Genomic DNA, 125,098 nt, shown 5'->3' with positions numbered 1-125,098 from the left:
ATTGTTGTTAGCCAGTAATGTAATATAGAAGTATTGCTAAAGAGGCAGGGTTTGGGGCACTGGCCTGAAAGCCAGGAAACCTGAAGTCTGATTCTACTCTCACTTACACCTGTATAAGTCAGGAGTCGTTCCAATTAAATGAGAGGCTATAAATGATATAAAATCAGTGTGAGAGAGCTTAAAAAGAAGCACTGGATATTCCTGCCTCTGCTTGTGCTAGTCTCTGTGCCTCATTTGCCTCCCTCCTACAATCTGTAAATTGGAGATAACCATACTTATTTTCTTCTGCAAAGTGTTTTGCGCTCTATGAATGAAATGCCCTATACTACTGCTAAGTATTATTATAGCTGCAATTTCTAAAAGGTTAATAATGTTCAGTCCTAATTTGTTTATGCTGTTTCACAGAGGTAAGCAAGGATGGGGGTGGAATTTTGTTTTGGATAAAGCGCCACCTTTTTCATGTGGGGGGAAAAAAGTCAGGTTTTCTTTGATCTAAGTTTTACCTGCCCAAATGCTGGATGTATGCCAACTGTCCGGCTTTAACAGACCCACTTACATAAAGTCGATGTCCACGATTTTCCACCCCTTTTCTCAAAATCTGTAAATGCTTATCCAAATCCCAAGATGCCAATATCATCCACGCTGGAACTGGTTCTCTGGAATTTGGCTCAATTTGACTGTTCAGTTTAACCTGAACTTTTTTTTATGGCGATCACACATCCCACCACAGCTGATCAGGTGACAGTTTCTCCAGCACAAGATAGGAGCTGCCTACTACATACTCCAGAGTAACATGGGGTTAAGGGATTGATGCAAATTACTAATCTCCATCGCAAAGAACCTGCAGGAACCATAAAAGAGACTGGCCCCCAACAGTCCTGCTCAAGTTGAAAGCCCCTTCTGGGTTCTGAAGAATGAGAATTCTGACCCAGACAAAGGTCCTAAGTAAGCAGCATCAAAGAGAATAAAATATTAGCTCATAAAACCAGCCCAAAGGCACTTGCTAGAAAACCCAGGCAATGTATTTTAATATAGGTACTACACTTGCTCCAAGCAAAGCTAGCAGTAATTACTTGCCAAACTATATCTCAGGCTGACAGGTAGATGTAACAAGGCATGCTTCACTTCCTTTTGTCCTAAATGCTGAGTAGTATTAATTTAGCTATCTCCGAATAATTCTATGCCAGTGAGATCATTTACAGTTGCCTCTGGTATGTGTTGCACTGCAATTAACATTAACCTTTTATGTAATTCCAGTTACTTGACCTGCACTGGTTAATATCTTGAATAAATCCTCCTGGTGAAAGGGAAGAACTTGCACAAGTCAACATGCGGTTCATTACAGTGTTATAGCCTTCCAACTGGATTGGAGGAAAAAGTTGTCACACAATGGGGCGGGAGGAAAAAAAAGCCTTAGCCCATCAAACTCAAACTATTTCAAAAAATCCTCCAGAAGAATAAAAGGGCAATGAGCACAGTTTGCAGACATCCCACTTGTACAGTGAATATTGTTGAACCATTTCCTGTTGCCACAGCATGCAGTGGCTGCAGGTTACTATGGTAAGGCATTGTATTATCATGCAGATTATGCAGAGTTATTGCAAGGAACTGCCCAGGAACAGAGCAAATTTTTCACTCGATTGATTCCAGCATTGAAAAGGAAACAAAACCGCTGCATGAATGTGCAGCTGCATTGGCCCAAACCAAACCCACCAGCAGTCCTGAAAACTTGGGAGCCCAATCCTGCTTTCAGTGAATTTAGTGGGAATTTTTCTATTTACTTCAATGGGAGCAGGAGGAGGCCCTTGAACTCCAGGAAATACGTGCAATGTTTTTTAACTACACTGCTTGCTGTAAGGGTTGCATTAACAGTGAAGAAACTGATCAGATGCCCTCCAGTCTGAAAGTACTAATGACAGGAGGAGCCAAAACACAGGTCTGTTCTGAGTGCAGGGACATTCACAACTCTGATAATTCTCAAAAAGATCTGCGGATGGACATATTTATTCTCCAGTTTATTAGCCAGGAAGAACTAGACTCGATAATTCTTTTCCTCTCCCCAGAGAATCAGGAAGATAGGTTTTATACACATTTTGTTATTTAGGATTAATTCACATTCGGTGATTTGAAGTTGAAGACTGCAAAAAGGTAGCGAAATTCTGACTGAACACATTCTTGAAGTTCTGTATTTTTTCCAGAGAAAGCAGAATGGCATAACTTGCAGCCTTACATTTCTAAACACCATTAATCTGATCCTGCCCTGTCTGATTGTTACAGTCACAGATGTGCTGAGAGGTGGTATTTTGCTTTTCATTTCCCAGGCCCAAAGTTTACTATTTTCAGCAGTCTAGTGGCAGCAATGATTTATCACTGAAAGAATCTTTGCATTTCCTTACTTGAAATAAATTACCTGAGGAAAAGTCATCTATTTTTTCCATAGAAGGACTTGAAAATGGAGCTCTGGACAATTATAAAGTTTTGCACATTTTAAATGTGGTTCTCACAATCTGAGGAATGGTTTCCCCATTATTTGTCTTTTACAGAGGAGGCATAAAGTAGACAGTCACATACCACAAAATACTTCAGGATAATAATAAATATATACTTAGCATTCAAACAGGACTCTAAATCTGTAGAGCACCCTAGAAACATTAACTAACCAGAGGCTTCCTTTCCTTCCAGCCCCTTATGCAGGGCAGGGGTTGGTAGTATTGCTAATCTCTCCCCTCTGTACATTGTCTCCTACACCTTTTCTCTAGTGCTCTCTTAATGACTGTAGGAATGACGCATGCGTATCAAGTATATATTGATTTATTCCTAGGGGTGTAGGACTTACCATTCCAAGTCAGACTGTCAGCAGTTGCAAAGTGATGTCTCAAAAGTAGGCAGAGGTGGTACTAACATGTGAAATTATGTTCAGAGACACAGATTTTATAGCTGCATGTAAAGGTGCCTGATAAATCAGGGTAAGCGTTGCTTAACCTGCCATGCCTTCACTGCATACTGTTGCTCCAGGATGCCTATTATGTACTCAGCAGAGGTGGATACTTGATGCTTTAAAGGAAAGGAACAATCCTTTCCCCAGGGCCGCATCAGTGTCGACAACAGTGCTGCTCTTACCATTGTGTGTCAGTAGGATTTCTGGGGTACTATCCCATGGTGCTTTGCACTGCACTAGGTTGCACCGTTCTATGATTCTTTCCAAGTGAATTATGGAGAACCTGTTTCTGGCTATGTCATGGAAATTGTGGGAAAGTATTGGACTATGAGGTCCGCACATGGATTAGTCTGTCTCCTCACTGCAAAGTTGACAGGTTACCATCCCAGTTGAAAATGGGTTTTAGCCGACAGCTGCAGACAAGTCAGCTAGTTGGGATGTAAAGCACCCCTATGGTTGGTGAGAGGTTTTTGTATGAATGGGAGCCACGTTAACTCTGCAGTGAAGATAATCCCTGTGGGTGGCAGAAACGGAGAGCGCTCCCAGGCCAATACACCCCAGCTGCTATGTAATGGAGGCACTCCTCCTTTCTTGATGGTTAAGATTCTGTCTATTTTTAGTAAACATCAGGGACAGGTCACAGGCAATACAAATTCATGGAAGCCCACAACCTGCCCCAAACTTTTACTAAAAATGCCCAGAGGCGAGTGTGGGGGACTAACCATGGGACCACTACTGGAGGAGGGTAGGGCGCTGCTCCGGCCCCAGGGCTGACCGCCGGCCCGCTGCTCCCGCCCAATCACAAATCAGGTTCCCCCTTGTGCTAGACACACTGTACAAACGTAGAACAAAAACATTGACCCTGTCTGAAGTGCTTATTGTATGTGTAGGTCAAGAAACAACAGATGGATACAGACAACTGGGGAGCACAGGAAATAAGATAATACTGGTCAGCATGATAGGCAGTGGGCTCGGCCCTCCAGCAGCCTAAGGGTTGTCAGAGTTTTTGTAGGCACGTCCAGAAATCTGAAATTTGATTGTTCAGATTAAATACAAATTAGTCCTGAAATTGTCCAACCTTTTTAAAATAAATCTAGTGCAGTATTTTACTTTGATCAGCATCTTCAGGCCAGCTAAATCCGCTGGGGAGAAGAATACAGAAGCGGTGTTCTGAATTTACCTCCCATACATTCTAAATTAATGTGTCTGAACAAACCCTGCAGCAAGTTACCGCCCCTCCCCACCCCAGGTCTGTGAGTAGCTTCTGAACTTTTTAAATACTTTTTCCAAACTCCTCCTTCCCTTAAACAGTTTCCAAAAGTTGAGAAAATTAAATTTAAAACATTTGAAAATAGCAGGTTTTCCCCCCAAGCTGCACTTGGCAACACAACTGAATGGATATAGCAGGGAGAAGAGACTGAGCTCTGGTCACTCAACATGGCCTTAGAGACTATACTGCCTATCTTCAAGTCCCAGGGCAATTCCAGCTGTCACGCTAACTTGAAGGTGGTGAGCACAGGAATGGTTCTGCAATTTATAAGTCAGTGAGGCTACAGAAACTCCCCCACAGCAAAAGCCAGAAGGGGTACCTGCGTCCTCTGCAACCTGCTGTCACATCAAAAGATACCAGCTGTTCACTCCTGCACCTCCCTCAGCACAGTAGGCCTGACCTGTTAGGAGCTAATGGAAAGAGCTGCACAAAAAGAAGAAAGCTATTTGCAGCGCACCACAAGAACTTTTACTGGTCCTACAACCTACAGGCCCTATGCTATATATTCTTCAGCATCACCTACCAGGACTGTGCCTGCTAAGACCTCTCATAACACCAAAGATGAGTACTAGTGGGCAATGTTCCCTCTAATTTTTGACAGGCCATGCGCACAAAAAGCTTCTGTGCAAATTTTTGGGCCTGCAGTACTTTGCTGTGTGGGCGGGATTTAGGATCTGCGTGCATGCACACAGCTTAGAGGGAACAGTGCTCGTGGGTGTATGACTGACATTAGAAGTGTGGGTATGTCACAGGCTATCACTTCAGCAGTCCTCTATAGATTACAGTATATACATCTCCCCTCCCCAGGTCCCTGTGCTTTTCAGCAGCATTATGCAATTATGAATTATAATTTTCATAACTACAGTAATTGCATTTACATCTCAAAGTATTTTACATGCTGAAGTTGCACATAAGACATACAGTATCACTGAAATGCAATCACCTCTCGGGCAGAAGGCATCAGGCAGGCAAAGAACAAGTCCAAGGAAGTTTAGTAAGAAGGAAAATATTGGCAAAGACATTGGGACAAACTCGGTTACAAAAGTTGAACAGAATCTTTAATGAAGGAGTTGCATAGAAGAAAAAAACAGCTCCTGCTCACGGTAAGGCTATCCATCTCCTTCAGTTGTACTGTTGCCTATAGCATTCACATCCATGTATCTCCAGCATTGAATCATTAGAATCCAGGAGGTTGGCTGGGGGGAGCTAAAGACAACATTTGTAGCCTTAGGACTGAACAGGAACACTAATATTAACCCACAGGGGAAATCTGGATGCTATCCAACTCAGCATTTGAACTACAAGGCTTGGGCTCCTCTCTGTTCATAGCTGACTATCTAAAAGTTAGTGGTTATGTAGCAATACAAATATTTATATAAATGGTAGCACCCAAAGGCCACCTGGTATTGCACATACAGAAGAGTATCTGTACCTTGAAAGCATTTGACAGCAAGGGGGTGGGAAAGCTCCAGCTGTGAGCCTGAGGCCATGGTTAATTTCATATAGGGAGCCTACCAGCCTCTCTTAATTTCACAGCTCCAACTGTGAGCCTCTTGCTGCAGAGCAGAGCTGTGAAATTGACAAAAAATGACAGCCAATAGCCAATGTAAGTAATGCAACGTCTACATAGATACTGCCTCGCCCGAGACATAAGGGCTACACCTCTTGTGCTGGTAGAGTGATGTTGGTATAGTAGGGCACTTACACGAGTCGGAGCAGATACTACCATAATTAGGTAGATGTAAGCTGCCTTACAATAACCTAACTCTGTAGCGTAGACCAAGCCTAACACTGAGACAGAAAACAGTGGAAGAGGGTGGTAGCAGCAGAAAGATAAAGGATGGTCTTGTGGTTAAGGGACGTAGAACTTTATTTTACTAATTCTTCCAGTTAACATCAGATGCCAACATTTTTGGTTATGGCCACTATTTTGCCTACAGATGTCAGTTCCCCCTGTAAAATAGGGATAATAAAGCTTTCCTACCTGAGGGTAGACATACAGAGAAATTCAGTAATGTTTGTGGGGCACAAAAACTGGAGCTGTGAAGAGAGAATTTTTTTTCTTTTCCCTTCATCAGCTTTGGCCATTACCAGGAAAATTTAGAGCAGAGCTTCAGCATTAACAGTAGGGTGCATGGTGGGTATTTTGCCCCTACAGAACAGTTCTTTTAAGCAGGCATTTGCAGAACCAGCAGGGTCAAACTCTCAGAACCCCTTACAGTTACTATTTCCTGCACCTACCCTTTCAAAATGGAGTCGAAATTAAGGTTGCTGGACAGTCTCTGCTCAGTAATCCTACTGGGGAAAAAAGTGGTTGTAATGCAATCAAGATGTAAGATGACAACTGAGGCAGTGAAGGGTGTTCCACTGGATCAAGTAAATTACAAGGAAAAATCTACTGCATGAAGTTCTTGCTGCAATTTAACTTACATGGGCACTAATTACCATAAAACCTGAGCTATTCAATCTTTGATATATTTATCCTCGTAACACCCATGAGATAGGGCAGTACTATTATCTTAATATTACAGAGGTAATACTGCAATACAGGAAAGCATTGCAATACAGGAAGTGGGACACAGCAAGGACTTGTTAGCCAGTCCCAGAATAGCATCCTAAGCCGACTGGATCTCATAAGAAAAGTCATATTGGGTCAGACCAAAGGTCCATGTAGCCCACTACCATCTTCCAACAGTGGCCAGTGCTAGGTGCCCCAGAGAGAATGAACAGAACAGGTAATCACCAATTGATCCATCCCGTCGCCCATTCCCAGCTTCTGGCAAAACCTTCTAGTATATACATAAGCAACCTCAGTTGCTGTACTGTGTTAAGCACTTTTGGGTCAGCACAATTCAACAGAGGAACACAGTTGGACTGGAGAACTGCCACAGAGGAAGGAGTCCTCTCTGGTAAGAACTTGACCCTGAAATCAACCACCCCTTCTGAGAGCTCAACTTATAACAGGTAAGAATCGTTTTGTAGAAGCTTTCAAGCTCCCGTCTAGGTCCTCCAGTAAAACAGGATACTAGATTTAACATTTAAGGCAAGAAATTCTGCTTTATACATACAGAAAGCCTAAGGGGGCATAAACCCAACTTTTCCCTTTGTCAGGCGATTAACCAAATATTTAAAAATTGTAACCTTCCAAAAGTGATCTGAAAACCTGCTTTTTAAAAAAGGCAGTGAGCAGGGCAAAGGACAGATTTTAGTGGCACAAAAGCAGGATTACAACTGGTTCTCTTGATATATTAAAAGAAGATTGATCAGACACCACTATATTCAATCAACCTGTACAACTGCAACTGGATTATATATTTTCTTGTATCAGTGGCTGATTTAACAGCACAGAGCCTAGATTCAGGTAGTGCTAAGGGCATGGGAATCCCAGCTCTGCGAAATTCATATAATACAGAAACCATTAAGTTACGAGTATTAAGAAGGTCTAACAAATAGTCAAATACCAGTCAATTTCTCCTTACAAGGGCTGGATTCAACTATTATATTTCCAACCTTTTCCCAGACTGAAATGCAGCCGCTCAATTTCAATTTGCCACATTAGAAAAATGAAATCAATTGTTTACCTGTTTTCTAAGTTATGGCAGCAAGAGAAACATGTGCTACTGTAAAACCACCACAAGGTAAGGACAAATAGTTCAGAAACTGGGCGTACAGCAGCAAGATGGCTACGTCACTAGCTTCACAGATCAGGCACAGGCTTCAATGAGAACCACATAAAATATGTTTAATTGGTATGATCCAATTCACTTACACATCCCTCCAAATATGATCCAGTATACTACTCATATCTCCAATTTTTAACAAGCACCCTTATATATTGATATAATTTACACCAGCTTCCCAAAGCTTATTTATTGAAACTTCCACACAGAATTTAGAAGACAACACAGGTCTTTAATGTGACTTTATTCTTTCAGTAAAAAGAAGAGTGAACTTTTATGCGACCAGAGCAGAGGCAGTGGATGACTCGCTGGAAAAAAAAAAAAAAAAAAGAATTATTTCCCTCTCATTTTGGATATTGCCAGTACAGTGGCAACGTCTCAGATAACGGAGCTGCAAAACCAAAAAACAAACCAACCAAACTTTCCTTCAAATGAGCTCTTCTATACTTGACTGGAGCAAAAAACAGCTACAATAGCAGTAATTTTTAACAGTCTAACTAGCTGAATTTAGGCTTTTCAAAATTACAGGAGCTCACTCAGACATCCAAGGAAGGTTAAGCCAACACTAAGGAAAACCTTTCTGGTGGAAACTGCAAATGGTTGAAAAAAATCAATCATCATAGTGAGCAGTCTGACCTGAGCAATGGAAGTGATGTGGGCACTATAGAGAAAAGCAATTACACATTATTAAAAATATATAATTTGAAACAAGGTTGATGAGATTGCAGTTTACATATTATACTGTATAATAAATTAATCTAGCTGATGCTGGTCAATATATCACCCTACAAATTTACTGTATTTTCTAACCTAGCTAAGTCTGTCTATTATTTCAGTCACAGTCCTGCCCCCTGGAATGAGGGTGGGGGACTCAACTCCACAGTCAATTAGCTCTGTGGGACCTCCAGGTTGGAAATGACAAGAGAACAAACACTTACTACTTCCAGTTGGGTGGGAGTACTCTTTTGGTCTTGTAGTAACGAGCCAGCCTGTGAATTCTGCTCTCAATCAGAATCAGACGAAATTTGGCATCTTTATCCTTAAAAAGGAAGATACAATCAAATCAAGAAATTCCCATTATGACATTAAAAGAGATCTATTTACTCTTAAGACAAGCTTTGGTGAAAGGAGAAGTATTTGAGTATTACCCACAGCTATTGTAAAGGGCCACTATCCCCACTTTTGAGTTTAATCCTGCTCTTTGACCCATCAACCAGACTTAAGTAGAAGATAAGCATTTGTGCTAACGACAGGCAAGTCCAAAATTGTTTGTATGGTTTTACAAGCAATAAAAGTCTTAGCTTTATCAGCTGTGCCCTTTACATTTACTCAGATGAAGTAATGGCCAACATTTCCTGAAGCATACTGAAAATCTCTGCTCTGGCTGTGAAGTTACCAGCCATGTAAAGATTAGAATACAAGCTTAACCTTAAGTATCAAAAACTGATCTGTACTTTGTATAACTGCATACAATATTAATTCAAATATTTATAGCAATTTCAGAATAGTATCACAAGGTTCACTTTCAAAATTCAATTCATCTAATAAAAAAGTGAAGCTACAGAGTTGCTATTTATATATTTCAAAAAACAAATGAAGAAAATGCAAATAAAGCTTTATAATCCAACTGATTATCACAACATGTCTAAAATTAGTTCAAAGACTCTTCCAGGTTTAGCGTACTTTTTAAAGAACTTTATCTTGGTAGAAAACTTTTTTTACTCTTTTGCCACACAAAGACCTTGGTCAATGAAAGCTTACCTTTCTGTTTCTCTCAAGATGTTTACGAACAGCAACAGCTTTCTTTATCAAATGGTACAGATCCTCAGGAAGGTCTGGGGCAAGTCCCTTGGACTTAAGGATCCTTAAAATTTTGTTGCCAGTGACAAAACGAACTTGGGCAACACCATGAGAGTCCCTTAGGATTACACCTGAAATTAAAAGTTATATACTTTATACCAGAAAAAACATGCCAACAAGTGCTACTATTATCAAGGCTCACTCAGACATCCAAGGAAGGTTTAGCCAACATTAAGGAAAACCTTTCTGGTGGAAACTGCGAATGGTTGGAAAACAATCATCACAGTGAAACATCTACATTTTACCAGAGCAATAGAACTGCTGGACCACAAAGCACTTTACAAACAACTAATTTAACCTACCTCCCCAGACCAACCGTATTATTCAGAGGGGAGAAAAAAAAAACAATCAAAGCAGACAGACATTAAGGTTTCACATTAAGATACCCAATGTCACCAAGAAGTTTTGGCAAAACTGAGAATTAAACTCAGATAAGAGTTCAGAAAACTTACCGATCTGTGAGGGAGTCAGACCTTTCTTAGCCAGTTTGTAGATCTGTTCCTTTACATCATCAGACGTAAGTTTTAACCACTAGAAAAAAAAATTGATGTGAAGAGGCACAGTGATGAATAAGTGTAGATTACGCAGGAGAAACTACACAGCTAATAGTTTTGAAATGCAATAATAGTCTTAAATATTTATGTGCACTTTCAAGGGGATATCCTTAGCATGTTTCACTAATGGCATGCACAGAACAGTCAGTGCTAATCATCAGAAGCACACATCCACATGATTGCTCTACAATCTTCTCTAGAGGCTGGAAGTAGACTGCTTTGTAGTGCCCAAGAGCACAACGAAACTTGGACAGGCACTACACCGTAACAGAACTGAAAAAAATTATATCACCAGGGAGTTATGACCGAACCCATAGCAGCAGTGCAACTACTATGATCATGTTGTACATGGTGACATGCAAAAAACCATTTCTGGTAAAATTCCAAGTCAGAATTTAATCAGAAATGGTTCTGGTGAGTTAACTGTTAAAAGGCATTCTGTGGTTTGAAGTAAGAGATTGCCTTAGTGAACAGAACACGACCTGACAAAACGTGGAAAACTGAAGTTCCACAACTATCTGATAAGAAAACCTAAAAGGAACTAAATGGACTCAGATTTGTAACAGCAAGGATGTTCCTCTCCAATTGGATCTTCAAATATGGTCTCCAGTAGTTACTTGGTTTTACTGTCTGATTTGTCAAACAAAATCATATGAAAAAGTAATGCAAATCTATAAAGTGAATTTCGCAGTACTGAAATTTAACTGAAGACTTAGAGGATCTCCAACCTAAAAACAGCCAGTTTGCCTTCTCGCTTATCTATCAGTAGAAATTAAGATGGAGAAAAGTTACTCTGTATTTTTAGTTTACTTTGTGCATGGGACAACAATCTCTGTCTAGTAGGTTAATGTTTGTGTAGGTCTTTAACTTAAAAGAGTAAGTTGCAGAGTAACTTTTTTAATAAAAATATATTAAGTTAAATAACTAGCATTTCAAACCTTTTAAGGTTTTCTTGAGGGAAGACTGCCCTGGAAGCAGCACTGCAGCATTCACCTCAATGCTCTATTCATAGCGGAGATCATTCTTAGAGGATGTTCAGGAAAGTCAACTTGAACTAACTGAAGATATGACTAGACAACATTAAACCCCTGTGAGAATGCTCTCTTTCAGAAGTAAAGTAGCCTTAGTTCACTTTAGCTTAATTCACTTAGCCCTGGTCTACACTAGGACTTTAGATCGAATTTAGCAGCGTTAAATCGATTTAAACCTGCACCCGTCCACACAATGAAGCCCTTTATTTCGACTTAAAGGGCTCTTAAAATCGATTTCCTTACTCCACCCCTGACAAGTGGATTAGCGCTTAAATCGACGTTGCCGGCTCGAATTTGGGGTACTGTGGACACAATTCGATGGTATTGGCCTCCGGGAGCTATCCCAGAGTGCTCCATTCTGACCGCTCTGGACAGCGCTCTCAACTCAGATGCACTGGCCAGGTAGACAGGAAAAGAACCGCGAACTTTTGAATCTCATTTCCTGTTTGGCCAGCGTGGCAAGCTGCAGGTGACCTTGCAGAGCTCATCAGCAGAGGTGACCATGATGGAGTCCCAGAATCGCAAAAGAGCTCCAGCATGGACTGAACGGGAGGTACGGGATCTGATCGCTGTTTGGGGAGAGGAATCCGTGCTATCAGAACTCCGTTCCAGTTTTCGAAATGCCAAAACCTTTCTGAAAATCTCCCAGGGCATGAAGGACAGAGGCCATAACAGGGACCCGAAGCAGTGCCGCGTGAAACTGAAGGAGCTGAGGCAAGCCTACCAGAAAACCAGAGAGGCGAACGGCCGCTCTGGGTCAGAGCCCCAAACATGCCGCTTCTATGATGAGCTGCATGCCATTTTAGGGGGTTCAGCCACCACTACCCCAGCCGTGTTGTTTGACTCCTTCAATGGAGATGGAGGCAATACAGAAGTAGGTTTTGGGGACGAAGAAGATGATGAGGAGGAGGTTGTAGATAGCTCACAGCAAGCAAGCGGAGAAACCGGTTTTCCCGACAGCCAGGAACTGTTTCTCACCCTAGACCTGGAGCCAGTACCCCCCGAACCCACCCAAGGCTGCCTCCTGGACTCAGCAGGCGGAGAAGGGACCTCTGGTGAGTGTACCTTTTAAAATGCTATACATGGTTTAAAAGCAAGCATGTGAAAGGATTACTTTGCCCTGGCATTTGCGGTTCTGCCTTTGCAAAAGGTTTCTGGGGAGGGCAGCCTTATTTCGTCCTTCATGGTAGGACACTTTACCACTCCAGGCCAGCAACACGTACTGGGGAATCACTGTAGAACAAAGCATTGCAGTGTATGTTTGCTGGCATTCAACCAAAATCCGTTCACGCGGTGGGAGGAGGCAAAATGCGACCTTGTAACGAAAGCACATGTGCTATGTATGTAATGTTAACTTTCAAGGTTTACCCTGAAAGAGTGTAGCCACTGTTTTATAAAATGTGTCTTTTTAAATACCGCTGTCCCTTTTTTTTTCTCCACCAGCTGCATGTGTTTCAATGATCACAGGATCTTCTCCTTCCCAGAGGCTAGTGAAGCTTAGAAAGAAAAAAAAACGCACTCGCGATGAAATGTTCTCCGAGCTCATGCTGTCCTCCCACACTGACAGAGCACAGACGAATGCGTGGAGGCAAATAATGTCAGAGTGCAGGAAAGCACAAAATGACCGGGAGGAGAGGTGGAGGGCTGAAGAGAGTAAGTGGCGGGCTGAAGAGAGTAAGTGGCGGGCTGAAGACAGGGCTGAAGCTCAAAGGTGGCGGCAGCGTGATGAGAGGAGGCAGGATTCAATGCTGAGGCTGCTGCAGGACCAAACCAGTATGCTCCAGTGTATGGTTGAGCTGCAGCAAAGGCAGCTGGAGCACAGACTGCCACTGCAGCCCCTCTGTAACCAACCGCCCTCCTCCCCAAGTTCCATAGCCTCCACACCCAGACGCCCAAGAACACGGTGGGGAGGCCTCCGGCCAACCAGCCACTCCCCCACAGAGGATTGCCCAAAAAAAAGAAGGCTGTCATTCAATAAATTTTAAAGTTGTAAACTTTTAAAGTGCTGTGCTTAAAGTGCTGTGTGGCATTTTCCTTCCCTCCTCCACCACCCCTCCTGGGATACCTTGGTAGTCATCCCCCTATTTGTGTGATGAATGAATAACGAATGCATGACTGTGAAGCAGCAATGACTTTATTGGCTCTGCAAGCAATGATTAAAGGGAGGAGGGGAGGGTGGTTAGCTTACAGGGAAGTAGAGTGAACCAAGGGGCGGGGGGGTTCATCAAGGAGAAACAAACAGAACTTTTACACCGTAGCCTGGCCAGTCATGAAACTGTTTTTCAAAGCTTCTCTGATGCGTACCGCGCCCTCCTGTGCTCTTCTAACCACCCTGGTGTCTGGCTGCGCGTAACCAGCAGCCAGGCGATTTGCCTCAACCTCCCACCCCGCCATAAACGTCTCCCCCTTACTCTCACAGATATTGTGGAGCACACAGCAAGCAGTAATAACAGTGGGAATATTGGTTTCGCTGAGGTCTAAGCGAGTCAATAAACTGCGCCAGCGCGCCTTTAAACGTCCAAATGCACATTCTACCACCATTCTGCACTTGCTCAGCCTGTAGTTGAACAGCTCCTGACCACTGTCCAGGCTGCCTGTGTACGGCTTCATGAGCCATGGCATTAAGGGGTAGGCTGGGTCCCCAAGGATACATATAGGCATTTCAACATCCCCAACAGTTATTTTCTGGTCTGGGAATAAAGTCCCTTCCTGCAGCTTTTGAAACAGACCAGAGTTCCTGAAGATGCGAGCATCATGCACCTTTCCCGGCCATCCCACGTTGATGTTGGTGAAACGTCCCTTGTGATCCACCAGAGCTTGCAGCACTATTGAAAAGTACCCCTTGCGGTTTATGTACTCGGCGGCTTGGTGCTCCGGTGCCAAGATAGGGATATGGGTTCCATCTATAGCCCCACCACAGTTAGGGAATCCCATTGCAGCAAAGCCATCCACTATGACCTGCACATTTCCCAGGGTCACTACCCTTGATATCAGCAGATCTTTGATTGCGTGGGCTACTTGCATCACAGCAGCCCCCACGGTAGATTTGCCCACTCCAAATTGATTCCCAACTGACCGGTAGCTGTCTGGCGTTGCAAGCTTCCACAGGGCTATCGCCACTCGCTTCTCAACTGTGAGGGCTGCTCTCATCTTGGTATTCATGCGCTTCAGGACAGGGGAAAGCAAGTCACAAAGTTCCATGAAAGTGCCCTTACGCATGCGAAAGTTTCGTAGCCACTGGGAATCGTCCCAGACCTGCAACACTATGCGGTCCCACCAGTCTGTGCTTGTTTCCCGAGCCCAGAATCGGCGTTCCACAGCATGAACCTGCCCCATTAGCACCATGATGCATGCATTGTCAGGGCCCATGCTTTCAGAGAAATCTGTGTCCATGTCCTGATCACTCACGGGACCGCGCTGACGTCGCCTCCTCGCCCGGTATCGCGTTGCCATGTTCTGGTGCTGCATATACTGCTGAATAATGCGTGTGGTGGTTAATGTGCTCCTAATTGCCAAAGTGAGCTGAGCGGGCTCCATGCTTGCCGTGGTATGGCGTCCGCACAGAAAAAAGGCGCGGAACGATTGTCTGCCGTTGCTCTGACGGAGGGAGGGGCGACTGACGACACGGCTTACAGGGTTGGCTTCAGGGAGCTAAAATCAACAAAGGGGGTGCCTGTACATCAAGGAGTATTTCAGGCAGGACTGCACGGAGGGTTCCAATAAGAAATGGTGCACCTAAGTTATCGTTGTTATTGGAACAAGGAGGTTAGCCTGGCCTCTGATTGATACATGGCTAGATTTACCTCGCTGCACCTTCTCTGTGAGTGACTGCAGTGTGACCTAGAGGAATGAGTCCCCTAGACAGGGGAGGAGGCAAATGAGTACAAAACAAATCTGGTCTATTTCTTGTTTTGACCCACTCCATCTATCTTTTACATCTTTGGCTGGCAGCAGACGGTGCAGAAGGACTGCATGCCATCCACATCTCATGGCTGCTTGGCAGAAGATGGTACAGTACGCCTGCTAGCCATCCCCATCTCTTGCCTGCCTGGCAGAAGATGGTGCAATACGACTGCTAGCAATCCTCATCTCTTGCCTGCCTGGCAGAAGATGGTACAGTACGACTGCTAGCAGTCCGTATCGCCTGCCTGCTCACCATAAGACGGTTCAATAGGACTGACTGCAGGACTAAAGAGAATGACCTGGTCAAGTCACTCCAAATTTAGTCCCTGCGCCCATGTCTGCCCAGGCGCTCCCAGCCGACGCGGCCAGGAGCACCTCGGACACGATGAGGACGACTACCAATCGTATTGCACCGTCTGCTGCCAGAAGGCAAGGGGTTGCTGCTACTGTGCAGCAAAGCCGTACCGCGTCTGCCAGCACCCAGGAGACATAGGGTGACGGTTACCTGAGCGGGCTCCATGCTTGCTGTGGTATGGCGTCTGCACAGGTAACTCAGGAAAAAAGGCGCGAAATGATTGTCTGCCCTTGCTTTCACGGGGGGAGGGAGGGAACGGGAGGCTGACGATATGTACCCAGAACCACCCGCGACAATGTTTTAGCCCCATCAGGCATTGGGATCTCAACCCAGAATTCCAATGGGCAGCGGAGACTGCGGGAACTGTGGGATAGCTACCCACAGTGCAACGCTCCGGAAGTCGACGCTTGCCTCGGTACTGTGGAAGCGCTCCGCCGAGTTAATGCACTTAATGCACTTAGAGCATTTACTGTGGGGACACACACACTCGAATTTATAAAACCGATTTCTAAAAAACCGACTTCTATAAATTCGACCTTATTCCGTAGTGTAGACATACCCTTACACAATGAAGCTGAAGTGAAGTAAGGCCACTACATTTCATTAGTGTGCTTTAAATTCACACCTTCAGTTAAAGTTACCTGTGTCCATGTGCAGACATGTCTTTAGGAAGTCACATATTCTCCAAGTACAGTCAATCCCTTCTCTTTGATACTGCCTACAGAAGTTTTGTGAAAGTAATTGGAAAGATATAGAACTGTCCCATAAACTGCAGAGACCACAAACTCTTTCCAAGCAAATGGGGAGCCACTGGGTTATAGGATCTAGTTTTCTATTGACAAGCTCTACAATCTCCAGGACAAAAATTGGTAAGATTTAAACACCAAACTATCTGCACATGCAACTCATGTAAATAAATATCTATATACTACAACCTGTGCTTGACTTTCACTGGGGGCATAAAGCTGCATCCACCAAACTGGAAGCGTGGGTGAAAATCAGATCCTTTAACACTCTACACCTAAGCTCAATCAAACCAATGGTCAAGATGTGAAAGTAAGACGACAAACAAACAAGATGTTTACTTACTGTGGGCACACTTCGTCTATAGGGCAAGGCTGACTGGGACAGGCCCTTCCTGTTGAAAAGAAAGGCATGTGATACTGAGTGGAAAAATTAAAGGGAAAAAAAAATCTTTAAATTTTAAACCTCAGGGCGACACATGCATGGGGCAATCCCCCGGGACTGTAACTTACCACGGTCACTACTGCCGAGCCCAGTCTGTGCATCTGCCTGTATCTATCCACCCTCACCAGCGTGGCCACCCCATGAACTGCTGGGCGCTCCCCACAGCTCCCGGCCCGGCTGCTCTGAGCTAGGGCGAGGTCCTTAACAAGGGCTACTGTGAAACACTGGGGTGCGGGGGGGTGCGGCGTTTACAAGCGACTCTCAGAGGGGGAGGGGCGGGCAGCAGGGCAGGCGCGCGCTGGTTCCTACAGCCGGCCGGTGCCAGCCCCCAAATCCCAGCGCTGCCCTCGGCTGCGAGCGGGGTGCGGGGCCCAGCGCTGCCGCAGAGCCCCACGGGCCGGGGCCGAGCCCGAGCCCGAGCCCGACACGTGCCCCTCGCGCAGGCGGGGCCCGAAACCCGGCCTCAGCCTCGCACAGGGCCAGGCCGGACGCTCCGGCCTCCCTCTGCCCGCCCCATCTCTCCACGCGCCGGGACGCTCCGGCCAGCCCCACTTAGCTAGACACGATCCCCGGCGCCACCGCCGCTTACCCCGGAGCGTGCATGCGACCCATGATGGCGCCGAGCAACGAAAGAAAGACCAGGGGGAGGCGGGGGCTGTGGCTCACCTCTTCCGCCGGAAGGGACGTCAACGCGTAACCCCGCCCTGTCCGCGCGCCGGCCAACCAGAGAGGCGGTCTCCTCACCCATCCCGGGAGGGGGGGGAACTATGGCTCCCAGCATGCACTGCGACAGGAGGAGCCTTCCCAGCGGGCGCTGGGGGCGGGCGAGTGCGGATGAGAAATCCCGGCGTGCCCTGCGCCGCCACTCCGTCACAGGCGGGTCCCGCTGGCCTCCGGCGGCCCGGCGGGCGCCCAGGCCTGCCCCGCGCAGGGGCCAGGAGCGGGCGGGCGGGGCCCAGCCCCACGAGCTCTCACAGCGGCTGGGCCCGGGGGAAGGGGCGCCAGGAACGGCGAGGGGGCCCCGGGGAAAGACCGGGACGTTCCGCTTGGCAGAGAGACGCCGGGCGGGGGAGCGGCCTGAGGCCCGCTTCTAATGGACCCTTCGCAGAGCCGGGGTCGCCGGCGGCAGCCAGCGCCGTGAGCAGGCAGCGGGTGTAAAGCCAAGCCCGGGACCTTCCTCGCCACGCAGCGCGGGCGGGGGAGCGCGGAGCCAGGCGGGCTCGTGGAGGGGGGGGGTCCAGCTGGGCGTTCCCAAGCTGGCCAGAGATGCGACCTCGGGATCGGGGTGGGCCTGGCCCCCTGTCCGGCGCTGGGACGGGCTGGATCCACTCCAGGAGCGCTCCGCTGCTCATTCCCTCCAAAGCGCCTGATGGCAGCCACTGTTGGAAGACCGTACACGGGGCGGATAGACCATTAGTCTGACCCACCCTTGCCTCTCTCATGGTGAGAGGCTGCCCAGCAAGAGCTCCCCTCTGCTTTGCTCAGTACCCATTTTGCTCTATGCTGCTTGTCCAGGCCCCCCTCGAGGCTCAGACTCAAAGGGGGGGGCTATGCCGCCCCGACCCCCCCCCCCCCCCGGCATCAACAGAGATTCCAGTCCTCCAACCAAGGCACGCTGTCTCTAACCCCTGCTAAATGGGGAAGGTAAAAGCCTGGGCACCCACAGCACCTTAGCCTGTGTCAGAGACAGACGGGGCGTGCGCCCACACCTGCTCATGTCACTCTTCACACCATATCCACACTGGACCACAGAGCACTCACCTCTGCAACTCTGGCAAGAGGCAAGAGTTGAGTAAACAGCCAGGGAGGAAACTGACAGCAAGGCTGAGCCCCTGTGCATAAGTAGCCTCCCTAGTCAGAGTAGGCACAGGTGGTGGAAGATATTTTTTTCTTACTGTGATCTGGCAGCACTGCCCATTGTCCTAACCTGCCAAGCAATATAGGCCTTAGCATTAGTCTAGTACCTTAAAAAAATATTGCAGTTTCCTAGTCCCGTTAGTGCTTGATATACCTAAGTGGTTATTTTCTCCTAACATTTCCTCCTGGTGACATTGCCACAGGTGTTGACTAAATTCTTTGAATCTTGCCCTTTCCAACAATTTGGAAATTTCATATGCAAAAGGTTAGAGTATGTGACATGGTTAATTTTTCCTTGCAAGTCAACACACCGAGCACTGCAGTTTATAGTACATTCTACTCCTGCCAGGAAGAAACCCCTTCCTGTCAGCCACAGCACCGGATGGGCCATGCACAACTTACTCTTGTAGCATCCAGCAAGTGTTTTGCTCAGAACATCTGTGCACCATGTTCATCAAGCTGTAGTGCTCTGTTACAGATGGGTAGTGGAGACTGGCAAGCACAGCTGCATCTACACCACTATTTTTTTCCTGTTTACCCCCCAGTCCAAAAATGCATTAGAACTTTAATTCTAACACAATTTTTACTTTAACGCCTGGAGATAAATCCTTGAACATTTTTGTTACAACATTTTGTGTATCTGCTGGAAAGTTGTGATTTAGTCCTACAACTTTAACTACACTAGGATACTTTTAGAAAAAAAGTTGGTGCAGATGTGATTGTAAAGGGAGGAAAATACTAAAAAAAGACAAGACTTTTCTCTGAAGGCTGTGAATACTAGTCTCATTACTTCCCTAATTATTCGCTCAGTGTTACTGGACTTCAAACCCCATAAAGACAAATTGTAATTAACCACTTTCCATTGACTTGAGCCGATTGTTTGATATGGGTTTTAAAACTTTCTAGAGGTTAATCTTACAGTTTGACTTTTTTTTGTTAAAAGGGCATCAGGTTGAAGTGAGAAGAAATATACTAAGAATCATACCTGCACACCTAAGAAATAAGAATTCATTCCTGAATGAATTTAGTTTTTATTGATTACATGAGATACATAAATCCACCATTTCCAACTACTGTAGACTTGTTTTTCCTGCTTATTGCTAGTGTACTAACTCAGGATTTCATAGCTCTGTGTACAGAGTTGAGGTTTTCCAAAGTTCAGGAGTGGGCTAGTTTTTGTTTGGTTTCTTTTATTGATCACTTTTCTTCTACTGTCTCCCTTCCTTAAGGCTTCTAAGAATGAATTCCAGCCCTTCCCCACTCCCCATCTGTAGAAATAAGTGTTTTGCATTTTACATGCACACAAATATAATTTGTTGGGATCATCACTGTGCTGAGGTTTCCCGGTGAGGAGAGGAACCCTAACCCTGAATTTGATAGAATATGCTTAAGTGAACCATAAGATATACTATAGATACCCATGACTAAATTATAGCCTGTCATGGACAGGTCACAGGCAAGATGAAAAATCTACGGGCCCGTGACCTATCCATGACACTAAATATGGGGGTCACTGCTGGGGCCAGCTGTGACACTGGCTGCCCAGGGCAAGACTACGGACAGCTGCACTGGCCGCCCAAGCACTGCTGCTTGGGGAGTCCCCAGGGCTAGTTTCCTAGGGCTTCTCAAACAGCGGTCAGTGTGGCTGGCTGTGGGACCACTCCAGCAGCAGCCGGTGTGGCTATCCCCGAGGCCGCCTAAGCAGCTGGCCCAAAAGCCAGCTGCTTGGGCAGCCCTGGGGTCAGCCACACTGGCCCCCGCAGAAGTCATGGAATCCATGAAACATTGAGCCCTAACAATAGGCCATGGAAAATATCCGGCTAAATCCCCTGTACTGAAAGTTTTCAACTCGGATGTTTACAAAGGTCACTATTAGGGTTAATTTAATACTAACATATGGGGAAAAAATTTTATAGCACTGGGTATTTTGAATACTGAAGGCCAATTAGTATCTTGACACATGTAGACTTTTCCTTTTGGTTTTCAAATAAAGTTGCCCACATCTTAGGGTAGAGTTTGGCTTCAGAGGTTTCTGTTTGAGTGGAGAAGGGAGGGAAGAGAGACCGCACAAGTTCTTTATTCCAGAATAGTGTTTAATGTCATTGTAAGACAGTCACATTTAACCCATTCATTACAGGTAGGGTTTTGATGGCAATATTGTGCATCTTAATTAGCTATCGCTATAATTGCATTATTTGGTTCTTACAGATGTATAGATAATGTGAGGCAAACTACCATATTTGCTCCCAATGAGTTTTACCAATACCATCTATGAAATATTTACACTATTTTAATCACAGTATGTGAGTAAATAGCATACAAGGAAATTAATTTCCTGCGGATTATGAGAATGGTGCAATATTGGCCAAACATTTTCCCCCTCTATGTAACATGCATATCCTGCAAATACCAGAAATAAGATTTATTTAATTTGGAAAAAACCACCATATTAGAATCCTAGAAAGAGCAGTCACTTTAAGGCAAGATATTCAGATGTCTACACAACCTTTTTAAAAAATAGAGAAATGAGAACTTTTTATCAAAGATCGCACATGCTTCTACATATAGGTACCTGTAGATCATAAAAAGGCGGTAATAAAAACATCAGTGCAAAGTCCTAGGTTAAGTTATTTAGTAGAGAAAATGAGGCGATAACTGTTCTCAGAGCAAGCCGTTATTTTCAAATATCAAAACATATGCTCCTTAGAGACTATTCTGTTTCTGGCTGCAGGCCACATATGTTGCATAAAATGTAATTTTTACTAGATCAAACAAGGTATAAAAAGCTGTTGAGACTATATTCATTTTAAAACAAATTTCATCCCAATTTTAGTATGTTCCTTTATCATGCTTACTTTTATTTATCCTTTAATAATAAAAAAGATTAACAGTTTATCAAAAGTCTTGACCACTGATTTTTTCTAACCCATCAAGAATAGTGCAAAGAGATGCAAACTCAGTGCTGTTCCTCTAATATTTTGGTGAGGACCCAAGACTAGGTTTTACAGACAAAAGAATAAAAACATGATCCTAAAAAGCTTGAGTCAATGTGGATTTTGTAAAAGGGGAGGGAAAGGCACAGAAATCAGTTGAGCTATGAACACTGTTAACCAGAGGTCAGGACAAATGCTAACAATCATACAGTACTACATATTTAACCGAAGTCCAGACAACTGTCACAGCTGCAAAATCAATTTTTAAAAAAGCATTGAGTTTCTACTTACCAGTATATTTTGTGCTGTAAGACACTGTGCTGTAATAACACTGCAAAAAGGCAGTATGTATTGCTTTCAATTTATTTAACAATGGAACGTTTCACAAAAACAGTAGTCTACTTTCCTGTGTCTAAGTGACTTGTGGTTTTGATGATGGAATGGAATAAGTCTCAAAAGCATCAAGTGAGCAGGAAATAAAATCTAGTTCGTTATATTTACTATAGGTTACTATTTACATGCTATATACTGAATGAAAAAATTATGCACAAGATAGCTAATAAAACTGGGATTTTGGTTTTTATTTTAACTAGCTCCCATCAGTAACAACCCAGTTTAACATTCAGAAAGACATTCTTAGATTTTTGTTGTAATCATTCCTAAGAAATTGGACCATGAATGTTTTAGGCACCAAAAGAAGATTTAAGTGTACTTTGCTCTTCTGGGTTGGAAAGATGATTGGTCATTATAAGAGAGAGAGTGTGTGTGTGTTTGGGGGTGGGGGAAGAATCTAAAGAGCATTTTATTGATGGACAAATAAAATGGATTGTAAGTTGCCTGTCCTGTGTCTTCTTCATTGCATATTTTACTTTAAGTTCTATCACTGTCAGCCTTGATTGAAAAGTGTTTTTAAAATAGTGCTAAAAATTAGTGTGATTTTACAGTCTTCAGACAGCTTTGTCCAAAGAGAACAGACTGTGATCACCATAAAACTGATAGGTGAATGAGAAAACTATACATGTACTGCAGCTAGACCCAGTAGAGTAAATAATCACATGCATGAGACCGTAAATTGTATTTGCGCCCTATGGTGTTTTAAATCTTGTATCACATAAAGGAATAAAATTTATCAATAGAGTTTTTACAAGAAGTGAGGGACTGAACACTAGAATGAGCCAAGTATATCTGCCAACGCAAATCATTTCTGACCTGCAACATATCTGCTATTGGAGTCCTAGGATTTTCAAGTGGGGAGAATCAATTACGTGAAGTTGTGACGTAAAGTATTTTATGTGTAAATATCATTTGTGACCTGATAGTTGAACCCGAGTCCCTAGATGACAAGCTAATGTATTTGCTGACTGCACTACTGAGGTCCTTGACATTTTAAGAACGGTTTTAAAACGTGGGAAGATCACACATGTGGCATCACAACCAACCCGGTCTTCATTCAAAGTTTGCAAATCATCAGTGTCTCGCACAGAGGACTTCATTTAAATGGATTGACTAATCTTACTCAGATAGCTGGTATAAAACTCAAACTATGTCTAGGAAACTGAATACGTTTTCCAAATAAAAGATTCAGTAGGTGTCATGTATCTGCCCCTTTTAAAAAGAGCTGGATAAGAGCATTTGTTAAACCTGGCTAACAGGTACATTTTTAAATTTCAGAAATGAGGTACAAGAAGCATTTGAATTATAAGGTAAGGCACCATTATTTACAACTTCCATCATGGGCACTCATTCTGATCAATGTTTCAGATACATTTGAACCTTGAGGTTAAATGCGACACAAATGTTTTCCAGCTGTTCTGTCCAATTTCGTTTTTGACTGTTTGTGCAACCACTGACATTTTACTGACCGTTGCTGCACCAATGAATGGTGAATAGTGGGCACGTCATCATAAACCACCCACATCTTTCCTCTGGCATTCTACAACACCTTGCCATGTATAATGTAACAGGTAACAGAAAAGACGACTTGTACTATATCCACAGGGCAAGTGATTAAATGTGGTTGAACTGATACAGTAAAGCCAGAATAAACTATCTGAATATTCCAGGGATGGTTTAAAACTTGAGTTACCCGCAAGTACTATGATTACAAAATTAATTTAGATTAATGCTTGGATATCACCATGTAAGTGAAAAACAGATGGTTTCTAGAAATCCTGTGGTTTTTGCTTGGGGAGGGTTGGTCCAACATGTGTTGAAACGCAGTCTCATTTTAAAATGTCCAAGTTATTTTCAAGTAGGAAAAACGCACAAAGCACAAGTGAGCAGAATTGCTTCACTTCTGTTATTTTCTGCTGTAGGAGTTCACAGATATGGCACAGCAGTCAGCTGATACCAGTTAACAGTCTCCTTCCTCAAGTTGAAATCCTTTAGGGACAGCATAACTCCACCCAGAAAGAAGTTCTCACGCAACGATTCTGCACTGAGCACACTTAGCTGAAGTTCCCTCTGCTTCAAAGTCTCCTTACTGTATCCACTGTACACAAGCTATGAAAAAACACACAGCCAATGAAAGCTAAGACAGTTTATTAGATGTCCAGAATTATAAGGACAGCTGGCAGTTAAAGGGATTTATAGATGGGCTCCTGGGTTGTCCACTGACTTGCTGTGTGACCCCGGGCAAGTCTGTGTCTCAGTTATCCTTTGTAAAAAGGGGATGTTTATCTGTTAGAGGGGTACTGTGTAACTTAAAGTATCCTGAGTAGCTTGGATGGAAGGTGCTGGTAAGTGAAAAGATTGCTAAGTCCAATCAGTTCAGAGCAACCAGAGAGCCATCAAGTGATGTGGGTTATAGCCAATGCATTTTGTGAATTCAAGTTGGACTATGCCAATATCTAAGATTTTTTTCGCCTCTTCCAGAGTTACAATCTTTATTATGAGAAACTCTGCTTTACCACACTTAAGGTATTCTTTAATTAGAATAGCTTGTTTACATATTAATTTTTTTTTGATTATAGGCTAAGAAGAAGGGCTGGGAATAAATCTGGAACAGGAGTGTGCACATTTATAAGGTACAAAGCTTTCAGAGGTGCAAAGCAAATTTACTGAGAGATGTTTGACAGGAATTATTTACCAGGCTTTCAAATAAATTGTAGTCACCAGCATGTATTTATGAAAGGCAGTTATGGAATCTTTACCAGGTAATTGACTTTTCTTACCATTTCATTGAATGTTGGGTTCCTTGTTTTTCGTGTGATTTTGGTTTTGCGCTTAGATGTTTTGTTTATATCTGGAAGTAAGTATGTTTTGACATAAGGATTTGGATCTGCACCATCTTCAGTAACCTGTAAATACAGAGCATAACAACTAGCCTTCATTCTATTTTAATGTAGTCCATTTTAATTTTTCTTTAAAAGAAATGCATTAGAGTCTATGTTCACCCCAAATGACCTAACATATGAGCAACTGCTCATAATCAGACTAACTGAAGACAAATGTGTTTTAAGAAGATACTTCTATTCTGTCTCTCACACACCAACATCCCACAGCGTACTATCAGAGTCATTCATATAATACAAGTTTGTGAATTTTTGGTTCACTTTCTTCACTCACCAGGTCTTTTATGTGCATCACCATGATAAACAGAGTGCCATTTCTATACGAGATGGACAACTTTACTTCTCCTCCCACTTTGCCTGAGGTAGGACTTGATGGACTTGCATCTAAAAATATGCACACAAGTTATTTTCCTTCACACAATTGTCCATCAGTACCACTGTACTAAGGTAAAACTGACAAATGTAAGACATGCCAAGTTCACGTCCTTTTTTCAGTTTTTATCAGTGTGTCAGGAACTTTTTACCTCCAAAATTGGCAAGGTCTGGGTACCCAGAAAGAATAGATATTCTAACAGGCATCACCATGGAGGATTAGAGTGAGAGAATTGGAGTACAGCAACTCTTCACTTAAAGTTGTCCCGGTTAACATTGTTTCGTTGCTGATTAGGGAACATGCTCATTTAAAGTTGTGCAATGCTCCCTTATAACGTCGTTTGGCAGCCGCCTGCTTTGCCCACTGCTTGCAGGAAGAGCAGCCTGTTGGAGCGAGCTGGTGGGGGCTTGGAACCAGGGTGGACCAGCAAGCCCCCCCAAGTCCCCTGTGCAGCAGCCGCCCAGCAGGCTATCAATTGCTGGCAGTTCAGAGGTCCCCTCCCCCCAGTGCCATGTGCTGCTCCTGCCTTGGAGCTGCTCTCCAGAGCCTCCTGCTTGCTGTGGGGAGGAACAGAGGGGCTAATGTCAGGGTGTCCCCCCTGCTCCTGCACCCTGCTTACCCCATCTTCCATAGAGCAGGGGGGACACAGGACAGGGCTCAGGACTGAGGGAGCTTCCTGGCAGCAGTGGCCATCTCAGCTTGCTGATTAACTTAAAAAGGCAGTGAACTTAAGAGTGGGGTCAGCATACCTAAAGAGGCAATGTGCATCTCTCACACACACACACAGGGGGTCTGTCTGCCATGCTGTCTCCCCTCCCTCCATTCGTGCTGCCTTGTCGAGAGTGAGGCTACATTAACAATGAGTTAACCCTTGAGGGCATTCCCTGGGAAATATCCCACCCTCTGACTTCACCACCTCAACCAAGCTTCACAATCATCATCATCGCTGTATACAGTATTAAACTGTTTGTTTAAAAACTATATATTAGTCTTTTGTCTGGAGAAAAAAATTTCCCTGGAGCCTAACCTCCACCCTCCCCGCCTCCATTTACATTAATTCTTATGGGGAAATTGGATTCGCCTAACATCATTTCGCTTAAAGTTGCATTTTTAAGGAACATAACTACAAGGTTAAGCGAGGAGTTACTGTATTTATTTGATCTGATTAATGAAAGCATTAAAAATAAGCAAGAAATTCTCACTTATGTGCAATTTTTATTTTGCTTGATCTGAAACCATATGGTGTAGGATTTACCCTGAAAGAATTTTCAAAGTAAAGGAGGCTTGAATTTGATTTGAAGGCTGATTATTTTTTCCATGAGGGGAAAATTATTAAACTGAGGAATCAAAAGTTGGATTTTATACTGTGCGGTACTTTCAAGTTTTTCATGTTATATTGCAGTCATTCAATTTACCCCCAAAAAACACGTGTTCCTACCTGCAGGCTTAGCTATTCCATCTATTCCTTCAGCTTTCTCATCACGAAGTAAAGGGTGAAAAAAAGTATAAACAAGATCACACTGCATTTGGGAAAAAGGTTACATGTTAGCTTAAAATGTACTAAAATGTGAGAGTTTGAACTCATTTTATTTAAATGCTTTGAGCAGTCACCTCTGACACCTCTGCTGAACTGTTCATCAAACTCTGTACGTAGCTGTTCAGCTCTACTTTTCTTTTGGCTGCTACATCCTTTATATGAGTTCTTCCCAGAACCATCTTATTAGGAAAGCTACAAGAGAATGACAAGATGCATTTTGTTGCTAATTTTACTGAAGTTAGTTATGATTTAAGTACAACTTAAATCCTGAACAGCTGATATGTATTCTTGCCAATGAAGTCATGACTTGAGACAAAGCACACTAGTGTATTTGCTTTATGAACACACCATTATATTTGCTATATTCAACATTACACACAAAAATACATTCAAATATTAAGGTTGCAAAGCCACAAGCTTGGAAGTGCCAGAGTCAATGTGCAAATTTAATTCAACTCCTTTGTGTATATGCGTTGTATAGTCTTTAAGTACATGATTACATACTACCACAGACATACCTTCCACACAACTCTTGCCTTTTTCAATGCACAATTAATAAGCAGCAGTCGCTATTTTGTTTTTTCATTGTTCAATGTAGTTCAGAGTACCTTATATGTTTAAAGCATAGCTTCCACTGACTTTAGTTGCAGCTGTCCAGACCTTCTGCAAATTAGACCCCTGGGTCTAAAGTCAGGCACCCAGAAAAAACTGAACACACAATTAGTCACTATCTGTGAAAAGGAACTGACAGAGGCAGGAATAAAATACAAATCTTGAGGGCAGCCTTCAGCAGTCTTAATCATGAGACCAACCTTTGTCTTCCTGCCCTCTCTAGCTTCATTCACTACACACACCTACCACCTTATGAAGCAGGGGGTCTTACACACAACCACCTCCTTCACCACATAACCCCAACTCATCCCAGAGCAGGTCCAGCCTGTGCACTGAATGAGGCTGGGGTCCTGTGGAAAAAAAATAGCATATGGTCATGTAATCAATGACTACAACATAATGCATATACACAAGATGAATTAAGGTTGCCCGGCCATCCTTAATTCCAGCACTGCTTAACTTTGCAACCTTAACATGGTGGGGAGGGTGTGGGTGTGTGCACGCGCTCCCCCAGGTTTTTTTTAAAAAAGCCAACGAAAGACAGAAGTTCCATGTGTCATCATATCAACACACATGGGTCCTCAGCAGGGTTGGAACCTTGAGATCCATCACACAAACCTTTACCACTTGAGCTAATGGAGTAATTGACAGCAGGTTGATTGATAGCTTTTCATCCTGCATGTGGACTAGCACTTTAGCTAAACTGGACACTTGGCCAGTGGGTTTCACAGATATTTGCTGACAGCAGAGGGATAGGGAGACTTTATCCCAATCTACCACCCACAGGTCCAGCTCTTTTCTGAATCAGGTAGCTTTTTCCTCCATGCTACCTTGGAGCAGCAGGGGCATTACGGAGCACAGGAGAGAGGCTCCCTGCTCTCAAATCCAGCCCTGGTACAGCCAACAGCAGCAATTGCAGAGAACATCCTGATCAGTTATGGGATGGAACATGCTCAATGTGGACAAAGTCTTTGGGGAATTTAGCTGCTAAAATATAAGAAGTCGCCACTGAACATATGCAAACTGATTGGTCAAATTTGGGTGGATTTTTATAGGGATGGCAAAAAGGTACATCCCTTACAAAAAGGCCACACCCTGCCAAATTTTCATTCCAATTTTATCATCAGGGCATCATGAAAATTGTTGTGACCCAATGTCAGCAGCACAGAGACGCTTTCAAAAGGTAACTAAAGAGAATTCTTTTAAAATAAGAAATACTTTGTATACCTTAATGATTTGAACTTAGGAAAACCAAATACAGCAAGCTGATGTCTTACTAAGCAAAGAAAGACCTCCCCTCTTCAAAGAGAGACAGTGGCTATTTTTGTTGTCATCCATGATTAGATATATTTCTGGATGTGAGCCCAACAGCAGAGTAAAGGGTGAGAACTTCCCCTTTTAACACTTATGCCAACACTGGAAAAACTCAGTGAAAGAAAATGTAATATAAAATTCCTTTGTCTACATAAAGGACAGGAGGTATCTTAATTAGAAACATACCCTGGTAACTTCCAAAGAGGAAAGAGAATACCAAGTTTGTTGTGAAGCTCCTGGAACTCATCAAATGTCCGGAAGACAAACATTGGTTCAACTTGCCCCTCTCTCAAGACTCTCACCACATAGATCTGCGTTAAACACATTAAGATATGGAAAGGCAGTTAGGGCATTGCAATAACCATAGCTGTAGTACACCATGTGGAAAAAAAAATCTAATGGGTCTTTAAAAACAATTTAATCTGGGTCCACAAAAACTAAACTTCTTAATCATACTGTTATTGCATAGAGTTACTACAGGGTTGTTTGGGTACACTAACTGTACTTTCTCCATACCTTAACATGTCTTTTTTACATTTAATCTTAATTCCCTGATTATAATGCTTGATTTAGGAAGAATTACAGTAAACCTGTAATGTATTCTACACTAAATTAATTAATGTTCTGTTCCCATTCTTGGTAGGTAAATAGGCAGCTGAGAGAAACAACGGAATCAACCCATTTAGGAATAGCTATGTTTTGCTGCCCCCCCCCCTTTTTTTTTTTTTTACTTTTGGGGCATAGACTAATTCTCTGTTAATAAGAGTTGAATTTATTTGGAGGAAGAGAACGTGAATAAAAGTGAACAGTGGAGAGGAAGTATGGCAGTGGCAGCATGCAGAATGAGTATTTACAAATTGGAATAAAATCCACACACTTACATAATGTTTATCTGGGTTGTACCTCTTTTGGTACGTAAACACGGACACTTCCTTGATTCGACCATCCTGTCTAAGTGAATATGTTTTGGGAGAAAATGAGAGAATGGGCTCATCATTGGAAGGTAGGCCTGAAAAACGCAGCTGAGCCAGGTTGTGAATGAAGAAATTAAACTTTGTGGCAACACTTCCCAAACTGGATTCAATCAGCCTATAAAAGAGAAAATAACTGAATGCTGGAGCACAATTACATATTCAGAGCACACATTCCAATTTTGTCAGTCAGCACCTTAACTTCCAAGTTCTAAAATATAGCAAATCCTCACTGAGGTAAAAGGACACATTACGTTTTGACAAAAAAAATGGTTACTGGTCCATTGACATGATGACATTTCTGCATGTGCTGGGATAACTTTACCCAAAATTTGAGTATTGGATATTGAACAACAAAGGTTGTCCAGAGTTTGTCAAGGCTGTATGCGTACCCTATTTTTCATTAATTTAGGTTAAACAATCAACAAACAATATGCTGCAGGAGATCCAGTAGTTCACTTAGTGAAAACTGGATACAGCAAAAATATTTATAATTAGATTTCTGAACGGTTTCTAAAACATGGCAAACTGCAGTTCCAGTGAGAGTTGTTCTTTGAAAGATGCGACTTCACAAGAGGCTTCCCACTGTAAACAGCTTTAGAAGAGTGATATTAGCTATGGAATCAATTTAGGGAATATTTCCTCATGAATGTGCAAGTCTGATGGACAGCAAAATGAAGCTGTTAAGCTATTACTACCCCCAGAATTTTATGCATTAGAATTTTCACTATTTTTTTTTTAAATAAAACAGCCTCAACATTTTAGCCCTATATTTAAGCATTTGAGAAAATGAAGTTCTGTACAGATCTCAATTAGTGATAGATAACAGATTAGTATTTTATTTTATAATTAGGATAATTTCAAGACTACTGAACTTCTATAAGCTGTAAGTATTAAGTGTCTCAGTGTTTTAGTATCTTAGTGCAGGAGCTTCTAACAGGAAAAAAAAGTGGCGAGTTTATATATTTTGGTTCTGTTTCACTTGTCACTTATCTAGTACCTTGTAAAGAAAATTGTAGCTTCTGCATCTGTAGTTTGTGGCTGAAGAGCATCTTGGACATATTTTAAGTCTTGAACTCCAGTAAGTTCTGGTAACCCTGAAGCAAGCATCTATAGAAGACGAGTTACTATTTTTACATTGGAACGAGATATCAAATCTATTTTTATATTTAAATAATTAAAACACGAAGGGCCCCAAACTTGATTAATGTAGTACCCAAATGCCCCAAATACTAATGCTATTAACCAATAAATACTCCCACCACCACATTGTGTCAGTTAACATCAGAGTTGAAGAAAAATTAGTTTTGGAATTCTTAATATTTAGCAGTTACTTTAGTTTTAGCTTCTGTAGTAAGAGGTAGGAAATTTATGCTATATTTTAGTTTCCATAGTGCAAAAACTAAGTAAAAAAATCTCAGTAACAAGTACCCCCAGTATTTCCACAGGAACACTACTACATTTCTGGCTTGTAACAGCACGTTTAGAAGTGCTTCTAAAGTATAAATGCCAACAATTTAGGTTTTTTGTATAGACTGGATTTGTCAGAAGCTGTAACTTCCTAGGAGGGAACTTACTAAAATCCACAATTAAACTACAAGAAAATTATGTGCAATAAAAACTATTACCAGTGAAAGCAGGTTAAGCAAGAGGTTTGCATGTTTCCTGATCAAATTGTAAGCTTGGCAGCAGAGATCCACAAACAACTGAAAACGGATAGTAGGTTTTTCACCACCATTAATGACATAGGCCATATCTGATGTTAGCACAAAAGGAGCCCGATCCCTGTTTAAAAGAAAGCAAAAATACACAGTTTATTAAATGGACTTTCTTGGAATTTCATGCACTTTTAGTTGCAATTTGCTAAATTTAATTACTATTCTAAAACAGTATTTTTCCGAGAGCTTGAACTACATGCATTAATCAATCACTGGACTTGCAGAGAGCAGGTCAGTCTCACTCACAGGGTATGATCTATTCTTCATAATTCTAATGTTACAGCCATGATTTCAAAGGGAAACAATATTCTTTCCAAAAAAATCATATTTAATAATTAATGAATCCAAAGTTTTACTCTGTGACCAGGTAACATCAGAAAGTAGTAATTTCCAGTCAAAAAAAAACTTTAAGCTACATTAAAATTGTCAGTGTAAAATCAACTATATTTGAAAACACCAGGGAATAAAAAGTTAGGTTCGTCTTCAAGTGCTTGTTCATGTCAATTCCAATCAGGTGTGTGCGCAATGTGTACACAGTTGTTGGAAAGTTTTCCCATAGCAGCTCCCATCAGGTCAGGTATGGAGCCCCCAAGAGCAGGGGCTTCATGGCGCTAGATATAGGACCCTGCCAACCCCAGTTCCTTTTTACTAGAAGTGATGGTCATTGGAATTGCGATCGCTTGCCTAGCAAATGCTTCGCTTAGCGTTCTTTCCATAGTTAGTTTCGTTTAGTTGTAGTTAATGTTAGGAGATAGTGTATATAGTAAGGTTTGGGAGCAGAGTTTCCCCAATCCCTAACACCCGCCTTGGGCTCCGGGGTATGCCGTGAGCCCTAGACTTTAAATGCTACAGAACCTGCAGTAAGCCTATGCCAATGAGCGACCCCCACGACTCATGTCTGAATTGTCTGGGGAAGGTACACCAGACAGAAAGGTGCAAAATTTGCAGGGCTTTCCACCCCAGGACAAAAAAGGAGCGAGATTTCTGACAAACAGTTGCTCTTGGAATCTGCTCTTCATCCCCAGTCTGCTGCGGACCACCAGGACCCGGCACCGACTGCGTCCTAATGGAGTACCCCAGCATCGGTACGTGACAGTGCCAAGGAAGGACTCTAGTCTAAGAGACCCTCAGCACTGGTGCTCTCTGGCACTGCACGTTGAGGAGACAACCCAGCACCCCACACTAATACAGTATATCATCCAGCGCATAAGAATGATCCATCCATCCAAACATGAATTCTATTCCTCTTCACATTATCCACTTGCTGACAGTCAGAAACACAGATGTTTCAACTCATCCTCCATATGCATTATAGGAAAATGTTCTCATTCACCATTGGTCTGTGACCCAGACGGTGCAATTTACTTCTTCCACACTCCAAAGTATACAGCAGATAATACCCCGGGTCCTTACCATATCTCTTTCAATTCCTGATAAAGTTTAGGGTACTCCATCATGCAATATATAATTATATGCCCTCCAAAACAGCATACAGAAGCTATACCACAAATTATACAAAGCTATTCCTTGGTGATCAGAGCTATGACATGGTAGCTGGGGTCATGGGGTCAGAGTTAACTGTTCCCCAAACAATCTCAACATTTAAAAAAGCTACACTAACCTCATCTTAGAATATCCTGGTTCCAAGATGTTTGGTTTTATAAAAACTTTCTTAGGTTTTTCACTGATTTGTGCAAAGCTCTTTTGGTCCAGGAAATTCATTTAAAAAATAATATCCTTAAGGAAAAAGTGATATTTCTGAAATTATAGAAATGAAATATAGACTACAGTTGTGCCAATTAGCACATTTTGATCTTCCAATTGCTGGAATAGTAACCACTATTTTAAAGTTACACCTGTGCGTCTAGTTTTTAAATGCACAGAACATCTCCAGTATGTAGGAGCAGCCTTCACACCTTGACATTCTTCAAGCAGAGCTGTAACTACCAAAGTTGATGGCCAGGGAGAGATTGTGGAGACTTTTCAGAAGCACAGTAGTCTACAATGAGAATCCAAAATGGATTTTGGAAATTGGGTGGTTCAGCCTAAAAGAACAGTTACTTACCTTACAGTAAATGATTTTTCTAGATCGTCTATGCATGTGGATCCCACCTATGATGCATTGTGCCCGCTACACAGGAGTTAAGAAAGTTCTTTAGCAGTGTCCACTAGGAGTCCTGCATGCGCTTTAGGTGCTCTTGCTCCCCCACCCAAGAGCATAAAGGGTGGGGTGACCCCAACGGCTACTCAATTTCTTTTGCTGCCCAGAGTCCCAATGATAAGATTCTGAGCTGCAAGAATGAAGGGTGAGTCGTGGGATCCACAAACACAGAACATCTTGAAGAATCAGTTACTATAAGGTAAGTAACCATTCTTTCACCTTTGATCACCTGTGCACATGGATCCCACTTACTATAATTAGCAAGCAGTTTGATTCTTTGGAGGTGGGCGGCTAGGTGGTTATCTGAACAAAGATTGGAGAACAGCTCTTCCAGCTAATGATGCCACTAAAGAGTAATGTCTATTAAGTGTGTGAACTGATGACCACATAGCTGCTCTACATACTTCTGTCAGTGGAAACTTGCTGAAGCAGAGTGGTCTGACCTGAGCCTTCTGCCATATTCCACAATCTAAGATTCTTCAACGGTCCTGTTTTGTTTAGGTAATACAAGAGGGCTCCGACATCCACAGTATGAAGTTTTGTTTTGATTCTGCAGGAGAAGCAAGAGTCCTAGGATAGAAAACTGGTAAGTGAATATACTGGTTACTGTGAAAATCCTGTATTAACTTGGGTATGACTTTAGGATGGAGGTCTTAATGTAACTGTCCATATGAAAAAGTCTATGGTGGGTAGACATGAGAGCTTGGCTTTAGCTAACTCTATGCGGTGAAGTAATAGCCACTAGAAACTCAGCTTTCATGGATAAATGATGAATAAAACAAGATACGGACTCAAAAAGACGTTTCATTAAAGTCACAAACACTAAACTCAAATACCATTTCTTGTGGTAACAGAAGATTTAAACCTTTTAGGAGCCTGGTAACTCTGATGGGGAAAAAACTGAAGATCCTCGTCACGAGGTGAACTCACTGCTGATGGTGCATCCTCTTGGCCATCCTGGGAATTAGCTCTGCTAGGTGCTGCACCCTCCTCCAGCAGTGTCTCCCCTCTCACTCCAGGAACTACAGCCTCCCCTTCATGATATGGGGCTCTGGCTAGGTCACTATCATGGTTTTCCTTTCTGGGGAGGGAAGTCTTTTCCCAAACATGCTCAGGCAGTCTTATGCACTGCCCTGCTGGTGCCACTTCCCCAGTGGCTGGTTAGGAAACCCAGGCCCACCCTCTACTCTGGGTTCTGGCTCCAGGACCCGCTAGCCCGGAATCAAGGTCTGTTCCACCCTGTACCATGCTGCATTTCCCTGAGCCCTTTCCAAATTTTCTGGCTCTCCCTTCCTTCTCTGGGTCTGCCAGTTTTACCATTCCCTCCTTCCATGGAGTAAATGCAGCCTACACATCTCTGCAGCCTCCAAACATGTCTCTTAGTCTCTTCACGTGGACTTACTCTTCTACGCAACAGGCAAGATTTAAAATCCGGTAAGAGTGGTTGAGGCATCATGGCCGAAACCCAGTATTGCTACCAACTACCTATAAAAATACAATTACTTTTTTTTTTTTTTAAGCCAAGAGGCAATAAAAATATAAAAACTAACTTTCTCCTAAGCTACAATCTAAAAGCTGTAAAAAGGGACTCAGAAGTTCCAACTCTGCCAGGACGGTCAGAAGGAACAGGCTGGCAGTTGGGTCACCCTGCCCTTTATGCTCTTGTGTGGAGAAACGGAAGAGCATGTCCGACCCCTAGTGGACACTGCTAGAGAAAACTTCCTGCATTCCTGTGCGAAGACACAAGTGAACTATGAGTGGGATCCACATACACAGGAGCTTGAAGACAATACTAAGTTCACATTGAGGACCGTGATAACAAAAATGTAGATGTTAAATCATGAGAGGAAAAATGCAAAAGGGAAGTTCCTTGCATTCTCAAATGCTAAACTGCAGAAGATACCTTTTAAAGCTACCAAACGTCTGTGCATGGCCCAAAAACTTTCCAAAGTCAATATGGAACATGTGTCCCGTGCTTCGAAGCATTATGTTATCGTTGTGACGGTCACAGATTCCCAATATGTAGGTGGCTACGCAGCATCCTGCACAAGAATAGATGAAGTTTTCTGAAGCCTGAAATTAGCAAAAAGTAAATGAGATCAAAGCGAATCTACCAATGGGAAAAACAATGTACTTCAGTTGATCATTCATTCAGAGTTCACTTTTTACAATAGGGATGTGGCTCTGGGCAGCTGACAGTTCTTAAGTAAACTTCCCTTAGACTACTTGGGAAGCTATTCATTTAAGAAAAATGAACTATACTGCTAAGGGGAAAGGCAATTTGTTAGGTTTTTGGGGGTCAGAAAGCAGATAAGGTAGAGAAAAGGCTGTTCAGAGATAAAGCACAAGCAAAGGCCAAAGAACGTGTGTTTACCATATCTGCATACCCCGGCCTGATAACGAAGTGTTGCATCCAAAGGAGAAGCAGCATGAGAAGGGGCCATATCTTCTAAGCCAAGATTAAAATTGAGACCTGTTCTACACTAAAGTTAGGTCAACACAAGGCAGCTTATGTCATTCTATTTATGTCAGTGTCTACACTACAATGCGGCTTCCACCGAAGTAAATCTCCTGCTATGCCACCATAACAACTCCACCTCCACGCAAGGCGTAGCACTTATATTGATATAGTTAGGGTGATGCAGCGTTCGGGTAGACACTAAGGTTACTTACATCACCTATCAGCTGGAGCCCTTGGCTCTGAGCTGTGAGCCCCATGCCCAGATGACAGTTCGGATCAGCTGGGCATGGGGTGCAGGATCCAGCTGTCAGTGTCCCACAATGCCCCACATCAGTTGGCAGAAGCACTCCTGGTGAGGACATGCACCGCCCACTGAAAGAGCAAGCGTGGATGTGAACCACTGCTTCATTTACTGCGGTGGCTGTTCGTGGACTTAAGTCAACTTAATTTTGTCATGTAGATAAGCCCTGAATGTCATGCTTCCCCCTACTTTTAATTTTGGAGTGAAATGTTTCCTACAGTTAGAAAACATTTCCACAGACATTTCTGAAATGAAACATTAAACTGTTTCCAAAAGAGACTCCTTTACAATCCTACAGTCAGTTTTGATTTCTTTTCTGAAGTAGATACAGTACAGAAAATTCAGCTTCCCAAATACTTTAAAACAGATTGTTAGAAAACTTATTTAGTGGCAGAATCAGAAGAGTTGTATTCTCCTGTAACTTAAAATGTAACATTTGAAAGGAAGACTATGGAAATTACCTTTTCATATTCTTCCTCTGTAGGATTATACTTTCGCAGCCATTCTGCAAGTGGCTTGTCTTTAAAAGATCCTGTCACTCCATATTCCACTTGAATTTTCCTAAGTGTATCTGAAGCAGGAACAAGCTCCACCATTCCTTTACATAAAAATTAAGTTGTGAGAGAGAGGGAGAGAGCACACATGAGAAAAGACTACTCTCGTTTAAATCCTATTTTTACATTATATTTTCCACTACCTCTCATTTGGTATGAAGTCTCCTGTAGACATTTGATTTTAAAATGTAGAGCCCAACCCCAGTCTCAAGCAATGAAAAAAATCTATTAACTTTGTTAGTCTGCTAAACCTCTCTGCAGGCTATTTTACAAAGTATACTACAAAATGTATGTAAGCAAATTAGGCTTGTGTGTTATTACTACCTGTGTTAAGGTTTGTGGAATATCGTAGGTAACTCCTACTTTGATTCCAAAAAAAACTATCAGCTGGTTAAATATGCCATTTGTGTAAAACTAGTATTGGGTATAATCAGTGATGAGCTGCCAAAAATCTTAACCGGTTCCCTCCTCACCCCACAAGGGAGTCGTGCCCCGCCCCCCAGGACTCCTGCCCCATCCAACCCACCACGTTCCTTGATGCGCCCACCCCCCAGGACCGTTGCCCCATCCACCCCCCTCCCCTGTCACCCTCCTGCCTGGTTCTGGGGGCACTCGTGGGCCACCATAGTGAGCGCCCACCCCACCCCTAAGAGCCAGAGGGACCTGCCAGGGGGGTGAGGTGGGGAGTCCCAGCAGTGCTTACCTGGGGCAGCTTCCAGGAAGCATCCAGCAGGTCTCTCTGGCTCCTAGGGGCGGGGAAGCATAGCTATGGGGGGAAGCAGCTGCTCCCCCCACTGATCACATCAAAAGTGGCACCTTAGGCACCGACTCCGTAGGTGCTCCAGGGCTGGAGCACACCCACAGGGAGAATTTGGTGGGTGCAGAGCCCCCACTGGCAGCTCCCCCACCCCAGCTCGCCTCCGCCGCCTCCCCTGAACATGCCGCCCTGCTCCGCTTCTCCACCCCCGGTTTCCCACGAATCAGCTGTTTGCACAGGAAGCAGGGGGTGGGGTGGGGGAGAAAGGTGAGAAGCAAACAGCAGCTTCACACTCAGGCCCAGGGAGGTGAGCTGGGGCAGGAGGGCACATGAGGAGGGCCGGGGGGGAGGGGGGCCATGCGTAGCGGAACCACTCCTCACCCCAAGCTCACCTCCGCCTCCCTGGGCCTGAGCACAAAGCCGCTGCTTGCTTCTCAGCCCTCCCAGGCTTCCCGCGTGAACAGCTGATGCGGGGGCGGGGGGGAGGAGAAGAGAAGCACAGTGGGGCAGCAGGTTCAGGGGAGGAGGCAGAGGTGGAGCAGAGGTGAGATGAGCTGGGGCCAGGAGCGGGGTGGCGAGCTGCTGGTGGTTGCTCTGCACCCAACAAAATTTTCCCCATGGGTGCTCCAGCCCCGGAGCACCCACAGAGTCGGCGCCTAAGGCACCACTTTTGGCCAGTTGTTAAATTTAGAAGCCCTTTTAGAACTGGCTGTCCAGCGAACTGGTGCAAACCGGCTCCAGCTCACCACTGGGCATAATCATTACGTAATGACTGTAAAATATCTCATGTGCACTCCTAAGTAGTTTAGGTGACTAACTCTGTAGTATAAGTGACATGCTGGAGTAGAAGAGGCTCCAAGTTGACTTATTTCTAGAGCAACACAAAATACTCAATATGTGGTGCTACAAGGGGCCTTATTTAGGAGAAGTGGCTATTAAAAAGTAAGAATTCCTATAGCTAAACCACAAATCCCTATTTGGATAGTAGGTTTGTGTGTTTTCTGGAGAAGAGGGGAAGCAGCAGGCACGAATCTGTAATAGAGCTTCCATTTTTGTTCATTACACTGGAAGTACTTTAAAAATACTTTATTAGACTGATAAGAAAAACGGCATTACATGGTAAGTCAGTCTAGAGCAGTTTTAAGATGGGAAGAAATGCTTTCTGTACATTCCAAAGCAAAGCTTTTGTATTCAAAAAGCAATTTATTCTCAGACACATTTATCTGGATGCCAATATTTATAGTACTAAAGTTGCCATTTGTGCTTTTGTGGGTGCCTTTGGGTCAGACCCAACTGACTTCAAAGAGTTGCAAGTTCTCAGCGCTGCTCAAGATCAGGCCCACAATGCATTAGTCAATAATTGCCTGTGTAGGACATGTTCCACTATTTAAGCTCCAAGGCATTTAATGTTTTGTGAATCAAATCCAGTCAGAACAAGTGTTGAAGAAAAGGCTGCCTCATTTCCGTGTAAACAGTATGTGGTGCAAAGTTTATTGGATTTTTAAAATTTTCCTTTTTAAAAACTGAAATTAATAAAGGTACGCAAGTACTGATTCTAACCTGTCTCCCTGCGAGTTTGATCATCTCTTCTGATGGACTGATGTCATGGTAGTGGCTTCAAACATTTTAGCAGCTCAATTTTGATCTAACTAGATCTCTGAAAGTATTATATGGGATGCCAGAATTAGCATTGCTACTGTATTCCATCCATCCTTCTCAGTTCTGTTTTTCTCCACTGCATCTAATTTCTGTTTCTCTTTCACTTTCATGTTTCTTTTTTGTTCCACTGATCTTTAACTGTAAGGATCACCAAGGAGCTCAGTGGTCAAGAGCAGAAGAGTATCTCCAACAAACTGAAGCAAACTACTGGGTGATTCCAATCAGTTTAGTTTCACAATACTATTACACTTGTAAAGCACTCTTGCTCTTGTGTTGAGTTTCCCTCGGCGGGGTGGGGTCTATTGCTAGCATTCATTGTTACACACATCTGCCATTCACAAGGAACCGGTGGGCTTTTAACTGATTGAGGCATGATGCCAAGAATCTGTTGTAGAGCCCCTCACGGGGACAAGTGCAGGAATACATTGGGCAGTTTCTATCTGGTTACGGTACCTCGATCTTTTCCAGTTGAAAGGCACTTGAAGATAACCATCCGCAGGTCCAGTCCCTCCTGCAGCCAGATTTTGTCCATGATTTTTATCATTTGTAAAGCCAACATATCTTGTCGCAGATCTTCTCCAACCTTAAATAAAAAGCAGAAAAAGGATACTTTGAACAATGAACTCGACAGATAAGAGAAAAACCATACTTCTTAAATTGTGAATGACTTGTTTCCTCTGCTAAGTGTAGAGAAAGGATAAATGATGGGCCATAATGAAGTCTGTATATATAAAATGCTGATTTTCAGTTTATACAATACACAGACATCTCAGTTAGCCCTTGAGAAATACTGTTTGAAAGATGAATATAGTCTTTTTAAACCTTACACTTTCACTCCAAGAAGGGGAGGAGAGGTAAGCTGGTCTAATGGTTAGAGTACTAGACTTGGCCTTGAGAAACATTCAATTCCTAGCTCCACTATAGACAGGGTGTGACCTTGGGAAAGTCACTTAGTGTATATCTGCCTCAATTTCCCCATCTGTAAAATGGGCTAATACTGCTCTACCTCACACAGGGGTGTTGTGAAGATAAATACATTAAAGACTGTGAAGCATTAAGATATGACCACGATGGGAGCCATGTAAGTACAAAAGTTTTCAACCTTCTACAAATGTGAACCACTCTTGCGGGGTGAGCTATTTTCATTCATCTAGTTACTTAAGTCAGTTTCTAAATATAAAGAGAAGATTCAAGATGCAGCTAATAGCCCATAGATATGTGGCAAAGCTAGCCAGTTTTGTTGGCATTAGTTACCATAACCCCATATCTTTCCTCCAGTAGAACAGGGGAGAAAAAAAAACCCAAAAAACTTACTTTAAACATAACATTAATTTCTTCTCCCAGAGGATCTGCATTCACCAATGTGATTTTTAATGGTACTGCATTAGAATTGAAGAAGGAACATGCCTGCAAGTACATGATAGTTTAATCCTTAGCAGGATACCAAGCGATAACATTTTTGGCTTTCAAATAAAATAGAACATTAATAGTTTGCAGATGAGATTTAAAATTGCTAGCCTGCCAGACAAAGTCACTAATACTTGGAATGTTTGCACACCCTAACAACGCAAGTTCTGAGATCAATGAAGTGGCAATATATCACAAAGTAGTATCTCTACAGTGTGTTGTCTCATAGTCCCATTCCTGAGAGCATCACACAACCAGTAACTAAACGCTGCTGTTTTTGTGAGACCCGAAAGATTTTTAAGTTTTGGTGTTGATATTTAATAGATTCACATCTGACATGCATATTTAAAAATCAGGTTAAAATGTTTCATTGCCCTCAATTCACCAGCCTATATGCCTAACATCTTGGAATGGAGTTTAATCTTCCAATCACTATCACCTGAATGCCCAGATCTGACATGCCTGCTAGTTAACAGTAGTGACAACATTCCTCCTTTTGGTCATTCTGCCTCTTCCCTAACAATGTCTTCTGTATGCTGGTATACAATCAAGTGACATAACATTTTACTGGCATGTGTATTTTAATATGCCAGTATCACTAACAAATATATTTCCTAACTTGAAACAGTTATTTTTAAAAAAAAAAATCTTTACTAGGTTGTCTTCCTGGTTGGAATCATGAATTTTTCAGAAGTCTGCACACCATCTCCCATTTCTCCTAAAATATGGAAAGGCAGGGCTGCAGAGGGCTTTTTGGGGGACTAGGGCAAAAGAAGAAACTGAGGCCTCCCACCCTTCCAAACAACTTACCACTGAGCAGAGGTGGGAGTGGGGTAGGGTGTGGGAGATTGCCCGCATCACGCTAACCTGGCAGCAGTGGCTCCTGTCCCATGGGGCTGGTCCCAGCTCCCCGCTCTGTGTGTTGCAACCTGGTATGCAGGGTCACAGTGCACTCAGCTTCTGGCCCAGCCTGTCACTCACAACGGAGAGGCCACCAGGCCAAATATAAGTGAGTGGTGCTGTGACTGTGTGCCAGGTTGCAACGCCACTTATACTGCCCTTTTTGCCCCTCCCTCTTGGTGGCCTTGTATGATGGCCATGACTGTTACCCTGAATTTGGTGGGATAAACATGCCCCAAAGAAAACATGTCCATGCCTCTCCTTATGTGCGGTCACAACAGCTTAGATCATTTGGACAAAACTTTAGACAAAAATGCCTAGATCTGAACATCTCTGGGCTAGAGGCAGAGCATTCTCCATATGCCCCATGATTTTTGGATTTACTGCCTTTATTAGACAGAGGGTCAGTTTGATAACCAACAAATGGTGTAAAGTCCATGCAGGTATTCAGGCTCTTTCACCAAGGTGATTATGGGCAACACATCTGCTTATTTTGGGCAGCAATCCCTTGATTTATATTTGTGAAATTTTTGTACATATGCTGGTATCGCAAGATAGAAAATAGCCTAACACAAAATAAAAATGGGGACCAACATTCTTAACTGAAGAAGCTATTCAAAGTTGGATTTACTGCTGCCTCTGAACTGTAAGTTTGAGATCTGAAGAGAATACAAGTCTGGAGCTTTCCCATATCTCAGTTTCCTACTTTCCACTGATTACATAATATGTTCCCTTCAATTCATCTTCTCCACCAGGTCCCTCACGGCGATTAGGACCAATGTTCAGTAAATGTTAGTTTGATATCAATTTATTCAGAAGTTTTACAGCTTGTCATTTCTCTGCCCCACACCCATTAGAATCATATTACTGTAGCTTTCTCCTGGAACATTCTAGTTTCTATTGGTTTCTGATTTAAGTGTTAGCCGTGTTGAGGCTTATACAATTTCTGAGACAGAGTTCCTCTTTTCACAGCATGAAATTCAGAACTCCAATGTTTTCTTGTTCCAGCCACCCTTCTGCTTGTATTTATAACTTCAGCCTCATAAGGGAATGGGATTATAATCTTATTTTACAACTTTAGTATATGTATTGTGTAATGCATAAGCGTTGTATTATTAAGCATGTAAGACAGTGTATGCAACTTGTGCTTCAGAGGCTTTAAAGACTGTCAGATCTTGCACGTTTTGCAACTTTGCTTTCACTAACCTTCCCAGTTGCATAAAAACTCTTATTTTAAAATATAGAGTCTTCCCTAGCATGGAGGAACACATCCAATCACACAGCTGGTTAGCTCCATCCCACAATACATACTTCAAAATATTAGCAGCCAGTCTTGTACATTTCCTTCTCCCTTGACCATTACTGGAGGCTGTCTAACTTTTCCATTCACGTACTTTGAAACTTCCTCTGTTCTCACACAATGTTTTTATGACTTTCATGTATGACCAGGTCCTTGCTGCTATGCAAGAAGAGCTCCACCTGGTTTTGATGAAGTAGCAAATTAAAATCAGACCTTGGTCTAGCTGTGTAACAATTTCCACAATCTTTGTCTCTCTGCTCAACTAATTTAATTTTATTGTCTAGTTCTAAAGGCTCTTATTAAAAAGCTCCCCCACCAGTGTAACGCATTTCATATATATGAAGTATTCCTTTCTACATGTTGATCATTTTCAGGAATTACAAGCATGTAATGCTGATTTTAAAAATCTTTCCATACTGTACCTTGACATTTAATTCTTTTGCCACAAGGCTGGGACTAAGAGGCAAACGGCATTTGTTCTTCATGAAAAAGGATTGTACACGTTCCATACCACTTTGCAGGACAACCTGAGAGCAAATAAATAAATAAATAAAAATGCAGAACTGTCATTAATCCATTAAAATACCAACAGGGATATTTTTGACAAGCAAAGTAATTGCGTAGAACAGCAGAGGCAATGCCCTAATTCCTGAGGAGTGCCATGGGATTTTAAGTGACCACAGTCACAACTTCTATTTTATTTCTCATCCAAAAAACATAACCCCACCAGTACAGCCCTAATGCCATGCCAGTGAAGTTTTTCATTGTCAGTTCCTTTCCTCGCATCATAAATACTCCCCCACCAAAGCTACAGCTAACAGTTGAAGATTAGTCATTGACAAAAATCTGTTGATTTTTTTTATTACTCTGTTGAACATTTAACATCTGTTGATGAAAAACATCTTACTATACTTTTATACAGTGCTGTATTTAATGTGAAAGCTGAGTAAATTTACTTTGAAATTCCAGTCAGTTGTATCCCTCTTTAACACACAAAATTAAAAGTTACGCATACGCACCTGCCTAGCAGATCCACTTGTTTGTTTTACTTTTTCTGCAACCACTCCCAAAAGCTGTACCAGTCTGGTCTGCTTTTCCAGCTCTTCCCTCAGTCCTTTTCCACAGACCGAGAGGAAGGCACCAAGAATACACTCATACCTTACCCCAAACTTTGCATCATGTAGGGTATCCTTCAAAAGCCTGAAATAGCAGGTATGTAAGTTACTAGTTTTCCCTACAAAGCGATATTTCCCCTCTAAAGCGAACATTTTAGATAGAGTTCAATAGCAAGCCTTTTTTTAAAAGTCTGTTAACAAGTGATATTACACAACGCTGCACACACATAAGTAGTTACTGATTTACAGCAAGTAATGTAATTCTGAAAACTATATGTATATGGTTCTTATGAATTCATTTGGTTTTATTACAAGGAACACTATCTTTTGCATATTATGCTGACTTGATGTAACATCCATTGACCTGTCAAACATTATTGAAATTTTAGCATTTAGACAAATTACTTTATTCTGGAAACACCAATCTGACTATAATTAAATGATAATGAAAGACATGTTCTTACCAATATACACAGTGTGCTATTTGAATATTTCCTAATGCCCGAGTCAAAATGAATCTGACTAAAGAGTTGTCCAGGTAGGTTTCATACTTCAATGCCTAAATGTAAGAAAATCAGTCAATTTTTATATTCGATTATACACTGCCTTTGGTTGTTTTGGGGAGTTACCTCTAACATTTAAAGTTCAGTGGTGATCAGAGAATCTTTAGCGTCTCAGAGCAGAGTAAACCCACTAGCTTTGGCTATTAATCCCAGATAATCTGTGAAAGTTTTAGATGATTGAGAAACTAAATTTAAAACAGACACCTGAAGCTGTCGTGGTATTTTAAAGAGTAACAATTTTATAAATATAGACTATATATGAAAATAACCAGGGATGTCAGTAATGACATTTCCCCCACCTCTATCCTTGCTCAGGAGAACAAAAAAATAGCCAAAATAAATATCTGCCCCAGATTGATTTATGTCATTAGCCTATTGGCTTTTAAAGGTCACTCCCTCACTTTTTGCTCAATAAATCGGCTTATCATGCAATTTATACGGGATAAAAACAGCCTTGTTTGTCACACAAGACCCTTAAAACATCCTGGGCAACTGGAGGTATGGGGTTGCCAGATTTGTATCTAGCATTCCAAATGTGTCCTATTTTAAGATGGTTCCCTCTCCAGTGCCTCTGTATACATACCAGCCTGGTTTGAGACCAAAAGAACCACTACACTTAGCTATGCCATTTGGCTCCCCCTCTTCTATACTTTAAAGGCTACCCACACCCTTAAGGGAAAATCCAATGTTTGCATCTACATGGGGCATCCTGCAAGGTGTTAAGACAATTACAGCATCTGATCTTACTAATTCTCTTCATACCACTATGGGATAACCCATGCCTCAAGATCAAGGCCAACTCCACGCTTAGACAATCTGGATAGAAAAAGGAACAAAAATTGAATATACAATGTGATAAACTGGTCTCCCTTGATCACATGATAACAATCAGCTACCACTGTCTCAGTTCCTTTTTTCAGCAGCTATGCTTAAGGATTCATGCAAAGATAGGGAGACAATTGGTCTGTTTTAACTCTCTCACCTCTAGAAGAGCCTGTTAAGAAATAAGGAAACAAACTTAACTTTGGAGGAATTACTTAAAATGCCTTAATGCTTTGCAGTACCCTCTCAATCTCAATCTGAAAGAAAAATGGGGGAACCTCCCTCCCCAAAAAAAATCTTAGCCTTAGTACTGCAACAGAAACCCAGGAGGATAACTGGCTTAATGTGAAAAAAAGATACTTCAAGTTCTTTATCCTTGCAATTCCTCCAGAACAAAATACAAAAAACGGGCATTACTGGACTGCAGAACTTTTGTTTAAGTCTCGATTGGTAACATATGACAAATGTTAGAGATGCAAAGAGCCACATGCGAACCTTTCTCACATCCTCTATACCTGTCAAAAAATGCATGTGTTCCGGATCACCATATTCAGTGCGCTCTCAAGAACACTAAGTGTCACCATCGTTCCTTGTCCAAGCTTGCATAGTATAGGGGTGCTGGATGATTTATTACCACCAGATGGTATGAAGAAATGGATTGCAGTAACTATTGTAGTGGCCAAAAAGTTATTTTGAGAAGATGGAAATCTTCAATTCCTCCTTTATACACAGACTGGGTTAGTGAGAGCACTCTACTACTGCATTAATGGAAAAAAATACTGTCTAAGAGAAGTGCTTGGAAAAAATACTGGGATGTCTGGTCACACATGAAAATTGTTTACCTTTTCAGTTTAGTATTTATTAGTCCCCGATACTCACAGGTTGTTTGCTCACTTATTTACCTATTTAGTCATTTTAATAACTGATGCTTTGCAGGACCTCTATGGGGTCATCCCCCCCAGGTTTTGCAAATAATGAACGTTGAATTGTGTTATTGATATGCTATTTCCACCTTATGCATTTGTATGTGTTTTGTTTCATTGTATTTATTTTTTATTGTTTTTATATAAAAGTTTAAAAAGTGACCATTTTGTACAAAGTCTTTCACGTATCCAGAAGGTGCTAATAGAATTCTATTTTTTGTTCTTCCTAACCCAGCATGTAAATTAAGTAACTTAATATCACTCATAGCACCTCTGTACCTAACCTTCTAATGGAAACACTAATTAAAAAAAGGACCCAGATGTGTGTTTTTGCACCCAAAATATACCAAAAATGTTTTCTTCAGGAGTTCTAATGTTGGAAAATGTACCAAAAGAGAAAGCAATAAATCTCACCTGCACAAACTGGGGGAGGAAGTCTGTTAACTCATCATCACTTATTGCCTCAATCCAATTCACAGCTGTGGTTCGCAGTTCCTGATCTGCAAACCTGCAAGAGCATCACAACTCCACACTCACTGTTATTGGTTTTAACTTCAGCAGAGATACACATGAAACACGACTAAGTCTTGGGAGCTAACATTTTTATTTTGGCAGTGCTTGCCCACTCCCAACAGTATCAGGCCCTCCACGTAGAATGCACAGTATAAACACAGGCACAGGGATGCCTATCTCTAACAATTTATTGTCTTAGCAGCTTGCTTAGATAGCAAACCTATTCTCATAGTAAAAGGATAGATTTTGAAGTGAGTCACTAAAGTCTTCTCTTGTAACGTTATGGTAGGGTGTCAATTTGGCTGAGTTTATCAAAGAAATTAAAACAGCTTTTGAAATGTAGACATGGGGTTTTTTGGTATAAAAATTTAGGCCATATTTTACAAGTGAAGGAAATCCAGATAATCCTCTTATGAGAGTTTAGAAGTCATCTTTTGTTGGTAATCAAACCCTAATCAAAGTGCACTTTAACTAGAAGCCCATTCTGTAGCTACCTCCAACCATGCAAGCCAAAGAGAAACAATTTAAGTTAATGAAAGCCATAGCTTGTAAACAAAATTACAGAATGTGCAGTGAACATACTTTACAATGCATTGTGCAGCACCCTACAAAACTTGTAGTAATTCAACAGCGGATGACAAATTCTACAATGAATTACAAATGAGCATGCTAACTATTTGCACAATACAATAACATTGGAAAAAAGTTAAACATCCAATTTAAATGCACAATTACAAATTGTGCATTTGTTTCTATAATTTATGAAGTTCACTTACTTTGAATCCAGTAGTTCCAGTGCAGTCAAAGGAGGTAGGGGAGGCCACTGCTGAAGCAGTGAGTAGATTTCAGGAAGACTTGCCCAGTCCCAGTGTGGGGCACTAGCTAATATTTTTGGAAGGCTGTTTGTGTGTCCATGGCAATATTGTCGCTTCTCCCACAAAAATTCTTTATCTTCCTTTGATAGCCTGCAGACAGTCCAAAGAGCAGTTTAGTTCATAAGAATGACTATCGTTACTCTGAAGAATACCAAAGCACTTGCCAAAGTCCATATGTAAGTCACTTCATCTACCTCCAAGATCGAATACAACCTACAAAGTTTTAAGTAGGCAGTGAGGAAGGTACCCCTGAAATGGCAGACTGTTGCTCAAAGCAATCAGAACTTTATCATCGTTTAAAGTTTCATCCGAAATTGAGTAGGGCAGAGCACCGAATGCCATACTGCAGTGTTAGTTCAGCACAGATGACACAGGAAGACTGCCACCTACAATATCCTAATTTCTTTTAGTGATCTCTCAAGCGTATATAGCAGCTTCGGGAAACTTATCAACTGTTCTGTGAAAAGTTTATTACATAGATTTCCCCCAAAAAATGGGTTCCTGTGTTTCCAGTTCTACTGAATCTCTTCATAATGAGCGCTGCACAGCTAAACCCAGGCACACAAGCCTCATTTATGCGAAAGAAAGGGGGCATATGTGGCTATAGATTGTGTGTCAGCTTTTAGTAAGGATGACAAGTTTTAGGAGATAACAAGCAACACTGTGTCCCATCTCCTTCCCAGGTAGGGGGGAAAGACGGGGGGGGGGGGGAGAAGAGAGTCAGGATATAGTCACAAAGGAGGCTCCCCTCACAACAGTATTTCAGCCTTATTAATGGAGAATGTTGTGCTGTTTATGAAGTTAAGACGGTTATAAATACAGAATCCTGGCCAGTAATCCTGTTCTAATAGAGGATCTGATGTTAAACAGATACAGCATTTATAAAATTTTGTCAGGCACCACCCTTAGTAGAACTCTAGTCTCCCATTTTCTCCTTCCTTCTCTAGTTCTCTCGTAGCCTTGCAACATTTTAAATAATCACTGCCCTCATCTCCCAAAAGCCAGAAATTCATTCGCAGCACCTGCCAGGTCATTAATTTGCCACCACTGTCCTACAGTCTGAAGAGGTCCGAACAAGCACATTTTGCAGAAAGGGGTCAAAAAGAGAAAAGTCTAGTAACAAGGAAGATGCCTGGGTACAAGCTGTGGAAAAAACAAGTAGGTATTGTAATTTCAAGACCACTGTTTTCTGGGGTACATACAGAACACTGAAGTCAATCACAGGACTTCAAAAACACTAAGCTAATATTTCAGACTAATACAGAGGAAATTTAACTAAAGTTATGTACTTAATTTCCTCTTCACAGAGTTCCGTACATGTAGAAAGATAAAATATTGCTACAATAGATGAACATACCCAAGGCTGCCATCTTTGGCAAGAATAGCAAGAAGACGCTCCTTTACATTTTTTTCCAATGTTTCTATTGAATGATGTACCAAACCATTTGCAGCTTGCGGAATTTTGTATACAGTATCAAAAGCCAGGGAGGGAAAGTCAACCTGAAAAATGAGAACAGAAGCCAGTCTTAAAAAGCTTTCAGAAAGCTGAAAAGGCTCCCTTAGCACTGAACTACTGCATCAGTGGTCAATGATCACTGTTTTTACTCAGGCTGTCAAGCGATGAAAAAAATGAATCGCACTGTTAAATGACAGAATGTCATTTATTTAATTTAAATATTTTTGGATGTTTTCTACATTTTCTAATATATTGATTTCAATTACAACACAGAATACAAAGCGTACAGTGCTCATTTATTTTATTAGAAATATTTTTGCTGTAAAAAAGAAATCGTATTTTTCAATTCACCTCATACAAGAGCTGTAATGCAATCTTTTTATCATGAAAGTTGAACTTACAAATGTAGAATTAGGTACAAAGAACTGCATTCAAAAATAAAATTATGTAAAACTTTAGAGCCTGCAAGTCCACTCAGTCCTACTTCTTGTTCAGCCAGTCACTCAGACAAAACCAGTTTGTTTACATTTGCAGGAGATAATTCTGCCTGCTTCTTGTTTACATCACCTGAAAGTGAGAGCAGACATTTGCATGGCACCGTTGTAGCTGGCGTTGCAAGATATTTATGTGCCAGATGTGCTAAAGATTCATATGTCCCTTCATGCTTCAACCATCCACACTGATGACGTGTTCTGCTCGATAACTATCCAAAAAAGTGCAGATCGACACATGTTTGCTTTCATCATCGGAGTCAGATGCCACCAGCAGAAGGTTGTTTCTCTTTTTTGATGGTTGGGTTCTGTAGTTTCTGCATCACAGTGTTGCTCTTTTAAGACATCTGAAAGCATGCTCCACACCCTGTCCCTCTCACAGTTTGGAAGGCACTTCAAATTCTTAGGTCAAGTGCTGTAGCTATCTTTAGAAATCTCACATTGGTATCTTCTTTGCCTTTTGTCAAATCTACAGTGAAAGTATTCTTAAAACGAACAACATCCTGGGGCATCATCCGAAAGTACCATAATATGAAATACATGGCAGAATCCGGGTAAAACGGAGGAGGCGGCATACTATTTTCCCCAAAGGAGTTCAGTCAAAATTTAATTAACACATTTTTTTAAACCAGTGCCATCAGCATGGAAGCATGTCCTCTGGAATGGTAGCCGAAGCAAGAAGGGGCACACAAAAAAGTTTAGCATATCTGGCACGTAAATACCTTGCAATGCTGGCTACAAGAGTGCCATGTGAACGCCTGCTCTCACTTTCAGGGGACACTGTAAACAAGAAGCTGGCAACATTATCTCCTCTGAATGTAAGCAAACTTTTCTCTTAGTGATTGGCTGAACAAGAAGTAGGACTGAGTGGACTTTTAGGCGCTAAAGTTTTACACTGTTCTGTTTTTGAGTGCAGTTATGTAACAAAAATCTACATTTTTAAGTTGCACTTTTACAATAGAGAGATTGCATTATGGTACTTGTATGAGGTTAACTGAAAAATACTATTTCTTTTGTTTATCATTTTTACAGTGCAAAAATTTGCAATAAAAATATAAAGCAAGCACTAATACACTTTGTATTCTGTGTTGTAATTTAAATCAATATATTTGAAAATGTAGAAAAACAGCCAAAAATAGTAAATTGCAATTCGTATTCTATTGTTTAACAGTGTGATTCAAACGTCAATTAATCGCAATTAATGTTTTGAGTAAATTGCGTGAGTTAACTGATTAATCGTCAGCCCTAGTTTTTACATTGGTATTTTGGTTTGGTATCCCCTACCATAGCCCGAACAATGAAGAGGTTCCCCGTGCCCCCCCAAAAGTGATATCTATTTCTGCTGACAGACAAAGTTCTTGATCACTTACGGCAGTCAAACAGTATCTACTCAAGTCAAAACAAGAATCCTAAAGCTAAATCAGAAAATACACTACCTGCAATACTATTTTTTCCATGAGATTTCCTCTTTTGTGGGCAGTTCCTGATGCTGCAGTCACATGTGATGAAGTCCAAAGATGTAAGAGCTTCGTCCCACAAGTTAACAAACTAAGAACACACACACACAAAAAAAAAGCACAGTATTTCAGTAACTATAACTTGTGTCTACTCCTCAAAAAGACAATTAGTTGTGAGAAACAGTAGGAAGTCTGGGAAGCAGATCAAACACCCATTAAAAGAAGATAGCTCACAAATGATAAAAATATTAATCTGGTATCTCTTCATAATTTAAATGGACTATCAATAGGTTCACTATAATGGCAAAAATTTGTCACAGAATATAGATGTTCTCAAACTGAGAGCAGGCCAAGTATCAAATTATAACTGTCCCTGAAAGAGGAAATTTTTTTTTTTTATTCCAAAGAGGTTCTATATTAAGCTTCTGAACTCAGAGGGAACATTGGGAGCATGCCCATTTGTTTGGCTGCTCAAAATCAATCCCCAACAAAGAATATGATCTCTACAAAGAAGAATTTCATTCTCCTATATGTTCATTTAACTATATTCTATATATATATATATATATTTTTCAAGTCCTCAAAATGCTTGAACCTGAGAGAAGCTCTAAGCCGGCAGAGGCAGAAGGATAAAGTTAAATAGTGAAATGGTTGACTTGACTAAGGGAAAAATGTCTCACCTCTCAGATAAATAAAATGGAGCACAGGTTGCCCATGTGAAGCGAATAAAGCTTTCAGACAAAGTAAATATTCTACAGGCAACAATCCTGCACCAACAAGGATTGGACTTGGGATCTTTTCTCATCTATAGCTTCTATGATTTGATCAAACCACATATTGGTTTAGCTGCAGATGCAACATTTTGCTAATAACTTCACATTACTACTAACCAATTATACTAATTAGTATGAGTCACTACAGTTATATATTTACAGAGTTCTAACAGCATGCTGGGCATTGTACAGAACAGAATTCTTGCCTCAAGTAGTCTTAAAAAAAAAAATCTTCCAGTCAATGCAGTTTAATTTCCTGAAAAAGATGTAAGGGGGACGATCAAGCCTTCAGTGTGTTGGGGAGAAGGGGCTGGGAAGAGAGGGAGGAAAGAAGAGGCAGTGATACCTTAGTCTTTATTAATATGAGGTTCATAATTCAAAACAAAAAACCATGCATCTAATTACATGCCACTGAAGAACAAATGAACACAGATCTAGCCCTTAAGAATTACACAGTATTCTTTCAAGCACTTGTTAGTTCCCTTATGTGGTAGCAAGAATGGAAGAGCTGTATCCTTTCCAAACCCACACTTCATCACAAGTGCTTCCAATCTGGCTTTAGATTCTCACAGCACAGTAATGACCTTTGAATCTTCAATGTTCTAGTTAGCAGCAATTTTTAGATCCCCTTGTTATTGATGTAATTTGAAAATGCAGCTGGAGTATTTGGCTTGTATCCCTCAACTACCTTGGCCCATGTTCAACTGTAGTAGTCCACGGTCAGTCTCTGCTAGCATTTCCACATCTACTGCTGCATGTTATTCATCCAACTTTGGCCTAACCTTTTTGATCCTTGTGCTTCAGGGAGTTGAAATAATTCTCGCACGTGAAGTACAATTTATCCATCTCTCTGCTCTTCAAACTGTTGATAGGATTCTCTCCAAGTAGCCCAACATTACAATATAATTAAATTGACAACTTGACATTCAGCTGAAGATAAGCTCGATCCTATTTGGTAAAAACTTAGATGCAGGACCATAGGACCAGCTCCTCAGCTGTGTACGGGCAGTTGTGTGTCCCTGACAATAGGGGGTCCTCAGGTAGCATACAACCACTGTAATGCATCACTCCCTCATGAACGGTGCAGCGGGTGTGGTCAGAGCACTCCTGGGCTGCAGAGATACCAGCTCCTGGCATGGTCTCAGAGTTGGTTTACACTGTGATAAAAAAACCTGTGTGATACCAAGTGTCACTGCCCAGGGCAGCTGGTTTGGTCTGTGAGGCTAAAAAACAGTTATGTAGCCAGAGTCCAAATGTCTATGCTTCCATTTTATAGCCCAAACCCTGCAAGCCCGAGTCAGCTAACCCAGGCTAGCCAGAGGTGTTTTTTGCAGTGTAGACATCCACCAGTCAGCAACTGTAAAGGTAGGTTGCAGAAGCCCTCAAGCGGCTTCAAGCTGTGCCTGGGAACTAGTCTGGGGCAGATCAGCTCAAGATCAGAGAAGCACAAACGTGACTTAAGGTTACCTTTGCATCCCCAGCCAGAGTTTTGCTCCTCAGCTTTCTTGAGCAAGGTTTGGATCTGGGCCAATGGTCTTCAATGACGCAGAGCTTTCTAATATTTACCACTTTCTCTTTACATTCCTTTAATTGCACACTTATTACACCTTGTAAAAAAGTTACTTTAAATCCTATAATCCAGATTTTAGTCATTAAGTCTGGTAAACGATGTCTGATTCATCTTCCGATTCTTGTTCCAGGAGGCCTCTGAATATTCCCACTTGTGGAATCAAAGCACCTTATGAGCTTTTGGAATCTCCTAGCCTATACTGGCCACTTACCCCTCCCTCATGGAGCATTACAAGTGGAATGGCTCCAACTGCCTTTAAGTTCCTGCTCAACAGCTGAAGGTTTAAAACTCAGTGTTCAAAATGTTTCCCTTAATTTTAATGGTCTCCTGCCCCTTTGTACCTACTTTTGTTTATAGTTAAGACTGTTGCTTTTCATTTAAAAAAATAAGGAAGAAAGGGTTTCTTTATGGCAGAAGCACTGCCTGGATCAGCAAAGACCATGAGGGCTGCCTCAAAATCCCTTCTGATGGTGGAGGGTCTTCAGATCTACTTGACTAAAATTGGTATGGTGTAAGTCCAGCATCAATTTTGAAGAGCCACTCAAAGTAGTTATTCATATTATTGTAGAGACGAGAGGCCATGACTAAGATCAGGGTCGCATTGCACTAGATGAAGCACTATGTCCATCGTAAACAGTATGCAGGTGCCTGAGCTTATCACTGAGTTGAATGTCAAGTATCCAGCACCAATGACTAGGGACTGAAGAGCTTCTTGCTAATGTAGCTTTGTGTCCAGCATTACTGGTACCAATGTCCCCAGATCTATACTGTCAACTAAGTCCTTTGCAAAAAGAATCGAGCACTATTTAATAAGTGTGAATGTACCGGGGGGGGGGGGGAGGGGGAGAGAAAAAAAAAAGAGAAACACTAGTTACTGGTACATAAAAACTATCCTTAAAAAGACAAAATTAAATACCTTGATAATTTATACTCTCCTTTAAATGTAATAATCTGGGGTCAGTTTAAGTCACATAACAGTTTCACTGTCTATGACAAGAAACCACTGTTCAGTGTCTGTAAAACTTGAAAGCATTTTGTTCTAGTTTGTCTGATCTCTGGATGTAAATCTGTGAACCAGTAAACTTTTCCTAAATGTGGATAGGCTGGAAGTGATCTTTGTTACTTACAAACTGTATTTGTTTTACTCAGAGCTTTCATAATCATTCTAACTACTGCATAAGCAACTTACAGAATTAGTGTACTACATTAGTAACACTAATGTAGCTTAAATGTATAAAGTCAATTCTATCCACTTTTTATTTAATATTTTTGTAGAAGGCATTATCGTATTTGATTTTTTTTAAGCTCTTTCGAAGTCTGATATGGTTTATCTTTTTAAAAAAAGCTTACACCAGAGTAATAAGACCAGACATCACTATCATATGAAGACTTGAGACTAGAAGAGACTGACTGCTTTCTAGACCACTAAAAATAGAATTTCACAGAAGGAATGTAAAGGTGAGTCCCAGATAACATTTTTAAAAAGCCTCTTTTCCTCCAATCTCCATTTAAGAGCACTGCAAGAACTGAGTTTCTTTCAATGATATACAGTCCCAAAGACTTGTTCACATAAGCTCAATGTCCTGGCTGAAAAAGGTTTCAGATGATGCCCTATTTGTTCAAGGTGATGAGCTGGACAAAAGGGCTCTTAACACGGAGTCAACTCCTGCTGAGCAAAGCAATGGAATTTAGCTGTACTAAAGCAAGAGTAATCCTATTGGGAAGAGAACCCTGTGAAAGACCTATGAGCAAGCTGCTCTGCTCTCTAACCAAATCTGTTCTACCACCACATTGTTACCAGCTCCTGTCTCCTTAACACTTACAGAGTGAACTCGTCTGCCTTTCACACCTTCTGCCCCTGATGCTGCTCATTAAGTGCTATTCTCTCCCTCCCTATAGAAGGTTCTCAATCAGTAGAGAAAGGAGTATATTTTTTAATTCAGTAAATGTTGGACAGTAACACTTGGGGACACTTACATACATATAATCTATTGACAGGTTTCAGATGAAGTGAGCTGTAGCTCACGAAAGCTTATGCTCAAATAAATTGGTTAGTCTCTAAGGTGCCACAAGTACTCCTTTTCTTTTTATATAATCTATTGTTCACCAGCTCCTATGCTGGAAGTCAGTGGACTGCCTCAAGGATGCTCGTATTATACTACAAACTGTTGCTACTCTGAAGTACTGCTACCCACTGTGGTCTCTATTTGGGAAAACTATCATGTAAATGTGGGTGAAATATGAACATTCCTTGATTATTAATATCATCCAAACAGCCTATCAACCCAACCCTACTAGTCAGTCTGTTAGGAGACTGCAGAAGTATTTGAATAGCAACATCTTATAAGCAGAATTCTATTTACTGTTGATCCTTCATATCTAACTAACAGTAACTTCCAACACAGCACGTTCTATTAAAAGCAATGGCAAAGAAGCAGCTTCTGCACTTGTGGAGTTCATCTAAATCCCCTTATAAACCCAAGTCATTCGCTAAAACAAACCTTTTGGATGCTTACCGTCTAAAGTCAAAAAGAGGTAAAGAAACTTGACCCAACATCTCTGGGCCCTTTCTCTGTTTATTTGAATCAGGTGAACTTCCACTATTTTGATTTAATATTCCAAACAGAGTAAGACACAAGACAGATTCCAATGGCAATTGTGAAATCTGGATAGGGAAAATGATTCTGTAAAATAAAAGTATGTTAAAGAAGACTCAACTCAGAAGAAAAGAAACCATTAGAATCTTTAAAGGAAGTTACAATATATGTTAATGCTTTTTGTTCTCAAAAGGAAGTGAATTAGTGTTGAACATTAATATGCAAAATTTAATTTATTCACACATTGCATCACATCTCTAGTGTCAGTAACAATTTCTGAAGGGCGCAAGGCAACAACCCTGAATCATATCTAAGTTCAAAAGTACCTCTTAATGGACAAGATTTCTTGTGTAAAATTACATGTTCTTTCCAAGGAGCTGGACTGTCTAGTATAATTAATTTTTCCAATTTTTTTGCTCACTATCAGGGCCTATAGATTTGGTTTAACACCCTCTACTTTTCCAAGTTTAATATTAAAGTCAAGCTTTGAGACAATAGGTTTTTTTCATCCAAATTAATTGCTGTTTCATGTAAGCATTTGTGTGTTCTGAAATGGCACACAAAGTAGAACCTTCAAATCTTACTAAACACTAATAAAATTCAGTGTACAGAGTAAAGGTCACACTATTCTTTTTCCTGTCTTGACGTATTCTTTAGTTTTATTGTAATGTCAGTTTTATATGCCACAACCCTACACTTCCTACATTAAATGGCCTGAAATTAGCCTAAGAGACCACCTGTCTCCAGTGATACACTGCCCATCAGTAGAGATGTTCAGGTTAGATCCCTCTCACTATAACAGAGGGCAGCAACTTCACCATGCTCTAGTGTGTCCTGTGGAGTCTGAAATAATGTTCTGCCCTGGTATAAAATAGCCAGGATTTTGTTGACCGCAGTACCCATTTGTTTAACCTGGCCTTTGAAGAGACAGGGAACTAAGGTTTTGGCAGGTGGGTAGGTTTGTAGGGATTTGGATTACAAGATGTTGCCTAATAGAAGTGGAGAGTTGAACTGTGTATTTAAATTTATGATTTTAAACAAAGGGTAAGGTGCTCAAAGCTTATGTCTGGGCACTTTTTATTGTTTTAAGTTTGATGGGGAGGGTACTGAAAACAAACAGTGTATGGGTGAGAGGAGTCGACTTAACCCCCAGGATTAGGACACTATCAATCCAGTTCTCCTCTTGTGTTCCCCACCCCACCGCCCCCACCAATCAAAATCTAAATTAGCTCATCAAGGACAGTTAAACATTCCCACACAGAAGATAAGAAAATCAGACATTTTTGCTATTAAATCTTAAGTGATCATTTAAAGAGTCTGCCTTTCTGTCAGCGGCAGCCCTCCCATCTAAGATTTTAAAAATTAGAACACATGCACAATTGTCATACATTGCAAAGGAATGTTAAAACGCACTGCTTGCATTTAAGTGAAGATTAGCTTATCACTGAAAAATGCTTAAAGACAAACTTCCAGAGTACTTACAACACTAACAAGTTTTTCCCTCCCTAGACATTTGGGCCATAACTGAAGCCTTTTTCCGGTTTACCTCTTTATAGGTGCAAACTGTGCCCACAAAAAGGGAGGAGTTTTTTAAAATATGAGTTTTCCGACAATTTATAAATGTGAACAATCAGCATATTACTAGAGGGCATTTGTTTCTTCCTTCTACCCCCAGACTTTCAAAATTATTAGGGTAAAGTGCTACTCTAACCCAGACAGTATTAACATGTCAGACATGTGTGATCACAGAAAGTCTAAGTTCACTAAGGAGTTCAACAGAATTAGCAGCTTACGTAACTTTCTATTAACTACCCAAGTATAGTTAGAAAATACTATAATTAAAGACAGGAATATTTTAATGAAGGAGCAGAAGTTCTAAAATTACTTACAGTTCATCCCACTTAATCAGATAGAAGAAATTCTTGTATGTGCCAACCTTCTTGGACTGAACGGGTTTAAACAGATCTTTTCCATTATGGGTCAGAGAGCAAACCAAGTAGTATTTTTCGTAACTGGAAAGGAAAAGTCAGCATGCTGAAGCAGGAAGAACAAGAGATGGATAACCGATTTGTAAAACAGGACATTAGTTTAATAAGTTACTCACTTTGACACCCAACTGGTAAGAATTCCATGAGCAGCAAATATTGTGAATTGCAGGTGCTCTGTGGCAGTCCATGCTTCCTTAGTGCTTCTATTATTTTTTGTTGCAGAATGGCTGCTACTGCAGCCTGAGTTTAAGTGAAGGTGAAGAAGGGCATAGACTGCTGCAGTCAACTGGTCTATGCTCACTTGCACAGGGTTTTCAGGCTGCAATGAACCTAGATTATAATACATCTTTAATGCGTATCTTCCTAAAACCACCATTTGAAAACTATTCTGAAATAAGATTAAAAGCTTTACTTACCAAATGAACTGTTGCTAGTGTCATCAGCGGGCTTTAAGGACACCTGCACAGTAAGTTATGGCAAATTTCAGAACACTGAAGCAGCTTACATCCAAATAACCCCCAATTGCCATTCTTCTCAATGACAAACTTTGTAGTTTAAAACACATGATGATTATCTGAAACACTGGGCCAGATTTAGGCTCACACTTTGGTCCCTTTGCACTCTTGTAGCACAGAAAGTCCATAAAAGCTACCATATGTGACTGAGGATTCACAGTGAGGGATCAAGACCAGAGCAAACTGCTCTGGTTAGCCATAATTAATGTAAAAGCTGCTAGAGGACCATTAAAAAAATCAGAATAAATCAATAGTGTTGAGGGTGCTCTTACACCATGGGACTAGGGGAACACAAAGGTGGCATACAGATCAGCTACACCAGAGGAACAGGACTGTTAGTGTCAATATACCACTTCTAGAAAAAAACTGAAACCATAGTCAAGATATTTCTTTTATTGATATTTATTCTTGATATGAGAACTTATTTCTCAAAGTATGCAACAAATTTAGTGTTAAGCATGAACTTTATATACCTAGGGAGAACCAAACTTTTTCAAAAAAGTGTATTTTATCAGAGCTATCTTTACCATACAGCTAGCTTCAACATTTTATTTTTTGTTCAGTGAGTAACTGATGAGACCTACTACAAGTTAGCTCCTTAATTTTTCTATATCTGTTCCATTATTCCTTTTTAACAATTTCTTATGTAAAAAGCAACCTGTAATATGATGCAATACCTGGATGCTCTATCTTCCATTACACCACTGTCACGTCATGAAGGGGTACTGCTGTAGCATAAAGAATGGAAAACTTCTTACTGATAAGTTCCTTTCTGCTAGCAGCACCTCACAATTCTGGACGTCTGGCCTGCTTTCCTCTCTCGGCAGCTCACCGAGAAGGATCAGGGTTTTGGTGCCCGATGGTCTGGCCACATCACCTCTGTTCTTGCTGGCTGCCAGATAAGTGATTCCCAAGCTGTGAAACTTGCATAACAAGTACTCCAGAGACAATGGAATAACTGTACCTTAGACCAAGACAGTCACATGGTAACAATTCCACTTAATATCTGACCCTGGACTCACAAGCCATCCAGGCTGGCTAGGACTATGGAAGACGCTGCTAGCAGAAAGGAAATTAGTGGTAAGAAATTTTCTGTTCTGCAGCTCTGTATCTCCCACAATTCTGGGCATCTGCAAAGTAGTGAGCAGTGAAACAAGTTTAGTCGGAAAGTACGATCCTGCCTTTTTGTGAACTCGCTCAAATCTGTATTATTTCTTAGGCTACCGCCTGACGCGCTTTCCTGCCAAAGGAGATCTCTGAAGACAGACAGTCCATCCTACAGTGCTTCGAAGATGTTAGCTGTAGACCAAGTGATGACTTTGCTAATTTCCAACAGACCTGCTTGTTTCACCCATGAAGTTGCTAAGAATCTCATGAAATGCACCTTGACCCCTTTGGGACAGGAACCGCTAATGATCTGTAGGTTTCCACAATACAGTCTAATCTACCTAGCAATGGCAGACTTCGAAGCTTTGAGTCCATGGCACTTAGTGTGGAAGGATGTGAATAGGGAGCCTAATCTTGTTATGGATTCAGTATGCTTGAGAACTTTTCAACGCTCTTCTGACATCTAAAGTGTGCCACTCCTTTTCAATGGGATATTAGGGGTTTGGACAGAATGAAGGAAGTGCAAACTCTTGGGAAGTGTGGAAGGATGGATGGATTCTGGTGTCCTGAGCACCTCCTTGTCCTTCTGAACACCACTCCTGAATAGGTAAGGCTGCCAGCTCCAATACACCTGGCAGATGTGACAACTATTTAGAAATCAGTATTAAATGGAAAAATAAAGTCTGACACTGAAGTCAGAGGCTCGAAGGGATGGCTTGTCAGGTCCCTCAAAACTAGGATTAGGTCCCATTTGGGGAAGAATGGCCTGACCATGAGTCTGGCAAATCAGACTGTGTGAAGGAATGTGGTTAACCTGTGGATGGTCTGCCAGGGAGCCCAAGGACCCTGTGAATAGCATGGTACTAAGAGCGGACACTTAATATGCAATTGTACGAAGCTACAGGCCTATCTATGGCTTCTTGAAGAAAGTTCAGAATGGCTAGAATTCTTGTGTTTGCACTGTGCTCTTGGCACCAATTGTTGAATATGGACCAGATAGAGGAGTTTGCTTTTAGAGTCAATACTCTCCTTGATTAAACCAATGTCTAACTATGGAAGACAGATGTGCTTCCTGGTCAACAGCCAGGTTGTTAGTTGAAGCTGTTTTAGGTCTGGATGAAGAAAAGAATTGTGAGAGGATGTCTGGTCTCTGTGGAACCTGAAGTGGGGGTTCCAATGTCAGCTCTATCAGGTCTGAGTACCAAGGTCTCTTTGGTCAATGAGTTACCAGTATTGCCATCACCTATTCTTTTATTTTCTGGACCACCTTCTCCAGTAGTGGGGAAGGTAAACAGTCCCTGCAGCCAACTGTGCAATAAGGCACCTGTCTCTATGGATCTGAGTCTGCCTCCCTTGTGAAGTATTCTGGCCTCTTTGCATTTGTACCATCCACAAAACTAGTCAGTTGAAAGGAAAGTGAACATCTAAGTGATGATATCCAAAATCTCCTGATTTAGGCACCACTCGGAGTTGCTGACCATGCTGAGCCAGTCTGCCTTTTACTTCACACCCCCTTTGGTATTGATTTCTCAGAGGGAAAAGAGGAACTGTTTTGCCCACCTCATTATTTACACTGTTTCTGTGTGTAGTGCCACCTCCTTGTTCCCCCTTGGTTGTTTACATATGACACTGTAGTCATCGTCTTATTGAACAAGGACATGGTTCCCCCTTAGGATATGCTGGAACCGTCGCAGAGCTAGCTTGACTACTCTCAGCTCTAGGAAGTTTATGCTGTGAGCCTTTTTCCTCCAGGCTCCAGAGGCCCTGGGCTATTTGGGTTTCCAAGTAAACTCTCCAGCCCTCCAGTGTGGCATCGGATGAGAGGACTTAAACTGGAAGCCAGATGGGCTGACCACCATTGTACAGAGTTGAACACCTGTGTTGGAACCCATACTTGATCTTTCACGCATTCCAGGGAGTGGTACCACACCATCAGATTGAAGGCCTGAAGATTTCTGATGTGTGATTGTGCTGATGGAGTGAGCCCCATGCAGGACATCAGAAGTACCAGCAGTTTGAGACATAGCACTATAGTGAGCCTCCTGAAACTCTCAAACAAGAAAAATTCCTGGATGGAACCAGAGAACCTTTCTTGGCACTGATTATGAAGCCATGTGCCTTGAGGAGATTGAACATCTGAGACATGCACCCCTGTGCAATGTGGATTGTGACAGAGCTCTGATCAGGATGTCATCCAGGAAGGGGTGAGTTCCCTGTGACCCGATTCTGGTAACTGTCCCCAACATCCTTGTAAAAACCCTGAGAACCAGGACAGGCTGAATGGGAGTGTTCAGTACTGAAGTTTCCTGCCACAGGCAAACCCCAGAAGTCTGCGATGGCATGCCACGATGGGGCTATGGAGATAAGCTTCTGGTATGTCTACTGAAGTCAAGAATTCACCCCTCCCACCCTAGGCCAGGGATGACACTGTAGAGGCTAGGGTCTCTATCTGAAACTTCATTTCCTTCATCCACTCTGCCTTTTTAGCCAGAGAATAGCTCTGATATCTTCTCTCTCCCTCCTCCCCCCCCCCCATGTGCTTCTGTACAATGAAGATGATGAAGTAGAAACCAGAGAACCTTTCTTCTGAGGAAACACACTATCACTCCCATATCCAGAATATGAGATCTTTTGTTCTGAATCAGACTGTTTTATAGGGTCAGTGGAGTTGGGTGACTGGATGAGGTGTGCCCACAGCTCCAGGGAACATTCCTGGCTTGCTACTTCCCTAACCCACTTGTTGATGAAAACCATTCCTTTAGGAAATGGGAAATCCAGCCTCCTAGTTTCAGCTCCGAGCACAGGCCTGTGCGATCTTTGTCATAAAGTAGATTTTGGCAGGGCTGAGGTGATCTCCATCACTGGAGATTAAGAGCAGGTTGGACAAACACCTGTCAGGAATGTTCTAGATAATACTTACTCCCGCCACAAGTGCAGGGGACTGGACTAGATGACCTCTCAAGGTCCCTTCCAGTTCTATGATTCTATGATACTCAGACAAGCTTGCAAGTGGCTCTTTAGCATGTCATGAGGCTCTTTGCAGCACATATTAAAACACTGATGCTTTTACAATGTTATTAACCAATTGTAGTTGATAAAACAATATCACCTGGTCTGTCACTTTGCTGAAAATGAAACAATGAATTCACACTACTGTGGCACTGGGTAATGCGGATTGCTAATTTGGCTCCTGAACCACTGAGGTCTGAGTATCACTGCACTGGACTTTTCCCCCAGACCTCGATTCCATTGTTCTCCCCTGGGGAATTTGATGTCTGTTTGCTGGTACCTCTGTGAGGACCAGGAACGATGGTTGGCCAAACTATGCTGTATTTTGTCGCATTGTCAGCCATCGCCTTATACACCTTCTCTCCAGAAAGGAGCATGTAAAAGTGGCCAAGCAGAGACCTGCTTTGTGAGTATCCACCTTTCAGGGCCAGAGCCCTGGCTCAAGCTGTGAACCTCAACGAATCTATTGAGGCATCAGCTACAAATGCTGGTGCTAGGGAAACTTTCTTTAAAGTGGAGCCAAAGTCAGGGTGATGGCTGTTCACAGGGCTTTGATATCTTCCAGGCAGGAAAGAGATGCTCTTGCAAAGCAGATGGTCACCAAGGATGGTGGGAAGGGAGGGGGCAGAGGAGCCTTCAAAGCCCTTTTTTAAGAGTGACCTCCATCTTTCTATCCAGGAGTCCTAAGAATCCTATCCTGCTACAGCAGTGTCACCCATTGGTATCAACAGACCCTGTAGATTCTTGAATGTTATAGAGCCTGATGTCGCACTTGTTAACATGCTAGCCCTTATTAGGCTTGTTCCTTTTATCCCTGATCACACCCTGGAAGATTTCAGGGCCAGACAGCTCATCTTCATCAGTAAGCGAGTGGAAGGTGGACAACGACAACAGCTTATCTCCTGGATTTTTGTGCTTTTCCTTTAGATTTCCCGCCCCCCCCCCCCCCGGTTCATTTTTTTTTTTTTTAGAGTGCTTTGGAACCGTAGCTCTACTGCAACTTTGGTAAGGCCTTTTGCAGCTTGTCTTCCTTCAGCCCTCTTGAGAAGTCTGACTCAGAACTCTGTCCTGCTGGGTCCCATCCCCCTGGGCAGGGGGGGATCATCAGAGATCTCCTGGTCAGCTTGAGAATGAGGGGAACTGATTAGAAGCCTTGCTTCTTTCCCCAAGGTGCTGAGGACCCACTTTAAGGCTGGGACTTCTGGCTCCACAAACCTCCGCTCTTTGTTCAGCGGGTGTCTAGTGGGACTTACCCCTGAGTCGAGTGATCAGGGTCCTTCTCGCTTTCAGAGCCTCTCCCTGCTCTACACTGGGGTTCCTGGTCCTCCCTCTCTCTCCCCCGCCCATTAGAGTTGCAGCTGCCTCAGCGGGTAGGAGACCCAACCTGTCTGACTCCTAGCCCCAGAGTTAGGGATAGAAGGCTGGGCACAGGCTGGGGGCAACTTGCCATCTGCTGAGCCTGGAGAAGGCTGCTTCACCTACAAAGCACTGTTTGGATTTAACCCGGTGCTTTACCAGCTCCTCTGCCATGTCTGGAAGGGGCAGAGGCGACAGCACAGAAATGCTGCAGCAAAGGTTCAGGGCGGGCTAAACCAAGCCAGGTGGAAGGAAGAATGCTGAAGGAGAACATTGCTCCTCACTGCCCAAAAAACTAAGCAGAAAAGTTAAAATATGAGAATGTGTGGGAGCAAAAAAACAAAAAAAACACCAAACCCTGCCATTGCCTATTCCTATAGAGGCAGAGAATCTGTCAATGAAAAAGAGCAGTGGGGGCATAGCCAGACCACGTGGCACAAAAACACTGAATGGCCTCCGTGAGTTGCCTGCAAGAGACAGGAGAACAGCCCAAGCATCCTCCAGAACGGTGGAAGATACAGGTCTGAAGAAATTGGGAATAAAACGCACAGGAATGTCACATGCCTGGACAAAATGAATGAGGGATTGTTGGTCAAATTCCAACTCTAATAACTCTCACCATGCAAGTTCTCCCTCAGTTTTAGTTTAGTAGAGACTTTCTTCTAACGTCTTGTCCTAAATCAGTTAAAGAGACTAAATGATTAAATAGCTGACAATCGATCCCAGAGGCAGCTAAATTTAAAACATGAAGTGAATCTTCTACACCTCATACCTACCTCATAGGAGTGTTAAAAAGTTCTCTTATATACTTATTGTGCTGACATGCTCAGTCAGATAAGAGAGTTTAGATTATTAATATAGATAAAACCTAAGAACCTTGTAGTTATCAAAGATCTTAAAACTTGGTAAATCAGTTTCCACAAAAGAGCTAATTACATTTTTACTTACAGAGAGGCTGCCATGTCTCCACACTATTTATAAAACACTCAGAACCTGGGATGACAAGTGCTATATACATACCAAGCATTACTAAAAAACATGACTGGATAAAAATATATGTACAAAGATCTATTGTTACCCCTTGACTCTTGTGGCAACTGCTAATCATACGTAGTGTTTGGATGGAGACTATTAGAGAACTCCAATTAAATGCAATTTTCCTTCTCCAGAAGTGAACTTCACTTACCCTTAACAAGGGTAATCTAAGTAAATATTTATTGTTACAAACAAATAGATTTTTTTTAACATTAAAACAGATTACAGAAGTACACCGTTTGTCAGTTATGAAATCATGATTCCACCCGTGAGGATTTTTACATTCTGCAGACCATATTCTTTTTCCAATTTTTTTTTTAGGCTGTGGATCAAAGAAATTTTGGAAATTGCTCCAGTAAGGTTTGGAGGAACGCTGATTTTTTTCTGTGACATTCTATGGAGCACAGACATTTTTATGCAGATTTTCTATATTTCCATGCCAAATTTTACTTTTCAGATGCAGTCTGAAGGGGACTGTCTGACTCCCTGTTTAGGCTGTTCTAGTGCCTGAGAACTTTACATTTGGTAATTGGTTGGTGAAATCTAAGTATACATCTCACAACCAATTTACAAATACTACTGCCATCACAATGATGAACCCAGGAAGGTTGATGCCAGTGTGATATTAGCGTGGTGGTACAGCAAAAGGCATAGCTCTGCAAAACTCTGGCTTTGATGTTTTCGGCAGTTTTATTCCTTTCTGAAAAGGACATTTTCCTTTAAATGAAGATCCACTTTCGGTATAGCGAAGTCAGATCTTGTCAAAAAGCAAGCCAACTTCACGGAAACAAACTGCTCAATTAAGGTGGCTTTTGTATGAGAATTTGCATCATCTGGGAGCACCTTTGGTCCCAGATTCAATACTCAGGTAAGATGGAGTTTTGAAGTGCAATTGGTAGTTTACACACTACAGACAAAAACACTGATCATTGCTCATAAGAAAGGGAGAAGTTCCTATCACTGAAGTTCTCTGCAGAAGGGCATGAACTAATAGTTAAAGCTTCATTCGAATTTAGTGCACCCACTGCCATGCACAAGTCCACATAGCAGTCTCAGGCTGTTGTATAGTACCCACTTAATATGTGAAAATACCAATGCTCTCTAATTTCAAAAACATTTTAAGCCACGATCACTTATAGAAATAGAAAAGGATGCTAAGAGTTCAGTTCAATTAAATATTCTTTTGAACAGACTGAAAAGGGAATTTTTTAATCAAGTCTTCCACATTGTTAGAAGTGTCCCTTTAAACTTTTTATTTTTAAAAATCAACCCTACTTAGAAATGCTGCAGGAGGTTTCAGATATCACTACTTTGGAAATAACTTTTTAATAAATACTGAGAAATATTTTATCAGAATGCCATTGATACAATGTGTTCAAGTTCACATGATAAACCTGCTTACCTCAGGACTTTTACTCCTTGGAAGACTAACAGCCCTCCTCAGCTTCTTTACAGAGTCGGTTATTGCTTGAGTTTCTACTCCATCCAGTGCATAGCAGATTTTTCTTACAGCCTTGATTACATGATCTACTGCTTTCTGTTGGTTCTAGCAAGAAAAGTACGCAGACAAAGAAAGGAAAAAGTTTGACTATGTTGGCAGAAATTGAGATTGCTGCAGTCCAAAAATCAAGATAAAATTTTAGAGGGGAAGTCAGAAAAAAAGCACATTTTTGGACATTATCTATGGATATAGCCTCTCAGTTGCACTAAAAAAAGTTAAGTTTTTAAACTAAAACCATAGTTTTGAAATCACATACGAGTTGTGACATCAACTTTTAAAGTACAAGTCAAGAATTTTTCCTTGAACTAAACTGCTTATGGCTCATTTACCGAGGTATGAATCACAGGCCTGGTATGGATCCTAGTATATATCTGCCCAGAAAGAGCTCGCAAGATTGCTAGCCATATCTTCCTTTTACATCACTTAGTTTTATATTCACATCTATATTTCATGGTACAGAGACAATTAGGACCAAATCTTCAGCTACTGTAAATCCATCAGCTCCAATGGAGTGTGATTCAATGTGAAGGAGAAACAGCATGAGTAAACGGATTCTGTTGAAATGGCTTAATGATGTGACTTAATCCTTAATGACTTAATCCTCATTGTTTAATGTGTGGTGCCATGCTTCAGACTATACACTATCTAACCTCTCTTCTTAATGAGGTAATGGTCTGCAGAAACCTTACCTTAATCATTACACACCAAAATTTCTGCAGTGAGGCACAAGTGCCCCAGACTAGCTTCTTACAGCCTTACCTCATTCACTATCAAAATTGGGGAGTGATTGAGCCAGACTTTGGGGCACAGGGAAGTGAGAAGAGTGACTATGTAACTGAAGATCATGCACACACATGCTGGAGAACTTTGCTTAGTAGTAACCATCATGGCAGCACACATGCCTTTTTGAATCCTTGTAGCCCCTCCCCAGGGTACTTATGGGCAGTACTGCCCCAACCCCACTCAATTCTTTCACACTGAAAGCCAAAACTGGAGACTGATGCAAAAGGGACGGAGAGTTGGTTATTGAATACACAACTGCACCCACTTCTTGAAGAACAATTACAGTACAAGTAGATAATTTTTCTTTTTTGAGAGTTACAGACATGTATTTCACTCAGGTGAGTCAAGCAGTAACTGAAGGAGGTGAGGCTCAGGTGTCTACTTAAACAACTGAAGAACTGCCTGTCCAAAGTTTGCTTCTGGTCTAGACGTAGTTGTAATAGCATAGTGCTTGGTAAAAGTATGCCCGGAAGACCAGATAGTGGCCCTACACACATCCAATATAGAAACATCATTGAGAAACGCGACTGAAGCTGCCTGGCTTCTAATCAAATGAATCAGTCTATTGTGGAGGTGCAGCCTGAGCTAGCCCACATGCTGTCATAATAAAGGATGTAATCCATGTGGAAATCTGTGTGGAAGCTGCCTGATCCCCTCAAACACGAAGCTGAAGTTTAGTCCTCAGATGCACAAAAGTTTAGTCTGTGGAAGTATAACATTGTATAAGTATCAGGTTTCAGAGGAACAGCCGTGTTAGTCTGTATTCGCAAAAAGAAAAGGAGTACTTGTGGCACCTTAGAGACTAACCAATTTATTTGAGCATGAGCTTTTGTGAGCTACAGCTCACTTCATCAGATGTATACCGTGGAAACTGCAGCAGACTTTATATACACACAGAGATCATGAAACAATACCTCCTCCCACCCCACTGTCCTGCTGGTAATAGCTTATCTAAAGTGATCAACAGGTGGGCCATTTCCAGCACAAATCCAGGTTTTCTCACCCTCCACCCCCCCACACAAATTCACTCTCTTGCTGGTGCTAGCCCAGCCAAAGTGACAACTCTTTACATAATCAAGTCGGGCTATTTCCTGCATAGATCCAGGTTTTCTCACATCCCCCCCACCCCCATACACACACAAACTCACTCTCCTGAGTTGTATAACGGGACATGCTGGATACATTGTATATGAGAGGGCATGCCAAAACATGTTACAAAGTATCTGAGGGAGCACAGGTAGGGACACTTAGCTTTTGAATGGAGAAGCAATTAAGATAGAGCCAGCACGTCTAAGAAGCAGGCATCAGAATGGAAGGTGTGAAGGGCAATTAGTTAACTTAACTGGAAGCTGTTAAAGAGATTGTTAAGGGTGGCAGGTAATCGAGATCCTGGAGACCAGTCACCAGTAGAAGACCAGTAGAAGACCAGTATCTTCAAAGGGTGGTGACTAAAATCTTTCTTCTTTTGTCTGTAACTTCTCTGTAACTTGTTCTCCAAAAAACTGTATAAATTAAAAGACACAAGCCCCACTCAGGGGGCTCACTTCTAAATGTATTAGCAGAGCAGCTTTGCTAATAAAACAGAGTGGTCTGATAAATTGTGAGTCTGAGTCAAACATTAACAAGTCCTTTTCAGATAGGATACCAAGGACCATCATACAACAAACAAATCAACGTGCGGCTCCATCTGCATTCAAATGAGGCTTAGGAAAAAGAGATACAGGTTAAGTTTACTGATTGGTTAAGGTGAAACTGTGAAACCACTCAAGACAAATTTTGGGCATGGTCTGAAAGACACCTTTGTCTTTGAAAAAAACTGTGTATAGAGGCCAGGCCATTAGGGCCTGCAGTTCACTTACTCTCCTTGTGAGTACGATAACAAGACAGACAGACTGTCTCTTGGCAAAAGGAAGGACAGGGAACAAGTGCTCAAACGGAGGTCCCATGACGGAAGCCAGCACAGTGTTACAGTCCCACAAGGGAACAGCTTCTTTTACAGGTGGAAAAAAGGCAGACAATCCCTTTTAGAAATCTTCCATAGAGTGAGAAAAGTATGGAATCCACTAACCTTGCTATAAAAGGGTAACATTCACATTTTTTACAGAATTAGTTATCTGGCAAGGCCTAAGCAACTTGTTCACCAAGCTCAGAAAGACAAGAACCACCACTCCAAAGATGAAGAAAATATACCTTCTTTGATAGTCTTTAAACTTATCAATAAATGGTTAAGAATCGTTTAAATTTAAGAAATGTTTTTAAAAACAGACATAGAAAAAAACAGCTGTAATCTGGATTAATTTGAAATGGAATTTTGACTTTTATTAAACTCGGATAGAAACAAAGTTGAATTACAACCCTGTTGCTTATACGTTCCCAAAATGCATATGCATGAGGTGAAGATGCTAGCAAAGTCCTCACATATAACTGAGCCAATAAAGTGGTCAACGGATTATATTTGGATCCAGTCATGCCCCTGAAAAAGGTGCCTCTTCGATCCTTAGTAAGGCTATGAAAGCCAAGAATTTGGATACTAGCTCTTGGCATTCTTCTTAGCTTCATCTCATCCAAGCGAGCAAACTGAAGCAGCAAAAAGACAGCTAACCACCACATTGCATCAAGAAATAAGCTTCCAGCCATGCCATCATGCAGCACAGAGCACCGGCAGCGCAGTGAGCTGAGCTGAGGCTGTGGGCGAGAAGAAACAGGAGCTCAGGGGCTGGCAGGTAATTGAAGATACATGGGCCGGATGTGGCCTGCAGGCCATAGTTTGCCCACCTCTGGTGTAAAAGCACTATCAGCAGATTAGATTTGAGTTATCACCTTAAATTTTAAGGTGATATGTAAATACTATTTTAGTTTAAGATACCGTTTCTACTGTTAAGCAAAAGATTGTTCAGACTATGTATTCCTGGAGAGAGAGAGAAGCTAATCTTAGTAAACAAAAAGAAACAGTAGGATTTAATTTGAGTACAAGATTCTCAATTTTAATTAAGTTGCCTGTTTCAAGACTGTTCCTTAAACTCATCAACTCGCTGTAGGGAAAACATTGCTCTTATAAAGGAGTAATTCTTTAATGACTGTCTAAACAACAGAGTTATATACTTTCTTCAGTTGCACAGGATTTTCAGTTTTTCATAGTTGGCAAGTATGAGTATTTTGCTTTTCTTTAGTCATGCTGTCCTCTAAGGAATGGTAAGAGCCATAAATGACTAAAATAAATGGAGGTGTCATCTCTGAACTGGCCGTGAAACAATTAGAGAAATAAGGGCAGTAGACCAAATCTTAGAGTATACATTTTTAGCACTTTGGGGATAAAATTACTTGGCACACAACACTTGGAAAACCACACCATTTACCCTTATGGTTAGATGACCCAATTATTTTAGTTGTGTGTGATGGGGAAGAAAGACAGGAAAGGAGATCTGAAAGCCAAGAACTTGGGATCTGATTTTAAAAGGGAGAACTGAAAGACCCTGTTATTGTTTTTGTAACTCTCAATACAAGAAGCTAAGTTAAGACGCATATAAATACTAAAAGATCATTCTTATGCAAGATTTAGTACAGCACTAATTTGAAGGAGAATCTGTACTAGAAAAAAAAAGATCTTACCTCCTTTTTAAGAACCACGTCAGTTTGAATATGGTAAGCCTCTAGGAGCTCTTCAACAGAATGCCTGGAATACATGATTAATTACTGTACAAAAGTGGAAGTTCATACTATATACCACCTTCTCACTAAAAGGCAAATATGGTAAATTGTTCCAAAATTTAGCATAAGATGACTTGATCATGAAGGCTGTAAGTTACATATGGTTACCTTGAAATATTTTCTCTGAAAGGCTTTTCTGTTCTGTAGAGGTGTTTTGTTAAATTTGTAGGTGTCCTATCATCTTCTTCCTAGTAATGAGAAAATATTACTAATGTCCTAATTCAGAAAGAGGACAGTACAAAAAGACCAGCCCCTCGTCTACCCTCTTCTACGCAAACATCAAGTCCCACCTGAAAAAGTGCTACAGTGATCCATATGCATTTTTAATTTATTTCCTCTATTCCAGAGGTGGACAAAGTACGGCCCGCAGGCCACAGACGGGCCCTGGCCTGGGAGGCTAGTCCCCAGGCCCTCCCCCGCTGTTTCCCTTCCCACACAGCCACACCGCTGCATGGGCTGTGAGCCCCTGCCACTCTGAGCAGCATGGTAAGGGGGTGCGGGCAGCGCATGTGCAGTGGTGGAGGGGGTTGGACAGGATGTGCAAGTCCCGGGAGGCCTGTCAGGGTGCAGGGGGGTGGGGGGAGGGCTTTGGGGTTGGATACGTCAGGGATGACTAGGGGGCGGGGGACAGGCTGTTTGGGGGGCACAGCCTTCCCTACCGGCTCTCCATACAGTTTTGCACTCCGATGTAGCCCTTGGGCCAAAAAGTTTGCCCACCCCTGCTCTATTCAGAGAAGAAAGTCATGCACGACGCTATGTGGATTAATGAGAGTCTGTTACTCATGTAACAAAGTTACAATTCAAATCAGATCACTAACTGACCAACACTTCCATCCCCTTTAAGCATGTCAGCAAGCATATAGACCATAAAAACCGTTTTTGTATTTTCTTATGCTCTCCAAGTCCAATTCAGAGGTTTAAGAGATTATATAGATTTGTAAATCCTTTATGGATCTTTTACCTATTTGGGGGTATATTCCACCTTCCCCTTCCAGGATAGTAACATTACATTTTCAGAAATATAGAGAATCAGGATTATTATAATTGGAAATTTAATTTGTACTCACTGTTCGTGCCAGATCTCTGCGTACTACACTATGGGTCAAGAGCTGCAGTTTAATCTCTGTATCCCATTTTCGACAGTTCTGAATGTATTCGTGACTTCCTACACAGTGCTTACTGTTAAATAAATGAATGTTGTAGTTACCTGCCATTTCAAAATATGCAACAAATGTTTTTCAAACAGCACTCAAATATTCAAGATAACCCTGTCTGAGTTATCCTCATTCTTCAGAAATGCTTTGAAAATCCAAGATCTTGATTAGACATTAATATCTTGATTCAGCATTTAGTCCTGCAGAACATCTCAGAATTTTCAGCCATTAAAGAGAAAAAGACTGCCACAGGTTGTAGGCAGTCTTAAAATTTAAGAATTTACAGAATCCCAGTAGCGTGCATGGTCAACCGCCAATTCCAAATTGAGTATTTAAGAATCCATCTTAATTCTGGTTTAAAAAGCATCAATTCCTTCTGTGCCTACAGATTCATTTACCAGGTTGCTGACATCTGAATAGCAGTTGAAAGCTATGTTATTCTCTCACTATAGTCAAAGACCCTAGAAGCCTGCATACAAACAAGCACTCATTCACCACAGGATTTAGGTGAGGAATAGACTGATTTCTAGGAAACTTTTCAAGTCTTAGTTTCCCTCACTTTCCAGGATATGGGATCCCAGCATATGCTCAGATGTTAAAGCAGGAAACAGATCCCCATATAACATAAAAGTCTCTTTAGAATTCTGATCTACAAAGAGAAGCAAGAAATTTGATACAAAGCCTTCTTCAGAGATTTGAAACAAAGGAGAATTTGATTGCTTATTTTTCTTTCAATCCATGAAGAATCCGAAAACCCCAGTCACACCACAGAATGCCAAAGATTCTCTAACTCCCAGTTTAATTTCCTCCTACTTTTCTCTTGTGCAGTGAGGCATTTTCCTTGATTATGAACCCAGAAACAGCCCCAAATACTACTTGTCTATGATAGATTAGAAATTACTACACAAGTTTTCCAAGTGCGTTCCACATCATATTTGAAAGAGCATTCAGCAGTAAAAAGGTCACTCGGGGAGGGGGAATCCTTATATCACAGACTCTAGAGGCAAGGCGGCAATTTAGGAAAAGGCCTAAAGCCCGTTAAAGGCAGAATAGGAAAAACACGTTTTGGTTTAGTTTTCCCAAATGTCAAAATATATACACAACTAGAATCTACGATCAATAAAGAATGCAAAATGTGGCTTATATTTTGATGAGTAGGCCTCTTAACTCAGTCTAATACTGTACAGTATTTCATTTTTTTAAGTGAGTAGGAGTGGCTAAAAACCCCAAAACAGCTGATATAACATCACTTCTGTTTCTATACCGCAATCCAACTCATGACAAGATTCGCAAGAACGTCATCAGAGTCTAGGATCATGAAAACAGCCTTAGTGGAAACAGGATTCTCTTTACAAGGCAATCTTCCAAACCCCAAAATTAGCTTTTACAGAACTTGAAGCAGTGTGAACTTTGGAAAATCCCTTATGATCTGACAGCCTGTTGCTTAAATCAGCACTTTATCCACCAACATCAGTTTCTAATGAAGAAGGCTCAGAAAACAAAAAGTTCAGGTAGGAGAATGAATATATGAGTTGAAGTGTGAAAACTAGCCCTGGAAAGGCAAATAAGGTGATTTATATAGTTAAAAAGTGAATTCAGTGTAGGGAAGAGCTGTCATACTGAGACCTAAAAATGTTCTCATTTATTCGTTGAGCAGGCAAAGAGGTACCTAACAGTTTTGAAATGCAGTATGGTACTCAACTTAAAATTCTATTAACTTTTTAAATGCTACCCCCTCCCCCACCCCACCATGTCATCCCCACTTCAGTCACACAACAGCTGCTGTAACCAAGCTAGAAGCTCAAAGACCAGTGTAATTTTTGAAAAATTACTCTCATGAGGACAGTGGAATGAACATCGAAATAGGAACTGATCATCATATGATGTAGTAGAGCACAAAAGCCTAATATATGCATGCTAGAACAGAAGAGCCAGTTTCCAGATTAATGAATCTGCAGGGACATAGTACCTATGCGCACACACTTCTTCCCCTGTGCCCCCCACTACAAAGGAAAACTAGTAATATTCAAATTCTAATATTCACTAAATTAAATTTTGCAAATTTACTTTTATACATTTAATGATGGGTAGATTTTCTAGTAACTGACCTGAACTGAGTGACAGTTAAACATTAATAAAAATTAAGTTTGCTTACTTTTGTAGAACTTCTTCTTTACCACAGACTTTCAGGATATAGCTGCTAATGTCCACTTCATTCAAGTCATCATGTACCCAGCAGAGTGCCTGCATTATTATAAGCTCCACAGGAGAACTCCCTGTTTAAAAAAAACACACACCCACATCTGAAAGTTACATATCAATTACTGTACATCTCTACTAATTTGGTTGTAGTCACTTAGTCTATTACCTAGATATATTTTTACAGAAGCAGGCAATACTCTCCTCAATATACATGCACAAACATTTATATTGTGTCTTATCTGAACGGGTCTCAAAGCACATTAATTACAGAGCTCTCTAATACACATTACAAACAAGGAATCACTCTAGCCATCACTGAAATTCAACCACACACTTGAGGTAGAATTCAGAGGAACAGCCGTGTTAGTCTGTATTCGCAAAAAGAAAAGGAGTACTTGTGGCACCTTAGAGACTAACCAATTTATTTGAGCATGAGCTTTCGTGAGCTACAGCTCACTTCATCAGATGTTTACCGTGGAAACTGCAGCAGACTTCTGTCAAGCTTTCTTACAACTACAATACCCACCTGCAGAAGTAAAGAAACAGATTGATAGAGCCAGAAGAGTTCCCAGAAGTTACCTACTACAGGACAGGCCTAACAAAGAAAATAACAGAACGCCACTAGCGGTCACCTTCAGCCCCCAACTAAAACCCCTCCAATGCATTATTAAGGATCTACAACCTATCCTAAAGGATGACCCAACACTCTCACAAGTCTTGGGAGACAGGCCAGTCCTTGCCTACAGACAGCCCCGCAACCTGAAGCAAATACTCACCAACAACCACATACCACACAACAGAACCACTAACCCAGGAACTTATCCTTGCAACAAAGCCCGTTGCCAATTGTGCCCACATATCTATTCAGGGGACACCATCACAGGGCCTAATAACATCAGCCACACTATCAGAGGCTCGTTCACCTGCACATCCACCAATGTGATATATGCCATCATGTGCCAGCAATGCCCCTCTGCCATGTACATTGGTCAAACTGGACAGTCTCTACGTAAAAGAATAAATGGACACAAATCAGATGTCAAGAATTATAACATTCATAAACCAGTCGGAGAACACTTCAATCTCTCTGGTCACGCAATCACAGACATGAAGGTCGCTATCTTAAAACAAAAAAACTTCAAATCCAGACTCCAGCGAGAAACTGCTGAATTGGAATTCATTTGCAAATTGGATACTATTAATTTAGGCTTAAATAGAGACTGGGAGTGGCTAAGTCATTATGCAAGGTAGCCTGTTTCCTCTTGTTTTTTCCTACCCCCCCCCCCCCCGATGTTCTGGTTTAACTTGGATTTAAACCTGGAGAATGGTCAGTTTAGATGAGCTATTACCAGCAGGAGAGTGAGTTTGTGTGTGTATGGGGGTGGGGGGGATGTGAGAAAACCTTGATCTATGCAGGAAATAGCCCGACTTGATTATGTAAAGAGTTGTCACTTTGGATGGGCTAGCACCAGCAGGAGAGTGAATTTGTGTGGGGGGGTGGAGGGTGAGAAAACCTGGATTTGTGCTGGAAATGGCCCACCTGTTGATCACTTTAGATAAGCTATTACCAGCAGGACAGTGGGGTGGGAGGAGGTATTGTTTCATGATTTCTGTGTGTATATAAAGTCTGCTGCAGTTTCCACGGTAAACATCTGATGAAGTGAGCTGTAGCTCACGAAAGCTCATGCTCAAATAAATTGGTTAGTCTCTAAGGTGCCACAAGTACTCCTTTTCTTTTTGAGGTAGAATGTGGCAGCTATTGAACAAAGGTGCAACACGACATAACTGAGAAAGCCACCTCCAACTGAAGCTGGAAAGGAATTTTTTTAGACATGATGCAATTATCCAAATTGCAATCTTGCTGGGACACCAGAAACCACATCCTGAGCCAGTATCTTAGAATCTTTAATAACCGGAAGTGGTCAAAAACCAGTAAGTTTGTCTCAAACTTTGTACTGAAACACGGGTTTAGACCCAACTTTGATGGAAGAGTGTTACACACTAAATAGGAGTACTTGTGGCACCTTATAGACTAAAAATTAGAGCATAAGCTTTCGTGGGCTACAGCCCACTTCATCGGATGCACAGAATGGAACATAAGTAAGAAGAAGATTTTATATATACATACATATACACACACACACGGTGGAAGTTACCATACAAACAGTAAGAGGCTAATTAAGATGAGCTATTATCAGCAAGAGTTTTTTTCTCCTGCTGATAATAGCTCATCTTAATTAGCTTCTTACAGTTTATATGGCAACTTCCACCTTCTGTGTGTGTGTGTGTGTACACACACACACACCTATCTTCTTACTATATGTTCCATTCTATGCATCTGATGAAGTGGGCTGTAGCCCTCGAAAGCTTATGCTCTAATAAATTTGTTAGTCTCTAGGGTGCCACAAATACTCCTGTTCTTTTTTGCGGATACAGACTAACATGGCTGCTACTCTGAAACCTGACACTAAAAAAAGTGTTCCTGGAATATTCTGGATTTCTTCATAGATATATTTACAGCTCCAAAACTTTCCAAGAAGTTACACAGAGAGCAAGTTCTGTAAAACAATTTACAAAGCCATTCAAATGTAACATTGGATATAGGTTTATAATAAACCATCGTGACAATGGGGTATGTTTTTGTGCTGCACACAAACCAACATAATTGTATTTGTACTTTGGCATACTGTGTATAACATTTTTGTTTTGTTCACACGTAAAACTAGTATACCAAAATGGTGTTATGTAACTTGTCAGTTACCATAAAATAATGTAATTTCATAAATGACATTGCTTATTTTCATAGTTATATCCGTTAGAAGTAACACAAACCTATACTATTTAGTGCAGTCACTTAAAAGATTTCACCATTGGAATCCACTATAACGACTTATACTTTCTTTAGCAACAACAGGCAGTCTATTAAACTTGCCTCTTATTTTGGAAATCAAGACCTTTCTAAATTTAAGATATATTGTGGAAGCTTACCCAGCAATTTCAAAAACAGAAGTTGATATGTGGGGTCAGGTTTTTTGCATTTGGATGGCATTTTTGTATATTATATGTTTATGTTTAATAAGGACCTCGAAAAAAATGCAAGTAATCCCAGGGTTGCCTTGGAAAAACTTTTATTCTCTTAATAGAAAGAGGGAAGAGTTAAAAAAATGGAGAACTCATGTTTGTGAATTATACCAGCTACATATGTACAGTCTATGTAGATATGCCAGATTATAGAGGTTAAAAAAAATAACCTTTTCCAGTCACTTATCTAGTGCTACTAGTCTTTACATCATAAAACAGCTGTACTGGCTAAACACACCATCTTAAATTCTCATTTGCTGGACCACCACTTAGTTAGCTACCAACAATTTCATAATTCAATTCCAGGTCAAAATTTTTTGACGTGTGCCAAAAAAAATCTGTAAAATTAGTATAGAAATTTAAGTTTTAATATACACCATATATTACGGATAGCAATATAATCATCTATTTCACATGTTGAATTGCTAATACTGAGTTTCAAATAAGACAATTTGTAAGCAAAAAATATAAACTGGACCTAAGACATGGTCCTTGAAAATTGGATATTCTCATCTTGCTGAAGTCTAAGGGCAGGTCTACACTTAAAGCTGCAACAGCGCACTTGATATATCTGTGCCACTGTAGCTCTTTAGTGAAGACAGTGCTATGTCAATGGGATAGCTTCTCCAATTGACACAACGCTGTCTATACTGGGGGTTATGTTGGTATAACTGTCGCTCAGGGATGTGGATTTTTCACACCTGAGTGCAATAGCTCTACCGATGTAAGTTTGTAGCATAGGCCTGGCCTTAGGTAACAGCTCTACCATTCGTTAGATTTCAGTTAATAGTGTTGCTGTCAATCAGGAAGTTTACATGTTAGCCAATATTCTTGAGCACACAGCTCTTTATCTGCCCTTATTTTCTAAACATGTAGAGAAATATTGATAAAACTGCTGACAATGCCAACTTTGGCAATCTGGCAGAAAAAGCTCATTTGAATGTCCTCTTACCTCTCCACCCAGTCACCACATATTTTCAGTGCACAAATCTCACTAGAATATTTTGCAATATCCTCTTTAACATATTAAAGGAATGTTCTCTTTAACGGATTGTGTTTTTTAGATTTGGATTTTTTTCCTGCATTCAAAATGGAGAACGTAGCATGGCTGTAGCTGTTTTAAAGAGATGTTGACAGGTTAATTTAGGCTCCAAAAACAATAAGTGAATTTGGGTTTTTTGGTGGTTGTTTTGTGCTTTAATTGCAGTGCAAAGTTTACAGGGGACAACTTGTATCTAAACAGTTTGCTAGCGCAAGACAGTCTAAACATGAGTCAAGCAAGTATTTTTGTTCCACAAGATAAAATATTAAGCAGAGCCTTATATGAAAAAAGTAAACAATTTTAAAAATCAAATTTCTACCTGTTAAATACCTCATTTTAAAACAAAGTATGCAGAACCTAAGAAAGAATTTATTAGGTGAGATTTTCTTGTACAAATACTGCAGAACTGAGCTCATAGCATTACTTGTTTACTAACTGTGGTCACTGCTTGTTATATACCTGCTGCTGCAACCAGCAAAGAAAGAGAGCACACAATATTGTTTCTGAATGGTTTAGTACAGCTATATACTGTGAACACAGATTTATTTAGACGCTAAAGGACTTCCATCATTTTCAACAGATTTAAGACTGAAGATATCCATACCCAAAACGGAGGTACCCCTTTGCAAGAAAAAAAAAAATAATATTTCATGCATTCAGAGTTGTGAATAATAGCATAATGTCACCCTAAATTGACCAGCATGACTAAAAAAATTTACATGACATACCTGCTATTACTATAGCAATGCAAACACTGAAATTTGTATTGCTTATTTCAACGCTGGTAACAGCGTTCTCCTTCCCCCCTTAATCCTGCTGCCCATAAACTCACACCCAGGAGCTCCAAAGGGAAAAATATTGTTATAGTTGTGTTTTAATCCCTTCTAATACACCTATCTTCATAAGAACAACATTTACTTTCTTACCATGCTTGCCTATCACACTAATAATGGGAAAAAATTTTCCACCCCCAAAGACAGCTCTATCCACTTCTATCATCAGAAAGCATACACTTACATGTATTAGTTTTATGCAAGACTGATAAAGCAGCAATTTATCTACTTTATTGTAAATTAATTCAGTATTTTTAGATATTTAAATGAATCCCAGAAAGCCGGATGTTTTGAAAAGGAGTTTGAGGGTAGTCATACTGACAGGGCTACTCTTCAGGCTTAATTATTTCAAAAGAGGCATACGTTTTCTTTGAAAAAAAGGACTCTTGTCCCATGAGGTCTGAGGTCAGTCTCCAACTGATAATAGAGTCACCTTCTGGAATACTACATCTGATTACACTCTCCTGCAAAAGTTAAGAATTAGCAGCAAATGCTGCTTTGCTTGCTTTCTCTAAACTACCATATACACTCGTTCATTAGCCCATTCATTTATAAGCCAACGCCCTTACATGGATAGGTAAAAATGGCAAAAACTGTAACCCTTTTTGCCAACCCCTGAAATATAGGGTTTGGCTTATGACTTTGGCTCCCAGCCCATCAGGGTAAGCCGCTAGCAGGCCAGGATGTTTGGTTTACCTGAAGCATTTGCAGGCACAGAGCCCCTCAGCTCCCAGCAGCAGTGGTTTGCCGTTCCCAGCTAACAGGAGCTGCAGGAAGGTAGGGCCAGCACGTTCCTTCACCTGCGCCACTTCCTGCAGCTCCCATTGGCCGTGAACAGCGAACTGCCGCCACTGGGAGCTGTGAGCAGCCGTACCTGTGGACGCTCAGGTAAGCTAAGCGACTCATGGCCAGCCAGGGGCTTATCCTGAACAAGCCGTGAACCAAGTTTGGGAAACCCTGCTGTACAAGGGAAGTACCTGATCTCTCATCTCACAGAAGAGTTTATTATTCACAGTGAAAATATCCAAATGCTGGTGGAAACCAATACAGGAATTTGAGGTTCTATATGTTCTCATTTGAGTTGTCTAATGTAGCAGCTACAACAGCAGCCCAGTTTGGCATTTGTGAAGGATGTAAAAAAAAATTCTAGGCATCTACAGTTTCAGCTACTGCAGACTAGAACACAAGGGGAGTGCTGTGACACCCTTTTTCTTATGAGATAACTAGCCCTAAGAATCTCTTTTCCCTGAGCTGCCCAGAGGTCAAAGATCTTTCCTTCCACATGCCATTCAGTATTTCCTGCTTGTTCAGGTAGGACAGATAACAGCAGTTGTCACTTAACTTCCTTACCAAGGATTGCTAAAAAGTTAACAGTACCCACATTTACTGCTGAGTTAATATATTGTGCAGTCTTGTCCCCAAAAGGGACATAACCTCTGCCTTCTTCTTCAAGGCAGGTTAGAACTTAATTCCCAGAGAAGTATTTGTGATTGAATTGGGCTGATTTGCAAGTGGCTTGCTGAATCTATACTTTTGGATGACTGCCATCATGTGCTCCAAAACCTAAGCAATTCATTTAAGTCAGTCTCTAGCCCTTATGATCGCAAAAATAACTTTTGAAGTGTGAACAGAAGATGGCATGATGCAAGGATGTCTATCTGAACCTACAGAGCGCCTCAAACAGCTTTGAGAGAAGTCTGAATAGCTTTGTTTCAGTGTTTTCAAATACATTTGATTTTAAAAAAATAAAATTAAATTTAAATTCACAAACTAGGCTGAAAAAGGTCCAAAAGGAAATCTGGTCCAAAAGAAATTTTCTATGAAAAGGCTGTAAGTACCAAAAAAGTAAGGTTTAGAATGAGTGTGTCACCTCAATATTTACAATTATTAGTACTGGTACTTCCAGAAGTCATTTAGAATTCAAAGGAATAATCAACTCATTAAAAAAATTAGTAATCTGAACTACAAAAAAGAACTGAACTATAAAATGGAAATACTTACCATCACATGTAAATGTTACTGGCTGTTGGAATCCTTCAATTTCTATAGAAACCTTGATACTGGCATTCTCCCTACTTATATTTCTTTGCAGCATGACTGGACTCAGCACAAAGCCTGGATTTGTGTGTTGATTGGTATAGGGAAAGTTGGTCCTCAATCTGTAAACAAAGAGGGTTTTAGTTTATGAAATATTCTATGTATAAGTCCCTTGTCTGTCATGCACTGCAATGCAGTTGTCTGAAAGTAGTACCAAAGTTGGAAATGCTTTTTCATTCTTAACTTAAGCTGTACATTTGTACATTCTGTACATACAGAAACATTTGACTTGTCTGCTCTCTGCTCCAAGACTGCCCATAACAAATAGATGAGCAACTATTTTAAAATTAGTGTGTAGGCTGGAGCAAGAGACTATGACTTTCACATGTTAAGCTCATTGATACCCATTATCTTGATATTTGCATGATGTTCTGAAATTCCATGTTTAACTTTAAGTTACAATATAATTTGAGAAAGCAAACTATACTGTAGCATCTGCATAAGACAACTAATTTTCATTAGTCAAAAAATTAGTTTTTGGAATACAAGTCCTCAAAGCACTCTAAAATATTTAGTCTGGGCACTGCTGTTGTGTACTGTTCAAATCCAATTATTTCAAACACTGAAATTTAAATAAAGAAGCAATGAAAAGGAGATAAGTGAAGGGCAAAAAATTGAGGAAGAAGGGGGCTCATTTTGTTTAAGTTTTGTAAACCAAATCGCTAATGAGAGATGGGTATATAATTTTTCCCCCATTTGTTAGAAAATCTGTTCAGAAGTAAACTTTTTATTTTCAGTAAAAAGCAGCCACCAATCAATGCTCTTAAATTAGTCACAATATTTAAAGTCATTTTACCTTTTTGCTGACATTACAGCAATGTTCTAGGACATTAGGAACAGAGAAATTATACTGGTCTATAATGATCCAACTAGCTAAGTATCGTACCTCTTGACAGTGACCAACAACAAATGCTTCAAAGAAAAAAGGGAATTCCTTACATGGCAGCCTGTAGGTAGCTGTTAGTGGTTTAAGTCTTGAAGCGGATATATTTAATTGTAACTGATTTTAAAACATTCTTATTCCTACCCAATACTCAAATTTTGCCTCAGTATCTTGTAGCAGTGAGTTCCATAGGTTAATTATGAGTTGTGTAAATGCGTTCTCTTTCATCAGTTTTGAAGTTACCTTTTTATTTCATGGGTACTCCCCTTTCTGTATTTGAAGAAGAAAATGATAACCACCAACTGACTACCTCTTGCTCATTCATTACTTTTTGTACCTTTTAGGTCTTAATTTCCTTTAAACTAAATATTCCTAATTTTTAGTGCATTTAAATAGAGAGAAAAATCTTATTGTTGTTCTAACAGCACCCAGAATATGCTTGGCGCTTTCCAAATTCAAAAGAAAGCAGTCCCTGCTCTGAAGAGTAATATTCCATGCCTCTAGTAATTTTTGTCATCTCTCGACCTTGTCTGTGTCTGCTTTGTCACTTTAGAGATGGAGTGACCAGAGTGAACAAAGTATTCAAAGCAACACTAGTTGGCTAATTGGATGCATCTTTCACAGACACAAACACATCCCTACAAAGAATACAATATATTCAGGATCTTGTGTATAGTTTTAAAGCAAACAGACTGAGGTCATGCAGTATCCAGTCCACAAAACCAAACTAGAACAGAGACTGCTATTGAAGTACAGCTATAAAACTGTAAGGATCTTAAATATTCAGGGTTCCATTTCTTTAAATGGTTCAAGAACATGTAGGACTTGCCCTACCCTATCTGTAAATCATTTAGTTGGTCAGAGGAAAGATTGAGGGGGAAGCAGAAAAGCAAGTCAGAGGTGGGGGGGGGGGGGGGGAGAACGGGGGAGAAAGCCTCCCTTACTGCCTCCTCTCCCTCTCCTCCCAGGTCAGGGGTGGCCAGCCACATGCGGCTCCTTGTATAGGCACCGACTCTGGGGATGGAGCTACAGATGCCAACTTTCCAGTGTGCCGGGGGGTGCTCACTGCTCAACCCCTGGCTCTGCCACAGGCCCTGCCCCCACTCCACCCCTTCCCTTGAGCCTGCCGTGCCCTCACTCCTTCCCCGAGCCTCCTGCACACCACAAAACTGCCGATCAGTGGGGCTGCCGGTGGGTGGGAGACGCTGGGGGGCTGCTAACATATTACTGTGGCTCTTTGACAATGTACATTGGTAAATTCTGGCTCCTTCTCAGGCTGGCCACTCCTGCCCTAGTATTTATGTTCTTGCTTAATGCTGCTCAACGGGAGCAGCATCTCCCCTTCTCCCAGCTACCTCTTTCTCCAATACCAGTAATAAGCAGAGACTCCAACAGACAATGCATTCTCCCTGGTGAGAGACTAGACTAGAGAACAAGTTGAGGTTTGATCATTGCGGTCAGCCTGGATTTCATGTCTCTTGCCCGGGGAGGGCAAAGGCTGAGGACATTTTTCCCCAAGAAGTTTATGCCTGTCTGAAGGAGGTGGCAGCAGCCTGTGTGTCTGGAGATGGGGCCAGGGGACAAGGACAATGACTGAATGCATTTCAAGTGTAGAGAACAGTTTGATAGGGCTTGTTGGGAGGGAGAGAAGGGAGGGTAAGAATGAAGAACTTCGAGGAGAGATTGAAAAACCATGTGAAAGCAAGGAATAGAAAAGGAAGAGACAAAGAAGGGGGGGAACCATGTACTCTAGAAAAATGTGTGATGGGGAACAGGAAGAGACAGGAAGTGAATACAGCCAGTCATATCAGTAGATCAAAAAGAAAGTCATGCAGAAGACATTTACTGCTTAACAGAAAACCATTCTAAAATGTTAAGATAAATGCCAATGAAAGAAAGGATGTGGGTTGGACAGAACAGATTGATGTGAGGAGAAAGGCATACTGAAGTTTGCCTAATGCAGCGAAGTGTGCAGGGTTAGTCCTGTGAACATTACTGGAAGTTCATGATATTTGAACTTTGATATTTATTTCCAGGACAGCAAACACTACCATTTAATTATCTGAGAATTAATTTGCAATCAGTAACTTCTTACTTGGTAACTGCTTGACAAAAAGCTGCCAGCTCTTGATTCTGCCCTTCAATATCTTGGAGAAGTGCGTTTTCTGTTGTCAGGCTAGTGGTCCCATTGTCTTGCTATAGTTAAAGGATAAAACAAAACTTTAAACTGGTTGAAAACATACTCCCATAAACCTTCAGATCACTAGTAAAACCTCAAAACAACGTAGTGTTTGCCACCAATATTTCAGCTACATGAAATGTGAATTTACAGATATTAGCATACATATGTAATAAGAAAATGAATATTTCAGTTATGATTGAACTGGTTTTGTATCAGTTTAAATCATCAGAATTGATTCTTTGCAACATTACCAAACTGGAAAGTGAACACTCATGGAAGCATGGAATCTGGCTTAGATAGCGGTCATATATCTTGAATATAAACAGCTAACTCTGTGGCAGTAAGTTCCCAAGTAAATGTAGCAGATATTGGGTGCGCACACACAGATTGTCAGTCTTGTACTGTGTGTCCCATTTTATTGGGAAAGGGAATGTCAAGACAGGACATTAGGTCTATGTATAAATATGATTATGTTGAAGTTACACATTTTATTGGGATTATTTTAGCTTTAGAGCCTTCTGTCACTGTAGCATTTTTGAACCAGTTATTTTAATCATGCATTAGCTTCCAATTTAAAGCACAGTTTTGTCACATAACCATGCCATAGCAGAAAAATATTCTACTTAGTGCAAAAAACCACTATGAAGAGACACGCACAACTGGTATTTGCTCTTCATTCAATTGTGCATGTTACTTTCCACAGATAAACAGACTGGCCCTGTTTAGCCACCTTTGATCTGTTGGGTTACTGTTATCAGTGTATTTAAGCATTGCCTGTAAGCATTTATGTTTCCATGGATGCAATATGCTGTTTATTATATAGTAAGGAATTTTTGTTCACATTATTGAGTCTGTGTAAAGCCAACTTTTGATATTTCAAAACTCAAACATCCAGAAGTTTTGGTTTTCTGAAGGAAGCACTGGTAATTTGAATTTGTTGTTTCACTTACAATTACTGATCCTACTTCTTTTGTGTTGCATATCAATGCATTCAAAAGTTTTTCCCCCAGGTTAGTGCATTTTCCGAATCCAACGTGGAGGGTAACAAGACTACTACACTATTTTTTAGGATCCTTTCTGGTTTGAATTACAGTGAGAAGCAGGGGGGGCAACTAGTTATGTTAAAGGGCATTGTAGGTGCCATTAAACCAGATCTCAGAAGGAAAAAAGTTCAAATGACTCATCTGAAATCAGACCATAAAGAATGATGGTTGACTGCAATCATCAGCAATTCAGACTTCAAAACTTTCTTCCTTATTTGTTGGCAGTCTGGGGGGCGTAAGGGCAAAGGTATTGGTCTCAAATTTTCATTTATTTTTTTATATACATATATATATATATATGTATGTATATATATGTATAAAAAATTCCCATGCCATGATGTTTTCGGCCACTCCCCAACCAAGCAATAAGATCTGCACGAGTAGGAGGATTATTTGTGTCAGAGATCCCTTGAAGGGAGTCCCAATTCTCCAAATTCAAAGGACTAAACCCAAAGATTAGTTGGAAGTTTCACCTAACAAGGTACTGTAGTCTTGTGTACCTTAGACCACGGTTTCTCAACCCATTGGGCAGAACCCCAAATTGTGTCACCAGAAAGTTTCAAAGGGTTGCGTGACAGCTCCTGTGGCTCCTGTTCCACAGGGCTGGCTGGGCTTGCCTCCTTGATCCAGGCACTGCAACTAGGGACTTAAATATTGTTTAAAGAGTTAACCAGTTAAATGATTAAAAGATTGTTTAACCGGTTAACTTAGGCCGCTCCAGTGCGGCGGAGGTCTCTCTGGCCGGCATGGGGCCACCAGGGCTGGGGCTGCTCCAGACGGCGTGCACAGTGTTACCAATTAAGGTCGGTTAACAGTAAGCCTAATGCTTACTGGTTAACCTTTTACATCCCTAACTGCAACCTCTGGGGTCCCAGCACCACTCCGGTTTGGCCCAGCCACCATGACAGGTGTCTGGGTAGGCCAAATTTAAGTGAGCGGCACTCCAGCTCCAAGAGCCTGGTCACAACTTCACTCTCACAAATTTGGTCCAGTCGGGGGGCAGGGACAAACCTGAATGGCGCTGCAATCCTGGAGGTTGCAATGCCCAGAGCAGACAGCCCCACAACACAGGAGCTGCCACTGTGGGGTGAGTGCTGAGCAGGATCCAACCAAAACTACCCCAGAGCCTCCACGCCCACACTATTTACTTGGTTGTGACAGGCCATAAACATTTACAGTGAGAACTAATGCCTTAGACAATGCCTCTCTTCCTATAGTAAAGGCAGGTGAAATCACATGAAGTGCCCAAGCTAGCAGCCCCCATTTATATTTGTGGGCACAGTGCACACAATGGAAGGCCACTCAGTTCATGAACTCTCACACTCAGGATCAGACAGAGCACATTTGCTTTTTCCCAGAACATTCTGCAAGTCTATCTTTTTCAAGGCTTTTTAGGAAGAATGCATGCCTTTTGAAAGAGGCTTGTGTAATGCATTGGACTGGTGGGCAGGGAAGGGTTACTCAGAGTCACACTGGAGCAGCTGTTTGTCTTTTTAACTTGTGTTAAAGTTAAAGAACTCTGTCTTTTTAAAATGTGTTTCAAGCTTTGGAAAGGTAAATCTAGGGTAGTTTTTTTAAAGTATTTCTTTAAACTTCAGACATGGTATACTGTTGCTAAACACAGAAGTTACTTTGAAAAGTTTTACCTTTTGGGATGTTTTGATTAGACACATTTTACCTTTAATACTTTTTTGCAAGATATTTAAACTCATTTCATTTTAGCTGAAAATTGCTACACCGCAAAATATGGAGCCATTGCTTAGAGTGCATCGTTCTCTTGTACACTAGTTAAAACAAATAAAAAAAGAACTAGAAGCAGTAACTTGACCTTTTTGCTGCTAGATCTTTGGTTTGACAAACTTACCAATTGGTGGTTGTTTAAAGACAGTACATAGGAATGTGCTTGACAGTCACAATTCAATACAAAGTGGATGTGTGTCTACAGTTCTCACACACATCACGAGTGTTAACTTCAGATTACCAAAATTTAAATAAAAGGAGTACTTGTGGCACCTTAGAGACTAACCAATTTATTTGAGCATGAGCTTTCGTGAGCTACAGCTCACTTCATCAGATGCATACCGTGGAAACTGCAGCTTCCACGGTATGCATCTGATGAAGTGAGCTGTAGCTCACGAGAGCTCATGCTCAAATAAATTGGTTAGTCTCTAAGGTGCCACAAGTACTCCTTTTCTTTTTGCGAATACAGACTAACACGGCTGTTCCTCTGAAACCTGTCAAAATTTAAATGGCCCTCAGAGATGGCTCCCACATGTCAGGAATGAGGCAGTTTAGGAACGCTTGTATTTTGCTATTGGAGCTAAACTGGTGCTGGAAGTAATGATTAATGCTTCTCAGTGAAATTTACAAACATTAATCCAGTCACCTTTTCGGAAAAGAGAAAAAGTGTGCACATGCCAGTCTTTAACTATTTTACTATATATCTTGTGTGCTAGCCTCCAGTTACTTATATCGATTATGCCCTTTCTAAGCCGTTTTTAAACCAGTAGGACTGGGGTGAGGCAGATCTGTACAAAAAGCAAGTCAGGATATACATGCATTCACATAACTAACTTAAAATAAATCTTTACACTGCCTTGATCCTGCTGCAGGTCTATGATGGGACAGTTTAAGGGCTGCTCTAACTTACACTGACTGCCAACAACTCTAAAGGGCTGAAATGCAGCCAAGAGTGGCAAGGGGGTATCCCGGCACCATCCTCTTTCCTTCAACCACACCCTATTTTTCCTGTTTGCGTGGAAGGCCCTTGGTAAAGTCATCTCTACACAACCAGTGGATCCCCTGGCATTGGGTAAACATGTCTGGGTTAATTATATCAGTCTGGGGTTCAGTTTATGCTGGCAGAGGAAGAGGTCCTCATTGTACATAGTACTGCTCAGTTGAAAACATAAGTTAGGTAATTCACATTGCATACTCAAGTTTTAAAATGTTATGAAAAGCCTTGTAATACATGTAGAAACAATAGTTGCCAGTACTTCAGCAAGTCAACTTCATATTTATTCATATTCAAATATTGCATCTTGAGTTAAGTAACTCGTTTCCAATTGACCTATTCTTCAATTGGTAACAGCTGCTCATTAAATCCTGACCAAGGGAGCATATGAATTCATAATGCACTAAAATGAACTTAGCATACATACAGACTAGAAACATGCTGATCCAAATTTGCCTGGTCTAGACCAAAAAGTTTACACAGTTCTCAAAATTGCGTGTCATAGGGTTGTCTACATGGTGCAACAACGTGTACCAGAGGGGTGTAATTTCTAACCGTGTTGTGCACTAACTGATCCGTCTGAAGTGGCACTATGTTAATATGCCCTAAGGAACTTTTAGTTCATGATAACAAATAACTAGCTTACGTAGACACTGCTAAGCACACTAGTTTGTTGTGCACTCACACCCCTCTAACTCATGTTGCTGTGTCACGTAAACAAGCCTATAGCAGTTTATTTTGTAACCTGAGTTTGGAAATTTTTATTACAAATGGTTTAGTTTGCCTTGTACCTTAAAAAGGGACCACAAACAAATCACTTCTGCCAAACTTGTTTTAACCAGCTATAGTTACTAGTGACAAAGTTAATTTAGCTGAAACGCTACAGACTAAACTGTACAAAAATAGGCAGTTTATTTTTGGCATTTAATAGCATTATTGTCCGTTTCACTGTTTGGGACTTTACTAATCCCAGTTCCTATGTAAAACTTAAGGAAATTGGATAAAGACTGTAAACCCACAAAAACTGGAATGTGGACTTGGTTACATGTGCCACGCTTGCAACTACTTTTAAGTTTTTTAAATGGGACTAGACTTCAAGGTAACGTCTAAGTAACTCAAATTTGTCAGCAATCCAGTACAGCTTCTTAAGAAGTTAGGTGATCAAGTCAGCAACACACAATACCAAATCACGCACAAGGAAACAGGAAGTTAGCATACTAAAGAGGAAGGCAAACCCATGATAAAGGTTCAATTCATATCACGTAAACTGCAAATTAGGAAAAACACTTGAATTTAACTCAAGGATATCACAGCATAGCTTTAGAAGTAAAAGTGTTTCATCATACAATGTACCAAGAGCAGGAACTGTTCTATGAAAAATACTACCCAGTAAGATAAACAGAATCCAAGAGTCTTCAAAAAAAAAAAAGTAATCTTACATTTAGACAACACCTTTCAATTCAAGCTGTACTGTAAAGTCGACACAGGGATCACTTCCAATCATGAAATACAGGTACGCCTGTGATACAACATTGCCACTTGGGTAACATTATACAACTGTTTAAGACCAACTAAACAATATCTTACCCCACTGGAACTGCAGGAGGATGTTTAGGGAGGCAGAATGTAGTCACTCAAGTTGAAGTTTGACTAGGGTTAATAATCCGTTCCTATGAAAAAGTTTCATGGGATCGCTGATAACCACCAGTAATCAAGACATTCATTTTATGGACCATCCAAAAGATGGCAGCTCCTCCAACACAACATTACTGAACCAATACTCAATCAAGGTATTAGGAATGACTGAAGGAAAACTCAATAAAATGAGTCACTCTTTTTTTCCTCGGAGGTTTTACATCAAAATATTGATCCAGTTTACAAGTACAATTGATTTATCACAGGCCATAATAGTGTGGCTGAAGGCCATGATGAACCTGATGTTTTGGGGAAAGACATCTGATATGTTGTCATTGTTAAAGGGTTGGCTACAGAAGTTAAAAACAAGGAAACTATGTTTGCCTCTCTAAACACAGACTACAGGAAGAATGAGTTCACAGATCTCAAAGCTTAGAATTACACAAGACAAAGTTATATTGACGTTCTACTCCTCACACATCAGCTTTTCAAACTTCTAGTCTCTTACAAAATACAGGGAACTATGGTGCAAAAAAAGCCTTCCAAAATATGACAACCAGCTCAGAACAGCAGGAAACGCTCACTGAGATGCCGGGAACATTACTAATAGAAAATTAAGGATGACGAGCCTTTTTCCCCTCCCCCCCACTGAATGCATCCGATGAAGTGAGCTGTAGCTCACGAAAGCTTATGCTCAAATAAATTTGTTAGTCTCTAAGGTGCCACAAGTACTCCTTTTCTTTTTGCAAATACAAACACGGCTGCTACTCTGAAACCCAACATTTTATACTATTGCTTTGTCAATATTTCTTCTTTCTAGAAAGAGCACGGTTAGAAGATTTTAGGGAGCAAATTTAGAAATCTATTTACTTTACAACAAGTATTTTAGAGATCCAGCAGAAGATCCATACCTTTGTTCTGTCTGGATGTTGTGTAGATAGCGTATGATGTTATTCAAATAGCTGAAATACCAAAGCAAAATTCTCAAAGCAGTCAAATCCTCTAAATCCCTTTTCTGTGGTCACAATTTCCACAAATATGACTTTGCAGACTGTAAGGGGGAATTGTAGCAGAAAAAAGTTTCCTGCTGAAGTCTTTAGAGATTTTATTGCCTCTTTTGACAAGTATAAGGAATTCTATAGTGAAAGACTATTTTCTGGAGAGATGGCAGCTCAGGAAAGCTAATCTGGCCACTTAAAAAGGTGTAATTTCCAAACCGAATCAGCCCCTTGGTCCATCTAGTCCTGTACCCTGTTTGACAGTGGCCAACACGGATTGTTTCAATGGAAAGCACAACCCCACAGTAGGCAGATGGGAGATAATCTGCCTACCAAAGGTAATAATCCCTCATAAAATAGTTAAGGCTTGCAGCATGATGTTTTCATCTCACTTCCAATATTTTTATTTAAAGAACAACTTTGGTCATTCTTGTCCCTATTAACATTTAATTCCTTCTATATCTTGGTAAGATCTTGGTCTCAGCATCCTGTAATAATGAGTTCCACAGTCTAGTTATGCAACGTGGGGAAAAAACATCAGTTTTGAATTTGCCACCTGTCTGTTTATGTTATGATGGGGCAAGGACAACAAAAGCTATCAATCTATGTTCCCTACACCATTCATTATTTTGTATATCTGCATCATGTCCTTTCTCAAGGTAAGCAACCTTAGCCTTTTCAATCTCTTTGATTACGAAGGTGCATGACTTATATATATTCTCATTGCTCTTCTCTGGACCCTTTCTAATTCTGTAATATCCTCCCAGATGGCAACACCACTGGTTTTTATAATGCCACTGTATGACCAGTTTTTGATTTAGTGCACTTTCACAGAGACACTTGAAAGTCCAAATCACCAAGCTAATGTGTTTTTCCTGGAGATAAACTAAATAAAGCATATACACTTGGCAAACGTGTGTTGCCAGTTGCTGGAAGAATAGTATATCTTCATGAATTATTATGAATCAATGTAACAGTATTTTAAATTGCCTCACCTCAGCATTCATGACACTTTGTGCCAAGAGTCATTGATTAAAGTTCTAGCAACACTGGAAAATAGTAAATGGCTTGTGAACTGATTTCTTAAGTAATTTTTAACAGCTCCCATAGAGGATTTAGAACTTGTCACAAGGCTACATATTCCTAGCAGTTTAAAACAAGAAATCCTATATACCTTTAAAGATGTCTGCTAGTTACATGGCTTGTTATCCAAGGAATGTAGTTTCAGCAAAGGTAACATTTCTGTAGTAACTAGGGTTGTTAATTCATCGCAGTTAATTCATGCAATTAACACAAAAATTAATTGCAGTTTTAATCACACTGTTAAACAATAGAATACCAATTGAAATTAACTATTTTGGATGTTTTTCTACATTTTCAAAAATATTGATTTATATTACAACACAGAATACGAAGTGTACAGTGCTCACTTTTTAGTACAAATATTTGTACTGTAAAAATAGTATCTCAATTCACCTCATACAAGTAACATAGTGCAATCTCTATCGTGAAAGCGCCACTTACAAATGTAGATAACTGCACTCAAAAAACAGAACAATGTAAAACTTTAGAGCCTACAAGTCCACTCAGTCCTACTTCTTGTGCAGCCAATCATTGAGAAACAAGTTTGTTTACATTTACAGGAGAGAATGCTGCCTGCTTCTTATTTACAACGTTACCTGAAAGTGAGAACAGACTTTTGCAGCCAGCACTGCAAGGTATTTAAATGCCAGATATGCTAAACATTCGTATACCCCTTCATGCTTCGGCCACCATTCCAGAGGACATGCTTCCATGCTGACGATGCTTGTTAAATAATGCATTATATTTGTGACTGAACTCCCTGGGGAAGAACTGTATGTCTCCTGCTCTGTGTTTTACATGCGTTCTCCATACATTTCATGTTATATCAGTCTCGGATAATATTTTTTGTTTTAAGAACACTTTCACTGCAGATTTGACTAAACAAAGAAGGTACCAATGTGAGATTTCTAAAGATAGCTACAGCACTCGACCCAAGATTTAAGAATCTGAAGTGCCTTCCAAAATCTGAGAGGGACGGGGCGTGCAGCATGCTTTCAGAAGTCTTGAAAAAGCAACACACTGATGGAAAAACTACAGAATCCAAACCACCAAAAAAGAAAATCAACCTTCTGCTGGTGACAATTGACTCAAATGATAAAAATGAACATGTGTTGGTCTGCACTGATTTGGATGGTTATTGAGCACAACCCATCATCAGCATGTCCTCAGGAATGGTAGTTGAAGCATGAAGGGACATATGAATCTTTAGCACATCTGGCACGTAAATATCTTGCAATGCCAGCTACAACAGTGCCATGCGAACCTCTGTTCTCACTTTCTTGTAAATAAGAAGTGGGCAGCATTATCTCCTGCAAATGAAAACAAACTTGTTTCTCAATGATTGGCTGCACAAGAAGTAGGACTGAGTGGACTTGTAGGCTCAAGTTTTACATTGTTTTATTTTTGAATGCAGTTATTTTTTGTACATAACTACATTTGTAAGTTCAACTTTTTTGATAAAGAGACTGCACTAGAGTACTTGTATTAACTGAATTGAAAATTTATTTTTACAGTGCAATTATAATAAAAATATAAAGTGAGCACTGTACACTTTGTATTCTGTGTTATAATTGAATCAATATATTTGAAAATGTAGAAAACCATCCCAAAATATTTATATAAATGGTATTCTATTGTTTAACATCACACAATTTTTCAATTGCGTGATTAATTTTGTTAATTGCTTGACAGCCTTAGTGTCAATTGATTAAAACTATCCACTAAATCCTCCAACCAAAAGGAAAAAAAAGGAGGAGAGGAAGATTAGACTTGACACACTGATATAGCAAAGTAAAAACTTTCTGGGGGAAAAAACTTGTGCCTACTGTATACATCATAAAAACACCCAATATTTTCCCTTGGCAGGTAGATCAACTTTAAGAGGAAGGTTAAAGTTATTTGTTTGTAATCATTCACTTGATTGTGCAATATGGATTGCATCCCTGATTTTGAAAGTATGGAATGTACATTTTCACTGACAACTGCCAGGGCAGGCAGCCTATTGCCCGCTTATGATATTGTCAGAAGTTTTGACCACCTGTAGCTCTAATTTCAAAGGGAGTTGTGGATGCTCAGCAACTCTGAAAGTCACACCAATGGCATACATCAGTAGTTAAGTTGCTCTGGAGCATTTAAATCTTCAACATGTCTAGGAGAGAGCAAAGGATGGAATCCCTGCTCTCCTCTGCACTCTGCTTCAGGGGTTCATTGCACCATGACCCCCTTTGACAACAAAAATTACTACATGACCCCAAATGGGGTGGGGGGAGCAAAGCCTAAGCCTGAGCCCTGCCGCCCAGGGCTGAAGCCCTTGGATTTCAGCCCCAGGTGATGGGGCTCAGGCTTGGGCCCCGAGCCCCAGCAAGTTAACACCAGCACTGGCAACCCCATTAAAACAGGGTCATGACCCAACCCACAGTTGGAGAATTGCTGCTCTTCTCTAATCCCAGTGGAAGGACAGAGAACAGCAGCCCGGCCATTATTATGACCCCATGAACTGAGGTGGCATTGACTGTACATTCATCCTTCAAACCAATTTAAGAAAAGGTTTAATGTAGTTACAGATCTACAACCTCTCCCTGGGTATCACACCAACTCCTGAGCATTGCCTCAGAACATTGTTCAATGGCATGCAAGAGAGGTCTACTTATACAACAGAACTACAGTAATCCCATGCGAATGTGCAATGAGTGGAGGTGCAAGGTTTTGTCCATAATGATCATATGTTCCAACTCCGCTGCTCCTGAGGGTAGGTCTACACAACCGCTTAAGTTGATCTAACTTATGTCGCTCAGGGGTGTGAGCCTAGAGCATCAGCATAGTCTTCACCAGATGTACTACAGCAGTGAAGCTGCATGGATGAAGCACCTCTAGTGTAGACCTGCCCTCTGGAGTGATTTAGAAGAGACTAGAATCCACTGGTAACAAGTTCAATTTTGAGAATGTGTGTCAACTAGAATTTAAAAACAACAACGAAACTGCTGCTCCACATTACAGCTATCAGATATTTTCATTCTGAACATGAATGTGGGCAACTTTATATGCTTATCTGCATATAATTTTTGCAGAGGTGTCTGAGCTCCAGGAGCAAGGGCAACAGTTTGGGTATGCTTATTGTTGAATTATAGAGTTAACAGAAGTTGAAGTTTAATTTAACATGAATCACCTAGTGCATAAACTTCATAAAATATATGTAACAAAAAAATCCAGGCACTACAGCAGAAGTTACCATACAAATAAACTGTTTCTTTAAACACCCAGAATCACTCTTCCTTTCACTGAAGGGTCACAGAATAGCAAATGAATTCCACAACTTCAGTGAACCACGAAAACGTCTTAGGAGGCAACTATTTAAAATTGATTAGATTGAGTTAGGATCACTCTAAAAGATCAGTACTGACTACTCCAAAATTCATCAAATTTAAAACACAACATTCCAATGACTGCTGGCTTATTTGAAGATTTATCCCTGCCAATAGTTTTTAAAAGACTCCATTTATAGTTTATATTAAGGACAACATAGGTGCACATTTTAGTCTAAGTATCTTGCAAGATATTGTAAGAAGTATTAGAAAGTTTAACAATGCAATCTGAAATACTGCAGATTTATTATACCTGTGGTGTTTGGTCCTGTAACTTTGCAAGCTGAGTTGTTCGAATGTTTAAAGACTGGCTTCTTGTAACTGTTGCTCCAGCAGTGGATTTCCCATTCACTTTTCTTTCAAGGTGACAAGTTACTAGCAATTTTTCTTCTAGTAGCACAGCATCCCATGGATCTTCTGCAACTGTACACGAAGTTACCTTTGCATTATCCTCTGCATTACACAAGATCTCCACATTATCCACTTTTGGTTTACTTAGAGGATCTAAGTCCAGCCAATCAAATTTACTAATATCACTGGAGTTTTCTGAGGTTGGTAGTTTAGGTACAATAGACTTAAAACCAGTCATCTCTAAGTCAGTGCTGGATTTCCCATTTTTCAAGAATTCTGAGGTGCTGGCTATTTTGTCAAATACTTTTGCCATTTCTGGTGTGAGTGACGGAGGACACATGGGCAGGCTTCCTCGTGGATGGAAAGGTGTAGTAGTTGTCAACGGGTACGAAATGTATGGAGACCGCCCGGGAAGACTAAGATAAACAGGTTCTGTAGATTGATACGTGGACATTCTTAGGTGGAAGCCATTCTGAAATGCACCAGCTTGTTTGTTGTAAGAAGCTGATGGGTAAATAGGAGGTAAAGTGCAAGTCACAGGCCCAGGTAGCCCAGGTGTCCACTGTCCTCTTTGACCAGTAGGCCGAATATAAAATGGTGAAGAAAATGATGGGCTCAGAACAGGAGTTGCTGGTAATGCACGTACTTTACTAGATTCAAAACTTTCATCTAGCAGCAGTTTCTCTAATTCAGCATGGGTCATTTTATCTATATCAACAGCGCTTAATTTATCTTCCACCCTTTTTTTGGCAACAGCCTCTGGAAACACCATGAGATCATGGTCCTGTTTATTATGAGTTTGTGCTTTTTGTCTGGTGCTGCTTAAAGACTCAGAAGTTTGCTTATTACCAGTTACCACTCTTTCCTTTTGCATCTTAGCTAGTGCCTCAGCTTCCATCTGCAATGCCTCTTCTTTGTCCACATCTTTTGTCCTTGAAGTTCCCAAGGAAGGAGATGAACGCTGTTTAAGTCCATTGCTACTGGATATCTGAGCCATAACGTGAAAGCAGATGTCCATTTAAGAGATCAATCCCTTCTTCCTAACAATCTTTGACCCTTGACTTTGTCAATAGATTCAGTAGACCTGAACAGGGGGAAAAAAAAATTAGAAAGACATGTACAGGCATAATTGGTACACTAAGTACATAAAGAACTGTTTAAGCTGTAAAATGTAAATTTAAAGCTTTACATTTCAATCCATTTCAGAACACCATATTTTCTAAATTTTTAACTAGTTACAAACCTTTCCTACTATTCTGACTGGATTTATGTAGTTAAACTAGGTACAAATTTTATAAACACACACACACACACACACACACAGTTCAGAGCTTAATTTTGTTGGACTCTTTGCAATAATTTATTATGTTATCAGCAAAATCATGCAGAGAGCAGTTATGTTTTGACTGGAGGTGAATGCTGGTCCAGTAGTTAAGGCTGTAGCCTAGAACTCAGGAGACCTGGTTTCAAGTCAGGAAATCTGAGAGACTTTGGACAAGTCACATATCCTCTTTGTGCCTCAGTCTGTCATCTGTAAGATGGGGAAAAGTTCCCTGCCTCACAAATGTACTGAGGGACCCTGAGTACCAAAGCAGGTAGTGTTTCTGATGCACTCGAAGAGAACACACCCCATTTTACCACCAGTAAGTTTAACAAAGCAATGAGGACAATAGGGCCCTACCAAATTCACAGCCATGAAAAACATGTCTCCCTATAAAATCTGGTCTCCCACCTCATGAAATCTGGTCTTGTGTGCTTTTACCCTATAGTACACAGATTTCATGGGAGGAGACCAGTGTTTCTCAAATTGAGGGTCCTGACCCAAAAGGGAGTTGTGGGTGGCAGGGGGGGTCACAAGGTTATTTATGGGGGGGGGGTGTCCCAGTATTGCCACCCTTACTTCTGCACTGCCTTCAGAGCTGGGTGGCTGGAGAGCGGTGGTTATTGGCTGGGCGCCCAGCTTTGAAGGCAGTGTCCTGCCAGCAGCAGCGCAGAAGTGAGGGTGGCAATACCATACAATGCCACCCTTACTTCTGTGCTGCTGTCTTCAGAGCTGGGCAGCTGGAGAGTGGCAGCTAACAAAGGGCTGAGCTCTGAAGGCAGCAGCGCAGAAGTAAGGGTGGCAATACCATACCATGGCATCCTTACTTCTGTGCTGCTGCTGGCGGCTCTGCCTTCAGAGCTGGGCTCCCGGCCAGCAGTCGCTGCCCTCCAGCTGCTCAGCTCTGAAGGCAGCACCAGCAGCAGTGGAGAAGTAAGGGTGGCAGTACCACAACCCCCCTTGCAACCCCCACTCTTTTTTGAGTCAGGAACCTTATAATATTGTGAAATTTCAGTTTTAAATATCTGAAATCATGAAATTACAATTTTTAAAATCCCATGATTGTGAAATTGACCAAATTGGACCATGAATTCGGTAGGGTCCTATTAATTATCACAGTGTACCATACTTAAGATGTATCACTATTAGCAATGCTAAACTCATGATGAAGGATTTCACGGCCTCTGGAGGCATTTCATCATACTTTGTCATCATAATTAAGTTAAGCATTTAGAAAACGCTTTGTCACATACAAGCAACATATCTAGTTACAAGTTACATTCATACTTAATTCCCATAAGAGCACTATAAAATAAGTGGGTATTAGTCCTCATTACACAAATGAAGGCAGAGAAGCTAAATGACTGCTCAAGGCCAGAGAGCAAATCAGTGGCATGGCTGGTGTTTGATTCGCAATCCCATGATCAAACTGTTAGACCGCTCTTCCCAACGCAAGGAGGGAATCTCCTTCCTTTGAGGTTTTTAAGGTCAGGTTTGACAAAGCCCTGGCTGGGATGATTTAGCGGGGGATTGGTCCTGCTTTGAGCAGGGGGCTGGACTAGATTACCTCCTGCAGTCTCTTCCAACCCAGATATTCTAGAATGATTCTATGAACGCTAACCAATAAAATGGAACACATTTTAAAAAGCATCATTATTGTACAATAGACTGCCACAAGGAATCTGGTCTTGCATCTGACTTTTCAGTGTTTACCATACTATACCTATTTCCACTTTCCTCTATAGTTGTTAAACACGGGCAACTTGCTGCTGGCTCTAAGAGCTAGAAAACTTTCACCAACAGCAGCTGATAAGAGCTAGAAAACTTTCACCAACAGCAGCTGAGCTATTATGCATATTAAATTGCAAGATAAAAATCACAAATAATGAGTTTCTACGAAGAGGTTATACAAACACCAGTGAAGCTATGCTTATTAAAGCACAGTGTTACTGGGCTGGACATGCTCTCTACATGGAGAGCATTATGCACCTAAATAAACTGTACAGCAATCTGCAAAGGGAAACAAAAATTGGACTTGTACATATTTTTGGTTCTTTATGATGTACAAAGTTTACAGGAATTTCTCTTTTGCTCTTTTAAAAAATTCTGTTTTTAAAATCAAAAGTTGGTTTTCCACACAGGATGAATCCAGGTGACAACTACTGAAATAAAATCACTAGCCAGAAAAGTGAAAGCTGAGCCTTCCTGAGGTAACTGAGGAAAGGACAGGGAGAGAGATTTTTAATGCAGCTGTTAAAAGCCTAAAGCAGAGTTGTGATTACATCTGTTTATCCTCAATGATAATATGCTGGAGAAAGGAAATCAAAGGTTCTACACCTTCATTCTTCAGTTGAGGGTTGAGAATATGTATCATCTGTGGCTCCCAAGCCAACCCTTCAGCAAGACCAGAACTGACATTAGGTAAAATAAGGCTTCTTCTTGTTAAACTTTTCAGGCCTTCTTTATTCATTATAAAGCAGCAAAAAGGTAAAATGTCAACTTCTTTAAATACCTTTGCAGGTCACCTCAAAAGGCACAAAGAGAAATCAACATGTCCTAAAAGAGCACCTGTTGTGACAGATGTTGACACAGGGAAAGCTACAGTAGCAAACAAATTAGTTTTGGTGAGGAACACCCAGTGCCAAAAGCGGATTATAAATAATTGCTGTAGAGCCTGCAACGTATGGGGCATTGTACATACAAGGCAGTCACTGCCTTGAAGAATTTACAGTTTATTTAGTTTTGAATTGAGACCAACAATAAGAGTACCTCAGAAGCAAGGAAGCATTGCAAACAGCTAGCAAACACTGCAACATTTCCATTATCGATCTATGAGAAGTCTGAAAATCAAGAAATGGTTTCATAGATCTACGAACAAACAGCTCTTCATAAATGATTAATCTTCTTACAGTCATAATTACTTCTGTGGAGGAAGAGAGTGGTACAGAGCAGAAATCCATATGGAAAAAAGGAGAGTGGCTTTCCTAACCTCCAACTAAGAACCCACTATTATGTTCTAGAGGGAAAATAGTCCTGGAAACTAATTCATTCCCCATTCCCAAAACCAAAAATTATATGAAGGATTCCCTCTTATGCCTATAACTAATCTTAGTTTCATGTCCCTGTTAAACTTACAAAAGCAAATTCATATCCTTTTATTTGATAAATTAAGTCAGACTCACAACACATATGCAAACCATATTTGAAAGTTTAATCCAAGCAACAAGGCATCCCAAAGCACAAAACATTGCGTCAAACTATTTTAAGTAAATGTTTCATGTTTGTGCTGGGGCAAAGACTACTCAACTTCTGTGGTTAGACTTCAAACTACTAAGGGTAGGGGGAGGAAATAATAAAGCAGGGTTAGGAAGCAACGGCCTTTGTTTTTCTTTGGAACAAACTTTATAAAAAGCTCTGCACAATAAAGCCTTTAGGAAGAAATTTGCACTAAATATTTTGATTGCTAAACCAGTTGATCCACTCCACCAGCTTACCATACTCTCTAAAGATGCATGCTACAAAAAAGTGGATCAGTTCCCCATTGCTCTGAACCTTACGTAGCTGTGTATTCCAGTGCAAAGTGAGTGTAAAATGGACACAAAATGCTTCCATTCAGAAACAGTAGTGTTTCACACTCACTGTGCACAGATACGAAAGATGCAGGGCAATGGATAAATCAGACTCAGCATGTTAAAACTGCAATGGAATTGAGAGCCCAGATTTAACATTTGTATTTAGACTAATCTGTAGCTATAAGGCTTGGAAGCAGCTATGTTCTATTTCCTTCTTGATTTCAACCTAAATTTCTCACTGAACTGATTTTCCCTCAACACCTACCACCATACTAGTGCAGGAATATGTTCCTACGTGCTCCTTCCATTACATGCATACACAAAGAATTTATTTAAGGCGTAATTCAAGGAGCACAACATCCATATACAAACTTTCTTGTAGGACTGTCTATCACAGTTAACGCCTGCAAAACTGAAAACAAAATTAATGTGTCAATGTTTATAAAGAGGGTTAATCACATGCCTCTGGGCAGGAATGGCATCATTGGCTGCAGAGGGACCGGACAGTGTCCGGTCAGGTGCAGTAACCCAACCCACCTCCAGAGAGCGGTAAGAGAGGAGGAAAGGAGAGAAGAAGAAGTGGCTCCCATCCCAGCTCCAGTGGAGAGGTAGGGATCCTGATCCCACCATGCCCCCCAGCTCCAGGGACCAACAGCCCTCCCACACCATGTCTCATTGCTCCTGGCCGGCCTCCTACCCCCAGCAACCAACGCCTGCTCCATGCCTTACTGCCCCTGGGCAGTCCCTCATTCTGGGGACTGACACCCACCCCCTCGCCATGTGCCATTGCCCCCGGCTGGCTCCTCACTCCAGGGACCAACACCGCTGCACCGTGCCCCAGTGCCCCCGGCTGGGCCCTCATTCCAGGGGATACCCATAAAGCAGTGGTCCCCAACGCGGTGCCCACAGGTGCCATGGCGGCCACCACGGAATTTATGTGCGCCCGCCTACTTATAAAGGGAGCGCTTCTGCCAGACAACCTACCACCAAAATGCCGCCAAGAAGCATTGCCGCCGAAATACCTCTGCTTCTCGGCAGCGACGCTTCTTGATGACGCCGCTTCTCAGTGACATTTTGGTGGCTGGTTGTCCGGTGCCTGCCACACTCTTCTGGGACATGAATATGCTCTTGCAACAGAAAGGTTGGGGCCCACTGCCATAGAGAACAGGGGCCTGGCAACCTCAGCCTCTCCTCCCCTGCTGCATGCCAAGACCCTCAGGAAAAAAATCCACCCTCCCTTGCAAACTAGGGCTTACTCAGCTGAAGGGAGCCCACCTAGCTCAGTAAAAGGAGGCAATCCTGGTACCAGAAACCACCCTTTCCATAAGCAGCTGCAAGACACCTGCTGAACAAGTCATTGCTTGCTTCCCCCCACTCCACCCTCCCCAAGCACAGAATGCAGATTTGTAAGATGAAACTCTGCAGACAAGAGAGTCCAGAAACACAACTGGAGCAGCATTCACCCTTTTCCTGCACAACTCTTGCCCTCCCATCTCCAGAATATTGACTTGCTGAGATAAAAAAAATCTTAACCCTTCAATAAGGCAAGATTCCTCTAAAGGAGGAACACTCAAGGATTGAGGGGACTTGTAAGCTCTAAAATTTTAGAGTGCAATAATGTAAAAAAAAAAAAAAACAATTCTATATTTGTAAGTTCAACTTTCATGATAAAGAGATTGCACTACAGTAATTGTATGAGGTGAACTGAAATAGTATTTCTTTTATCTTTTTACAATGCAAATATTCGTAATATAAACTGAGCACTGTACACTTGATATTCTGTGTTGTAACTGAAATCAGTATATTTGAAAACGTAGAAAACATCTCAAAATATTTAAATAAATGATATTCTATTATTTAACAGTGCAATCAATCACAATTAATCTTTTTCATCACTTGACAGCCCTACGGCCTTACTAATATTTTCTTTTAAATTTACTTTCCCCTTCATACTGTTTATTTTTAAATTTCACTCAGCTTGAATAGACAGGTCAACATGCCATCAGGTTCTGCTGTGGTGTTTGGGTTGACAACAGTCTACGGAAATGCTGAAAAATCGAACACTAAATTGAAAATCTGAAAGAGTTCCCTATTTATATTCGGTTTTATAAAGCCTTTTTTCTCCTCCCCCAAAGTCTCGTCTTTGGCTTAAAACTAGTTTATGCTAATGGAGGGGTGGGCAAACTTTTTGGCCCAAGGGCCACACCAGGGTTGCAAAACTACATGGAGGGCCGAGCAGGGAAGGCTGTGCCTCCCTAAACAGCCTGGCCCCTGCCCCCTATCTGCCCCCTGCCACTTCCTGCCCCCTGACTGCCCCCCTCAGAATCCCTGACCCATTCAACCCTCCCTGCTCCTTGTCCCCTGACCACCCCCTCCTGGGACCCCCACTCCTAACTGCCCCCCCGGGACCCCACACCCTATCCAGCCCCTCCTTCTCCTTGTCCCCTGACCCCTATCCACACCCAACAGGCCCCCTGGGACTCCCACGCCTATCCAACCACCCCCTGCTCCCTGTCCCTTAACTGCCCCCCGGGACTCCCCGCTCCCTTACCATGCCAAGCCAGCCCTGCTGCCGCGCTGCCCAGCAAGAGCAGCAGTCCAGAGCGCTGGCAGCACACTGAGGCTGCAGGGGAGGAGCCGGGGGCTCAGAGGCCGGGCAGGACAGTCCTGCAGGCCGGATGTGGCCCGTGGGCCGCAGTTTGCCCACCTCTCTGCTAATGGATACTTACATGTTTATGGAATTCTCCAGTTGTGAAGAGGAGTGTTGCACACACTTCTTTGTAAATTTATCCCATCACCAGTTTGCATAAACATGCGTATGGTTTTTCAAACCAGAGAGATGTTTTGCATCTTTCCCAGCACATTTTAAAAAAATATGGTCCCAAATGAGAGTTATGGCACACAGCTTCTCAGAAGGTCACCAGTTTTCCTACCCGCTCAAGAACATTTCAGATAAGTCATAAGGGGCACAGGAACAATTTTAGAAAAAAAAAATCAGTGAAGCGTATAGGAATTTGTAGTGCATTAAACTGGTTTCATTCTATTCTACACACCTCTGCAATCAAAGCATTCTCTGTGAAAGCACATAGAGTACTGTACTCCACTGATGGTTAATGAGAGGTAGATTCATAGATATTAAGGTCAGAAAGCAGCATGCCTGATGTGCCAACTGCTTGGAAATGGTGCACACTTATTTATTCACAATTTCTCTTGTTAACAGAACATTGCAATACAGTTTTCTGAAATGGTTTCTCTCAAAATATTTACTGGTCACCTACTGAATGACTGAACCTACTTGCCACAGACCACTAATCCTGTAGTTACTTCTCACACCAGTTTCTGAGCAGGCAGAGTGCTGTGCATGGTTCCTACTTGGATGCTCAATCTTTTATACCAGAAGCTGGCTAGTTAAATAGATGTGCAGAGATGATGGATGTGAAGCTCTATCCCATATCTCCTTTCTCCACAATTACTAGAAGGGAGAAAAAGTTCAGTCTCTCCCTTCCTCAACACCAGAGAGTCTTAGGTGTTATGAGAATGGATAAGTGTCCACTATTTTATCTGTCTCTCGCCCGCGGTACTTTTTGATCATCCCCTCAATAACTCCAGGCACTACCGCTACTGCTAGACAAAGTTCTGAGTAATGGTGTGAAATTGGTACGATTTCCAACAGTTGCACTGCTGCCCAGAGGCTCCTGAATAGCAGCAGGAAAACTGCTTTGAGTTCAAGTATTATTCTGCTGTGCTTGGGAAAGCAAATGAGATTCAGCATATTCACTAGCACTATTCAGAACCCTTTGGTGAGCAGCAACGGTCAAGAATTACATGATTTTCACTTTGGTGCTGCTTGGAAAAATTAAGAGCAGCAGAAGCAATGCAGTTTTCTGATGAATCAGAAAGATAATATTGCATCCGTTTACACAGGCTATTTTCAAACTGTGAAGGGATTAAAATAAGTAAAGCTTAAGTTTTGAAGAAATTGAGGACCAGGCACTTATACCTTTCCTAGAAAAAGCTTGCCATTCTCCAGGGGCAAGTGGATATTTCTAGGCCCTGGTTTGATATCAACACCCAATATCTTGGCTCTCACAAGTATGGTGCAGTGCTACACATCTGTGGCAAAACACCCATGATTAACAACATATAAAAGAGCCCATCCTTAAAAAAAACTGTCTCAATGACTTTACAAGTTCAGAAGATCTTCTATCGCAGATCACTTTCATACTATGAAATAGTAAACAGTTGCATACTTTTGCTGACAGAAAACCTAATTACATCTGATAGCCAAGAAAGGACAGGATAGTTAGAAGTATATTAATGGAAGTCAGAGTTCTTTTCTAGTTTTATTTTTGCTAGGCAGACATTCTGTCATTGCGCACACACTCAGTTTGATCATAGTATTTAAGGCTTGTCCTCAGGGTATTCAGAAAGCCAAACCAAAGGTCTTAACCTGTTCTCCAATTCTGTGTCATTGGCTACAACTGGACTGCAGTTTTCAAATAGTTGGAAAAAAAAAATCAAAAAATCAAATGCACTTGACAGGTCTGCAGTAGATTCATGAAAGGTGTTTGTGACAACCGGAATTCATTGGAAGCGCTAGGCCTAGCTAACAGCTAGGTGTAACTGTGGTTTTAGTCAAGTCTTCCAAACACTGGAAGTAACCCCAAAAGACTCAATTGTTGCTCGGATCTCAATTTCTACGACATATTGCAGCCAATACCACTAGAATGTAGTTCTAAACTAGGTACTTCACCTATTTGCCTTCAAGAGCACAATTCTCAATCCAAATACTTAAATGGCATTTGTCAAATAATTAAATGAAAAAAAAACCAAGTGATTGCAATATTTTTTCCAAATAAAATCTGACATTTTCCCTTTTCCACTTCGCTGATTTTCCGCTGCATCTGAAGTTGAACTAAGACACCTGTGTACTTTGTCTATGTATTAGCATCAATTATGTCAACACAGCTCTGGTTTTTATCTGTTGTACATATTATCTCCAACACCTTTGAAGGATACAACCAATGGACAATGATGCAGTTCTATTTACTAACAGCTCTAACAACCAAGTTTGATTAAAGTTACACGGCAAATACCTTGCCTGGGTTTCTTTGCTTCCTTGCTCCACTTCCGGGAGAAGTTGTATCAGTCATCCCACTGCCCAGTTCTAACACTTTATGATCACCCCCATTTCCAAGCTTCCAAAAGAGAGAACAAACCATTCCCACCCCACCCAAAAAAAGAGACAGGGAAAAAGAGGCAGCAGGGTCATCTGAGGGCAACTCCAGTGTTAAAATGCATAATGCTGATCCCATCAGCGTTAATTCCCACAGGAAAACACCATGGAGTGGGAACAGATAACAGCATGAGTGGCTGAGCCTGTACCTCAAACCCTAATCCTGTCCCCACCCACAAAAATCTAATCCAGGTGTAGCACCCAGATAGGGACTTCTGTGGGGTCATAGACAGGATGCCATAAAATGGACCCTCTATCTCAAGACCGTGGGTTTTCTGCTCCTCTCCACTCAGAGGAGTACACTGAGCCGCCCATCACTATCAAAGAGAAAGGAGCACAGAAGGACGTAATTGTTTGTTTTGTTTCTGCTACAGATTCCAAAAACAGCATATGAAAGCAGAATTTCACACTGAACATCCAAAAAATAAATTGCTCTTTTCTTCTCTAATTCACAGTACTGAATTAATCTGTCTTTAGCAATGAGCGCGAATAAACTTATTTACAGCAACTGTACTACTATTTGATTAGATTTACTAAGCCACACATCTGCCAACTATTATGGAACCTTTGTTTTCATGGCTCTGAACTAAGAGCATTTCCCCCAAGCAATACTTTGAGATACTTTAACAAAGCACGTGCATCAGACGTTGACATTTATCTGTTTACTCAATACTGGTTTCCAAGTAGATCATTTTATAAAACTATTAGAAAAGTAATATTTTAAAAGCTGTATCAATATTAAGGATGTGAGGAAACTGCAAGATAAGTCTAACATTTCATCTGCTACAGATAAGGCTACCTGGCAGGAACAGGATATTCCCTAAGTTACTATTTTTCTGTTTTGTTGCCTATGCAAAATATAATATATTGTAACAGTGTACAACATTTTAACAGCAATGTCACTATTGAAAAGATTAGGAATGAATTTATAATTTTAGGTTTTAGGAAAGTTTTAGGAAAATCCAAATAAGGAATCATTAATTCCAGAGTACTTTCATTTTTCCACAATTTTAAACTTCTAACAAATTGAAAACTCCTCAAATCCCAGGTAATTTCTTACCTGGAATCACAAGGATGTCTTTTCTATAGAGAAATCCTATTACCCCAAGCAGAGGTAATCTCACCATTTGCTCACACTACATTTAACCTTCTTGATCTACCTAAGTAGAGTTGGACAACAATTTCCTGTCCCAAAATAGGAGGTACTGATCACAATTTCATTTAACCCGTTATTTATGATCATCCATTTCAGTGAGGTACACAACAGTACACTCAAACACATTTTTTTGGGTCAGTCTTTTTCTAATAGAAACTTTAGAATTATCAGCAATCTAACCACCTACTGAGGTTCTAAAAATTCCAGCACTAAATAGTGATGGTAACTTATAGGTCCATTTCCAACCTTCTTTTTAAAGTAATGCCTTGATGTACAATACCCTAATTTTATCTTCAAGAAACTTGGGCTAGGTCTTCACTAGCAACGTTAAAGCGGTGCCGTGGCAGCGCTTTAACGTGGCTGTGTAGTTGCAGCAGCAGCGCTGGGAGAGAGCTCTCCCAGTGCTGTAAAAAACCCCACCCCATGGGGGGAGTAGCTCCCAGCACTGGTGCACTGTCTACACTGCCACTTTACAAAACTGAAAGTTGCAGTACTCGGGGGTGGGGGTGGGGGGGTGTTTCCTCACACACACACACCCCCGATGGACAAAGTTGCAGGGCTGTAAAGTGGCAGTGTAGGCAAGGCCTTAGGCTGTGTGGTTTTTTTTAAAGTAGTCCCTATGGTTTTGTTTTTAAATGTCACTGAATTAAACTACTGTGTATTTGCTGAACACCTAATGATGGCTTAGGTTAAATTTAAAGAAAGTACTGACTTTTCCTGTTTAAGGAAAAACTATCATTGACCCCTATAAGAAATAGGGGTCAATGATCTGCATTATAAGCACTACACATTAAAATAGTTAAGTTATTGTGGGTAAGCTTTCCCACAAAAATATCATATGCACTTTGAAAAGCCAACATTTGAGTCCAAATCATTTTCAGAATGTGCAGATATCATTACAAATACATTAGCAAATATTTCCTCCTTCACTTACTTTCCAAACCTAGAGTCCAGACTTCTGCACTCTCCTGCAATAATTGATACCACAACTACCCTTTTTGGTGTATAAAAAAAGTACAAAGAGTGCTGTATTAAGAGGCTGATGTCACTGACTGCTGCAGGATAAATAACGAACTCTATCTAGCCTTGCCAAGTGGCTAAAAATCCATTTACTCATTTTTTTAGTTTTGTACAGCAATTTGTTAATTAGATCGGCACATCCATGCAGCCACTGATTTATTCTTTAACAAGTTTTTTTTAAAACTTTGCTGTACTTTCCCCAATATAAATGGAATACTACAGTAAATTCTGCACCAACCATAGATACTAAAAAGCAGTCACTCATAAAACACAAAGAAACTTTCTCTTCCACTTCAGTAGGTTAAATTTAAAACGTAATATTGCATTTTACAGTGTGGAGTTTAGAATTCTAAAGAAAAAATGAACCCCATACACTGGATTGTTTACTACATCAAGAATTGTTAACTCTTTATAAGTTGCAATTAAACTGCGTCTAAAGTTTATAGGTGCACACCCCCAAAAAACAGCTAATTCCATTTCGATGTACTTTTCTGACTGGAGTTCAGTTATATCATTGACTACAGAAGTTAAAATGAATTTCAAATCCCAGTTTACTACATTCAGTCAACATTTAAAGGACCACACAGAGACATTACCAGAATGAGGAACTGACAAAGGGTAGATCAAAAACTCATCAACTCCACCAAGCTATTTATTGATAGTAGCTACCTAGAGCCCTGCAAATCTGCAGCAGTCTGCTTTATATTCTGGGGATATCCACATCTGCGGATGCTGCTATCTGTGGGCCATGTTTGTAGATCGGACGCAGATACAAAATTCGCATCCACACGGGGCTCTACAGATCAAGATACTGTTTTAGTTTTAACTAGCAATCCAGAGTAAGGAATACCACCAATTTCAAATCCAGCCAATTTAAAGAGTAAGTTAAATGAAATTTCAAGTTTTATATATGCTCCCAAGGACCTGTGCATTTTTTGTGGTTTTACAACCACATTTTCCTATTTTTAAGTAGCTTGTTTCTTGATTACTGTTGAAAGTCCCAGACAAAAGGGAAAAATGACTAAGACTCTCCTCCTACATTTATTGTTGTTGATTTGTGCAGGTGAAGCCTTATGCCCCGCAGAGCCCAGTCAACAACGGTACTCCTTGAGGACACAGACCACCACAGGCAATCCACTAGCAGGATCAAGATTTAGATGAAATCAAAAATCACTACATAAAGCATTTTAAGTTAAAGTAAGCCAACTGGAGCAAAAATTGTTGTCTAATCTCTTTACTATGATTTTCTCTAGGTATTACTACAAGTAACAGCATATAAACCATTTTCAGACTGAAGTACATTTTTAAGGTGATTATGCTCCTTTAAAAGCATGACCATTAGATTGTTGGTCAACCGAAAAATGACTGCTTCACCCCTTTAAAAGCAAGCATTCATTTTTCTGCTCCGGGTCTAACCTTCTTCCACCAGGCAGCTTCCTTGCTCCATCACTGCTTTATTCATGCTCATCTTTCCTCACTGCACCTTATTTCAGTTTCTCCTGCCTTCAATTGCCCCTCTATCCACTCCCCCCCACCCCCCATTTTTCTGGAGAGGACCTGATAACATAACTAAGTTTAACCTATTTTCTCCCACAAGGCCACCACAAAAACCTTTGTTTCAGGTCTAATCTGCATCAGATAGAGTGATGAATATTACAGGGAAAAGCAAACAGACTCTGCCAGAATGAGGGACTGAACTCCATTCTGTACTAACAAGCATTACCAGTGTACCACAAACTACTTCCCTTTTTGTAACTTCATTTTCCCTCCCTTACAGTTTATCCTTCCCTTCTCTTTAGGATTTCACTCATGACTGCTGCACACACCACATTCTCAACAGGAGCTGGAAAGGACTCCTCTGCAAACATCAGAATTTCCAGTTATTTTACATCCATCCGTTTCTTCAAAATAGGAGAATCTCCTCAACCCAAGTACATTAATTATTTTTACACTTTAATTCTTTAGTCAGCAAAACACCATCACTTTTATTTCATTATATTTTGGGAACACATTTAACACAGTAGTTATAAACATCACAAAGACTAATTTTCCTTTCTTCCACCTTCCATATCTTCTTTCCCTCTTCCAGGTATTTTCTTACTAGTGTCCTCTTTACCCATCTTTCCTCCCTAAGGACCGGGCAATATTCAAAAAGTTATTCATACTTCCAAAAGCACATGTATGTTTTGTATTTTCTTATTATGGCTTCAGTAAAGATAAGACTTAGATGAAAGTACATAGACTACTATGTATTACAAGGGGGAAAGTGATTATGTCTAAAAAGTAATTTAAAGAGAGACAACTTAGTGGTTTAATAATCAACACTGAAATGCTCAGCTTAGCAGGATCAACAGTGTCAAACACCAACATGTGATCAGTTAAGCACCTCAGCCAAATACAGTCTAACTTTTGTGGGTATTGTAGAGGACAATTGAGATCCCCTATAGCCTGCACTGGCATTTGGGGGGGGGGGGGTGTTGTACTTTACATAACATACAATTTGATTCAGTATGCAGCGCCAAAGTTTTTCTTGCCTTCATGGTTGTTCACTATGCGATATACCAGTTGACACCTACCCCTCCAGACCACCCAAGGTAGCAACCCCGACATCATACATACGCACACTCTGAAATGCAACCAGATCCTTGGGAGTGAATGGTGCTATATAAATGCAAAAGGTTATTCAAGAGACTTGCAATTAAGATCTTGCCGTTAGAAGACATGTTGTTCTACCGCTTGAAATAATGCGATTAACAGGGAGAAGTTACTAGGCATTTTTACGTTGCCGTTTATAGACAGCCACCCCCGGCAAACTTGAACCCACGTAAAGGAAAAGCAAGTTACAGCGACGGCTTCAGACCCGGGGCTAACTGTGCCGGGATGCCCCGCTGAGTCCCGGGCCCGGCCCTCCCCGGCGCGGCGGGAAGTCACCTGGAGAGGTCACGGCACCGCACAGCGCGGAGCCCCCGGGGACCGCCCCCAAGGGCGGCAGGAGGCAGAGCCGGGGCGGGCGAGCGGCAGCGAGAGTCGCCGACGCGGCCAGTCTCCCTGCCCCGCACGGCACCGGCTGGAGCTGAATCAAGGCGGCTCCCCGGCCGTAGCCCCAGGGGAAGGGTTCCAGGCAGGCCCCGGGCACAGCGCCCCGGCGGCGGCGAGGCGGCGGTGCCGGGGTCCGGGCGCCGCAGAGGCCCCGAGGAAAGGGCGAGCCCGGCCGGGTTCCCTGGACGCCGCAGGCCCCGCGCCGCCTCGCGGAGAGACCCGCCCCGCTCTCACCTCGCAGCGCCGCTGCCCGGCGGGAGCAGCCATTTCCCGTCCCTGCGCCACCGCCGCCGCCGCGGATAAAAGTCACCGGAGGGACGAGCCCGCCGCCGCCGCCGCCGCCGTGCGCTCACTTCCGGCCGGGCCCGAGAGCCCGCCTCCTGGGGGCGGAGGCCGGGCGCTGAAGAGACAGGCAGGGGGAGGAGCGACTCAGCTGGGGGGGGCGGGGAAAGGGGTGAAGAGGGCGGGACCCTGGGGGCGGGGGCGGAGCGTGGCCTGTTGCGCAAGGGTGGGGCCCTGCTTGAGCTCACGCCTGTGTTGTTATTGTTACGTCATTGCTTAGGGCTGTAATGACGCTGGGGGGCTGAGTCACTTGAACCCTGGGCCATTGCTCACAGCACCACGGGGCGGTGAAAGGGCAGCCAGCCCCAACTTCCCCCTTTTATACTGGCACCAACCCCCATGCCCAGCAGGCTGGTTCCTGTAATGGTGATTTGGGGTGGGGCCAGATTCCATTTTTCCAGCTCAGACAGCATGGCTCATGTTGTGGCCACTATTGGCTCATGCTGAGGGTATGCCACGTTCTGCATGAGCCAGTGGTTTTTGTAGCAACAAAAATCCCTGCCAGAATTTTTTCACATGGTACGCACAACTGAACTACTCTTGCTTTAGGGGTCATATTAGCATCAATCAAGGGGCTGCTGGGCCAAAGTTCAGTAAGTAATGTTGTGACCAGCAACCCCTGTCAATGTGTTGCCAGGCCAAACCTGAGTGGCAATGCAACCCTGCACACTAGGTCATAATGCCACTCAGTTTGGGTAGGGTGACCAGACAGCAAATGTGAAAAATCGGGAGAGGGGGTGGGGGTAATAGGAGCCTATATAGGAAAAAGACCCCAAAATCGTGATCCTCCCTATAAAATTGGGACATCTGGTCACCCTAAGTTTGAGGGCCTTCTCAGATGGGGCCTGGGACAAACTGGCCCTTGCCATCTCTAGCATGAATACCATGCATATAGCTCGCAGACACCACTCAAGAAAGACCATTGTGAAAATTGTCTCTTGAAATCAATGAGCTGCACAGGCAGGAAAATGCCTATTGTGTTATTGCACAAACAGTACAGGCTTTGAGGCTGTGTCCATTCGAATGTGGAAGAACTCCTGAGGGAGATTTTAAATATCTGGTGGAAAAAAACATTGCATCAATAAGGACACATTTTAAAGACTGCCTTCAACTTAATTTAATTTAAAAATGTTTGACCAGGCTGTATATACCTCTCAAAAGGCTGGATATTGCCATAAAAATGAATTGCCATATCCAAAGAGATGGGGAGATTTTAGGGGGAGGTGCTACTCAGCCTAATTTCCTTTTCTTATCGTCTGATCTAAGTAAGAATTTTCAGAATTACTGGAAACTCGCATAACAAACATGTCCTTCTCCGGGGCTGCAATTCAGTACAAATACAATGAACTTCCTTTATCACATGCTGTGGAGGAAGGGTACTGAGTGTGCTTTCTGGAGAAGAGAAAATAAATCAAACTAAGAGTTTTGGAATGGCTCTAGTAAAATGGAATTAGATATAGCTTGTGATTTTTAATAGCAGAAGTAAGTATTTCATCATTTGTCAGTGGAAAAGGCTATAATGTAATCAGGGACATCTTCTATTAAATAAACATTCACTTACTGTAACTTTACAAAATATTTCATAGCCTCCAAATGATCAGCACTTGGAGTACTGAACTTTTCTGAACTGTGAAAATCAAAAAGAAATACAAATTTTGTCTTAGTAAACTCTAAAAAGTACAAATTATTTTTTGTATGTTCAAAAGTATTAGATATGGCATTTTAAACAAAGTTTAGGCAAATATAACATCTCATAGCTAATAAAATGCATTATATGTATAGTAACAAAAATATTATTTTTCAGTCTACATTTTGTAAAAGCTTACCAAGAGAATGACACCAAATGCTCTACATTCTAAGATGTGTCATTCACAAGGATCCAATGACTCACTGTGACACAAGTACTCCTCATTGTTTTTACTGTGACTATTGATATTTTATTCAGATAATGAAAAACTTTTGACATTTCTGGAGACCCCCCCAACAACAACAAAATATATAATCCAGGCTAGATGGTACATGAAAACTGTCAGTAAATCGTTTAGTTCATGAAGAAATTACATATATTGCTTACCTGGAATATACTCTTGTCTTAGTTTTTATATTGGCACCCATAGTGGCAGTATCTGACTGCTTATTGTAAGGCTTAATCAGTTAGGCTCTGATCCTGTACCATTAACATCAATGCGAGCTTTGCTATAGGATCAAGACCTTTAGGTCTGATGGTGAAAACACTCTGCATTCAGAACTACTATAGAGGGCTTGCATGATTGGACTTTTAATCATTATAGCTGTAAAACATTACGAAGGTGCTAGATATTATCTAAAATATGACTGCCTGGGACTGGACCAAATATGAGTCAGAAATTTGAGACAGAAAGGGACTAATCTGGTAATTTAGTCCATTTCACAGACCAATGCAGAATTATTCTCTTCGGTCTATTATCAAGTCTATTTCCAAGTCTAGATTAAATGTCATAAGAAGCAGGGATTCTGTGACCTTTCTTGGGAAATTATTTCTGTCTAATACAGTAGTTCTTGCTGTCAGGAAAGTTTTCTGATATTCAGCCTACATTCTTTTTTATCTCATTATAACTAGTTACCTAACTATCTACTCTAATCTATTTAAACACATTCCTAAAGTGCCCATCACTATGGTATAAACATACTGATCCCCTGGTATACCCTAAAATATCCCCTTTCTTTTGTTTGTTTGAAAAGAAATTCTATAAAAATAGCAATGTGTGGTACGATGGTCATAGTTTCTCAACTACATCCACATTAAATTCGCTCATTTTACACCCCCTGCCTTTGTACCATTAGATATACTTTAATAGAGCTCCCATCCAGCTTTTGGAACTTGTCTCCTCTTTGTTATGTGTCCAGTAGGAATTCTATTATATGTAAGGTGTTATGGGACCAACACACCTTTTTTGACCAGTCAAACTTTCAATGATGAGTGGATCCAACCAAGTGGTTCTGCCTCTAGAATGGTAACTGCTTGGTACAAGCCCATCTTGTAGATAGGACAAAATTATCCCATTCTTATTTGAACTGATGAGGGGAATGCTGACACAGCTCACAGCTTTGTTTATAAAGGCATAATTATAATGTTCTCTCTGTGCCTTGGGTGAAAGAATGGTGTCACCCTTAAAGTATTTATGATACAGGAAATCACTAATGTGAACATTTAAATGCTGCACACATGTATAACCAGTGTCACTATTAATAAATGGGAAAAATCTCTTCTAAGGATTAACTCTGCCACTGCTATGCTCACCATCCTTGACACTCGTGGGACACTATGCTTGGTTCTCATATATGTTTTGTCTCAACTGCATATTTCTTTCCTCTATGGTTTTGTATTACATCTTTTCATTATTTAAATATAGTTATTTTGCATTATTCATTACAAATGTGGATTTATGAACTTCTAATTAAACAAATGGTCAGCTGCCTAGAACTAATTTCTCATAAAAGTATATTAAGCTTATGGGGTCTGATCCAATGCCTACTGAAGTCGATGGAATTCCTTCTTGGTATATGGTATTAGTTCTCTTGGTTAAAAATAGGAATGGTTCTAGCTCCAAATTCAGAGCTGTATTTTTAAAAACTTACTGTCCAAATTCTGGGAGTGTTTTTATTTGGGGTCCTGTTTCTGTCCCTTTTATGAATAGGAGTAGTTGTGAAATTTGTACCACGATCCAAGTTTGATTTCTGACCTCCTCACGCCAATGTTTGGATCTGATAGTTTGGCTTACACCAATGTTTAGTTTAATATAGTTTCAGTTTCATTTCACTGCAGTATTTTCACAGAGGAATAACAATAAACGTATGCAAAAGACAAATAAAATTGAGCAACTAATTATGAGAATAGTGTTATGATTGATAAGCTGATATGTGCAGCTTGCAAATATCTTTCTTCTGACAATATTCCAGACAGAATATAACTTTTATGTATGCCCAGTGCAAAAAGACAAAACATGTACATAACAAAAAATTATTTTTAAGCTTTCATGAAGATATTAAAATTTATATTTTTTTAAACTTCTGCAAAGTTACTCCTTAGTGTCTTTTAAACAGCTATTCACAACCTATTCAGGTGACTCTGCCACTTTACCAGACCAAGATCTTAGCTGTATTATTTGTATTGCAAGCTAGCTTTTATTCACTGGTGAGAGTAAGCTCAAACACCATTGTGAGTTAAACTGTACTTCACTGAATGGGAGGTTGGTACTGGAAACACTGATCATTAAGGGGCTGAACCTGTTTCCATCAAAATCAGTAGGAATAGGATTAGGCAATAATATAGGAATGGGGAGCATAGCATGCCAGTCACAAAAACCTAAAATTCTAATTCTGACATATGGATCAGTAGTTGGGAACAACTGCTTTAAAAGTAGGGGATTAGATCCATAGAGCTATTCTGATCTGGAGCTGATGATTTGACCCAATATCGATTTTTAAAAAAGATAAAGATTTGGTGCAATTTCGTTTTTAGTTTGTACTATATACACACAGTATAAATGAGAAGGGGGAAATCTTAATATTTAATAACTAAATAAAATATGCAGTTTTATTTTTCTCAATATACTACTCATATGAGGAAAGTCACTCATCTGCATGCAGGATCTGGACCTTGTTCAGGAAAACTATAAGATCCATTTACATTTGGGCTAAGGCTAAATATCTTAAAGGCATGTAAAGTTATTTTATCTTTTGGATAACTAGCTTTTACAGATGATGGAAATAATTACATGTTAAAAATATTTTCAAAGGTATTCAACAATTATTAGCTAAAATGGCATAATAGTTGAAATTCTAGAGCTAAATCTTTCTTACCGTACTCTTGCAACTAGTTCTAGTACTCTCACTGGGACTATTCAAGAGTGGATTCAAGCAGGATTTAAACCCTGTCTGCACATTTAATTAGAACTTGTATAAAAGCTTCAGTTTGGATTTTAAAAAAAAAAAAAGGTTTCAGAGTAGCAGCCGTGTTAGTCTGTATTTGCAAAAAGAAAAGGAGTACTTGTGGCACCTTAGAGACTAACCAATTTATTTGAGCATAAGCTTTTGCGAGCTACAGCTCACTTCATTGGATGCATAAAAGTGGAAAATGCAGTGAGGATGTTTTTATACACACAGAGCATGAAAAAATGGGTGTTTATCACTTCAAAAGGTTTTCTCTCCCCCCACCCCACTCTCCTGCTGGTAATAGCTTACCTAAAGTGATCACTCTCCTTACAATGACAGGTTTCAGAGTAACAGCCGTGTTAGTCTGTATTCGCATCCGATGAAGTGAGCTGTAGCTCACGAAAGCTTATGCTCAAATAAATTGGTTAGTCTCTAAGGTGCCACAAGTACTCCTTTTCTTTCTCCTTACAATGTGTATGATAATCAAGGTGGGCCATTTCCAGCACAAATCCAGGGTATAACAAGAACATCTGAGGAACGGTGGAGGGTGGGGGGGGGGGCTGGAAAAAACAAGGGGAAATAGGTTACCTTGCATAATGACTTAGCCTCTCCCAGTCTCTATTCAAGCCTAAGTTAATTGTATCCAATTCGCAAATGAATTCCAATTCAGCAGTCTCTCACTGGAGTCTGGTTTTGAAGTTTTTCTGTTGTAATATCGCAACTTTCATGTCTGTAATCGCGTGACCAGAGAGATTGAAGTGTTCTCTGACAGGTTTATGAATGTTACAATTCTTGACATCTGATTTGTGTCCATTTATTCTTTTACATAGAGACTGTCCAGTTTGACCAATGTACATGGCAGAGGGGCATTGCTGGCACATGATGGCATATATCACATTGGTGGATGTGCAGGTGAACGAGCCTCTGATAGTGTGGCTGATGTTATTAGGCCCTGTGATGGTGTCCCCTCAATAGATGTGTAGGCACAGTTGGCAACGGGCTTTGTTGCAAGGATAGGTTCCTGGGTTAGTGCTTCTGTTGTGTGGTATGTAGTTCCTGGTGAGTATTTGCTTCAGGTTGTGGGGCTGTCTGTAGGCAAGGACTGGCCTGTCTCCCAAGATTTGTGAGAGTGATGGGTCATCCTTCAGGAAAGGTTGTAGATCCTTGATAATGTGTTGGAGAAGTTTTAGTTGGGGGCTGAAGGTGACGGCTAGTGGCGTTCTGTTATTTTCTTTGTTAGGCCTGTCCTATAGTAGGTGACTTCTGGGTACTCTTCTGGCTCTGTCAATCTGTTTCTTCACTTCAGCAGGTGGGTATTGTAGTTGTAAGAATGCTTGATAGAGATCTTGTAGGTGTTTGTCTCTGTCAGAGGGGTTGGAGCAAATGTGGTTGTATCGTAGAGCTTGGCTGTAGACAATTGTTGAAATCATGGTGGAATTCCTCAAGGGCTTCTTTTCCATGACATCTTCATCATCTGGACCCATGGAAAAGAAGCCCTTGAGGAATTCCACCACGATTTCAACGATTTCCATCCCACCATCAATCTCAGCCTGGACCAGGCCACACAAGAGATCCACTTCCTGGACACTACGGTGCTAATAAGCGATGGTCACATAAACACCACCCTATACCGGAAACGTACTGACCGCTATTCCTACCTACATGCCTCCAGCTTTCACCAGACCACACCACACGGTCCACTGTCTACAGCCAAGCTCTACAATACAACCGCATTTGCTCCATCCCCTCAGACAGAGACAAACACCTGCAAGATCTCCTACAAGACTAGTACAAGACTCAGTGTTAGTCTGTATTCGCAAAAAGAAAAGGAGTACTAACAAATTTATTTGAGCATAAGCTTTTGTGAGCTACAGCTCACTTTGTGTGGGTAAATCCTTATATGCTAAGTACATGCACATTCTTGAGTCAACACGACCGTGCAGTATGGAGAAATAGGACAAATAGTGGATATTCATAACAGATTGTACTCATTTAGCTTGATAGTTAACCCAAATAAATTACTTCTGGAAGGCTTACTAAACTGGCACCTACTTATAAATACAAATAATTGAATATGTTTTATCCATTTGTTTAACCACAACCAGTTAATTGGTATAGTTTGAATTATAATCATCCTTATCATAAGGCTTTTCATTTTATTTGCTTTTTCAAATACTTTTCATGTTACAAATAGTTAATAAAAAAATGCTAACCAGAGGACCGATAAACTTTATTTATTTATTTACTGAGAGTGCAATCTTAGAAATTTACAAAGGTATTCCTTGCTTAAAGGTGCAAATTAAGAATGTAATTTCTACACTGGAAAAAAATTCTGAATACCACACTTAAATGTTGGAAATATGAGGAACAACAAATCTAGTCTTTTATGCTTTTGCTGGAGAATTTCCTGAATGTCTCAGAGTATGTGTATTGTGAGCACTCAAACCTTTAATTGAAGAGGCAGGGTACCTGATCTTCAACAAAGAAGTCTTTTGTTACAAAATGCTAGTCACTAAAGTTAAACAGGTGTTAACAAAAACAGAGTTTTGAACATTCTAACTAAAAATCCCTTCCCTTTTCAGGTTTCAGAGTAGCAGCCATGTTAGTCTTTATCCGCAAAAAGACCAGGAGTAATTGTGGCACCTTAGAGACTAACAAATTTATTTGAGCATAAGCTTTCGTGAGCTACATGCATCCGATGAAGTGAGCTGTAGCTCACGAAAGCTTATGCTCAAATAAATTGGTTAGTCTCTAAGGTGCCACAAGTACTCCTTTTCTTCCCTTTTCAGTTACTCAGTTTCTAATCTCTTGGCTCTTTTGCTGTCATCATTTAACTAGTTCTCCAGTCACCACAGAGTCTTCAAGGGAAGACATGATCTTAATCACTAATGTAAAAAATAATCAGGGGTTTGTTTGTTTTTTGTCTTTTTAAAACAACAAAACTTAATATCATGAAGCAAAATAAAGAACAAGTCCAATTTTAATTTTTTTAATTTGCAAAAGGAATGAACAATGAGGGGTTTTAAAAATAAGGGACAAGGTAAGGACAGCAAGGGAATGAAGGAGGGAAATGAACTATTTAGCATAGTTAAAAGGATTATAACTAGGTGGAATGGGTTGAAGTTAAAGAGACATTTCCCAGAGTTAGATCTATTAATGTGGAATAATCTTTCCATGGAAATAGTGAGCCATCGCTTGAAAATAGCATGGACAGAACACTAAAGTGTAATTATAAGGAAGAATCCTGCTTTGCAAGAGTAAGGGCCAGATGAGCTAATAGGGCTTCACTGAAGTTAATAGGAGTTTTGCCACTGCCTGCAATGGGGCCTAGATTTCATCCATGGAATGAAATGAAGTTACACCAAAGCTGAATTTGGACTTGTGCTTATATTATATTGTCTATATTTCCCTGTAACAGAGGACTCTGAAGTAAGTGTTTTGGATGGAATTAAATATGCAGAAGCAATAGCATCTGCTGCAGGTAATATAATCCTTGGTGGTTTTAGAACAGTTTATGTTCTTGTCTTTTATCACTTTGTTCTGTAGACCCTGGACATTGTTCAATACTGCTGATTTTCTCTTGCTAGCAATCCAGGTGCATTGCACAGATGTTTTGAACAATATTTGAGCATAGGTGGATAAGGCTTGCCTCAGCTCCTTTCTGTAATAATACTTTCAACTTATACAACCCACTTAATGTAAGGATTTCAAAGAGTTTTACAAGTGTAGGTATTATTATCCCCATTGTATAGATGGGGAACATGAGGCAACATTGACATCAACATTTTCAGACATGTCCACTAATTTTGAATACCCAGCTTGAGACACCTTTGGGCCATGCAGGACGATTGTCATTACCTCAGCAAGGTGGTCATGGAGCTGCTTTGTAACTGGCAGTGAGTATCTCTCATCTCTATCCCGCGTATCCGTCCACATCCTAGTTTAGCTACTCAGGCTGGGCTCAGTCCTCTGGATTTGTCTTTGGCTGACAGGAAAATCATTGACTTCTTAATGTGCTGAAAAGTTAAAAAGTTGGTCTCCATCTGGCTGTGGATACAGTGTTCTTTTCCTAGCAGTTAATTCCCAATACCTTAATGAATGGGGGGAGTAAGGGTACATTCTTAACATTCCATTAGGTTTATAATCAACAGTATCACTGGGTTTCTGTTCAGCACAGACACTAAATGTTCTTTGCTTGACAACAATGGAGACAACACTTATAAACGTGGTGGCATGGCCCTCAGACTTCAGATACCGTAGGAGCAGGATTCAAATAGAAAGTCGCTGAAATTTGCACGCTTATTCAAAATTTTAGATTTCTCTGACTGGTTTTAGATATTATTAAATAAAATATCCCAGAGGACAAAGCACCTCCAATTCTTTGTACTTTTGGTTTGCTCACAAAGATATTGTGCTCTGATTAGTTGTTCTAAATCAGGAAAAAATATGACTCTCTCTTACCCCAAGTATATCACTACATCACAAGGGAAAACATGCTGCATTAGATAAAGGTACATATGTAGGTATATAATAAAACTAGAGGGTCACCCACTTTGTTGCTTATATAGGCTAAACTGTACACCCAGCGGACCTTCACCCCTACTATGGCTGGGTAGCTTGCTCACACTCCAGCCAGTCCCTCCAGGTGTGCCCCATGGCTCTCTATTCTGGCCAGGCCCTTCCCCTACCAGCTGGCCCCTTACCATGCTTTGGGCCCCGCTCACCCCGCAGTCAAAATCCTATTGATTTTGATGAAAATTGGAAAACTGAAAGTTCAGGCTGTGGGGGGGAGGGGATGACAGATCAGAGTGGGGGGTGAGAGACCCAGCTGGAGGGGGGTGGTAAAGGGGCCTGGCCAGAGTGGGGAGGGACAAGGAACCCAGCTGAGGAGGGGTTTTCTGGAGTGGGTTAAAAAGGGCCCACTAATCCTCCCTCTAACCCTAAGATTATAACCCTGTATGCAGAGTGACGAAATGGTGATTTTAGTGGAAATTAGACTTTTCCGGTTTTCACCAAAATCAATAGGGTTTTGCTCATCAATGTCTAGAACATTCCCTGAAATGTTGGAACTGATCAGATGTTGTTTTCAAAAGATATCCATACTAACAAAGAAATGTCATCGATTTGAGTATAGAACTTCACTTCTCTTGGCCAGTGAGAATACTTTGCAGTTATATTGTGTGTGACGGGTTCCCCCGCAGAGTGCCACTTGGAACTGAGGTACCGCTGAGCCCGCCTGACCCACCAGCCTGGGCTCCCTTTCACACTGTACTGCTGTGACAGGCTCTCAAGCCCCCTTCAGCACACATACAGGTAGGGACACATCCAGCTGCAGCTTCACACAGACGCTGAGATCAGCTCTGCATGGGAAGGCTCAGCTAAAGGACTGCCCAGTTACTCCAGTGCACCCCCGCCCCCTTTGAAGGGTAAACCCAAAATTATACCGTCTTCAGCTGCACAAGGAACTGTATAGCGTAAGCTCACAAAATTTGCCCCCTTCCTCAATGTGGATCAACAGCTTTTTGCCCCCCAGTTATGATTTCCACAAAACAAAAACAAGTTTATTAATTACAAAAGATAGATTTTAAGTGATTATAAATGGTAGCAAACAGATCAAAGCAGATTACCTAGCAAATAAACAAAAACTGCAAAACTGAGTTTAACATACTAGATAGGCAGGATATGAATTAGCAAATTCTCACCCTGAGTGATAAACAGCCTGGCAGATTCTTAAGGCACAGGCTGCCTTGGTTTTCCCAGGTTTTCATACACAGGCTAGTCATCCTTAGCCTGGGACCATCACTTCCCCCCACTCAGTCTTTATTCCTCAGGTGTTTCCAGGTGTGTTATTATAAGGAGAGTAAGGTATCATTATGATGTCATTGTTCCCCTTTTATATCTTCTTCCCACTTGCTGTGACCTGGGTCAAACAGTTCCCATTGTGTAGTGCTACCTCTGAGAGGTTTCTATTGTACACGGTTCCTGGGGTAATCCTTGTGCTTGTGTGCATTTCCTCAATAAGCAGTTAACATTGTTTGGCCTTATTTCTGTTGCACCTGAAAGGCTGCTTGTGGGTGTTTTCAACCTCACTTGTTTCAGTAACACATACATAGCCAAACTTCATAACTTCACTTCGACAATAACATATGCAATTCAATGAGATATTAATGTCTAGCAGATCAAGCCTTTTAGAATGATACCTCACAATGCATACTTTGTACAAAACATATCCTAATTCCATGACAGTGGTGAATATTGGGGTGCCAGGGTGTCACACTGTGCTTCCCAACTGATGATTTCAAAGGACTTTACAAACATTAATTAGTAAAGCCTTACAGCACAACTGTAAAGTAAGCAATAATATTTTCAGTATAGACAGGGTAAACTGTGGCTCAGAGAGGTTAATGGCCTGACTTCAGAGCTATGGAGCACATGCACACCTCTGAAGAATCAGGCCATATGCGATGTGTCCAAGGTGACAGAATCAGCAATAGAATCCAAATGTCATAGTTCACAATCTGCTCCCATGTTCACTTTCCCTAGATACAGCAACTCCTGTTTACCCTCTTCACGATAACTGTCCCTGAATGACTTAAGACATCCTCTTGATCTTTGAATCCCTTTTCAAATGTCAAGCCAGTTTGAAAATTAAGTACACTTCTTGAGCATAATGACTACAAGGCCATTAATCCACTGTTGGGTTTCTTGAACAAAGCATTTCTTATATAAGCATTCAATTATTTCATCACCTGGTATTATGGGCATCTAACTTGCCTCATTTTTCAGGGTCAACACAAAGCCTCTTAACACTATGAAATACTGTTACTCGTGAGTAAACATTCATTCAGTAGTAAAAAACAAATGCTACATTTTGCTCAGAACTGAATATGCACAGAGGGGAATGTGATATACGCTGACTGGAGAAGACTCGGAGAGGAAGACTAACAACACCATTACAAAGGCACTCCTTACCTAATGACAAAAGGCAGGCAGATATGCCAATTGAGGTAAAGCTATTTGTGAAACCATTTTAAGAACCCATCCTTAAACTGTATGAGCTACTTTGATCATTATAAGCATAGGGATGAGCTCTTTGGACTGTTCTCACATCTGAGGTTTTGCAAAAATCTGATGCAGATTTGATGATTGAGTTTGCAACACCTCAGATGAGTAAGTAACAAGAATCTTCAGAGATGTGGTTTTACCAAACTTACTGTTGCAGAAGTCAGAATATTCTGATGTACATGTGACAGCAGTCCCCTCATAAAGATTTAGTACTATGATCCCAGTCCTTCAGTCCTTACTCCAAAGGGAGTTTTGCCTCATGCCTGGAAGGCCAGGCGTTATGGTTATATTTGATCTACTAAAAAGAGTGGACATCAACTATGGGATAATTTCTACTGGGAAAGTTCTCTGAAACTTCAGAGAATTAAAAGGAATATATGCAGCTATATAACAATATTTATCCCCACCTCTGTAGGTACAGAAGACCCTATACACCAGTGGTGGGCAACATGCGGCCTATCAGGGTGATCTGATTGTGGGCCATGAGACATTTTGCTGACATTGACCATCTGCAGGCACGGCCCCCCACAGATCCCAGTGTCTGCACTTTGCCGTTCCCATGTAATTTCACTGGTTGGGTCCAGAAGGGCATTATTTTGGAAGGCTTTAGAGGGTTTGTGCACACCCATAGTGCAGAGCTCTGCATGATTCTGCACAGTAGGTTTTGGGGAAGGTCATGGGCAAAAGATTCACTGATACCCAGGTCTTGCAGTCCTCCCATTTCTAGGCTCATAGAGCCTACTTCAGCTCTTAGACTGAAGTAGCAACTCTGCTGCTACACCAGGCTTGTTGGGGGAGCCTAATCCTGCAGTCATAACGTAGGCAAGACTCCCACTGAAGTCAAATTGGTTGCACAAATCAACTTGTCTATGACTCAGTTAACCAGTCTGTAAAATGGGTATAATTCCTATCTCCATGATGTGTTGTGAAGCCTAAGGGATGTTTGTAAAGTGCTTTGAGATCTTTTGATGAAAGATGCTATGTTTTACCTGAATTTTTTTTTTGAGGGGTTGGTAGTAATGTGGATGTTAGGCCAAAGAGGATGTGACTGCAGTTATCAAGAATTTTAGCTGTCCTATTTTGTCTTAAAAGATATATTGTCTCCTGGACACTTCTCCCTTTCATGATCCTGTAAATTTCCTCTAGTCCCATTCACAATTGCATATCATCTTTACGGCAACTACATCTAGTGTTCATAAATAAAATTGCAAGTAATGCATATAGCTAGCTACCTCACTTTAATACTTCCTCTGTACCCTGGAGCATGTCACTAGCCTCTTTATTCCTCAGTTTACCAGTTTGTGAAGCAAATGTACTTACTGCACAGGGATGTGGTGAAACTTAATTAACTAATGTTGCAAAGCACTTTGGACCTACAGCATCTATAAGTACAAAGTATGTACTGTCATTGCTGTGCTTAGATAATGTTGGCCTTTTTTAAGAACTGACTTTTTAATATTACTTACATTTATTTAGTGCCTGTGCCAGCAAAACATACTCCTACAATGATCCTATTGTCTTCAGTTGCAGAAGCGTGGTCCATAATCTTTATTTTGTTTCTATGAAAGTTTCTCATTGCCCTTCAGCTCTTTTTGGCCTCTCAATTAAAACTGATGTCAGCAGCATAACTTCTGTACAAATCACGTATGCATGCCAGAATTAGCAATCAGATGCTAAAGTAAATCTCTATATAGATTTTCAGTATTTTG

The 125,098-nt window shown here is 41.2% G+C and overlaps 3 protein-coding genes and 2 non-coding genes across 5 annotated transcripts; 1 reads left to right on the top strand and 4 right to left on the bottom strand.

Moving 5' to 3' along the window:
* Positions 1-8,099: 8,099 nt before the first annotated feature.
* Positions 8,100-17,476, bottom strand: RPS13 (ribosomal protein S13). Its single transcript, XM_075129370.1, has 6 exons — positions 17,369-17,476; positions 16,681-16,729; positions 10,201-10,279; positions 9,650-9,819; positions 8,827-8,927; positions 8,100-8,196 (listed from the first exon to the last, which is right to left on the bottom strand). The coding sequence occupies exons 1-6, from the start codon at positions 17,389-17,391 to the stop codon at positions 8,163-8,165; spliced, it is 456 nt and encodes a 151-aa protein (XP_074985471.1). The 5' UTR covers positions 17,392-17,476; the 3' UTR covers positions 8,100-8,162.
* Positions 8,421-8,514, bottom strand: LOC142072651 (small nucleolar RNA SNORD14). Its single transcript, XR_012669160.1, has one exon. It is a non-coding gene; the product is annotated as a small nucleolar RNA SNORD14 (small nucleolar RNA).
* Positions 9,887-9,977, bottom strand: LOC142072650 (small nucleolar RNA SNORD14). Its single transcript, XR_012669159.1, has one exon. It is a non-coding gene; the product is annotated as a small nucleolar RNA SNORD14 (small nucleolar RNA).
* On the top strand, positions 11,818-13,327 carry LOC142072499 (uncharacterized). The gene is made up of 2 exons (XM_075129369.1): positions 11,818-12,388; positions 12,777-13,327. The coding sequence occupies exons 1-2, from the start codon at positions 11,836-11,838 to the stop codon at positions 13,316-13,318; spliced, it is 1,095 nt and encodes a 364-aa protein (XP_074985470.1). The 5' UTR covers positions 11,818-11,835; the 3' UTR covers positions 13,319-13,327.
* A 3,232-nt stretch (positions 17,477-20,708) lies between the features above and the next one.
* Positions 20,709-111,429, bottom strand: PIK3C2A (phosphatidylinositol-4-phosphate 3-kinase catalytic subunit type 2 alpha). The gene is made up of 33 exons (XM_075129368.1): positions 111,303-111,429; positions 95,627-96,808; positions 84,432-84,532; positions 81,358-81,515; positions 74,354-74,474; positions 72,112-72,223; positions 71,153-71,232; positions 70,946-71,009; positions 66,455-66,598; positions 58,447-58,489; positions 58,147-58,360; positions 57,932-58,054; positions 55,962-56,129; positions 51,082-51,193; positions 49,056-49,198; positions 47,600-47,788; positions 46,725-46,818; positions 44,467-44,561; positions 43,907-44,087; positions 43,310-43,414; positions 40,595-40,687; positions 39,734-39,863; positions 36,772-36,908; positions 35,452-35,621; positions 31,298-31,454; positions 30,670-30,779; positions 29,580-29,787; positions 28,885-29,009; positions 26,847-26,964; positions 26,674-26,755; positions 25,137-25,246; positions 24,743-24,868; positions 20,709-24,071 (listed from the first exon to the last, which is right to left on the bottom strand). Exons 2-33 carry the CDS (start codon positions 96,740-96,742, stop codon positions 23,889-23,891), a joined length of 5,112 nt encoding a protein of 1,703 aa, XP_074985469.1. The 5' UTR covers positions 96,743-96,808; positions 111,303-111,429; the 3' UTR covers positions 20,709-23,888.
* Positions 111,430-125,098: the final 13,669 nt, after the last annotated feature.

Source organism: Caretta caretta, chromosome 6 (genome assembly GCF_965140235.1).
Source record: "Caretta caretta isolate rCarCar2 chromosome 6, rCarCar1.hap1, whole genome shotgun sequence".
NCBI classification, from domain to species: domain Eukaryota; kingdom Metazoa; phylum Chordata; order Testudines; family Cheloniidae; genus Caretta; species Caretta caretta.
This window is presented reverse-complemented; position numbering and strand designations above follow the sequence as displayed.

Coding starts and splice junctions, on each gene's coding strand:
- PIK3C2A (XM_075129368.1), bottom strand. CDS start 96,742: ATGGACATCTGCTTTCACGTTATGGCTCAGATATCCAGTAGCAATGGA. Junction 30,780..31,297: donor TGCTTAACCTGCTTTCACTG/GTAATAGTTTTT, acceptor CGTCTTCTATAG/ATGCTTGCTTCAGGGTTACC. Junction 29,788..30,669: donor GCTACAATTTTCTTTACAAG/GTACTAGATAAG, acceptor TCTCTTTTATAG/GCTGATTGAATCCAGTTTGG.
- RPS13 (XM_075129370.1), bottom strand. CDS start 17,391: ATGGGTCGCATGCACGCTCCGGG. Junction 8,928..9,649: donor ATCTTGAGAGAAACAGAAAG/GTAAGCTTTCAT, acceptor TTCCTTTTTAAG/GATAAAGATGCCAAATTTCG. Junction 8,197..8,826: donor CTCCCACCCAACTGGAAGTA/GTAAGTGTTTGT, acceptor TTTTTTTTCCAG/CGAGTCATCCACTGCCTCTG.
- LOC142072499 (XM_075129369.1), top strand. CDS start 11,836: ATGATGGAGTCCCAGAATCGCAAAAGAGCTCCAGCATGGACTGAACGG. Junction 12,389..12,776: donor AGGCGGAGAAGGGACCTCTG/GTGAGTGTACCT, acceptor TTTCTCCACCAG/CTGCATGTGTTTCAATGATC.